The following is a 144,179-nucleotide window of genomic DNA, read 5'->3' on the forward strand; positions in this document are numbered from 1 at the left end:
GTGGATCCTGATATTTTGTATAAATCATGTATAATAATAATAATATTTGTCCATTCTTTGTTTATATATGTCTTAATTGATGTATATTTCCATTGTATATACTTCCTGCATGACTTTGTTCCTCTTTAGGGAGACATCTTGTGGCCTGATATGGGTACTGCAGAATTTTTGTGGGGTCAGGGTATGGGGACATTAGGTCTTGGTTACTTTATTTTACTCTATGTCCCGTTACTGGAATTTTGCATTGCCCCCTTTGAATGGCCATTCCATCAAGCTTCTAATTCAGAAGAAAAATGTTTGAATACCGTTTTTTTCCTCCTTGCCTTCGTGCTCTGTCCTTTACCTCTTCTTCATCTCTTCCTTTCTGGGTTTCCCCTTTCAAAGATGACGGCGAAGCGGTTGCATCGTGACATCACATATGGCATCACGCGCGTGCGTTGTGATGTCATGACACACTGCGCATGCACTGCAACCCTCTGGTGGCCATCTTAAAGCCTTTTATTGGGAAGTATGTTAGTTTGTTTGTTCACATGCCTCTGATGCAGCCAGGTGGGTTTGGCGAAACCGGTCAGATCAAATTGCCAGCCATGTCGGGACCAGTGCAAGATTACCGCATGAATTGATTAGTATACCAATCACACTATGGAAAAAGGGACAATTTGTGAACTATCTTGGATCTATGATATAACTTGGCTATTGGCATTGAATTGAAACCACATTTCCAACATCTGCCCTGAGGGTTTGGCTAAAAGGATACACATGGTATATGTATTGGCAAATGAAGCTCATATTCTTACGGTTCATTATACTGGACTTTTTGCTTTGAGTCCTGGATTTATATTTCAATACATACGTTTACCAGCCTAATTTTGGCATATGTGGAGGTTTTCTAAATGGCAGTCGGTTATGCGAGGGAGGCTGATGGATAAATGGGGCTGATTCGTGCCAATATACATCCCTAAAAATCTTCACAAGAATTATTTTGCCTCCTCTGGACCATATCCAGTTTCCCTATTGTATGGATGCCTGTGCTTATAATACATACAGTTGATTTCAATCATAGCTGGAGCTTTTTCAACACTGTGCAAGATATGTTGCAATCAGTTTGGCCTTTTAGCCTACAGCACGCTGCCAAGTGTCTTCATTATCATCTACTCCATTTGCACATCTACAGTTGACAACTTTGGGGATGAACTGTGTGAACAAATGTCCAGCGGGCTGCCTAATTCAATTGATCTTTGGCCACTTTTTCTTTTCTCTTCTCTATTTTCTTCAAACCGTCCCGTCTCTTTCTGAGAGATATATAAATATATATATATGATCCCACTATAGACTGCTGCAGTCCAAGGGCACACATCATATACCAAAAGACCGCAGGTTGGACACCAGGGCCGTAAAGGATAGAAGGAACTGTGAGCATCAAGCAAACCCAGAAATATCAGAGTAGAATGACCTGTTTCTTTAATCTAGGGTCACATGGGTGTACTGTCTCTAACCACCCGGGATGCACAGGTGTTCAATGCAGGGGCATGCAGGCAGCTTGTTGAAATCAGTGACAGGCGGTGGGTTGCACAAACCTGCACCCTCACCCTGGAGTGCACATCCGCGCAGGTCCAATGAACGGATCAGAACACTGGCTAAAGCCGACCATACTTGGGTCGCATTCTAAAAGAATTTTCTTCTGAAAATCTTTTCTAAGAATTGTTGTTCGAATTTCGCACCAGGGGCGGACTGACAACTCATGGGGCCCCCGGGCAATAGGGGATCATGGGGCCCCTGTGTCCTTACCCAAACTCAAAAAAGCCTATGTAAAAGGTACCAGGGGCATCTCATGGGGCCCCCTACCGGACCCGGGCCCTCAGGCAGTGCCTGAGTTTCCAAATGGTCAGTCCGCCCCTGTTTCGCACCATTAGTGGGTCATTAGTGGGTCACAGAAACGGACGATTTTTGTGTGACCATTGAATTTGAGTGATCAGGCATGTTGGAAATTTTTTGAAAAACAAACGAAATTTGAATCAATGATGGGAGAATCATGCAAGAAATATAAGGCTGTGACCTGGAAAGAAAAGAAACTTCTTGGCCACGAAAATTCTTTTCCATAGCAACATGAGGAGAAATTGAAGGCTTGGTTGGTTGAATTTTGAAATCAATGGTGGCACCATCAAATTACAAAACCCAGGAAATTTCCAATTTTCTAAAGAAAATTGGTTCGGAATTCGACCCATCTATGGCCTGCATAAGTGGCACACTTCGAGATGCGCATGGAGGCCGGTGCAGCCAGCTGACTGTCATTGATGTCAACAGATTGCCTGCAGGACCCTGCACAGAACACTGTACATCCGGGGTGGCTGAAGATGGCCATTCACATAGGCATACGGATCGGTACACCTGTGTAAATCCGGCCAAAATAGTCATATCTGAAATTATATGAAAACAAACCTTTATCTCAGCAAATGTGTGATGTCATCTCAGGTGTGCCTTGTAGCTACTCTAACTGGTTCGGGGGCCAGGTATGCGCCTCACTAAACTGTCTTACAGTTTTATCTACCAATAAAAAAATAAACAGAAAGTGACACCGTGTGTGAATGACTTGGCAAGTCAATAGTTGTGCTTTCTTCCTTCATGATCCATTTACACCTCAATGCTTAGAAATGTGCTCTCTGTTAAAGGGACTTAACCACTTCCCATCCAGCCCATGTACATAAACGGCCAGATGGGAGCAGTGCAGGAGTGGGTGGCCATTTAAAAATGGCCTCCGCATCCATTACCTGTGTGCGCTCCCTGGGAGGATACCAATCGCTGTACGGGACCTCTGTGTGAGGTCCCAATCATGTGATCACTGATCGGCCAATCAGTGATCACATGAACAGTAGTAAACAAGATGTCACTTCCTGACATCATTGCTTACTATGTGTGAAATCTGTGAATGATCACAGAGGTCACATGGTACAAGGCTATTCAGAACAGCCTTGTACCATGTGGCAAGCTGTGACCAATCATAGCTTTCACAGTATTTCTCAATGGCTGCAAGAATGCAGCCAGAGAGAAGGAGAAATGATTGCTTTAATAGCCTTTATGGGTGTAAAAGCAATCAAGTGTATAAAAAGAAAAAAAAAAATCTTCATCACCTCCTACAAGTACACTATGGCAACACTGTACTGCTAGGGTGACGGTATGTTAAAAAAAAACAGAAATAATAATATGAAAAAAAAAAAAAATATAATGTAAAAAAAAAAAATTTAAACTTTTTTTTTACTAAAGAGATAGATGAATACATTTTGGCCAAGATTTATGAAGAAAGATTATTTATTTGCAAATTTTTATAAGAAAAACACTGTTATTTTTCCAAATGTTTGGAATTTTTCATTTATATAGCAAAAAAATAAAAATCCCAGTGGTGAATAAATACCAGCAAAATAAAGTTTTATCTGTCTCAAAAAAATGGTAAAAAATTCATATGGGTACAGTGTTGCATGACCACGCAATTGTCAGTCAAAGTGTGATAGCACTGAAGACTGAAAATTGGCCTGGACAGGAAGGGAGTGAAAGTGTCCGGACTGGAAATGGTTAAAGGTAGAGTTGCCACTTCATCCTTAAACCCGAACACATATTAATTACACAAGTTCTGGGGCTGATTAAGGTGGTAATTAAACTCACTGAGTGCCTTATCTGCATTAAATTAGCCACAGAACCCGTGCCATTAATATATGTTCGGTTTTAAAGGGATGAGATGGCAACTCACTGCATTAAGGGACTGACTGCAGGTGAATCCTTCTAGTGTATGTGTTTTTAATTAGTGAATGATTCATGGCCAGTGAATGTCTGGTGAATGTCACATTCATTTGTTGATAAATATGCACCCCCAAGTATATGTTTGGGGAAAATGTAAAACAATACCTGTTGCTATGCCAGAAAACCCGTGATCACCTAACTTCTCATTTAACCTGAAAACTTTGTCCCAGGTAGTGTTTAAGCCCTGCTGTTATTTTCTGGGCTGACAATACTGCTTGGGATTTCACTGCAGCAAAGACAGAGTTGTCAGGTTACTACAAGTTAGGATCTAATCGGATTTCTGGCAGATCGCCAGATCTTTTCTCTGTACATCTGGCATTTTTAAATTAAAAAAATAATGAAATGTGCATGTAATGCACCTATGTACTGAATTGTTCTTCTTGTTCAGACATACAGTTTAGAGAAACTTTTGGCACTTTGTCCAATTAGGGTGAGAGGGTCTCTTACTAGTTTACAGCTCTCCCTACTTAGAACTTCTCAATTCTCACATACAGAAGCCCTTGCTGACCCTCTGAAAAGTGACCAGTGGTGGATTGCTTTTCAGAGGGCCTTTGATAGGCAGTGAGAAGATGAAATGTGCCTCCTCTCCGATTGCTTTAACCATAAAAAGGCTGAACCACTGTACCATAACTGTGCAAGGTCATGGCGTGGCCCCATACACTTAAATGGGTCACATTCAGTGGGGGTGCAACATGCAGGGCTGATGTTAGAAACCACAGGGCCCCATACAGCCAGCCTGACAAGCCCCCCCCCCCCCCAAAAGAAAAACACAGTTTACTATGCTTCAGTCAGTAATGATCACACATTGTGTTCATTTAAGAAAGGAAGGGGCTGGTAAATGTCAAATATTTACTGGACCCTTCCCCCACTCTCCATCCTAAAGGATCCTATTGTGTGCTTGCAGCTGCTGGGGGGAATAAAGGAGGGAAGCCAGCTTTTCACTGTGGGGAGTGGGGGCATAGAGGGGGGCCTGAGCACCAGGAAGAACAGTACGGTGCACAGGGAGGGCGATAGATGCAGCAGTGGGACAATTACTGGAACCGATCCCTTGTATGGCTCTCTCTGCAGCAGCTAAAAGCCTGCAGGAGGGGAAGAGAAAAAGCCAGCCTGTCGCCCTATCACTGACAGGGGAGAGACCTGTGTGTAAGCACGGCAGAGAAATACACAGCAGCATGTCTCCCTAGTAAAACACACACAGCACACATTCAATAAAACACACAGTTAACCCTTTGATCGCTCCAGATGTTAACCCCTTCCTGCCCAGTGTCATTAATACAGTGTCAGTGCTTTTTATTAGCACTGATCACTGTATTAGTGTCAGTGGCACTTAGCCAGTTCCCCCCAGTGTCAGAATGCCCACCACAGTCCGCTATAAGTCTCTGATCGCCGCCATTAGTAGTATGAAAAAATTCCAGTATATATATAGCACCATTTGTAGAAGCTATAACCTTCACGTAAACCAATTAATTTACACATATTGGGATTTTTTTTTTTTTGCAAAGAAATGTCGCAGAATACATTTTAGCCTAGATATGCTTTATAGCAAGAAGTCAAAAATATATATATATTTTTTTTTTAATTGTTGGTCTTTTTTTGTTTATAGCACAAAAAAATAAAAAATGCACAGGTGATCAAATACCACCAAAAGAAAGCTCTATTTGTAGAAAAAAAAAGGACATAAATTTCATTTGGGTACAGCATTGCAACTGTTAGTTAAAGTAATGCAGCGCCATATCGCAAAAAATGGCCTAGTCAGGAAGGGGGGTAAATCTGTGTTCAGTTTTAAAGGGACACGGTGGTGACCCTATATGGAACTCTTCAAACTGATCCACTGCGTATCCAGTGCGTATTTAAAAGATCCTGCTTTCTGCATTTTTGGTGCAGTAAAAAAACTAACTGCACCAAAATTGCATCCCCCCATTGAAATCAATAGAAAACTTGGCGAAAACTAATAAAAAACACACCCACGATGCGTTTTTTTCCACTGATCAGTGTGAAAGCAGCCTAGATCTGAAAAAACAACAATAAAGAAATTGTCAGCGCACAAATGTATATTGTAATCAGTCCATAAGTCCCAATAAAGTCTATAGTGGGTAACCGCTACTTAGGTGACAGCCGTCCCAGAGTAGGCCAGCTCTGTATGCATAACAAGGGAAAGACAGGAGAGGCACCTTCTAAGTGCAGCATAAACATATTTTATTATGGATAATTTTTCATTTAATTATTTATAAGTGGAATTATAAATAATTTTTATTGAGATAATTTTGTTCACATAATATAATTGGGATTATTAGTGGAGTGTGGCACAGTTTCATATAATATTTTAATAAGCCACAAATTGGCAAAACTCTCAGCCTGGGTTCACACTTCTGCGGTTCGGCATATCCCATGTGATTCGCACAGGAAACACGCCGCATTGCTGTGCAAATCACATGCGAATTGTGTGCGGTGCAATTTGAGCCGTACATTTTGTATGGCTCAAATTGCACCACATCCGCACCAAATGTGCAGGACCCTTATTTTTGGTCCACACTAGAATTGGATCATATGACTATTCACACCCATGCAAACCGATTCTGAACATTGCACCGCGTTTTCCAGAACCAATTTCGGGTGTTAACATACACACCCGCAGTGGTTTGCATGAATGGGGTGCGATTGTGATAAGGTATGGAATTCGCACGGAAACCACTGCAAATTCTGCACCACATCAGTGTGAACCGGGGCTCAATGTGGAAGTGTAAAAATAGCCCATCAGTGTGGCCATGATCCTAGCCCTGCAGGAATCCGTCCGGTGGAGTTCTAGCTGCTGTGGATGGCTTGGGGGATGCCAGGCTGCTATGGATGGTCAGAATTCCCAGGCACCGTAGTCCAACCGGAAGTACCTGTAACCAGAGTGAACCGCAAGCCGGGCGGATGTGAAAAAAAGTTCTGATTCGAAAAAGATCCTTGTCCTTGTTATGGCTGACATTGGGCTAAACAAAAATAGTCTAAATTGGCATTTGTCAGCCTTTTCTCAGTCACAGCACCCATTAAAAGTGTGCAAAATCTCGAGGCACCCCAGGTAAATTCCAAAACAAACTGGGCCTTCATTTGGTGGTAAATGTTAATGGTTATCTCTTTTTTTAATCCAAGAAACCCAGACCCAGAAAGTAGGGTTGCCACTTCATCTCTTTAAACCCGAACACATTAATGACAGGTTCTGTGGCTGATTAAGGTGCTTATTAAACTCACTCAGTGCCTTATCTGCATTAAATTGGCCTCAGAACCTGTGTCATTAACCCCTTGGCACCGGCGCCTCTTTAAGGGTTTCAGAAGCCGGGGGGGCGGGGTTTGAGGGTAATGTGACCGCCGTGATTCGCCGTCACATGATCAGGAAAGGTCCCGATCGAAAGAGATCGGGACCTTTCCGTGAGTACCTGACATGTGTGCTGGGAGCATGCAGGGCGCGCGCTCTCAGCACGTTTTTCTTAATTGTACGCAAATGTGCGGCCGCTCGGCATCAAGGCCCAGACGCTGGGAGGCCGCTCATTTGCGTGCGGCCGGCGCCAAGAGGTTAATATGCGTTCGGGTTTAAAGGGATGAGGTGGCAACCCTCCAGAAATAGGAACAAAAAAAATGAAACACTAGGGGTTTATTTACTAAAGTAAAGCTTGTGTACTCAAAATCTGGTGCAGCTGTGCATGGTAGCCAATCAGCTTCTATCTTCAGCTTGTTCAATTAAGCATTTGCAATAAAACCCAGAAGCTGATTGGTTTCTATGCAGACGTGCATGAGATTCTGAGCGACCAAGCTTTCACAAAGAAAGCCCTGGACGTATGTTTTTGTGCCATTAGCCTGACCATGAAAAAAAACACCAAACATTCCACTGCTCCTGGCATACATGTAGATACGACATATGTGTGCATTATTTATTGTATGTATTTGTAGTAGGGCCAGGAAACAATAGTATGTGTTTTTCTGAAGCTGAAAGTAAAGCTGGCCATACATGGAGGGTGGCCTTGTCTATTGCCTCTTGCTCAGCATCTCTCAATTGAAAAATCTAAAGAGCTGGGTGGAAAGTTGTTGGTTGACTAGCACCTACATCTGATTATATGCAGATACTGTCTATGTATTAGTTGCTCTGGCTGTCAAGCTACAATAGCTGCAGCAAGAGATCTGTCCATTCGTGCCACAAATCTGTGAGATTTTTTTCTGTTCAGCTTGTAGTATAAACGTAAAAAAATCTATAAGTGTATGGCCAGCTTAACCCTTGCACTGACACTAAGGGGTTGATTTACTAAAATTAAAGAGTGCAAAATCTGGTGCAGCTCTGAAACCAATCAGCTTCCAGGCTGTCAGTTTGATTGAGCAAACTGAAGTTAGAAGCTGATTAGCTACCATGCATAGCTGCACCAGATTTTTCACTCTCCAGCATTAAGCCAGCCATACACGGGTCAAAGTGTTTCTTTTGAAAATCTTTTCTACTAATTTTCGTTCGAATTTCGCACCATTAGTGGGCCACAGAAATGGGCGATTTTCGTGTAACCATCGAATTTGAGTGATCGGGCATGTTGGAAATTTTTTGAAAAACGACCGAATTTCAAATCAATGATGGGAGAATTGTGCGGGAAATGTAAATGAAAAAGAAATCAGCCTGAGCTGTGGCCTAGAAAGAAAATAAAATTCTTGTCCATGAAAATTCTTTTCTGTAGCAACATGAGGTGAAATTGAAGGCTTGGTTGAATTTCAAAATTAATGGTGGCACGATCGGGTTACAAAACGCACGAAAATTCCGATTTTCTAAAGAAAATTTGTTCGGAATTCGATCCACATATGGCCTGCATTAGTCAATCAACCCCAAAATTTAAAACTCTTTTTTTCTCTACTCAGAACACGCTGATCAAGACCTGTTCTGGAGGCGCACCATGGAGCACACTCCCAGCACAAAGATATGCCACCATGCATGTATGTAGGGTTGCCACCTCATCCCTGTAAACCCGAACACATATTAATTGCACAGGTCCTGTGGCTAATTGAATTCAGATAAGGCACTGAGTTTAATTAGCACCTTAATCAGCCCCAGAACCTGTGCAATTAATTTGTGTTCAGTTTTAAAGGGATGAGGTGGCAACCCTACATATGTGTATTATGCCATCATCAGGGGTGCCAGTGTTTTATGAACCTCCAGGAACCCAGAAGACGCCCAGGTTGAGAAAGACTGGTCTAAATACAGGAGCAATGTGTATTCTGACTTGGATCATGGTGTATTTCATTTAGATGTATGCAGTATACCAGCACAATACGACTACTTCACTTTACCTCTGTGCAAAGAGTTCCCTGTAATAAAGACCAGTCAGTGCTGCTCTCTCCCTATGTGTAGGGTGACTGGTCTTGGCTCCGCTCCTTCTGCAGGCATCCTATTGTAAGAAGAGCTATTGGGTCCCTCCTCCAGTTCTGTTCCATGGATGGGCTATATGCAGCAAAGTAATGATGTCACCTCTACTCTTAGAAGATAGTATTGGGGTTTGTAAAGGCATCTGTAGCCACTGGGAGTTATATTCGAATGAAGGCTTTTGTGCCGGAGTTCAGCTTTAAAGCTTTGTGAACTGTGGCCTTTACACATTGCACAAAACATTTTTCTCAGGTTTACTCCCATTCTCATCACAGCCCACTAGGTAATCTTTTTTGTGTTAAAGCCAGGGGCAGACTGACCATTTGGAAACTCGGGCACTGCCCGAGGTCAGTAGGGGGCCCCATGAGATGCCCCTGGTACCTATTTCATAGGCTTTTTTGAGTTTGAGCAAGGACACAGGGGCCCCATGATCCCTCTATTGCCCGGGGGCCCCATGAGTTGTCAGTCCGCCCCTGGGTAAAGCATTACTAAACCCCCAACAGTAAAATAAGTCTGGATATGCAGTAAAACATGCTTGTTATACTCACTGTGGAACCTAAGGGGATAAACCTCTGCATTGTGTAAAAAAAAGCTGTTAAATCCTGACTTCTCTGATCCTTCCCTTCTTCCAGTGGCCCCCTCATCTCCTGATAAGACATAATGTGTGGAGACACTCTGCACATGCTCAGTTTGGTGTCTATTGCTAGAGGGTTTTTTTTTTCTTGGGAGAGTGCATGTGATCAGCACAGGGCCAATCAACACTGTCCAGACAGAGGTCAGGGGTTCTGCATCCTCCTAGAGCAGAAAGAAAACTCCTACAAGCTTTAACCAGTGCTCTGCTGGACACTGATAGAAGTCACAAGACTGCTCTGACTGCTGATGAGAAAAGGAATTAATCAGTTTATATTTACTAAAATAATTGCATATCCATGTTCTGTGTACTACAGGAGACCAGATATAGTGAATGCAGGGTCCTGGGTTTAGTAACATTTTAAATGTACCATTTATATACAAGGGTACTGGGGTTAAACAATAAGCAGTCTAGCTGTCTACATAAAATCCATTACAAAGTAATTAAAATTTAAAAGCAGCTTTTTCTTAAAGTTGAACTCAATGGATTATTTGTATTGCATAATTACATAGGTCCAGCTAGATACAATGTACGAATGCACAAGATAAAATGTATGATTGCACATGTCATACCTGATGGACAGCTGGGAAAGCTGACAATCACTGTAGTAGTCAGTGTGATCTTCTGTGTCCTGTGCTGAGCAGCTTACCCACTTGCACACTAACTACAGGGGATTGCTCTCTTGGAACCATCCTTTTTGTAATTAGTGAGGAGTAAGGAGTTCAATGAATGGAGGTAATGCTGAGCAAGTGTCCCCTGTGGTCAGTATGCTGTGGGGCAGCATGTGCATAGAATCTGAGCTGAACCCAGAAGATTGCGGCTATTACTGTAGTAGCACCAGGGGCGGACTGACCTTTTGGAAACTCGGGCATTGCCCGAGGGCCCGGGGTCAGTAGGGGGCCCCATGAGATGCCCCTGATACCTTTTTCATAGGCTTTTTTGAGTTTGGGCAAGGACACAGGGGCCCCATGATCCCCTATTGCCCAGGGGCCCCATGAGTTGTTAGTCCGCCACTGAGTAGCACCAACTACCACAGTGATTTGCAGCTTTCCTAGCAGACCATCAGGTATAAGTAATTTTTACTTACATTGTGCCAAGCTGAACAGATGTAAGTGTGCAATACAAATAATTCTTGGAACTCAGCTTTAAAGTGCTCACCTTCAATCCAGAACTGTCCCCTGCAGTAAATCCTTTTCGCCACTAGATGTCCTCAACCCTGAATAAAAATAAGAAATCTGGGGTGATTCTTTAATGCACAATTACCTTTCTATATCAAAGTGTTGGCTAGGCTGGCCCTTAACTACACAAAGGAGGATAAACATCCTGAACACCGGCAAAAAAGGACACTACTCAAGTAGAATTACTGCTGTAATAAAACAATTATTTTATAAAACAGGAAAACATAGCCTACAAATACAGAGGGCAATTTGTAAAGTTCAAACTGATGAACAAGAAAAACATGTAACTAACTTGTAAAAACTTCAGATATGTTCAGAAACGGCTTCCATCAAGGAGACTTCTGTTTTCAGACTGCAAAAACCTGAGAATCACTGGTAACAACAGGACTACATTCACTGCTGGTGGTAACAATAAGCATGTTGGGACTTCCACAGATGCGTATTTTTTTCACTCTACATGTCTCACAAACCAGGAGACCTTCTGTGTGTGGTGACCATGAGGTTCCCATTGGCAGCCTTGATGAAAGAACTCTTTTATTGTAAACTTGAACTTGTGAAGTTTGCGGGTAGTTGGTACAGGGCTCCTCTTCATCTATTTGTTTTCACTGGAGCATTGCTCATCTTGGATGCAAAAGCACAGGTCTGACATTAATTCTGAGTTATCCTGGTAGGTGGAGCTGGGCTGGATGCTGACAGAAGTTGCCACCATCTCCCCATAGAAGGTGGGCTGTAAGTCATTCCATAGACAGCTGTCTCCCATTGGTTGAGAGTCAGATATGGCACCAGGTAAAATAGGCAAGCTCATGCTGGTGTGGTTCTGCTTGGTCAAAGGCTCAACAGGATACGCATTTTCCAGGGCTTCTCTGACAACAGTAGGCAGTTTGCTCTCAGACAACATGGAAGACCAGTCTGGAGTTAAAGGTTCCACCTCAACCACCACAGAGGAATAGTCTGGAGTTAGAGGTTTGGTCTCAGTCATCATGTTTGACCAGTCTGGAGCTAGAGGTTCACTCTCAGCTGAAATGAAGGACCAGTCTGGTGCTAGTGGGTTGCTCTCGACCATTATGGTGAACCAGTCTGGATTTAGAAGTTCGCTTTCAGCCATCAAGGAGAAACAGTCAGGTTCACTGTCCACCACCACAGAGGACTGATCTAGAGATTGAGGTCCACTGTTAACCACCATGGAAGACCAGTTTGGAGTTAAAGGTCTGCATTTAGCCGCTACTGGGGACCAGTCTGGAGGGTGAGTTGTGCTCTCAACCCCCATGAAGGACCAGTCTGAAGCTTCGGGTTTGCTTTCAGCAACCACAGAGGACCAGTTTGAAGCTTGAGGTTTGCGTAAAACCACCATGGAGGAGCAGTCTGGAACTTCAGGTGTGCTCTCAGCCACCACAGAGGAAAAGTATGAAGCTTGCGTTTTGCTCTCAGTCACCACAGAGGACCAGTCTGAAGTTTGAGGTTTGCTCAAAACCACCATGGAGAACTCTGGAGCTTCAGGTTTGCTCTCAGCCACCACAGAGGAAAAGTATGAAGCTTGCATTTTGCTCTCAGTCACCTCAGAGGACCAGTCTGAAGTTTGAGGTTTGCGCAAAACCACCATAGAGGACCAGTCTGGAGCTTCAGGTGTGCTCTCAGTCACCACAGAGGAAAAGTATGAAGTTTGGGTTTTTCTCTCAGTCACCATAGAGGACCAGTCTGAAGTTTGAGGTTTGATCAAAGCCACCTTGGTGCACCAGTCTGAAGTTTGAGGTTTGCTCTCAGCCATCATAGAGGAACAGTGTGAAGCTTGAGGTTTGCTCTCAGTCACCAAAGAAGATGAGTTTGAAGCTTGAAGTTTACTCAAAGCCATCATGTGGGACCAATCTAAAGCTTGAGGTTTGCCCAAAGCCACTATGGAGGACCAGTCTGAATCTTGAGGTTGCCTCTCAACCACTAAAGAGGACCAGTCAGAAGCTTGAGGTTTTCTCTCAGTAATCATAGAGAAGCGGTCTAAAGCTTGAGGTCTGCTCTCAGCTACCACTGTGGAACACTTTAAAACTTGAGGTTTGCTATCAGCCATCATAGAGGACCAGTCTGAAGTTTGAGATTTGATCTCAGTTACCATAGTGGACCAGTCTGAGGTTTGAGGTTTGCTCTTAACCTCTGATGTGGACCAGTCGGAAGCTAGAATTTCGCTCTCGCCCACCATAGACAACCAGTTTGAATTTTGAGGATTGCTCTCAGCCACCATAGAGGAAAAGTTTGAAGCTTGAGGATTGCTCTCAGCCACCATAGAGGGCCAGTCTGAAGCTTGAGGATTGCTCAAAGGCACCATGGAGGGCCAGGCTGGAACTACAGGTCTGAACATAACCATCATAGCTGGTTCATCAAGCTTTACTCCACTCCTCTTAAAGTTCATCTGAGCAGCCATCTCCCGCTGTCTGTGACCTACCAGGTCGCAATACCCGCACTGGCAATGCCTCCAGAAGCAGTGGCGCTTGTGGCCCTTCACGGGAGAGACGTAGCCATGGTTCCTGCAGCGGGCACACATGGGCCGGCGCTTGGCAGACTTGGTGGCTCCTCCTGGAGAACCCTGGCGGGGACTTGTCGGCGGAGGAGAGGACATGGCTCCGGGCAGAGCGGGATGAGCACAGGACACAGGTGGGATTCTGGGGCGTCATAAACTCCACCCTAAAAAGAGGGGCGGGGAGGAGAGCACCGCCTACAGGAGGATCAGGGGAGCGCAAGGGAGAGGAGGGTCAATCATGGAGACCGCACTGGAGATGTGAATGATCTTCACCCAGTCTGACTTATTTCATTTCTAACACCCATCTAATATCTTCATTAATGCCCGATTTATTTAATTTATATCCAGTACCCATCTCATATATCTTCTCTACTATTAATATATCTTCATTAATATCTGATTTATTTCATTTCTATCTGAAACCCATCTAATATATCTTCATTTAGTTTATTTCTATCTAATACCCTTTTTATATATCTTCATTAATATATCATTTAGTTTATCTCTATCTGAAACCCATCTAATATGCCTTCATTAATATCTCATTTATTTCATTTCTATCTGAAACCCATCTAATAGATCTTAATATCTGATTTATTTGATCTCTATCTGAAACCCATCTCATATATCTTCATTAATATCTGATTTACTTCATTTCTATCTGAAACCCATCTCATATATCTTCATTAATATCTGATTTATTTCATTTCTATCTGAAACCCATCTAATATATCTTAATTTAGTTTATTTCTATCTAATACCCATTTTATACAGTCAGGTCCATAAATATTGGGATATTGACACAATTCTAAAATTTTTGGCTCTATACACCACCACAATGGATTTGAAATGAAACGAACAAGATGTGCTTTAAATGCAGACTGTCAGCTTTAATTTGAGGGTATTTACATCCAAATCAGGTGAACGGTGTAGGAATTACAACAGTTTGCATATGTGCCTCCCACTTGTTAAGGGACCAAAAGAAATGGGACAATTGGCTTCTCAGCTGTTCCATGGCCAGGTGTGTGTTATTCCCTCATTATCCCAATTACAATGAGCAGATAAAAGGTCCAGAGTTCATTTCAAGTGTGCTATTCGCATTTGGAATCTGTTGCTGTCAACTCTCAAGATGAGATCCAAAGAGCTGTCACTATCAGTGCAGCAAGCCATCATTAGGCTGAAAAAACAAACCCATCAGAGAGATAGCAAAAACATTAGGCGTGGCCAAAACAACTGTTTGGAACATTCTTAAAAAGAAGGAACGCACAGGTGAGCTCAGCAACACCAAAAGACCCGGGAGACCACGGAAAACAACTGTGGTGGATGACCGAAGAATTCTTTCCCTGGTGAAGAAAACACCCTTCACAACGGTTGGCCAAATCAAGAACACTCTCCAGGAGGTAGGTGTATGTGTGTCAAAGTCAAGAATCAAGAGCAGACTTCACCAGAGTGAATACAGAGGGTTCACCACAAGATGTAAACCATTGGTGAGCCTCAAAAACAGGAAGGCCAGATTAGAGTTTGCCAAACAACATCTAAAAAAGCCTTCACAGTTCTGGAACAACATCCTATGGACAGATGAGACCAAGATCAACTTGTACCAGAGTGATGGGAAGAGAAGAGTATGAAGAAGGAAAGGAACTGCTCATGATCCTAAGCATACCACCTCATCAGTGAAGCATGGTGGTGGTAGTGTCATGGTGTGGGCATGTATGGCTGCCAATGTAACTGGTTCTCTTGTATTTATTGATGATGTGACTGCTGACAAAAGCAGCAGGATGAATTCTGAAGTGTTTCGGGCAATATTATCTGCTCATATTCAGCCAAATGCTTCAGAACTCATTGGACGCCGCTTCACAGTGCAGATGGACAATGACCCAAAGCATACTGCAAAAGCAACCAAAGAGTTTTTTAAGGGAAAAAAGTAGAATGTTATGCAATGGCCAAGTCAATCACCTGACCTGAATCCGATTGAGCATGCATTTCACTTGCTGAAGACAAACCTGAAGGGAAAATGCCCCAAGAACAAGCAGGAACTGAAGACAGTTGCAGTAGAGGCCTGGCAGAGCATCACCAGGGATGAAACCCGGCATCTGTTGATGTCTATGCTTTCCAGACTTCAGGCTGTAATTGACTGCAAAGGATTTGCAAACAAGTATTAAAAAGTGAAAGTTTGATTTATGATTATTATTCTGTCCCATTACTTTTGGTCCTTTAACAAGTGGGAGGCACATATGCAAACTGTTGTAATTCCTACACCGTTCACCTGATTTGGATGTAAATACCCTCAAATGAAAGCTGACAGTCTGCAGTTAAAGCACATCTTGATCGTTTCATTTCAAATCCATTGTAGTGGTGTATAGAGCCAAAAATTTTAGAATTGTGTCGATGTCCCAATATTTATGGTCCTGACTGTATATCTTCATTAATATATCATTTAGTTTATTTCTATCTAATACCCATCTAATATAGCTTCACTAATTTCTGATTTATTTAATTTCCATCTAATACCCATCTAATATATCTTCATTAATATCTGATTTGCGCTGACCCCGCTCTGTCATTTTACGTGACCTACCACTTCGTGGCTGAGTTGCTGTTGTTCCCAGTTGCTTCCACTTTGTTATAATACTATTAACAATTGACCGTGGAATATTTAGTAGCCAGGAAATGTCACGGATGGACTTACAGTGGGGCAAAAAAGTATTTAGTCAGCCACCAATTGTGCAAGTTCTCCCACTTAAAAAGATGAGAGAGACCTGTAAATGGCATCATAGGTAGACCTCAACTATGAGAGACAAAATTAGAAAAAAAATCCAGACAATTACATTGGCTGATTTGTAAAGAATTTATTTGCAAATTATGGTGGAAAATAAGTATTTGGTCACCTACAAACAAGCAAGATTTCTGGCTCTCACAGACCTGTACCTTCTTCTTTAAGAGGCTCCTCTGTCCTGCACTCATTACCTGTATCAATGGCACCTGTTTGAACTTGTTATCAGTATAAAAGACACCTGTCCACAACCTCAAACAGTCACACTCCAAACTCCACTATGGTGAAGACCAAAGAGCTGTCGAAGGACACCAGAAACAAAATTGTAGACCTGCACCAGGCTGGGAAGACTGAATCTGCAATAGGCAAGCAGCTTGGTGTGAACAAATCAACTGTGGGAGCAATCATTAGAAAATGGAAGACATACAAGACCACTGATAATCTCCCTCGATCTGGGGCTCCGCGCAAGATCTCACCCCGTGGGGTCAAAATGATCACAAGAACGGTGAGCAAAAATCCCAGGACCACACGGGGGGACCTAGTGAATGACCTGCAGAGAGCTGGGACCAACGTAACAAAGACTACCATCAATAACACACTGCGCCGCCAGGGACTCAGATCCTGCAGTGCCAGACGTGTCCCCCTGCTTAAACCAGTACATGTCCGGGCCCATCTGAAGTTTGCTAGAGGGCATTTGGATGATCCAGAAGAGGATTGGGAGAATGTCATATGGTCAGGTAAAACCAAAATAGAACTGTTTGGTAGAAACACAACTCGTCATGTTTGGAGGAGAGAGAATGCTGAGTTGCATCCAAAGAACACCATACCTACTGTGAAGCATGGGGGTGGCAACATCATGCTTTGGGGCTGTTTCTCCGCAAAGGGACCAGGACAACTAATCCATGTACAGGACAGAATGAATGGGGCCATGTATCCTGAGATTTTGAGTGCAAACCTCCTTCCATCAGCAAGGGCATTGAAGATGAAACGTGGCTGGGTCTTCCAACATGACAATGATCCCAAACATACCACCTGGGCAATGAAGGAGTGGCTTTGTAAGAAGCATTTCAAGGTCTTGGAGTGGCCTAGCCAGTCTCCAGATCTCAACCCAATAGAAAACCTTTGGAAGGAGTTGAAAGTCTGTGTTGCCCAGCGACAGCCCCAAAACATCACTGCTTTAGAGGAGATCTGCATGGAGGAATGGGCCAACATACCAGCAACAGTGTGTGCCAACCTTGTGAAGACTTACAGGAAACGTTTGACCTCTGTCATTGCCAACAAAGGATATATAACAAAGTATTGAGATGAACTTTTGATATTGACCAAATACTTATTTTCCACCATAATTTGCAAATAAATTCTTATGAATTAAATACTGACTAAATACTTTTTTGCCCCACTGTATTGCACTGGTTGCCACCTATCACGGTACCATGCTTGAAGTCATTGAGCTCCTGAGAGCGTTCCATTCTTTCACAAATGTTTGTAGAAGCAGTCTGCGTGCCTAGGTGCTTGATTTTATACACCTGTGGCCATGGAGGTGATTGGCACACTTGAATTAAGCGATTTGGAGGGCTGGCCCAATACTTTTGGCAATGTAGTGTGTCTTCACCAATGTCTAATTTATTTCATTTCTGTCTGATACCCATCCAATGTATCTTCACTAATATCTGATTTATTTAATTTCTATCTTCATTAATGTCTGATTAATTTCATTTCTATCAAATTCCCATCGAATATATCTTCACTAACATCTTATTTTATTAATTTCTATATAAAACCTATCTTATACCTCATTAATATCTGATTTATTTAATTTATATCTAACACCCATCTAATATACTGTATCTTTACTAATATCTGATTTATTTCACTTCTGTCTAATACCCATTTAATAAATCTTCACTAATATCCAGGAAAACGCTGTCTGATAAGCATAAGTGCGGTCGTCATGTCAACTGATCGAAAGAGACAAAAGGACATTGCGCAGGATTGTGAATGAGAAAACAACTGCTGCAAAAGAGCCTGCAGAGCTCAATCTCAGTCTTCACGGGACGTGTCGAGATGAGTGGAGATGGCTAAGCTATTGGAAACTTGGCGCTGTGGTTGTGGTGAAATATTCTAGACTGTTTATGGTCTTGCTCTACAGCAATACAATACAAGTTAGAAGAACAAAAATGTAAGTAAAAAGACTTTTTAATTTAGTGTACGTTGGGAGCAGTGTGTTAACAGTAACAACATAGTAAATTAACCTCTTTTTCATGTGATGTCAATATTTCCCTATGAGCTGAATGGCTGAAATACTGTTGTGATGACTATTTTTATGTGTGTGGGCACAGTGGCATTCAGCAGAGAGTAAGTGCAGTGGAAACTGCAGTGGTGGTCAATGGAGAAGTGTTGCCGTTTAGTAATCAGTGGAGACATGCATTTGGGTTCAGTGGTAATTAGTGGAGAAGGTCTTGGCTCCAGTGGGCACTGGTCATGGCAATGGAGCCACTGGAGCATGGTGAACTGAGAGGATGCAGGAGTGCTTAGTTGGACATGTGTTTCTTTAGTGGAAACTGTATTGCTTAGTGGTAGATACTGAAGAAGTGCGTTTCCACCACTGGTGGTAGTTGGCAGAGAAGTGTATCAGTGCAGTGGAAACTGTGTGGGTGCAATGGTAGTCAATGGAGATGTGCATCACTTCCATGGAACCTATGTGGGTGCTGGGGTAGTCAATGGAGAAGTGTGCCTTTTTAGTGAAAACTGTGTGGGTGCAGTGGTAGTCAGAGGAGAAAAGTGGAAACTGTGTGGATGCAGTGGTTGCCATTGGAGAAGTACATCATTGCAGGGAAAACCATGTGGGTCAGGTCCACATGGTTTTCCCTAGGGCACACCGGGCATTTGCCCGGTGGGCAGGGGATGCATGTCCTTACAAGAGAGCTCCAGAGGGCGAGGGCGAGTCCAGGTCTGCTGAAGGCCATCAAGTGCTCCACCAAGCCGCAGGCAGCCGCTGGTGGTGATGGAGGTTGGGACCATAGGCTGCTTCTTAACCTCATCAACCTGTGTATGTTCCGGGATAGTGCCGGGACCAGCCACAGGTGCTCACAAGGAGGAAGAGGCGGTGGACACGGGCATGCACATGGGAGGGAAAAAGAACCACAGCCCGTGGGCTAGAAATCGGCTGGAGAGGGGGCCTCCCTGGACCAGGAGGAGACCAACAACTTGAAGGAGATAGACCGTTTGTTGAGATGGTGCCAGGGAAACACAGTGAGGATCACCTGAAGTATCAGAGCAACTTGCCCGATACTGAGGCCACATAGTGGCTGTTCTGTTTAAATGTGCTGATGTAGGCACTTTCTGATGTGATCACTACATGTCCCTCCTAAATTCTGACACATCGGCTACTGGCACTTTGACACCCAGTGACCTTTTTTTATTTAATAAAAACCTTCAACTGTATAGAAGCTGGTTTGATTAATAGCAGAGATGGCTTAACTTTCTTTCTAAAGCTTATTTTTTTTACGTTTAGTGACCGTGTACGATGCTGGCCATACACACAGAAATTTCAAGCATGTTTTGATTGCACATAGTAACAACTTACCACTAACCTTTTAGTTCAACTGGCAAACTTTGATAGAATTTACAGAGTAAGGCCCCTTTCACATGGGAAGAGTCCACCAGTGGATCTGTCTGCTCAGCAGGAGATTTCACTGCTTATCCCCACTGAGCAGGCAGATGACAGGTCCGTGTCCACTCCATTGATGCGGAGACATGGACACAATCCGCTTTACCCTATGGACAGTTGGATGGAAAAAGGCCACCTGTATGTTTCCATCCGACTGTCATCCGATCCGATCCACTAGACAGAAGGATCGGATGTCAGCAATAGACATGTGCAGTTCATTTCGTTCCGAATCAAAATTGGGATGAATTTTCAGTTATTCAGAGATTCGGATATATCCGAATTCTGAATAACATTAGTAATGATTTTAAACGCATCTGAAATAATGAAACGAAATTCAGTTGAGATTCGAATTCGAAAACACATTAAAAAACAAATTCAAATTAGAAAACAAATTTGAAACCCAATTCGAATTTGAAAACAAGAATATAATAAAATAGAACAGAAAATAAAAAAATAGAAAAGAATAGAGTAAAATAGTAAATAAAAAAATAGAACAGAGGAAAAAAGAACAGAATAGAAAAGAAAAGAATAGAACAGAATACAGTCGAAAATAGAGTAAAATAGAATTGAAAATAAAGGAATAGAAAAGAATAGAATCCATTAGAATAGAATAGGAAAGATCAGAATGGAAAATCAAAGAATAGAATAGAAAATAATACAAAAGATTAGAATAGAAGATCAAAGACTAGAAAAGAATAAAGTAAAAGAGCAAAATAGAACAGAAAATAAAGGAATAGAATAGAGAATGAAAGAATAGATTAGAATAGAGAATGAAAGAATAGAATAGTATAGAAAAAGATAGAATAGAATATAACTGCCTTCTGAAATTCGAATTTTGAATAGAATGAATTTGATTTTAAACAGAATACTTTAGAATAGAATATAAAATAATAGAAAAGAATAGAATAGATTAGAAAAGAAAATTGTGAGCTGCGCTATGGTGACGTGAGTAGTGATCAACAAAGTATATACATAAAGTGCAGAGTTTCATAAAGTGACAAATAATTAGTGAAAAAAACAGTGAAAAATGTGTCATAAAAAATAGTCCATCCAAAAATAAAGAAAAAGTCCCCAGAGGATGTGATGAAACACAGAAAATCCAAGGGCCGTTGTTCTGCCACCAACCACTTATAGGCTTACCAGAAAGGCATGTTAAGAGTGGTCAATCACGCTTTGTTATAAACAACCCAGAAAGCCGGACAATCGGATCCTCCTCCAGATCACCAAGAGAGCAAGTAAAGACCTTCCAAACAGTGGACCTTAATTAGGGTAGCTACACCACTCCAGGATGAAGTTCAGACTCGTGATAGGAAACATGTAAAAAAAGGAGTGCTTCACATAGTGTAAAATCATTAAAGCAATATTTATTTAAAGTTTGGTTGTACTCACATGAAAGCAAACATCATTAGGCATTGATAGGCAAAAAATCCAAATTTTCCAGTTTCCAAAATGGCTGCCGGCCGGTCGCACATGTAGCGTGTGTACATGGCTCCGCTCTACGCGTTTCATTACAGGTAACATCATCAGGGATCCAATTGTCTGGGTTGTTTATAACAAAGCGCGATTGACCACTCTTAACAGGGGGTCATGCCTTTCTGGTAAGCCTTTCATATGAGTGGTTAGTGGCACAACAACTGTCCTTGGATTTCCTTTGTTTCATCACAGCCTCTGGGGTCTTTTTCTTTATTTTTGGGTGGACTATTTATTTTGACACATTTTTCACTGTTTTTTTATTTGTCACTTTATTAAGAGCTGCACTTGATGTATACATTGTTTATTGCCTGGTATCAGGGTGTCAAGGTCCTACCTTTTCCCTGAGGTTATGTTACTCCATGTGCTGGCGTCCATCTTGGATTCTGCTGTGCATGGTGGGAATCCTTTTATGCCTTCAGGTCTCTGAGGTCCATCCCCCAGAGGGGTGTTGCTGATGACATATAAGCCTGTGGTCCGCACATGCTCTTTGCACTTGTGTCTTGTGTCTTTGTGTTGCTATTACTCTGTTCTGACTCTCGTGACTCTCCTGGTATCTGATTCGGCTTGTACTCGACTATTCTTTGTGTTCTCCTTTGATCTGACTCTCCGTTGCTGAACCCGGCTCGTGACCTGTGATTCTCGTCTGCTGTCCTGTACTGTTTTGTCCTATTGTTGTTGACCTGGCCTGTCTGACTACTCTTTTGTCTCTTCCACCTGCTACACGCCATTGGCGGCGGCCATTACCGCAGCTGGGGTGTCTCGGGGGCCGCGACCTGGTTCCTGGCTGCGTCAAGTCCATCCCCACCATCAGGGGCCCTGGTGAAGGGCAGCCTGGGACTTAGACTCCGCGCCCTGAGGGACTTCGGTCTGTGGGTGGTGGTTGTCGTCTGTCAGTGCGTTACATTGTTAGGCCTGACTGTCCGTTCCCCGGCCCCTGCCCTGACACAGGGTTTTTGTGGTCAGCTGCTATATGTTTACACTCTACTTTGATTATTTACTACAATTTAGCACAGGTTTATATATATTTAATTTAATGATCAACAAAGGCACTGTGGAATTTTGCTGAATTAGAAATATCCAGTATGGTCACGCAACTCTTCATAAAGCCCATATGCCATCAAAAACACATATGGATTGTGGATTATGAATTGTAACATTAGAATTATTATCGTATCCGTTAGAATTATTTTCAAATCCATTAGAATTATTTTTGAATCTGTTCAAATTCCAATAAACGAAACGAATTCCGAGAAATGCATTAAGTGAATTTAACTAATCAAACGAAACGAAATTAGTCAAATAACGAATTGAAATGAATACATTTTTTTCATTTTGCACATGTCTAGTCAGCAGCAAGGATCAGATCGGATGTCGGCGGGTGTCAACAGATACACGTCTGTTGACATCCGCCGCTCCATAGAGGGCAATGGGTGGTCCAATCAGGTCCGCCTGAAAGACTGACTGATCAGTCCGTCTGTGAGAAAGGGGCCTACACTTGAAAACATTGATATGAATTAGAATCTGCTAGGAACTGTCTGGATTTTCTAATGCATTTAAATGATAAGTTCACCTTTGGGAGCATGTTATAGCTTATACCCATATTTAGAGTGTAACATGCTCCTTCAGTCTCCCAACCCCCCCTCCCCCCCGCTTCCCGTTCCTACCCTGTGAGAGTGGGTGTGGGTTCTTCTCCTTGCACCCACTGTCACAATTTAAAAATAGTGTAGCTGTGCAGGCTTTAGCCCACACAGCAGTGACATTGCTTCACAGCAATCTGTGAGTGGATGGACTACAAGTCCTGTCTGCCACTGCAGCAGGTGGCTTGAATTCCTCAATGAACTGCGAGGGTGCTGATGAGCACTCTCGTAGTTCATTGATCTTTCTGCTCTTCAGAAACTTGTACAAAGAGAGGTTGCAGCGCTAGTAGATTCAGCAGTATGAAATATCAATGCAAATACACATATAAAGTGACAAAGTGCAAATACATAGGCCACTGTATCGTGGTCAAAAAGTGCTAAAGAGTGTAGACTCAATATATACAGTCCAAAAAGAAGAGGTGCTCTTGAGATTTTCAATGATCTCAGGATGTCCAGTGACATAGACCATGGATCTGGTGGTAAATAATAAGAATGCGCACTCACCAGATACGCATTATAAATGCGCATAAATAGTAGTAAGCCTCTGGTCATCCAGATGTCATCACAGAATAGGTCTGGTCAGATCAGATCAAATTAAACCTCATTCCCTGGCGGTATTAGTGCTCCTAAGGATTCACCACTCAATGGATACAGCCTACTCACAGGGGTCTCCTCACATGGATGTAGATGCTTCTGTGAATATGATTAGCTCCCTGTCTGCCTGTACCTCCCATATACTGAACTATTTACATAATTCCAAATGATTGATGAATTACCGTAGGTTCACACCTAAGCGTTTTCCGCAGCGTTTTGCAGAAACGCACTACAGTCCATTTAACATGATTTCCTTTCCTTTATTTAGTAAAATATGAAAAAGGATGTTATGGCGAGTAAATAGATACCCAACATGTCACGCTTTAAAATTGCGTACGCTCGTGGAATGGCGTGAAACTGCGGTACTTAAAAATCTCCATGGGTGATGCTTTAAAAATGTCTAAAGGTTAGCAGTGTAAAGTTAAAGAGGAGGTCTAGTGGGAGAATGATTGCTCTTGCTCTGACATTCGTGGCGATACCTCATATGTGTGGTTTGAACACCATTTACATATGTGGGCATGGTCTACATATGTGTTCACCACTATGTGCAAGCATGGGGGAATGGGGGCACTTTAAACTTTTTTTTTAATTTATTTAAATTTTTTTTGTTTTTGTTTTTTTTTTTTGCACTGTCCCTTTGAAAAAAATGTAATCACTTTTATTGTTATCAAAAATGCATGCATCCCTTGTGATAGAAATAATTAGTGACAGGTCCTCTTTATGGAGAGATATTGGGTCTATAAGACCCCACATCTCTCCTCATCTCTCCTCTGCAATGTAAAGCATTGGATAAAAAAAAAGCATTGATCTAGTGCTTTAAAAAAAAAAAAAGGCCTTGCTTACAAGGAGCCGGAACCGGAAGTGATGTCGCTCCAGTCCTGCAATGGCATAGAGATGAGTGGAGGCCATCTTTCCTTTATTTATCTCTATGCCCAGTGCCAGGATCGTTCAATGGTTTCTCAGGTAAGGCTGAGAACCACCAAGCGGTGGCAAGCAGGGGTGGGGGGAGGCAGAGGACGGGGTTATTTTCGGCACCTGCATCGGTGCTTATTTCCATATCGGCCAAAGGTCGATGGGGGTGTTTTTGGCCGCCGAGATTTCGGTGCATCCCTACTAGTCTCTGCTTGCTCAACAAATAAAATTCACAATACTACTACATACAAAGACGCCCACATCTCTGCCAAAAGCTGCATCACCAACCTCATCTCAAAATACCAACAAGACCGTCCTCTTGGACTCTCCTAAAATCTCCGGCTTTCTAGCTATCTCTTCACCTTCTCTAATGCAGGACTTCTCCAGAATCTCTCCCATCCTCTGGAACTCTCTAGCCCAGTCTGTCCAGCTATCTCTTGCTCTGTCCACCCTATGTGATCCCTAAAAACTGATCTTTTCAAGGAAGTCTATCCTGGCTCTACCTCATTGTTATTACCTTTTGTATCACTTGTTCCTCTCTTTAAGATTGTAAGCTCTCATGAGCACGGCGCTCCTAACCTTTGTGTCTTGAATTGTGTTTTAACTGTGTCGTCGCCCTTTGTTTTGTAAAGTGTTGCACAAACTATTGCTGCTATATAAATTCCATATAATAGTAATAATTTTATACATTTTTTCACATATGTATGGCTGTAAGGGTCGCAGACAACACGTTCAAGCCAAAGTCCACCTACCCATGCAGGGCATCTACTGATCCAGATGCTAATATGAACAACATAAGCAATCTTTCCAGGCCCTGGCAATGAATCAGAGTGTAGGGATCAGCTGCCCTCTACTGTTAGCTGCTAATATCACAGTGTTGTGTAGGCCTGGTTCACACTGGTGTGATTTCAGAATCACATGACAAGGGAAATCACATTGTTTTCAGTTGTATCAATTCATATCAATGCGACTCAGCATGGAGCAATTTTTTTAAAAAGTTCATCTACTACCTTTAGTAAGTGAATCAAAAAAACAATATCTTATAACAAAAACCTTGCTATGATGAAGCTACAAATTCTGCCAAAAGGCAGTTGTGGCAGCTGCCCCAATGAAGTGAATACACACTCTAAATACCAAAACCATAAATAGACAGGCGCTTGCTCAATGTGATTTCAACATATACATATGTGTCATACAACATAAAAGCTAATGTATAAGTATATATAAAGTGCTGTCCCACCACCACATATAATAATGAATTTTATATAGGGTGTCCAAAAAATGTGAATGGATGAGAGTCCTATAGGAAGGTGTCACATTGATCCAGTAGAATATTCTCTACCACTTGTGAGTAATAAATGGATGAATATCCGCGTGGGGTTGTACCCTACTCCTGGTAAACATATATAGCAGTTGTGGCAATTGAAGGCTCTCTAAAAGCCTGTTCGAAAAGGTTTCAAAACGCACCACAGAAGATGGAAATCTAGGAAGCGTGATCCCGTCCTACATGACATGACGCCTGGCTCGCTAACATGCGACTTGGAACGTACGCTGGCAAACCACAGAGAGGCATTGCCTGTACAGACTGGTACTGGGGTACAGGCACTATACAATGTGAGTGTGTTAGAAACGGGCGGACTGACAACTCAAGGGGCCCCCAGGCAATAGGGGATCATGGGGCCCCTGTGTCTTTGCCCAAACTCAAAAAAGCCTATGAAAAAGGTACCAGGGGCATCTCATGGGGCCCCCTACTAACCCCGGGCCCTCGGGCAGTGCCTGAGTTTCCAAATGGTCAGTCCGCCCCTGGTTAGAACCATGGTTCCTAATAAATACTACATTTAGAGCACATTTTATGGATATTTGGTTTTTATTCTGAGTTCCTCTGAGAGCCACTACTAAGTGAAGGGGAGCGTGGAGACCCAGCACATGAGAGCTTATAGTTGGGAATCCACATGTCATTTGACCATCCAATATGGGGGTCAACACCTTCTGGTGAGTGGGAAATTCATTTATTACTCACAAGTGGTGGAGAAGATTCTATTGATCAATACGACACCCTCCTATAGGACTCTCATCCATTCACATTTTTTGGACTTTTATGACACCCTATATAAGATTCACTATTATATATGGTGGTGGGACAGCACTTTATATATACTTATATATTGGCTTTTATCTTGTATGACACATATGTATATGATGAAATCATATTGAGAAATCGCCTGTCTATTTATGGTTTTGGTACTTTTAGTAAGTGTCAACAGCGTAGCACCTTTGCCTAAAATATATAATATCTTTCACAAAAAACAACAACAAAAACCCTTTAATCCAAATAAAAAAAATCAATGCATATCATCACTTTGCAAAAAAACGAATATATAGATGTGATCACATATCCATATACCACGTACAATAACCACAATATGTGATGTTCATACTGTATATATATATATAACCACAATGTGATGTTCATATATACCACTTATATATATAATAACCACAATGTGATGTTCCTATATACCACTTATATAAATAATAACCACAATGTGATGTTCGTATATACCACTTTTATATATAATAACCACAATGTGATGGTCCTATATACCACTTATATATATAATAACCACAATGTGATGTTCCTATATACCACTTATATAAATAATAACCACAATGTGATGTTCGTATATACCACTTTTATATATAATAACCACAATGTGATGTTCCTATATACCACTTTTATATATAATAACCACAATGTGATGTTCGTATATACCGTATGCCACTTATATATAAATACCATATAGCATACATGAGTAAATATAAATTCCAATATTGCGAGAACAATTTGTCTATATGAAAAATATACAGTGCGTGAATAAATATAAATTGAACTTTTTTGTGAACAAATTGTCTTCATGCAAAACATAGTCTATTAAACCAAAAGTCCTCCAGATTATCACCACTGTGAGTTTGCTAAGTACCTGTTCACACTGTTGCGGTGCGAATTTGATGCAGTTTCACAGTGTGGTATCAGTGTGATTTCTGCTGTCACAGGTGCGAACTGAATGCGAGAGGACTGGGCAAAGCAGATGAAATTCCCAGCACACCCGCAATAAACTCACACAGGACCCTTTTTTTGGACCGGATCAAATTCGCAGCGCATATATGTGAACAGCCTGCATTGGAAATAATGCTTTTGTAGAATACATGCGAATCTATGCTTTTCGGATCACATCTGATCTGCGTAGAATTTGCATCATTGTGAATCGGCACTGAATCCTCATCAAGTGATCAATTTCCAGCTTTCCCAGTCTCCACTTTATTTCAAGCTACCACATATTTTAACCACTTGAGCTTCCGGAAGATTTAACCCCCTTCATGATCAGGCCATTTTTTACAGTCCGGCACTGCACTATTTTAACAGGTAATTGTGCGGTCATGTAATGCTGAATGCAAAAGAAGTTTATACCATTTTTTTTTCATACAAATAGAGCTTTCTTTTGGTGGTATTTGTTCACCACTGGATTTTTGTTTTTTGTGATGTAAACAAAAAAGGACCCCATATTTTGAAAAAAAAAACAAAAAACAATATTTTTTATTTTCTGCTATAAAACATATCCAATACATTAAAAAAAAAAAAAAACTTTCTTCATAAATTTTGGCAAAAATTCATTCTGCTACATGTCTTTGGTAAAAAAAAATCACAATAAGTGTATAATGATTGGTTGATGAGAAAGTTACAGTGTCAACAAACAATGGTATAGGTCAGTGGTCTCCAAACTGCGGCCCAGGGGCCAGATGTGGCCCTTTGCTTGCTTTTATCTGGCCCTTGGGGCACTATTTAATCCATTGACACCAACTAATTCCTCCCAGTGATAACAACGATGGGGCACAAGTCCAACCAATGACACCAATGATGGGCCACAATTTCTCTCAATGACACCATTAGTGGGGCACAATTCCTCTCACTAACATCAAAGATGGGGCATTGTTTATTTCCACTGATGCCGGAGCATTTTCCGGTCCGGCCCCCCCCCAAAAGTCTGAAGGACAGTAAACTTTGCTTAGAAAGTTTGGAGACCCTTGGTATAGATAGTAGAATTGTTATTTATTTATTTTATACTAATAATGGTGGCAATTAGCGCCATATAGTGGGACTGCCATAGTGTGGCAGGCAATCTGACACTAACTGATGCTGGGGGGAAACTGACTAACTGCCACTGACATCTCCAGTGACACTAATACAGTGATCAGTGCTAGTACTTTACAAGGTCACTGTACTAATGACACTGGCTCGAAAGGGGTTAACATCTAGAGCAATCAAGGGGTTAAATGCTGACCAATCTTTAGTGTGTGCACTGCAATGAGAAAAGAAAACAGCACATCGCTGGTATCTGAAGAGAGCTCTGTGTTGTTTACCAACACAGAGCTCTCTCCTGCCATTCCCTGAGCTGATCAGTGGGTTCCATCCATAAATCATGAATGGCAGCAAAACATCATGAACTCTGCCTAGACTGATTATGTATTAACACTTCCTGTCTCAGGAGCGGCTATGAAAACCTCAGAAGTTGCAAATGAGACACAGAGAACTGAGCCAAATGGCCTTGTACACACAGGGGCTGCTACTGCTGATGCACATTCACCCAGACTAGAAGCTGGAATTCTTATGTTCCAATAGTTTACCTGCAGCTGCTCATAGCTTCTTGAGTGTATTTCTGAATCCTACTAAAGGATGAGTCTCTGTCCTATTGTTATTACCGCACATGTACAGTGTCAGATCACTAGGTCTGTGCTATGTGTAGGGTACTTGCTGTATATTAGTAGGTGAACCTGTGTATTGCAATAGAGTTTATATGAAGCATCTGTTATTTTTGTATTTCTGGTCTAGGATTCTATAGCTAGTTTTAGCTCAGGATTTAAAGGGGAACTAAACCCTCCTATCCTTTTCAGCCAAGGAAGCTGCCATCTTAGCTTCTGTTTGATCTGCAGCCACCAAGATGCTGCACATTGATCAGTTATGACACCAGCCATTTGATGGTTTGACAGTTTGGTTGAGAACACAAGTTACAGTTACATTCCCGGCATGCCAGTTTTTTTTAACCACTTGACCTCTAGAGGATTTACCCCCCTTCTTGACCAGGCAATTTGTTGCGATAAGGTGCTGCGTTACGTTAACTGACAATTGTGCGGTCATGCAATGCTGCACCCAAATCAAATTTATGTCCTTTTTTTTCCCTCGAATAGAGCTTTCTTTTGGTGGTATATCAAATACCACCATATTTGATTTTTTCCGCTATAAAAAAAAAAAGAGACTGACAATTTTGAGACGAAAACTTTTTGCTATTAAACATGTCCAGTAAAAAAAAATAAAAATCTAATTTCTTCATAAATTTAGGCCAAAATGTGTTCTACGACATGTCTTTACTAAAACAAATCCCAATATGTATAAATTAATTGGTATACGTGAAAGTTATAGCATTTACAAATGGTGGCATATACAGTCAGGTCCATAAATATTGGGACATCAACACAATTCTATCATTTTTGGCTCTATACACCACCACAATGGATTTGAAATGAAACAAACAAGATGTCAATTACAGCCCGAAGTCTGGAACGCATAGACATCACCAGACGCTGGGTTTCATCCCTGGTGATGCTCTGCCAGGCCTCTACTGCAACTGTCTTCAGTTCCTGCTTGTTCTTGGGGCATTTTCCCTTCAGTTTTGTCTTCAGCAAGTGAAATGCATGCTCAATCGGATTCAGGTCAGGTGATTGACTTGGCCATTGCATAACATTCCACTTCTTTCCCTTAAAAAACTCTTTGGTTGCTTTTGCAGTATGCTTTGGGTCATTGTCCATCTGCACTGTGAAGCGGCGTCCAATGAGTTCTGAAGCATTTGGCTGAATATGAGCAGATAATATTGCCCGAAACACTTCAGAATCCATCCTGCTGCTTTTGTCAGCAGTCACATCATCAATAAATACAAGAGAACCAGTTCCATTGGCAGCCATACATGCCCACGCCATGACACTACCACCACCATGCTTCACTGATGAGGTGGTATGCTTAGGATTATGAGCAGTTCCTTTCCTTCTCCATACTCTTCTCTTCCCATCACTCTGGTACAAGTTGATCTTGGTCTCATCTGTCCATAGGATGTTGTTCCAGAACTGTGAAGGCTTTTTTAGATGTCGTTTGGCAAACTCTAATCTGGCCTTCCTGTTTTTGAGGCTCACCAATGGTTTACATCTTGTGGTGAACCCTCTGTATTCACTCTGGTGAAGTCTTCTCTTGATTGTTGACTTTGACACACATACACCTACCTCCTGGAGAGTGTTCCTGATCTGGCCAACTGTTGTGAAGGGTGTTTTCTTCACCAGGGAAAGAATTCTTCGGTCATCCACCACAGTTGTTTTCCGTGGTCTTCCGGGTCTTTTGGTGTTGCTGAGCTCACCGGTGCATTCCTTCTTTTTAAGAATGTTCCAAACAGTTGTTTTGGCCACGCCTAATGTTTTTGCTATCTCTCTGATGGGTTTGTTTGGTTTTTTCAGCCTAATGATGGCTTGCTTCACTGATATTGACAGCTCTTTGGATCTCATCTTGAGAGTTGACAGCAACAGATTCCAAATGCAAATAGCACACTTGAAATTAACTCTGGACCTTTTATCTGCTCATTGTAATTGGGGTAATGAGGGAATAACACACACCTGGCCATGGAACAGCTGAGAAGCCAATTGTTCCATTACTTTTGGTCCCTTAACAAGTGGGAGGCATATATGCAAACTGTTGTAATTCCTACACCGTTCACCTGATTTGGATGTACATACCCTCAAATTAAAGCTGACAGTCTGTAGGTAAAGCACATCTTGTTTGTTTCATTTCAAATCCATTGTGGTGGTGTATAGAGCCAAAAATTTTAGAATTGTGTCAATGTCCCAATATTAATGGACCTGACTGTATACTGGGATATTTTTTTTATTTGTTATTTTTACTAGTGATCAGCCACTGATGCGGGCATTCTGACACTGGGGGGAACTGACTTGGTGTCATTGACATCCCCAGTGACACCAATACAGTGATCAGTGCTAAACAAAAGCACTGACACTGTACTAATGGCACAGGGCAGGAAGGGGTTAACATGAGGGGCGATCAAAGGGTTAACAGAGTGCTGTGTGTGTTTTACTAGGGGGCCGTGCCAGTGTGCTTCACTGTAAGCACACTACTTTGGATGGCTGTGCTGTGCGCAGCCATCCAAAGTAGTGTGCAGGAGCTGACAGGGAGGAGAACTGTATTGTTTACAAACAGTTCTCCCCTTCGGAGATGCTCGGCAATCACCGGCCAATGGCAAGTAATCACCGTCTGGGACCTGGTGATGACAGCTGCGGCCGCAAATAGCCTCACGTGCTCCCCCTACCCAGAAATACAAAATCACGTGTATATATATATATATATATATATATATATATATAAATATACATGATTTTGCGCAGCCCGTGTCACCCTGTAGCTGTATTTCTGCTATAGAGCGGTTGGGAAGCTGTTAAACTGGTAGTAAAACCTGTTTATATTGTACCTATAGGTAAGCCTATAATAAGGCTTACCTGTAGGTACTGTAAATATCTCCAAATGTGCACCGTTTAGAAGATATTTACCTGTGTAGTCACATGTGCACTCAACGCATAGTTGCCAACATGTAAAATAAAAATTTAGGGACACTTTTTTTTACTGTATGTCTAGAAACCTAGTGTAGGCGGAGCGCTATGTAAATTAGGAGTGGGGCATTGATTTCTGGGTGTGGCCTATGTATACAAATATGGCGGTAAGTAAAGTGTGCCATGCCAAAAAGTGGGTGGGGTTTAAATTATGCTAACTATTGGGTGTGGCTTTAAAGGGATGTGGTTAAATAAAGTCTAAGATTTTTTTGGGCTCCCCCATGCAATTTTGCTCTCCAGCTAAAAATTCCAAAAATCAAATAAACACACATAGACTTATCTAAAAAAAACCTTTAATATTGTAAACATAACAAACTGGTCCACACTCAGTGACCGGTTGCTAGAGGTTACAGCACATTATTACCTCTCACTGATTGGTTGCTAGAGGTTACTGCAGTTAGCACAGGGGAGGGTCAGAGACTGCAGGTGTAGTACAGGAGTTGATCAGAGACTACAGGCATAGTACAGGAGTTGGTCAGAGACTGCAGGTGTAGTACAGGAGATGGTCGAAGACTGCAGGTGTAGTACAGGAGTTGGTCAGAGACTGCAGACATAGTACACGAGTTGGTCAGAGACTGCAGGTGTAGTACAGGAGATGGTCAGAGACTGCAGACATAGTACAGGAGTTGGTCAGAGACTGCAGGCATAGTACAGGAGTTGGTAGGAGACTGCAGGTGTAGTACAGGAGTTGGTCAGAGACTGCAGACATAGTACACGAGTTGGTCAGAGACTGCAGGTGTAGTACAAGAGATGGTCAGAGACTGCAGACATAGTATAGGAGTTGGTCAGAGACTGCAAGCATAGTACAGGAGGTGGTAGGAGAGTGCAGGTGTAGTACAGGAGATGGTCAGAGACTGCGTACCTGGCACAAGAGATGGTCAGAGACTGCGGACATGGCACACGGGATGGTCAGAGACTGCAGACATGCCACAAGGAATGGTTAAAGACTGCGGAAATGGCACAGGGGGTGTTCAGCTTGTAGCATTTTTATCGCCCACCACCACCAACTTCTCCCCCTTGAGCACTAAAGGCAGCTGATGGGGGCAACAGCTATAAATGCTGTTTCACTCAGTGGGCAGGCAGTAGTACCCATCAAATGCAACTCATTCACCATGCGTTGTGGTGCAGGTTTTTAGGGGTTAAACAGGCAGTGAAGAGGCAACATTAACCACTTCCTGATCGGCCTATAGTCAAATTATGGCCGGGTGGGACATTCACCATTCCGGGTGAACGTCATATGACGTCCTCCTGGAAAGAGCCACGTTACGGCGAGATCTGTCACCCATTGAGTCCACCAAACACAGTGTACAGGCCGCTGCCGATACCATATGATCGCTGTGACCAATCACAGCAGATCACATGACAAGTATACACAATGGATGGCATTCCTTCATGCCATCCATTGTATACGATTGTGTTGATCTCTGTGATTGGTCACAGCAATCACATGGTACAGACAGTGTCAGTCACAACTAGCCACAATAGTAAACATTGAATTAATCATTGTCATTATTATTCTTCTAGTCACAGTGTGTTAAAAAAAAATTGCAAAAAAAAGAAAATTTTAAAGAAATTAAATTTTTTTTTTTTTTTACATGCTTTCAGCAGTCAGAATCCCTGATCACCGCCAGACCAGTTATGTGATGATGCTATACTGCACTGGTGACAGTATGTAAAAAACTAATTGTGAAAAAAACTATTTTTCAAAAAAAGTCTTAATTTTCCAAAAATGTGTGACAAAAAAATTACCTCAGACTGTCTACTTTCCAAAAAGAGGCTATTGGGGGGTATTTGTACTGTCCTGGCATTTGGGGGATATTTGCACTGTTCTGACATTTGGAGGGATTTATACCATCCTGACATCTGGGGGTTATTTGTACCACGCTGACATTTGGAGGGTTGGAGGGTATTTGTACTGTCCTGACATTTGGGCGATATTTGTACTGATTTGACATTTGGGGGTATTTGTACTGTCCTGACATTTTGGGGGATTTTTGCACTGTCCTGACATTTGATGGACAGAGACTACGGACATGGTGCAAGGGATGGTCAGAGACTGCGGGCATGGTGCAGGAGATGGTCAGAGACTGCGGACATGGTGCAAGGGATGGACAGAGACTGCAGACATGGTGCAAGAGATGGTCAGCGACTGAGGACATGGCGCAAGGGATAGACAGAGACTGCGAACATGACGCAAGGGATGGTCAGAGACTGTGGACATGGCGCAAGGGATGGACAGAGACTGCGAACATGGCGCAAGGGATGGTCAGAGACTGGGGACATGGCACAAGGAATGGTCAGAGACTGCAGAAATGGTGCAAGGGATGGACAGAGACTACGGAGATGGCGCAAGAGATGGACAGAGACTGCGGACATGGTGCAAGGGATGGACAGAGACTGCGGACATGGTGCAAGGGATGGACAGAGACTGTGGACATGGTGCAAGGGATAGACAGAGACTGTGGACATGGTGCAAAGGATGGTCAGAGACTGCGGACATGGCACAAGGGATGGTCAGAGACTGCAGAAATGTGCAAGGGATGGACAGAGACTACGGAGATGGCGCAAGAGATGGACAGAGACTGCGGACATGGTGCAAGGGATGGACAGAGACTACGGACATGGTGCAAGGGATGGACAGAGACTGTGGACATGGTGCAAAGGATGGACAGAGACTGTGGACATGGTGCAAGGGATGGACAGAGACTGTGGACATGGTGCAAGGGATGGACAGAGACTGTGGACATGGTGCAAGGGATGGACAGAGACTGCGGACATGGTGCAAGGGATGGACAGAGACTGCGGACATGGTGCAAGGGATGGACAGAGACTGCGGACATGGTGCAAGGGATGGACAGAGACTGTGGACATGGTGCTTGAAATTTACAAACTGTCCCTAAATGTACAAACAGTTGGCAACCCTGCATACACACATACTACATACACACATAATACATTCACATACACACATACTAATACTCACCTAAGCCCCCTCCCAATCCAGAGATGTGCACTGCAGTCTCGGCTATCCCGGGACTTAGTTACATAGTTAGTCTGGCTGAAAAAAGACAAAAGTCCATCCAATTCAACCATTTAAAAAAAAAAAAGTTATAGTCCTATACCCACAGTTGATCCATAGGAAGGCAAAAAAACCCAGCAAAGCCTGATCTAATTTGCTCCTGCAGGGAAAAAAAATTCCTTCCTGATCCAATAGGCATTCGGATATTCCCTGGATCAACTTTACCTATAATTGTTAGTATCCAGTTATATTCTGTGTATCTAAGAAAGAATCCAGACCTTTTTTAAAGCAATCCACTGAGCTGGCCAGAACCAACTCTTGAGGGAGTCTATTCCACATTTTCACAGCTCTCACTGTGAAGAAACCTTTCCGCGTTTGGAGATTAAATTTCTTTCCCTCCAGATGTAAAGAGTGCCCCCTTGTCCTCTGTGATGACCACTGGGGGAATAGCTCTACACTGAGTTCACTATATGAACCACTGATGTATTTATACATGTTGATCATATCCCCCATTAATCTACTCTTCTCAAGAGAGAATAAATTCAGTTCCTCTAATCTTTCCTCATAGCTGATCTCCTCCATGCCTCTTATCAGTTTGGTTGCCCTTCTCTGTACTTTCTTCAGTTCCCCAATGTTCTTTTTGTGAATTGGTACCCAAAACTGAACTGCGTATTCCAGATGATGGGACTTCCTCTTCTCATTGGCTGAGACAGAAGCGGGAGCCATTGGCTCCCACTGCTGTCAATTACAGCCAGTGAGTCAATGAGAAGAAAGAGGGGGCATGGCCAAGCCACAGCTCTGTGTGTGAATGGGCACGTGACAGGAGGGAGGGCCAGGAGAGCCGGCGGGGGACCCGAGGAGGATCCAGGCTGTTGTGTGCAAAATCACTGCACACAGCAGGTAAGTATAGACATGTTTGTTATTTTTTCCTTAAAAATAATAAGCCTTTAGAATCACTTTAAGTCAGCTGGTGAAGTACTCTACTAACGATTTTCCCGTCATGTAGTATGGATCCCAGGTAGTCATGTAGGAGTTTTCTATAGTAGAAACTAAATTCTGAGGTTATGCCTGCCCTACAATATAGGGACATCTTTTTATTTTCTGCAACGTAGGTACATTAAAGGTATATTGGTAAATAGGGAAGCTGGAATTTAGAAAAAAAAAAAAAAGGGCGAATTTAGCCTTTAATAACCAGCATAGGCTAAAGCCAGGTTAGGCATCTGATGGCCACTTCTGGTAGTTTGAGATTCGGTTGCATGTCACATTAAAAACTACTAGGGAGGGATTAAAACGCAGTGTAAAAAGGCATATCTGAGTTCCAGTGCCACACCACAGTTCCTGCAGGTAATTTCAATTGTCATTTCCCCATGACCACTGATCTTATCTTGAGCAACTGAACTTTGCTGCAACATTCATCTGGAGGTATCTCTATTAACTATGCAGTGGATATAAAAAGTCTACACACCCCTGTTAAAATGTCAGTTTTTTTGTGATGTAAAAAATGAGACAAATCATTTCAAAACTTTTTCCACCTTTAATGCAACCTTTAAACTGTACAACTCAGTTGAACAACAAACTGAAATCTTTTAGGTGGAGGGAGTTAAAAATAAAAAAACTCAAATAATATGGTTGCATAAGTGTGCACACCCTTAAACTAATAATTTGTTGAAGCACCTTTTGATGTGATTCCAGCGCTCAGTCTTTTTTGGTATGAGTCTATCAGCATGGCACATCTTGACTTGGCAATATTTGTCCACTCTTCCTTGCAAAAACACTCCAAAGCTGTCAGATTTCGAGGGCATCTCCTGTGCACAGCCCTCTTCAGATCACCCCACAGATTTTCAATTGGATTCTGGTCTGGACTCTGGCTGGGCCATTCCAAAACTCCAATCTTCTTCTTGTGAAGCCATTCCTTTGTTGATCTGGATGTATGCTTTGGGTCGTTGTCATGCTGAAAGATGCAGTTCCTCTTCATGATCAGCTTTCTAGCAGAAGCCTTAAGGTTTTGTGCCAATATTGACTGGTATTTGGAACTGTTCATAATTCCCTCTACCTTTACTAAGGCCCCAGTTCCAGCTGAAGAAAAACAGCCGCAAAGCATGATGCTGCCACCTCCATACTTCACTGTGGGTATGGTGTTCTTTTGGTGATATTGTCAGGGCTCCAGGTAAGACCAGAGGTTTGTGGACTGACACAGGGAAACACAGACTTCAGGTATAGCGTGTAAAATAATATAATTTATTAAGGGCAACACAAACATAAACACAGTGCAACAAACCAAACCCAAAACTAACACAAATACGTACAACAAGGTGCAACAAACCCAAACCTTAACTTATATATATATATATATATATATATTTATATATATATAAAAATATGGAGCACAACGTAGTCAGGCGGGCCGGGTCGGTAGCTAACGGGCAGACAAGGTACAAGGAGGTAGGCAGAAGATTGGTCAGGAGTAGCCGAGGTCGGTGCAGGCAGAATTCAAGCAGAGTCAGGATCAGGCAGGAAGCAGACAGGATGCAGGTACAGGGGCTCATGGGAACAATACACCAAGGCCCTGACTGCAGGCCTGGCCATTCTTTAAATACACCTCCTGCAATCAGCCTCAGGTGATGGCTTGATTGCAGGAGTGAGCTTCTGGCTGCTGAGAGCACCCGCTGGCCAGCCCTGGTACTGCAGCCCACAAGGCAGGTGAGTCCCACCACCATTAGCGAGTCCATTCCTGACAGTACCCCCCCTCAAGGAGCGGCCTCTGGACGCTCCAAACAGACCGTAATGGCACATCGGGCTGGGCAGCGGGCAGAGGCACATCAGGCTGGGCAGCGGACAGAAGCACATTAGGCTGGGCAGCAGGCAGAGGCACATCGGGCTGGGTAGCGGGCACCGGGCCATCAGGCGAGGCAGCGGGCACCGGGCCATCAGGCGAGGCAGCAGGCACCGGGCCATCAGGCGGAGCAGCGGGCACTGGGTCATCTGGCACAACAGCGGGCACCGAGTCATCTGGCACGACAGTGGGCACCGAGTCATCTGGCACGACAGCGGGCACCGGGTCACCAAGCTCCACAGCGGGCACCGAGTCATCTGGCAGGACAGCGGGCACCGAGTCATCAGATAGGACAGACAAGACAGCGGGCACCGTGGCGTCAGGCTGGACCGCAGGCACCGGGGAGTAAGGCTGGACCGCGAGCATCGGATCATCTGGCTGGATCGGTTTATCAGGCTGGATCGGTTCATCAGGCCGGGGAGGATCATCAGACCGGGGAGGATCATCAGGCTGGATCAGGTCATCAGGCTGGGTAGGATCATCAGGCCGGGTAGGATTATCAGGCTGGGTAGGATCATCAGGCTGGGTAGCGTACACTGGGTCATCAGGCATCCGGGCATCAGGCTGAACAGCGGGCACCGGGGCACCAGGCTGGATAACAGAAGGCGGGTTCTCAGACCGCAGGCTGACCGGTTTGGATACTGGCAGGATGGTACTGGTTGGAAAGAATTTTCGCTTCTTCTTGGTTTTAGTTACTGGAGCACTGTAAGTAAACGCAGGTCTGTAAACGGATGGAGCAGCTTCTACAGAAGACTTCTTTACAGGGTTAAAGGCAGGATAGGTGCAGCGAGTGGGAACAGGGGACTGGCATGTGGTAGATAGCAGGGTATACTGGGCTGTCACTGGGGGTGCTGTGGGAAATGGAGGAAGAGAGCTTTGAGCAGAGGAATGATTAGAAACAGGACTGGGTTGTTGCAAGCTGCCTGAGGCTGGGTGTAACAAATCTGACCATGACTGTATTACTGGTTGAAGAAAGCTCAGCTTACACAAAGCCTGTCTGACCAAAGACTGCACTGCGTTTATACAATCCACTAGCACCTGTTGTGAACATGCTGAATAATGCTCCAAGAAGTAATCCGCATCATCCTCCAATAACCATACCAGTGACTCTACTTGATCTGCACTAAATGGCGGTAAAAAGTCATTCCTGCTTTCAGGGGTACTAGATGAAGCCAACTCCACACAAGCCTGAATCAATGGTTGCACCTCAGGGAACTCCGTGCCCTGATCTACTAGGGAATGAGCGACCTGTATGCATTCTAGCAGCTGATCCCTGGCATACTCCTTCAGAGTCTGATAGGCATAATCTCTGTCATCTAAGACTAGCAGAGATAAATACACAACCTCCTCAGGATGCATCCTTCCCAACAACAAGCCAAGATGGCTTCCCTGTGCAGCCACTTCTGGTCAGGACTGGCCTTGGTGTAATGTCAGGGCTCCAGGTAAGACCAGAGGTGTGTGGACCGACACAGAGAAACACAGACTTCAGGTATAGCGTGTAAACAATATAATTTATTAAGGGCAACACAAACAAAAACACAGTGCAACAAACTAAACCCAAAACTAACACAAATATGTACAACAAGGTACAAGAAACCCAAACCTTAACTGATATATATATATATATATATAAATATGGATCACAACGTAGTCTGGCGGGCCGGGTCGGTAGCTAACGGGCAGAAAAGGTACAAGGGGGTAGGCAGCAGATTGGTCAGGAGTAGCCGAGGTCGGTGCAGGCAGAATTCAAGCAGAGTCAGGATCAAGCAGAGTCAGGATTAAGCAGGAAGCAGACAGGATGCAGGTACAGGGGCTCATGGGAACAATACACCAAGGCCCTGACTGCAGACCTGGCCATTCCTTAAATACACCTCCTGCAATCAGCCTCAGGTGATGGCTTGATTGCAGGAGTGAGCTTCTGGCTGCTGAGAGCACCCACTGGCCAGCCCTGGTACTGCAGCCCACAAGGCAGGTGAGTCCTACCACCATTGGCGAGTCCATTCCTGACAGATATGTAGTGTTGTTTTTGTGCCAAACATATCTTTTGGAACTATGGCCAAAAAGTTCAACCTTGGTTTCATCAGACCATAACACATTTTCCTACATGGTTTTGGGAGGCTTCAGATGTGTTTTTGCAAAATTTAGCCGGATGTTCTTCATAAGAAAAGGCTTCCGTCTTGCCCCATAGCCCAGATATAGTATGAAGAATACGGGAGATTGTTGTCACATGTACCACACAGCCAGTACTTGCCAGATATTCCTGCAGCTCCTTTAATGTTGTTGTAGGCCTCTTGGTAGCCTTCCAGACCAGTTTTCCTCTCGCCTTTTCATCAATTTTGGAGGGACGTCCAGTTCTTGGTAATGTCACTGTTGCGCTATATTTCCTCCACTTGATTATGACTGTCTTCACTGTGTTCCATGGTATATCTAATGCCTTGGAAATTCTTTTGTACCCTTCTACTGACAGATACCTATTAACAATGAGCTTTGGAAGCTCTCTGTGGACCATGGCTTTTGCTGTAGGATGCGACTAAGAAAATGTCAGAAAAGACCTACTAGAACAGCTGAACTTCATTTGGGGTTAATCAGAGGCACTTTAAATGATGGCAGGTGTGTACTGACTCCTATTTAACATCATTTTGAATGTGATTGTTTAATTCTGAACACAGCTACATCCCCGGTTATAAGAGGGTGTGCACACTTATGCAACCTCATTATTTTATTTTTTTATGTTTACTTCAGTTTGTTTTTCAATTGAGTTGTACAGTTTGTAGGTCACATTAAAGGTGGAAAAAGTTCTGAAATTATTTATCTTTCTCTCGTTTTTTTATATCACAGAAACCTGACATTTTAACAGGGTTCTGTAGACTTTTTATATCCACTATATATACACTGTTCAAAAGAATTAAAGGAACACTTTTAGCATCAAGCCAGTGAAACTCCTGGGATATTGATCTGGTCAGTTAAGTAGCAGAGGGGGCTGTTAATCAGTTTCAGCTACTTCGGTGTTAATGAAATTAACAACAGGTGCACTAGATGAGCAACAATGAGACAACGCCCAACAAGGAATGGTTTTACAGGTGGAGGCCACTGAAATGTTTTCCCTACTCATCTGACTGTTTTTCACTAGTTTTGCATTTATCTAGGTTCAGTGTCACTACAGGTAGCATGAGGCGATACCTGGACCATACAGAGGTTGCACAGGCAGTCCAAATCCTCCAGGATGGCACATCAATATGTGCCATTGCCAGAAGGTTTGCTGTGTCTCCCAGCACAGTCTCAAGAGCATGGAGGAGATTCCAAGAGACAGGCAGTTACTCTAGGAGAGCTGGACAGGGCCATAGAAGGTCCTTAACCCATCAGCAGGACTGGTATCTGCTCCTTTGTGCAAAGAGGAACAGTATGAGCACTGCCAGAGCCCTACAAAATGACCTCCAGCAGGCCACTGGTGTGAATGTCTCTGACCAAACATACAGAAACAGACTTCATGAGGGTGACGTGAGGACCCCACGTCCTCTAGTGTGCTCACTGCCCGGCACCATAGAGCTCGATTGGCATTTGCCACTGAACACCAGAATTGGCAGGTCTGCCACTGGTGCCCTGTGCTTTTCACAGATGAGAGCAGGTTCACCCTGAACACGTGACAGATGTGAAAGGGTCTGGAGAATCCATGGAGAACATTATGTTGCCTGTAACATGGTTCAACATGACCGTTTTAGTGGTGGGTCAGCGATGGTCTGGGGAGGCATATCCATGGAGGGACGCACAGATCTCTACAGGCTAGACAATGGCACCCTGACTGCCGTTACGTATTGGGATGAAATCCTTGGACCCATTGTCAGACCCTACGCTGGTGCAATGGGTCCTGGGTTCCTCCTGGTGCACGGCAATGCCCGACCTTATGTGGTGAGAGTATGTAGGCAGTTCCTGGAGGATGAAGGAATTGATACCATTAAATGGCCCCCACGCTCACCTGAGCTAACTCCAATAGAAAACCTCTGGGATATAATGTTTCAGTCCATCCGACACCGCCAGGTTGCACCTCAGACTGTCCAGGAGCTCAGTGATGCCCTGGTCAAGATCTGGAAGGAAATACCCCAGGACACCATCCATCGTCTCATTAGGAGCATGCCATGGCATTGTCAGGCATGCATACAAGCACGTGGGGGCCATACAAATTACTGAGTACCATTTTGAGTTGCTGCAATTAAATTTCAGCAAAATGGACTAGCCTGCTGCATCATTTTTTTCACTTTGAATTCAGTCCTCTGTATACTTTGTACTCCTTTATACTTGGCACAATGCAGTCAGGCACTGTTCTCCTGGCAACTGCCAAACCCAGACACATCAATCAGATTGTCAGAGAGAAGCATGATTGGTTACTCCAGAGAACATGTCTCCACTGCTCTAGAGTCCAGTGGCGGCATGCTTTACACCACTGCATCTGATGCTTTGCATTGCACTTGGTGATGTAAGGATTGGATACAGCTGCTCGGCCATGAAAACCGATTCCATGAAGCTCTCTATGCACTGCTGTTGTGCTAATCTGAAGGCCACATGAAGTTTGGAGGTCTTTAGCTATTGACTCTGCAGACAGTTGGCAACTTCTGCGCATTGTGTGCTTCAGCATGTGCTGACCCCGCTCTGTCATTCTATGTGGCCTACCACTTTGTAGCTGAGTTGCTGTTGTTCCCAGTTGCTTCCACTTTGTTATAATATCACTAATAGCAGTTGAGAGTGGAATATTTAGTAGCCAGGACATTTCACGGATGGACTTATTGCACAGGTGGCAAACTATCACAGTAATACGCTTGATTTCAGTGAGCTCCTGAGAGCAACCCATTCTTTCACAAATGTTTGTAGAAGCAGTCTGCATGCCTAGGTGCTTGATTTTATATACCTGTGGCCATGGAGGTGATTGGAACACCTGAATCCAGGGAGGGAATTTGGAGAGGTGTCCCAATACTTTGGGAAATACAGTATTTGTGTGTATATATATACAGTTGCAAGAAAAAGTATGTGAACCCCTTGGGATTACGTGGAGTTTTGCATGAATTGGGCATAAAATGTGCTCTGAGCGTCATCTAAGTCACAACAATAGAAGAACACAGTCTGCTATATATATATACCCGGGCTTGTGTTATTTCCATACCCGTGTGCATATATACAGTATATGTATTGTTAATGTTATATGCTTGTTGCAGTAGTTCATCTGCGTCCAACTACTTTGATTAGATTACTGGTTCATATTCCAGGAAGGGAATCCCCTGTGTTCAGCGGGGCCCTGTCCTGGATAGAGGCTCTGCCAACTTTATTAAGAAACCCACTCTTCCACTTAACTACAAGGTTTGCGCAATATTTTGCTTAGGGAGGTCCATTTTTCATAACCCTCCATAAAAGGGCTACAAGAGTTACCTCTTTAACAAAATAAAGACACTTTTGGCCAGGAAAGTATTTAGTTGTGGACATGTGGAAAAACTGGGAATTTTAGTACTCAATGTAAAAGCTTTGCTTTGAATGCTTCATTGGGAAATACAGATCCAACCCATTTGGTTTGTTTTCATGGATATTGTTGATAAGGTTCATGATTCAAATTTAGGACAGTTGCATTCTCTTAGCACTGCAAACTACTCCTGGCTTCTCTCCTTTAGTTCAGAGCTGTATATCTTACAGGGGTATGAAAATTACTGCTTTTTTCACTATCCAGCCTACCTTTATCAGTTATATCGAGAGGTCTGTTGGATCTCTTTAAAGTTCCCCACCAACCTATGCTCATCTTAGCAGTGCTCCTGTATCCCATTTTTGTGTAGTGCTAACCCTGTGTAAGTTCTGTCTTGGCACTTTTATATCTTTGATATCACCCCGGCCTTCATGTGAGGGGTCTGGCAATTGGTGGCTCAGATGTGAGCTTTAAATCAAGGAAGGAGAACTTATGCATCCTCATATCTGGAAGTGCTGGCTATGTTATAGTGGTTGCAATTTAGGAAGGAAAGAAGGCCTACCAGAGAAGAAGGAAGAAAAAAATAAAAAAATGAAGGAGAAAGGATTTCTGGGCACTGGATAAAAGAGGGTAATGAGGCAAGAAAGGTGGACAGAAATAATTATCTGTTGGGACTGGAAGAGGGAAAGAAGGAAGATAATATATATTATCTATTTGGATTAGAGGAAGGAAGGAAAGGGGAGGGATAGAAGGAAGTAGAGGAAGATTTTGAGGGAGTGTAAAGAGGGGAAGAGTAGGGAGGAAAAAGGTTTTAGTAATTGTGAAGTTTGTATTAAGAAGGAAGGAAAATGGAAGAAGGAAGTAAGAGGAAGGAAGGAAAAAGGAAGGAAGAGATGGAGAAAGGAAACAGATTATCTCCTGATTAAAATTAGTGGTATTTTAGCTGGGCAACTAAAGTTTGTATGGCAATTTCCCAATCTCTCAGAACAATTGACAAAGCCAGCATTGAAACTGATGGCTATCACAGATGTCACTGGTATTTTTCTAGCTGAAATGGACCAACCCCAAGATGTAGCCTACACAGGGAGGAACAAGAGAAGCTCCTGTTGTATTATAGGAGGTTATTGTGGGAATTGTGAGCATTTTCCCCCTGGATGAGACCAGTTTCAGCTATCATATACAGAGAAGGGGAAACACGCCCTAATTTTATAAATAGTTTTATGACGGTGGGGCATGTAATCAAAATGTTCCAAAGACCCAAGTATTAACAGGGACAGCAAACTTGATGTTCTCCTGCCAATGTCAGTAATGAGAAGCTACTTATCTGTTGTGACAACATAGAGAAATTAATTGCCAGGAAGGCATTTTCCTGAATTGGAGGCTTGGAGAACAAAGTGAAAAATTTAAATACTTGCACACTTTTCCTGCAAAGTAAACCTGTGTAGAAAGATTAGGTTTCTTTCCTTGACTGGCTGTTCAGTCACATGCTGGTTAAATCAGTTTTCTTCCAGCCTCCAGCGCAATACTGCCAGAATCATGAGACAAGCAGGTGATGACGTCTGGTTATTTGGCTTCAGATACAATGGTCCCACGCTGATCCAATCTCCTCTCCCTGAAAATTTGGCTTAGCACACTACTGCTGACAGAGCTTTGATGATGAACAGAGCACTTGCCAGAATCTTCAAAAATCTCGGTTGACTGAAGAGGTGACATGATAGGTAAACCCCATAAATAGGATCATTGAAGAATTCATGAGAAAAGACTGTCTGTGGTCACCTGGCACTCTGAGATTCTTGCACTTGGCTTGAATAAAACAACCACACTGAGCAAAAAGAACCCTAAAACTATTTCTAGGGAGGGATGCAACTTCCTACATGCCTCCTATGGGCATCTAGGTACCACACCAACCCCTCTCCCTAATTTAGGTTTTGTGGTGCCATAGAACCTGATGTCCATCAACACTGGGCACCAGTGTTTTAGAAAGGTGTTTTTTTTTTTTTTCTTGAGAAACCCTCCCAAAAAACACTCCAATGCTTAAGGTCATGTGGGTGGCATCAACATGGCTGGGGCTACACATTCACAACACCCTTGCCATGGGAATACCAGCGGGCATTCCTGGTGGGTCAGACTTGTTATTTCTGGAAGGGGAGGGATGGTAAAACACAGTGTTTATTATTATTATTATACAGGATTTATATAGCACCAACAGTTTGCCCGGCGCTTTACAATATAAGGGAGACAGTACAAATACAATACATTTCAGTACAGAAGGAATAGGAGGGCCCTGCTCATGGAGCTTAAAATCTAAAGGAAGTGGGAGGCGATACCAAAGGTGATAGCTGTGGGGGGTGATCTGGCGGAGGTGATTCAATTACAGTTCTTAGGTGGAGGTGGGGTAGGCTTCCCTGAATAAGTGAGTTTTCAAAGATCACCTAAAGGCAGACAGGGTGGGGTCTGACTGGACATACTGTGGTAGGGAGTTCCAGAGGATGGGAGAGACTCTGGAGAAGTCCCAGAAGTGACCCTCATTTAAGGGTGCCAGTGGCTTTCCATAACACTTTTAGCCCTGAGGTCTTGGACTCCCTTATAGATTCTTCTGGCCGTTATATTTTTCTTAAAATGAAATATCAGAACTTCATCTTTACGGTGGTAAACATATATGCACCTAATCAGGACCAGGGGCATTTTCTCTCTGAGACTTTTACCAAGTTATCTTCATTGTTGGGGGTGACTTTAATATAGCGCTCTCTCCTGCCACAGATACCTCCTCGGGTAAGTCCTCTATTTCCTGCCCCATGCTAGCTCAAATTAAATCGCATTTACATGATTTGCAATTAGTAGATGTCTGGCGAGTTTTACACCCTACAGAGAGGGACTACAGTTAAATATTCGGCAGCCCACACTTCCTATAGTCGTATCAATTATTTTTTCCTCAATCTTTACTCGATTCCCCTATTTCAGCTGCACTTGGTCACTTCTTATGGTCGGACCCCCCCATCTCACCATACACAACCTCCCCACGCCTTCACGTAGCTCTGTTTAAATGACAATCTGCTCAAGGATTCCCTATATGTTAAAGATGTCACAAGAGCCATCCAACATTTTGTTCTTGATAATGCTATGGATGCAACGGGTCCCCTCGTCCAATGTGAGGCCCTGAAGTGTGTTCTTAGAGGGGGTTTTATCCAGCACGGCTCTTGTTTGAAGAAGGCCCGGGCCTCTGAGATTCGCTGGTTGTTCTCGGTTATCACTACTCTAGAAACCTCCCACAAGCAAACACTCATTTCCCTGGTCTCTGTAAACTTGTCTAATGGCCGCCGTGATCTTCTCCAATTGTTAGACTCCCACTCCCTCATCGTGTGAGGTAAGGCACGTAACAATTAACCTTTAGCCAATAAATGTGGGCAATATTTGGCATGGGTGCTCCATCAGCGCCCGCCCAATTGCCAGATCCAATTTATCCATGCGCCCGATAACTCTAAAATTTACCATAACGGGAATTTCTTCTACGTTTGATTGCTGCTATTCTCAGCTTTAAAATTTACCTTCCTCAGCCTCCGGTGACTCAGCTGATCCTTGTCCTTCTGCTATATTGCAATATATTAATGGGACAGCGTTGCTGGTCATCGATACACAGGACTCCTTGGACCTTGATGAACCTTTTTTGATGCCTGAAGATCTAGGTGCAATCAAAGGTCTAAAACCCGGTAAGTGCCCCAGCCCTGATGGGTTTTTTCCTAGGGTTTATAAAACTTTTGCCCCCTTACTGGCCCCCCTCTTAGCTAAGGCCTGTAACATCGATGATTCTCATTTAACCATCCCAGGCTTTTCTTTCCACCAATATATCTGTTCTTTCTAAACTGGATAAAGATCCTTTCCTGTGCAGTAGCTACCGTCCAATATCTCTACATAATTTAGATATTAATTTGTTTGCGAAACTCATGACAAATCGCTTGTCCCCACTTCTACCTGCTTTAATGCACAAAGATCAGGTGGGCTTTGTCCTGGGCAGAGAGGATAACACCACCAAAACAATTCATCTCATCTCCTATATCATGCAACACAACTTGAAGGCATGTCTTCTCGTTTGATGCTGAGAAGGCTTTTGATTGAGTTGAGATTTTTACGCCTTACCCTGGAACAGGTGGGTTTGGGACCCGGTCTTATCACCAAGGCTATGTCCCTCTATTCCCATCCCACAGTGTCGGAGCTCGTGAATGGCACATATTCTCCACCCTTTCCCATATCGAATGGCACCAGACAGGGGTGCCCTCTATCCCCTTTACTTTTCATTTTGGTTATGGAACACCTTACGCACGCTATACGGAACGATTCTATTGTTGGTATCCAAACCCTTTCTTCCCATCACAAATTCTCTTTATGCGTGGATGACCTTTTGGTTTATGTACAGCAACCACATATTTCACTCCCTAGTTTACTTCTGGAATTCCATAGGTTTGGAATATACAGTCACTTTAAAATGAATATTTCAAAAACTGAGGCTCTGAACATCTTCATTCCAATGGCAACCTAAAGCTATATCCTACCTCGGCGGATTTATCCCTTCCTATCTCTCAGATCTTTACTCGCATAATTCTCTCCCCCTATTGTCTTGCACGAGTAGACCTCTTTCCTTGACTAGGTTTGGACACCTTAATACCCTTAAGATAGATACTTTTCCCAAACTGCTTTATGTTTACCAGACGATCCCTATTTCTTCCTTTTGTTACGTTCTCTATCAATCTGTTTTATTTGGGACCGCGATTTTTCCAGACTGAAACACAAATTCCTTACTTACTGGAAACTCCACAGATAAGTGGGGTAGATTTGCCAGATTTCGAACTTTACTACAAAGCCGCCCTGTTGACTGGTTCCCTCGACCCTTCAGTAATGCTTCTTCTATGGTGGAACAAGACCTGTCGCCTGTTGACCTTCGGGCTGTCGCATGAGGCTATGGACATGACCTGCACCGTTTCCCTGGCTTTTCACCCTTAACCATGACTGTATTGCGACTTTGTCCTTATTATTTTGGCAACACACTTAATACCAAATTTGCCTCTAAACTTACACCATTTAGGAGATATTCACCCATCATGCAGCCGGTTAGGTCACTGATGCATGTGCTCTAAAGGGACCGCACAGCGTGCTGGACCTACAGAGCTCCAGCCATTCGTATTGCCAGAGTCCATGAACCTGGAAAGAAGACCAGGTGAAAATGGCGGTGCTGGGGAGCTATGAAAGCACAACACTGGAGGGCTCCGTGTACAGGTAAGTCTGTTATAGTGTACTAGTATGAGTTGCATACCGTTACATTAGTACCCAAAGCTGCAGGGGGCCCATTATTGGGGGGGGGGGGGTGTTCCTACTGCTTTAATGCATTTCAGTACACAAACACCACAATACCCAATTTTTTTGGTAAAATTTAAAATGATGCAAGTAAACAGATACCCAATATGTCACACTTCAAAACTACATATGCTTGTGGAACAGCAGCAAACTATGGTACATAAAAATTTCCATAGGTGACACGTTAAAAGCCCTTACAGGTCACCAGTTTATACAGAAAACATTTGGCTATACATACACACTTAAATGAAGTGGATGAAATGGTGATTTTCAGCTGTAAGTTAAAAAAACATTTCAGGAAAACAGACATCCCTACAATGAGTCCATTCATTTTATTCTTGTTAGAAAACATTAAAAAAACCATACAAATTAAAAGGAGTAAAGAATATTTAAATTAACAGTGATCACAGACTGTAGTATAAGATACATTGGTGTAACGAGAATTTAAGGAGACTTCCACAGCTTGTATTTCTTTCACCTGGAATTATTTGGCAGCCCCGAAATATCTTGAGATTATCTGAACGTATTAAAAAGTATTTTTTTTTTGTTTTTTTTGGTAGTCTGCTTATGAAGTAGATTTAAATTCCTTAATTTCTTGGGGAGTCAAGTTCATTAAAAAGCTGCACCTGTCAGCTGAAATGTCTGGACTGAGAAAGGTTATCCTGCTATATAGAGGATGGATATGTATAACTGGTTAAATAAGGCCTGTTAGAATGTTTGTCATTAAATGTACAGCCTCTTCCATGTACCCCTTGGACTTTTCTGCAACCTATTCTGTTATCCCAACTTTCAATATATTATAGTAAAATGTAGGAACAAGAAAGGGCAATAAAGAGGTGTGTAAGGCATCAACATCCTCTTACTAAAAACATCACTTCCCCACAGCTACTAGTAAGAGTTTGAATTTTGAGGCAGCCCTGAACCTAACTGGTTGCCAAGAAGAAATAAATTACAGTCATTAGTAGGAATATTTTGATAAAAACAAATGTTTATTGATTAATCAGGTAACTTATTGGCTCCAATTTAACTTGTGATGAACAATTCCCTTCCCTTGCTCATACTAGAATGCATGTAGCAATTCTTGCTCCGTTATTGTAATTTTCAATCACCATCCAAGCTGGAGAAGAATGGTACGCGTGGAATTGTTGGACTGTACATAGCTTTGCCTTTTTATGTAATGAGGTGTCATCAGTTGCAAAAACCCAACCCCCCCCACTAGTGTCAGATATAAGAACTTGCATTCATACAGGTGCCACAGTGCACCATTCAGATGGATAAAAATCGTTCCTTCTATTTTCTGGACGAGGATGACACTGAGAACATCATCAGGGCTTGTTTAATAAGGCAATACAAAAAGCAGCAATGATGTCCAAAGCGCACTAATCCACAGTAACCAAAATTATTTATGATGGAAGGCAACTGATAAAGCACACGGCATTCTGTAGATGAATTTCCAAATGATGTAACAGAAAATAGAAGAAATGTTTAACTGTTATACTATTGTAATTATGAAAGGCAAACCTGGTATGAGAGAAAGGTAGGCTGACACTGCTAACTGTCTTAAAATGCTGGATGCCCGGCTGTCTCAGTCTCCTACTTCACAAGTCATCAACCCAAAATGATCCATATAATCATGGGTTCCAGCTCACTGTGACTTAACTTGCTGCACACTTGTTCGGGGGTCAGTGACTCACAAATGATTGAAGTGAAATAAATAGAATGACTGCTAGACAGCTATTGTTTTCATGAGGTGTTGCGGCCCATTAGCCCTGTCCTATGACAGGTTTCCACCAATGTACTGCATTTTGTAAGCTTCCTTCTGCAGGTTTCTGCTTTTATAACAAAAGGTATTTTATTCTAGCATGAATTTAAAACAAAAATCTGTGAAACTAAAAAAGGTATGCAACACCCTTTAGGCCTGGTTCATACCTATTTGTGTTCCAATCAGAAAAAAAGTCCCTGCCCCCTTTCCAAAAACACCTATATTTGAACATGTCCCATAGGGAACCATGTTAAATGGACTGTAGTGCAATTCTGCAAAATGCCAAAAGCACTAAAAAAAGCATAGGTGTGAACCAGGCCTTAGATGTCATTAATACACCATGAGGGGATTTCCTAAAAGTTGTGCACGCAGAATCTGGTGCAGCTGTGCATAGTATCCAGTATACTTCAGCTTGTTCATTTAAGCTGTGACAATACAACCTGGAAGCTGACTGGCTACTATGTAGAGCCGCACCAGAGTGTGTGCTCCAGCTTTAGAAAATCCCCCCCTTAGGCCTTTAAAAGTGACTCATGCCAATTAGCACTACATGTGCATGGAGGCTGTTGAAAGATCTTAATTGCTCCCATTTTTATATAACCGCTATCAAATCGCGAGGTAGTAGCTGTTAAAACTTGAGACTGGATGTCAAAGAGACTGAAAAGTTTGACTTCATACCTCTTTTCCCAATTGATTAGAACTACTTTTCCCCCCCACTGGCTGAAGTCAACTAGTAAAATGAATAAATAAATAAATACACTCAATCAGGAAAGGAAGGAAGGCTGAATGAATGGAAAGCGAAAGCATGTAAAGTGGACTTTTACAGTTTTCACAGCCATTGTCTGGGGATTACTAGAGACCTGTCACTTGAAAGCAGGAGTAATAGCGAGCCCCACCAGCCTCTATACACATGAACTGTTAGACAGAATAGTAAGAGGAACAGCATGATCTACAACCAATGAACAGAGCTGAACATAAAACATTCTACCCTCCATTTTGGGTTGTATTCCCTCAAAGGCAGCTAAATTAAAAGTTTTATTGTTTGCACCAAAAAAAGTAAAAAACTCTCCTTCCAAGAAAAACCATCTGTCTTTGGGACAGGAGAAGACACCAGCAGAATTGGTGGTGGTCGTCACTTCAGCTTTAACCATTCTATCAGTCATATAAAGGATCTTCATTTCCACTTTAAGAAGGCCACACATACCATCATGCACTGTTTTCATTAGGCAGATGTGGTTTAGACTGTAGTTTAAGAAATTCTGCATCATAAACACTGTAAAATGGAACACATTATCTATTTCTTCAGGATTTCAACCTCTCAAAGTGACCATGTGAAAAATTGGGCTAAAACCAGAATGTGAACTTGAAGTCTCCATCATTTATATAAAATGGTGGCACCGTACGTTCTCTGAAAGATTCCAGCAGCAGCAGCAAAAAGGTAAGTTGGACTTGATAGCACTCCCCCGTAAGTTTAGGAACTGTCTCTTCCCCACCATTTAGGAGACCATGATGTCAATATCACCTGGATGAGCTGCGTTCTTTGCTAACACAGTCATCCTGTGTGGTGCTGTCTCCATTGCCCATCCCACTGCATGTTCTTCTCTTCTTTTTCCTGTGGGCCATCGTTTCTGCTCCAGAGCTTGAATCATCCTGTGTGAAGAAGAGTGAAAACCATTTGTGGATTATAACAATCTACCATTTATTTCCCATATTTATATATCAGAAATGTTACAATGGTAGAACCATTCACGTCTGTCCCTGTCCCCCAGAAGGAGCTTACTTTCGAATGTTCCTATCACACAGGCCACTTTGAGGGGGGCAGCATGGGCACAAGACCTACCTGTCAGTTTTCCTTTTAGTTTCAGACCTCACTAGGCTACATATATTTTCTGACTGTTGCTGTGTATAAAGAGATTTCTTGTAAGGATTGTTCTATTAGGTCGGGTCTGGATAACTGCCATGTAAGGTAATAATCTTAGTTTCATACATGTAGGATACTACGGTCATTGTCGAGCTTCCAGCGTTTCAGCTCTCAGTGAAGGGATCCTGTTGTTTACCCCTCCCTTTAATCACGAACTGCCTGTCTATAGCAGTGTTTTTCAACCTTTTTGCTTTCAAGACACCCTTTAAAACTCAATCTCAAGGCACCCCATTCTAAAACGTAATCAACTAAACTAATAGTTTTACATAACAGCACCATCCAAACACATAGGACATCCAATGTTCGAGGAATTATTCTTCCAAAGAACACCTGTACTGAGTTTCTCATACCCCTCAGTTCCTCTTCCTCACTCGGCTAATGTGAGCCCAGTCCTGATGAAGAGGAGCAAACAAGGATGCTGTCCAGGCACTTGACATCTTCCTCATCAATCAGGGACATGAATGGCTGTTAGGATGCAGATGGTTGAAGGTTGTAATGGTGTACACTGAAAACCTTATAACTAAAAGGCAGGCTTCATCCATCATCTAGCTTGTATAAAATTTTTGGGCATATTGTCAAGGCACCCCTGAAAAAAAACCTGAAGGCACCCTGCTTTTAAAAAGGCTGGTCTACAGAATACAAGACATTCTGTGATTGGAGAATGGAAATGTAGAGGCGGGTAAATTACAGGATCTCTCTTTGTCCATTCCAAGTATGTATTGTTTGCAAGGAGAGGAAAGGAAGGTAAATCGACAGGATCTTTTCACTGTAGGATAGCTGTGCTGATAGTAGTAACTGGCATGAATGAAACTAGATAACTGTACACAGCAGCTATCTAGACATAGGAGCACCATCATTAAAAGGTAATTTACTTGTACACACAAACTCATTTGTTTCACTTTAAAGCCCACCCCCTGACTCAGTGATACTCACCTTCCCTATGCTCCCCCATAACTCCTTTCTTCTCTGCAGTCCTAATCCTAATTTGGATATTTAACTGTAATTTAACAATGTTCGGGCCTGGTGACTAGCCACTAGGCCTAACCACTGCATCATGGGGGAAGGGCTTTAATGCAACAGTGGGGGGGGGGGGGGGCAGGAGGGTGGCTTTAAAGCGACTCTGAATGGGCAAAACAATACATTTTTGCCAATTAATAGCCACATTTTACCTAAACACATGTTGGAGAATTGCCGCATTTAAAAGCACACATATTTATAACATAAAATGTAGAAGTATAAAATGTTGATTCATCAGTGATACCCCATATAATCCTACAGAAACTCCCCCAATGACTGTAGCAGAACTATAGGTGAGGTTTTCAAGTTAAAATCCAAATATGTAAACATGGGCTTTTATATACTGTGCTGCAAAACACAGCAACTCGCTCAGGATGGAGGATGGCTTTTAAATGAAATCAGGTGAATCAGCCTGGATACAATCTACTTATATAAAATATATCCCGTGGCACACAAGATGCTGCGATATAAGAAATACATATTATGGCTACCTCATGTGTGCAGAAATTGTTAATCACATTATTCGCACTTAGTGCCTTTTATAGCCGCAGGATTTGGCTTTACTAGAGATCTGTCACAATATATTAAACCATCGCCCGAAACCGACTCCCGAAGGACGTCAGTAGTAGTAATGCCTATTATCATGTCCTAACAAGTGAAACTGCTTAAGAAAAGCATGACAGAGCAATATGTCATGTGTTCTTGGTCTAACGAGCACACACAATTACTTCCGATGTCAAGGCTAAGCTGTTTTTGTAGCCCCTGTCCTCATGAGTGTAATAATATCTGGTTGTAGTCTGATCACCATGGGTAGCGAGTACCGTGCATCAAAATGCTGGAAGTGCCTGTCATTGTGATACATCCTTCCTATATCCAAACACTCTCTCTGCTCACTGACAAAAAAAAAATCCTAAAAATACAAGTGGCTAGAAGTTAAAAAAAATAAAAATAAAATATACAAACAAAAAAAACACCACCTACCCCTTTTCATTTATATAGCTATAGGAACAGCCACAGGTTCTTAAAAAATGCTAACCTAAGGACCCCCATTTATAAACAGACTCTGGATCTTGCTATCCGCTCTAAGCTATATACCAGAGTGTATAAAATGCAGGTTTAAAGTGTGCAGCCTGCTTCTACTTGCATCTGTTACTTATGGAATGCAGAAAGACATGGTTGTAAATATACCCAAGGCAGTCAAACAATGCAATAAATGTCATATTTAAAATTGGCACTCCACTGAGATGTGTACAACATATTCTTTTAGCTACAGCCAGACACCCATGTATATATAACAACTGTTTAACCGCCTCCCGCCCGCCATAAAGTACAATGATGGGCAAAAGGCGGTTCTCTTGTTCTGGGAGGACGTCATATATCCTCCCATTCTAACCGCGCATGTGCGGCTCCGGGAGCATGGCGGTGCACTGTGTCCCTCGGACACAGCGGATCACCGATCAACAGAAAGAGCCTATGTCGGCTCGGTCATGTGATCAGCTATGTCCAATCACAGCTGATCGCATTTAAATAGGGAAATGCCGGTTATCAGCATTTCTCTCCTCACGAGAGGAGAGCCGGTAATCAGCATCCCTCAGAGGGGACATGTACACTGATCATCAGGGCACTGATGATCAGTGTGCCCTGATGATCTGTGTAGCCCCAGCAGTGCCACCTGTCAGTGACCATCAGTGCCAGCTGTCAGTGCTCATCCATGCCACCTGCCAGTGCCCATCAGTGCCACATATCAGTGCCTACCAGTGCACATCAATGCCACATATAAGTGCCCATCTGAGCTGCCTTTCAGTGCAACCCATCAGTGCCACCTATCAGTGCCCATCAGTGCCATGAGTGCTGCCCACAGTGCCCATCAGTGATGCCTGTCAATGCCCATCAGTGCCACCTACCAGTGCCTCCTCATCAGTGCCACCTATCAGTGTCCATCACTGCAACCTCATTAGCGCACATCAGTGAAGGAGAAAAATCACTTATTTACACAATTTTATAACAAAAACAAAGAACAAGTTTTTTTTTTTTAATTTTCAGTGGTTTTTGGTTTAAGAAAAAATAAAAAACCCAGAGGTGATTAAATACCACCAAAATAAAGCTCTGTCACAAAAAAATGATAAAAATTTCATATGGGTACAGTGTTGCGTGACCACGCAATTGTCAAAGTGCAACCGCGCTGAAAGCTGGAAATTGGCCTGGGCAGCAAGGGGGTATAAGTGCCCTGTAGGCTAGTGGTTAAAATACATGTTTTGTGGGTTTTTTTTTTTTTTGGGATCACTACCTCTGATGGAAGTTTGCTCGAAGCATCAACTACCCTTTCAGTAAGTCTACACCGTGCAATGGGAGCTTCGTACACAAGGAATCAAGCATTGTGCAGCTGAACACAGTATGATCCTGAATCTGTCTATACTGAGGTATACAAACTCCCTGGGAGCAGATTTCTTATTGATTTTTCCACAAGTCTCACCTCAGAGCCAGATTCTGAAGAACTTGAGGAAGAAGAACTGGAGGAATCACTTGAAGAGTCAGATGCAATCCCTGTTGATTCCTGCAAATCCACAGTATCGGCCAAAGCTGCCAGCTCAGGACGTTCCTGCTTCAAGATCCTGTGAGAGTTCAGAGGAAGAAGTGAGTTAGTAAAAACAAAAAGGACAGATAAATGAACAGGGAAAAAATAGCACCGTTTATTCACATTTGGAAAAAATACTGAAAACGTGCCCAGGAATCGTCATAGTCAAGCAGTGCAGGGAAAGAAACGCGCATCACGTATAAAGGAGGCACTGTATATATAGGTCTACTCCAGCCATAAGGCTAAAAGATCTGGCCCGCTCATAACTGTCCCAACAGGGTAAAATACAACAACGATCAGCTGCAGAAAACTGTCCTTACTCACAGCTGCTCTGGTGAAGGTTCCCTCTAGTGGTAAAAAGTAAGACTGTACCAGGAACAAATGCAGCCTGGAAGCTTTTATTAGGATTCAGATATAAAAGGCATTAGTTGGCATCTGTGCTGCCCAACAGAAGACTGCTGAAGAAACTCAAAGTAGCCCAATAAAAACGAGAATCAGTTTGAAGAAACTACAAAAGCAAACTAAGCCTCAAACTTGACTCAAAAGCACCGCTAAAGCACCTAAGGTCAAGTGACTAGCTTCTAAGTCTGCTAGAATATTGTACATTCAATAATACATTTAATGTAACATCATGTATAAATAACCATCCCAGTCAGGAGTCCAGGGATACAGTATATAATTGTGTATGTACCCAGATTTATTAGGGGGCAGCCTTTAACCACTTGCTTACCGGGCACTTATACCCCCTTCCTGCCCAGGTCAATCTTCATCTTTCAGCGCTGTCGCACTTTGAATGACAATTGTGTGGTCATGCAACACTGTACCCATATGAAATTTTTATAAATTTTTTCACACAAATAGAGCTTTCTTTTGGTGGTATTTACTCGCAGCTGGGCGTTTAATTTTTTGTGCTATAAAAAAAAAAATAGCAAAATATTGGGAAAAAAAAGTTTTTCTTTGTTTCTATTATAAAATTTTGCAAACAGGTAATTTTTCTCCTTCACTGATGTGCATTGATGAGATTGTACTGATAGGTGGCACGGATAGGCGGCACTGACGGGCAGCACTGTTGAGCTGGCACTGACTGGTAGCACTGCTGGGCTGCACTGATGGGCACAGGTGGGTGGCACTGCTGGGCACCGATCGTCAGGGCACTGATCATCAGTGCCCTGATGATCGGTGTCGATCCCTCCTCTGACAACTGCCAGTTCTCAGTAGTGCTTTCCTTACACTGTGACAGCGTGAGGAAAGTGCAGCCGATAACTGGCAATTGCATTTCCCAGTGATCAGTGCGTCATTGGATACGGTTGATCACGTGGTAAAAGGCCGCTGTGATTGGCTGTTTACTATATCACGTGATCAGCTGTGTCCGTAGGACACAGAAAACATGTAGATTGCTGGGTGCGCGCCCCCGGGGGCGTGCAGGAGAGCTCTTTCTGGGAAGACGTAATAGGACGCCTCCCAGAACTGGCCGGCCACAGCGCAGCCATCATTCGGCTATCTGTGGTCAGCAAGAGGTTAATTTCCTACATAATGACTATAAATGGAGACCTGGTTTTATATTGAAAAACAGTATTATGGGATGAGGATTTGAGCAATTATTGCACAAAGTATTTGTACAATATAACATTTCAAAACTACATTTAACGGTTTGTGGAAATAATCATCCACACGCCTCTGTTGCATTTGAATGTTTGCTCCTGCACATTGCTTCTTGTTTTCAGCAAGTCCAAATAAAAACACAAACTCAGCTCTCATGATGCAATGGCTGATTCCAGTGGTTTTCTAAATTAAATCTTCTGCTCTATCATTATTATGCAGTGAGAATTATCTGTACAGAGCCGGTGGGGGGACAGATGCAGCATCGAATCAATGCTGCATCCACCTAGGTGAGTAGAACTTTTTTTTCAAAACCTCATACTCTTAACCCCCCTGGCGGTATTTCCGAGTGTAGCTCGGGGTAAAGTTTCAGCACCAAAAGCGGTAACCCTGAGCTACACTCGGGCTTACCATGCGGCGTTGCTCAGGGAGTCCCTGCAGCACTTACCTTGTCCATCGCTTCCGCGATGCGTCCCCTGCCATCTCCTCCGGCAGATGCTGGCATCCAAGTTCCGTGTTCCGGTCCCTGCGAGCGTCAGGACGTACAGGGGCCGGAACGGCGGCAAATTTAAAATTTTTGTCATTTTCTAATAAATTAATTTGACACATAGTAAAATATTACTGTATCAAACCATTTCACCTACATTTTGTCCCGAGTGCTTTGTCCTGTGCCCTGCCTGCATTTTGACTATTCTTTCTGCCTGGAAACTGAGAAACGTCCAAAAATCGTCCCTTTAGGTCAAAAGCGGTTTTAGACCAGCTAGAGAACAGCGATAGTAAATCAGACCAACTTGCAGAATTGAGTGATGATTTGTGGGGAAATTCGTCATCAGACACTGAAAACGATTTTGCGACTTTGCTCAGCGATCTGCGAACTTGACGCTATATTTCAAATCTCAGTGTTTTTGGTTTGATTATATTATTGAATTAAATTTACTATTATTATATTATTATTTTTATGATCATTTATTAAATTATAATTTATGATTTTGTGTTTCAAGTTTTATCCTACCCGGAATGTTTACTAGACTCTTGTTCGGACAGATTTCAGTGAGTTATTCCTAACGATTACAGCCTACAATAAAAAAAAATACATATTTCCATGCAAAAAAATGTGCCGCTTTCAGCACAGAAATACTTATATAACCATACCGCTAGGGAGGTTAATACACAATATACATAGTGACCCTAGAGAGAAGTTGTCCACCCCCCCTCCCTCCCTGTACTCTTTAGGGACACGCGACAGGTCCCAGAAGACTACAGGATCATTCACAAAGTGCAGCGCTTCTCACACATGCGCAGTGGGCACCCGGCTGTGAAGCCACAAGCTATCACAGCCAGGGGCCCACACTGAAGATGCCGATGCCAGGGAGAGAGGACGGCCGGTGAAACCAGCCATGGTGAAGACACCGCTGGATCGAGGGACAGGTAAGTGTCTGTATTTTAAAAGTCAGCAGCTACAGTTTTTGTAACTGCTGACTTTTAAGGTTTTTTTTAGGTGGAACTCAGCTTTAAGGAGAAGGCATATTCAATGAAAATGACATATAAATCATCTGAAGGAATGCATCATGAATGAATGTGCTCAAATTGACGGAAATGTGGAGTTAAAGCATTGGGTGCATGTGAATCTTGCAAAGCGCATGGATCTTTGCATCACAAATGGTGGAAATCACATTGAAGAGGTTAGTGATTAATATTCCAATTAAATGAATTGTTGAAAAATGTATGGAAAATATGCATTTTCCTTTAGGGACGCCCTGTATAGTAAAAGGATAGCAGTACTGAATGTTTTAGCTCCTCTCCCATTGCAAAGTTTATCAGTATTCATGTTACCTGGAAATATTTAGGGATTTGAAGAACCTCACATTTTGGAGTAACATACTATTTTAGATTTCAGCAAGTAGAATCAACCACAGACTTGTTATTCATTTAGGCTCCCATGCAGACTAGGACGTTTCAAATTGCAGGCGGAATCGTTGAGATTTGAAAACACACTGTGAAAGTGTGAAAATGCGCAAACTTGTGTTCGGGTGCCATTAATTTTAAATAGCACCTGACATCACAGGGCATTTTTGCAGCGATTGCGGCATGTTTTTCCGCATCGCGGTTGCGCAAACAAAACCACGTGATGCGTGTGACGAACGCGGCGTCAGACCCCTGGCCTTCTCACCAAACTCGTGACTGAAGGACTGGCCAATCTAAAACCGTGATGTCACGTGCGTAACAATGCCACGCCCAGCTGCACCCTGCACAACGATTTTCCAGCTAATTGGACCACAATCGATGTACCGGCAGCCTGGGAGCGATTGTTACTGGGTCAGGTTAATTACGCAATTAACCCTTCACACTGCCACCACCTCCTTTTTGTACAGAGAAGGAGGAAACTCGGCGACATCAGCAATAACACTAGAATGGTTGAGATAATCGTCTGTATAACACGGTCACCGCAGGCCGGTTGTACAGAGGGTTAAACAAACACAGTAGCGCTCTTTTAGAGGCAGGAATTTGTAAATTACAATAAAGGAGCTATAGAAACAGTTCAACACTTTCAGAAGGAAAGATTTATTACTAAGGTCAAAAAGGTGCAATAAATATATTTACAGAAAAAAGATGTAACATATATACACACACAAACATATATACACAGCACAGCTAAGAGATAACAGAGAGAAGTTAGAGGGTTAAAGTACTTGCCAAAGTCCTGGGTTAGCAGATCAAGTTTCAGAACAAAAGGGTATAGGTCTCCCCAGGTGGTTCTGATGTTAAAAGGGAGAATTCTTCAACTTCCCTTTCTTAGGCCTGACAACCCATTTTGTAGTTCCCTAACAGGGGGTGTCTCTGAAGTCAAGGACCAATGCCCCGTTTAGGGAGGGATCGTCTGAGCGTAGGCCTAACTAGAGCCAAAATCTCTAATAGTTCATATTTTGGCTCATAACTTTCCCTATGCACAAGTGACATTCAACCCGCGGGTATATTATTATGCAGACACATCTGAGGAATGATTAGATATGAAATATGAAATTATACACTGAATGGTTCAAGAGATCTACTTTTCTGCTTTCCTATGTATTCCAGCCAAGGAGAGTGACCTATCAAACTGTTTGTCTCCTCGTGGCCAATCTGAAGATATGCCTGGTTTTTATGTACAGTTGCAAGAAAAAGTATGTGAACCTCTTGGGATTACATGGAGTTTTGCATGAATTGGGCATAAAATGTGCTCTGAATGTCATCTAAGTCACAACAATAGAAGAACACAGTCTGCTGAACATAATACTACACAAACATTAGATGTTGCCATGGTTTAATTGCACATAACATGTAAACATTCACAGTGCAGGGAGGAAAAAGTATGTGAACCTTTGGACTTAATAACTGGTTGACCCTCCTTTGGCAGCAATAACCTCAACCAAACGTTTCCTGTAGTTGCAGATCAGACCTGCACAACGATCTGGAGTAATTTTGGATCACTCCTCTTCACAAAACTGTTTCAGTGTAGCAATATTCTTGGGATGTCTGGTGTGAATCGCTCTCTTAAGGTCATGCCACAGCATTTCAATCGGGTTGAGGTCAGGACTCTGACTGGGCCACTCCAGAAGGTGTATTCTGTGCTGTTGCAGCCATTGTTTTGTTGAATTACTTGTATGCTTTGGGTCATTGTCCTGCTGCATCACCCATCCTCTGCGGAGCTTCAGTTGGCGGACAGCTGGTCGTACGTTTTCCTGCAAAATGTCTTGATAAACTCTGGAATTCATTTTCCCATCAATGACAACAATCCGTCCAGGCCCTGAGGCAGCAAAGCAGCCCCAAACCATGATGCTCCCTCCGCCATGTTTTACAGTGGGGATGAGGTTTTGATGTTGGTGTGCTGTGCCTTTTTTTCTCCACACATAGTGTTGTGTGTTCTTCCCAAACAACTCAATCTTGGTTTCATCTGTCCACAGTATATTTTGCCAGTAGTGCTGTGGAACATCCAGGTGCTCTTTTGCAAACTTCAAACATGCTGCAATATTCTTTTTGGACAGCAATGGCTTCCTCCGTGGTGTCCTCCCATGTACTCCATTCTTGTTTAATGTTTTCCTTATTGTAGATGTGTCAACAAAAATGTTAGCATGTGCCAGAGATTTCTGTAGGTCTTTAGCTGACACTCTGGGATTCTTCTTTACCTCATGCAGCATTCTGCGCTGTGCTCTTGCAGTCATTTTTACAGGACGACCATGCCTAGGGAGAGTAGCAACAGTGCTAAACTTTCTCCATTTGTAGACAGTCTGTCTTACCGTGGACACCTGAACATCAAGGCTTTTGGAGATACTTTTGTAACCCTTTCCAGCTTCATGCAAGTCAACAATTCTTGATCGTAAATCTTCTGAGAGCTCTTTTCTGCGAGGCATGGTTCACATCAGACAGTGCTTCTTGAAACCAGTAAACCCAAAACAGGTGTGTGTTTTTTAAAGGCAGGACAGCTGTCAGCAACACATCCAATATCATCACACTGATTGGAGTCAAGGTTGGCTCACTCCTGGCTCCAATTAGCTCTGGGAGAAGTCATTAAGCTAGGGCCTCACATACTTTTTCCTCCCTGCACTGTGAATGTTTACATGTTATGTGCAATTAAACCATGGCAACATCTAATGTTTGTGTAGTATTATGTTCAGCAGACTGTGTTCTTCTATTGTTGTGACTTAGATGACATTCAGAGAACATTTTATGCCCAATTCATGCAAAACTCCACATAATCCCAAGGGGTTCACATACTTTTTCTTGCAACTGTAAGTCTCTCATATTCCAAGATATGAGACACAGGGGAAAAATGGATTTTAAAAGTGTTATCTGGTTCGTGCTTCTCTGGAATGTCTTTGAACTCCTGGGACGGCTTGCGTTATCTTTTACGATGTGCTATATTGCACAGCTTTCTTAAGACAGCCAGGCGCTCAGCTCAGAGAGGTGTATAGCTCTGGGCTTCCTGCTGGGCTCTGGCCAGCCTCTGACACTTCTTACCACACAGGCCATATGTCAATGTGTATGAACAGAGAGGAAGGGGGAGAATGAGAGGTCAATATGTTTGTCAGGATGATTGACCCCTTGCCAAGATGGAGGTTGAAGCCAAAATGGTTGAATCGCATCCATCTCTGGGTGCACGCCTGCCACAATGTGCAACGCCCAAAAAAAGGCTTCCAGATCCTTTCTGGGCACCCCACGATTTTATTTGCTGCTTGCCTGGGACAATTATTCTAGAATTCCGGGCTCCATACAGATACCTTCACTCTGGGATGACATCAAAGACAGGCGGCAGACTGCCTAGCCTCAATCGGAGAGCTCCAAACTGCATGCCCTGAAGGCCATGCAGCAGAAAACGACGTAGCACAGCCGGTTTATATACTTGCTTTGGTTGGATTTTAACTCTTTCCTTTCAGCCAAGGCGGGCATGTGTTTTTTGCACTCTGGAGCACCTACACTCTTGCTGGGTGTTTCAGCTAGGTAGGTGTGCTGTCTGTGGGAGCCAATATAGGAGAGATTTCTGCTTGTATCGGGCGATGTCACATCTGATCCCCTCATCCGCTATTCATTTTAGGACGAGGGCTGTCCACGCTAGTCTCTGGTGTCCTGTGCCGGCATATGAAGTACAATAGTGCCCAGCCATACCGAGCAACAAAATGTGCTAACACAGGTGCCCCATTCTGAGGACCAGAGCAGTCCTCCCCCAGTGGTTGTGTAGTGAACACGAATGGTGTGCTGGTATTAACTTCTCTCCAATACTGTATACTATGGTAGTCTGATCTGTGATCACCAACATAGGTACCTTCTGTACAGCCTTTAGGATTAGAATGCACATGTCCATTTATGACCCTTCTCCCTTAATTCTGTGTTTGGCACAGCTGGCTTTCACTTTTGTAATGCAGAATCAATGCTCTCATTTAGTGTCTTTACTTTACATTTAGCCCTGCTGCAGGCAAGCAGCAGGGTTTACTTTTTTTTTTGCCCCTAAAAAGGATAACTTCACCTTTTCTAACATGTTATACCCTTATTCAGGGTGTAACATGCAACATGCTACAGGGGAATCAGGCCCCCCGCTCTTCCATGATCTCCCATTTTCACAGCTAGCGGGGGATTGTCTCCCCTTGCTGGCTGTCAGAATCTGAAAAAAGCACAGCTGTGCAGACTCTGCCCGCCCAGCCGCATCATTCACTCACAGAGTTCTGTGAATGCGAAAACTACAAGCTGAGCAGTCTAGGTAGCTCATTGAGCTTCCTATCGGTGTTCAATTGCCTGCCCGTAGGAGGTACAGGCAGACAGCTGCATAGTCTGCAAGACTGACATTACACCCACAATCTGCTGATCGCGGATGCAATACTTTCCATGCTCCTAACCAAAAAAAAAAAAAATTTTTTTTTATTTTTGTAAAGGTAAACTTTAATGGAGCAGACACCTGAATTGGATTTGGCGGCTCAGCATGTGCCTGTACGAAGCACCCAAGGGCTTCCATGTGCGAGGGTAACCTGAAGAAATAAAGTTTCCCCTTTCCTTATGAGCACCCAAAGACATTCCCCTTTCCTTATGAGCACCCAAATTGGTGCTTGTCACACTGCTAGGTCTCTCCCCAACTTGCTAGTTCCTGGGTGCAGTGTTGGAGACAGGTAGGGAGGTGAAGTGGAGATAAACAGCACTATTTTAAAAACATTAAAAATGTAAGTCACCATAAAGCCACTTTCATTTTTAAAAGCCACAGACATTCCTAAAAGCACCTCTGCCTAGTAAACGTCAACCCTTCATACTTTCCACCCTGGCAAAAAAAATTTTTTTTCTTCTATCAGGGCAAGTAGATTGCCATGAGGGACAAGTAGATTGGGACCCCAATTTTGTCCCTTCGGCAAGTTTTAAAAAAAAAAAAGAAGAAATTCCACACTCCTGAACCTTCCCCTTTCTGAAATAATAATGTCATTGTCTGTGGTTATATCATCAGTGCATGCACAGCAGGTTGGCTCATAGAGATGTGAAATGCTCCTATGCCAAGGTGCCGTTATCAACCATCTTCGGCATAGGCAAGAGATATACTGCTTTTCTTTGGTTTACTTTGGTCCGCGCATGTGTGGGATTTGCTACCTATGTTAGTGGAGATAGACACAGAAACCTGTTGTATACAGCTAAAGGAGCATAACTAGTATGGGCGGGCCCTTCGTTGTGGTCCGTTCCTTTTTCCTGCCATTCGGGTGCTTCTGCCTCCTTGTGGAACGCATCCCAATTAATGGGAGGGAGGGTTCCCCCATGTACTATATATAGACATCGGCACATCCATTTAGCTACGCCCCTGACGATGTCAACTGGATGACGAAACGCGTTGGATGGAGCTTCGGCATGTGACATCACCACATTTTGGAGGAACCACGACCATTTTTCTGGTTGGAAACTTTTTGTTCAATGCTGGAAACCATTTATATTTATGTATGTGGAACTCGTAATAAATTGGTTTGTTTTAATATCAAAATACTACACTGAGTGGCTTCTTTTCATATTCTTCATTTGATTACTGGATGGGAGTCTTTTTTTAAGGCCTTTTAAAGATCTTATGAAAGTCAGATTGAATCTTATCCTGAGGAAGATTGTCAGCTTCATCATCTGCACTACTGATCCCTCTGTTGGGCTGCGTTTATTGACCGGTGTGTTTCGGCCAGAACGTCCGGTAAGGGGCTTATTCATTCGGGTGCCTTGGTGACGGTGGATTGTGCCGAATTCCTCTTTGTGCAATATAGTCAAACTTTTTTTGATTATTTGGACTTTTATTATCTATTGTGATATAGATTAGCGCTGCATTTTTGACTGTTTAAAATTTGTATATTGCCTTTTATGCGAGCAGCTTTTTTATTTTTATTTAGGATTTTCTAAAATTTTGTATATGGTGTATTAATCTAAGCGCAGGTTTGATTTTTTTCTATGTTATTGGAGGGTGGAAGAAGGGATAAGGGAACTAAGTGTCAAGACAAGCTGTCACCAGCTTCAGTAACAATGGGGAGAGCGGCTTACAGCACAAAACATAATTGGGCACTAAAATACAGATCTTTGGATTATTAATGAGTAATCAGACAAACTATGAAAATAAAGTTCTGGTGTTTTTTGGCGGCGGACATAAAAATGTACTCCTGCTTTAAATCTAATAAACTATAAATAAAGATAAGGTAAATACTGAGAACTAGAGGGGACTGTTTAGTTATCTTGCACAGCCCCAAAACTCAACAAGAGCAGCTAATGGTGGCCGTGGACAAAGTGATTTGTGATTGATCTAGGTACGATAGAGAGTTAAAAGAAATGTTTTATCATCAATTAGGAGATGGAATGATATAACATGCATGGTATTGTTCTGCATTTTGGGATCGAAAATAGGATCTTTTGGTATTAAATGTAAACAATTTTAACTTGGTATTCGGATCTGTTTCCTGATCATACAGATACTTTATCAATTGATAAAGACAAATGCAACCATAGCCAACAAAATCAGTCAAGATTTCACCAAATAGATTGGAGGGTCACTGGCTTGGAAGCAGTTTAGTTGCAACAAATGATTGAGTAAATTATCATATTGATGAATGTGTGGCCATCATTAATTACCTAAATGTAAGCACTTTTTTTTTTTTTTTTAAATGGGTCTTGGACACAAAGAAGCATCCATAATAGACTTGGGAGTATTCCAGCCTACAGCTTCCCTTTCATTGGAGCAGTCAATCTATAGCTTTCAATAAAAGCATGCATATTATAATGTCAGTGTCAATGCAGATATTTACAGTGTCTATAGGGCGCCATTATCACCAGGACAGAAGGCGATGTCCTCAAAGAACATGCAGATAACCTGCAGAGCTGCCCTGCTAGACTAAATATGTGGATATACTTTCTTGTGGAAACAGGAAAAAAGTGCATTCATGAATAACCTGTGACATGCCCCATCTCCTTGGCCGTATCCAAAATGATCATGAACCCCGAATCATGAAATGCCACTGGTAGCCTCACTGGCCAATATGGATAGAAGGGGTACAAGTAAGGAGTGGACCATAGAGTGACTATCTTAAATCTGCTCACTATAAACAAAGCAAACCAGCTATGTTTGGTCTCATGCACTCTGTAGGTTAAGAACAAGTGCCTCCTTTCCATCTTGCAAACAATTTGTATACTTGCAATGACAAAGGTTTGCTGTAAATATAGTGTAATAGGAAATCTCTCAACTTTTAGTGAATAATGAACAACTTCCTCTTACCTGTACCATTTTCTTGAAAGTTTAGGGCGCCCTCTTACTGTCTTGTGCCAAACAACAGGGAAGTTGGTGCAGCTGGCAAAGTTTTGGGTAATAGCAATAGTGGTGTCCAAGTTCAGAACAACATGCCACCAACCACCTGAAGAAAACAGTAACAAACAATATATAATAAAATAGGTCGTCTGTGTGTTTTTGTGTGTGGTCACATTTACACTCCTACCTGTTTGCAGGAGAGAGCCCTTTAGACCTCAGTGTAGGTGCTGTGGTGCACTCCCAAATTCCCTACGTACAATTTAATGCACCAATGAGAATGTACATTTATAGTTACCCTATTCTGACCCACAGTGTTCACATTTCTACCACACAATTGTGCATTATTTGAGGATAGAAGCATTTACCTGGCACAAACACAGTCTCTCCAGGATTCTGTAAGATCTCTAAAGGTTTGAATTCAGCAGGCCACGTTGGAAGCAATGTGCGTGGGTATATGACATTAAACCAAGTGATGGCTTCATCTTGCTGGTTTCCACCTTCTTCCCGTGTTACTTTGATTAGTTCACGTGGGGTATTGGTGGGAAAGAGGCACCAGCGTTTGTGGCCATGGACCAGGGCATTCCAGGCACTAGTTCCTAGAGGATCAATATGTATTCCTGTTCCAGAGCGCGGGGGACCCATCACAAACCACCTGACACAAAACATAAGAAGATTAGACATTAAAGTCATTTCACAGTGCAGTGATTTTTTTTTGCCACAGGTATGCTATACAATGGGATAGTGAAGAAAAAAACCAAAGCAAAAATCATTTACTTGTAAATTATTACACCGTAAGTACAACTTAACTTCTATCCCCTAAATACTAAAACAAGGAAAACTCGTTTTTTTTTATGCAAAAGAAAATTATAGTTAGAAAAAAACCCAAAAAAAACAAAACAAAATAAGACTTCAAAAACACAGGTACATTAGGACTTAAATAGAGCCATTAGACAAATGAAATGTTCCACAACAATTCCAAGTCTCAGTACAGTGCATCATGTGCAAGCCAATTGGTTTCTATGCAGAGCTGCACCAGATTTTGCACTCTCCAGTTTCAGTAAATCTACCCCTTACCCCGGATGCACATATCCGCGTTCCTGCGGGACGCGTTTTACGCGGACAGGAGAGCCCATTAATTTGAATGGACTCCCGTGCCCCGAGATACGCAGGGAAGAAGTCCCTGCACTTCTGAAAATGCAGCCCGCAAGGGAACCTCGGTTCCCAGTATGGTTGCGGTTTTGAGTGTGGGCGGCGTGCCATTAGAACTAATGGCACCCGCTCGCGGGTCCGCATTCTTCTGTGTGGCTGGTGCGGCTGCACGGATCCGCAGCGGCACCACTCGCACAGATGTGAACCTAGCCTTAATCTGGTACATTGCACTGCAGTGTAGAGACGTGTGGAACTATCCAGTGTGCAGCAAACCCCTTATAACCTGAAGTTTGCAAAATATTTCTTGCTGATAATGGTTAGCCTACACCAGAGGTAGATACTGAAATTAGGAGCTATTAAATAATAACAGCCTTATTTAATCGGTTTTGGCCTGAAATAGATGTCTATTTATTTGACATCTCAAAACACATGGTTCTATAACCCAGGAGGCAGATCAGAATATCACATTTGTTATGTACAATAATGTACCAAGAGTCATCCTCTCTCCTAAGTGGCACTGGGTCTTTTTTAAAAAGTATTTTAAAAAAAACCAATAGCTTATAGAAACTAATCTGCTCCACTTATTCACTGTTTAAATTCCTTCACAAACTGTTGAATCCAGTTGCTTTTCATTGACAGCATACAATTTTCATTATTTCTTTAATTCATATCACTAAGACATAGCAGTATGAAACATGAGCTGAGCCCAAAAGTTTTGGGTACATAGAAATGGTCATATTGGATTTTGCTGCTAGGATGTTTTGGACCTTTATAAGTGACAGTACAACTTTCATTCTGATCATTTTTAGCCTAAGGGCCAGTTCACACCGCAAAAGCAAACACACTCCAGATGTGTTATGGAAGCATTTTTGTTTACAGTTCACACCACACTCCCTTCTGTTCTAGGTTTGATGCAGTTTGCCATGTTCCAGTATAGTTCTGTGCAGAAAAAAATGCAGCACGTTCTACTTTTTTCCTGCACAGGAAACTGACTGGAACTAAGTGCACTGGTGTGAACTAGGGCCACTGGAATACATGCAATTAAACCTGAATACTGCGGTTTTAGTTTAGAAAAACAACTCATACATTACAATCTTTTGTCTTAAAAGAAAAAAAACACAATAAAACTGAGCTTTTTAACATTTCCACTGACCACCAGGGCAGAGGGGGCAAAGGTTCCACTGACCACCAGGACAGAGGGGGCAAAGGTTCCACTGACCACCAGCGCAGAGGGGGCAAAGGTTCCACTGACCACCAGGGCAGAGGGGGCAAAGGTTCCACTGACCACCAGGACAGAGGGGGCAAAGGTTCCACTGACCACCAGCGCAGAGGGGGCAAAGGTTCCACTGACCACCAGGGCAGAGGGGGCAAAGGTTCCACTGACCACCAGGGCAGAGGGGGCAAAGGTTCCACTGACCACCAGGGCAGAGGGGGCAAAGGTTCCACTGACCACCAGGGCAGAGGGGGCAAAGGTTCCACTGACCACCAGGGCAGAGGGGGCAAAGGTTCCACTGACCACCAGGGCAGAGGGGGCAAAGGTTCCACTGACCACCAGGGCAGAGGGGGCAAAGGTTCCACTGACCACCAGGGCAGAGGGGGCAAAGGTTCCACTGACCACCAGGGCAGAGGGGGCAAAGGTTCCACTGACCACCAGGGCAGAGGGGGCAAAGGTTCCACTGACCACCAGGGCAGAGGGGGCAAAGGTTCCACTGACCACCAGGGCAGAGGGGGCAAAGGTTCCACTGACCACCAGGGCAGGGGGGCAAAGGTTCCACTGACCACCAGGGCAGAGGGGGCAAAGGTTCCACTGACCACCAGCGCAGAGGAGGCAAAGGTTCCACTGACCACCAGGGCAGAGGGGGCAAAGGTTCCACTGACCACCAGGGCAGAGGGGGCAAAGGTTCCACTGACCACCAGCGCAGAGGAGGCAAAGGTTCCACTGACCACCAGTGCAGAGGAGGCAATGTTTCACTGCCCACCAGCTTTTGGGCATCTGAGTGCATTTCCTACCTTGTGGAGGCTTCTGCTAAAATCACAGCCAGTCCAAGCAAATATATATTTTCTCTGGCAGCACACTGACCAGCCATGTGAAAGCTCGGACGAGTCATGGCTCGTGACGTCATCGCCTGGCGCCATCTGATGTTCAGCTGCTGGGACAACTTGGCTAGCGTGCTAACAGAGAGGGCTCTGTGTACCCACTGCAGCACGTGTGCCATAGGTTCACCACCACTGGCCTAGATTTAAAGGAAGTGGGATGAATGACACTAGTCATAATTCAAGCTGGAAGAGTGAGGACATCTAGTGAAAGATAATTGCAGCAAAAGCTATTTTTTTTAATTTAACCACTTGCCTACACCAAGCAAATGCCGACATTTCTCTCCTACAAAAGTACTGTGACACCCCTGGATTCAGGTGTTCTTACAATCACCTCCATGGCCGCAAGTGTATAAAATCAAGCACCTAGACATGCAGACTGCTTCTACAAACATTTGTGAATAAATGGGTCGCTCTCAGGAGCTCAGTGACTTCAAAACATGGTACCGTGATAGGTTGCCACCTATGCAATAAGTCCATCCATGACATTTCCTGGCCTCTAAATATTCCACGGTCAATTGTTAGTGGTATTGTAACAAAGTGGAAGCAACTGGAAACAACAACTCAGCTACAAAGTGGTAGGCCATGTAAAATGACAGAGCGGGGTCAGCGCATGCTGAAACGCACAGAAGTTGCCAACAGTCTGCAGAGTCAATAGCAAAAGCCCTCCAAACTTTGGCCTTCAGATTAGCACAACAGTGCGTAGAGAGCTTCATAGAATGGGTTTCCATGGCAGAGCAGCTGCATTTAACCCTTACATCACCAAGTGCAATGCAAAGCGGCGGATGCAGTGGTGTAAAGCATGCCGCCACTGGACTCTAAAGCAGTGGAGACGTGTTCTCTGGAGTGACCAATCATGTTTCTCTGTCTGGCAATTCAATGGACGTGTTGATTTGGCAGTTGCTAGAAGAACAGTATGTTGTGGGATTGTTTTTCAGGTGTTGGGCTTGGGGAAATCTTAAAGCGTCAGCATACCAAGACATTTTGGACAATTTCAATTTCATACTCCCAACTTTGTGGAACCTCACAAATGCGCTTCTGGAAGAATGGTCAAACATCCCAATAGACACACTCCTAAACCTTGTGGACAGCCTTCCCAGAAGCGTTGAAGCGGTTATAGCTGTAAAGGGCGGGCCAACTCAATATTGAACCCTACGGATTAAGACTGGGATGCCAGTAAAGTTCATGTGCGTGTAAAACGCAGGCATCACTGCAATACTTTTAGCAATATACCTAAATACACACACAGTGAAGGAAATAAGTATTTGATCCCCTGCTGATATTGAATGTTTGCCCACTGACAAAGAAATGATCAGTCTAAAAATCGAATGGTAGGTGTATTGTAACACTGAGAGACAGAATAGCAACAAAAAAAATCAAAAGAAATGCATGTCTAACAAATTATGCACTGATTTTCATGTTCATGTGGCAAACATTCAAAATCAGCAGGGGATCAAATACTTATTTCCTTCACTGTATATACACACACACTATATATATATATATATATATATATATATATATATATATATATATATATATTATACACACACATACACTTTTTTTTTTTTTTTAAGCAGAGGCCCTAGAGAATAAAATGGTGAGTGTTGCATTTTTTGTTATACATACACAATATATAATCCAGATGATGTTCCACCAAGTAAGGAGATACCCAACAAGTCACGCTTTAAAATTTTAATTTCCACACTAGCCATTACCACACTCGTGGAATGGCACCAAACTACGGTACTTAATATCCATAGGTGGTGCTTTAATAATTTTTTTTTACAGGTTAGCAGTTTAGAGTTACAGAGGAGTTCTAGCACTAGACTTCTTACTCTCGCTATAATGTTTGAGGCAATACCTCACGTGTGGTGCCAAAACAGTTTACATATGTGGGTGCAAACCAGGGGCGGACTGACAACTCATGGGGTCCCTGGGCAATAGGGGATCATGGGGCCCCTGTATCCTTGACCAAACTCAAAAAAAGCCTATGAAAAAAAGGTACCAGGGGCATCTCATGGGGCCCCCTACTGACCCTGGGCAGTGCCCGAGTTTCCAAATGGTCAGTCCGCCCCTGGTGCAAACTCCCTACCTCCCACTGCCTGTAAAATCAATTCAGCAGCTAATCAGACACTAGGACGACTTTTACAAAAGAGGGAATCGCTGGCTGAAAAGAAAGATATCAGAATGATGCCTGTACCTGTAGCATCATCCCACGCATTGGAAAGTGGTTAAATTGGTAGTTTAATTTTTTACTTTTGGTTGGAGTTTCGCTTTCCCATCTCTGCTTTGGCTTGTAAGTATTCTGCATGTTGGGCCATCGAGGACCATTAAATATACATTTTCTGATAGCTGGAGAGAAACCTCTACAGCCTACAGAAAACAGTGGCATTGAACAGAAGTACAGACCCTTATACCTTGCTGCATCTGGTTTAGATTCTTTCCAAAACACAAGCGAATTGGTAAAGTGAAAATTGGGCCTTAGGATTTATTAGCAGGCTTACAAAGTTGGTTTGAATTTTCAGAAAAGAAAGTGCAGCTCTAGCTGCAATTTTCACCTCTCTGGCGCTGTCCCGTTCTTTTTTCCGCAAGATGTCTTCCAGGTGGAATGCACATTGGATATAATTTTAACCCAAAGGAAACACTAAGTATACAGGACATCACCACAGCATCCTGCACTTGTGTAAGTATTCAGATATGTGCCAACATCAGCACCACTCTGCATTGAGGATCTTCCACAAGAGTGTCACATGACCAGTCTTTAACCACAAGCCTACAGGGCACTTATACCCCCTTCCTGCCCAGGCCAATTTCCAGCTTTCAGCGCTGTCGCACTTTGAATGAAAATTGCATGGTCATACAACATTGTACCCATATGAAATTTTTATAATTTTTTTGTGACAGATAGAGCTTTCTTTTGGTGGTATTTAATCACCTCTGGGTTTTTTATTTTTTCTTAAACAAACCAAAAACCACAGAACATTTAGAAAAAAAAATGTTTTTTCTTAGTTTTTGTTATAAAATTTTGTAAATAAGTGATTTTTCTCCTTCGCTGATGTGCGCTAATGAGGCTGCACTGATGGGCACTGATGAGGAGGCACTGGTAGGTGGCACTGAATGGGCATTGACAGGCATCACTGACGGGCACTGATAGGCAGCACTGATGCACACTGATAGGCAGCACTGACTGGCACTGATTGGCAGCACTGATAGGTTGCACTGAAAGGTAGCTCAGATGGGCAGTGATATGTGGCATTGATGTGCACTGGCAGGCACTGATATGTGGCACTGATGAGCACTGACACAAGGCACTGCTGGGGCTACACTGATCATCAGGGCACACTGATCATCAGTGCCCCGATGATCAGTGTACATGTCCCCTCCACGGAAAGCCGATTACCGGCTCTCCTCTCGAGCTGTGCCGATATATATATTAACAACTCCTATATATTGGGTGGCCCTCGGAGGAGGGTGGAACCCAGAGCTGGCCCTACATATGTTACAAATTACTTTTCTGGTGAATTTCATTTTTATAACTTGCAGCAACATCAATGGGTTTTGTAACTTATAACTCCTTGCACCATTTAGAAGATAAACAAAACCTAATCTCAATGTACCTGTATGGCGGTCTGCGTTTCTCGCCTGCGTACTGGAAGAGGTCATCCGTAAAATATTTTGGCACTTCATAGTCATCCAGTAATTTTTTTCTCTTGGGATGTTCTCCATAACTGCTGTCAAAGATGTACAGTGGGCTGTCATCCCGGGTCCCCTCCATGTACTCAATGTAATATTTCATTTTCATCTTCACAGAATATCCATCATTATCCTCTCCACACTTGAACTTCTGATTGCGATACTTTCGCTTCAGCCTTTCCAGCGTCCATTTCTCCTGTGCTGGCCAACCAAGCTGAGCATTGGTGAGGACTACTGGCTTGTAAGGTTTCTCAAAGCGTTCAATAAATTCTTCAAGGCTGAGCTGGGAAGCATCCGCACGCTCTACATTATCCTGTAGTGGGGGGGGGAAAAGGGAGTCTGTAAGCAATTGTAAAGCCATATTTTTTAAAATAACAAACATGCCATGCTTACTTGCTCTGTGCAATGGCTCTTCACAGAGTAGCCCCTATCCTCCACTTCTTGGTTCCTCCGCTGATGCTGCTGGCTGCTCCAACTTGCCCTCCATCTCCCAACCATCCCCCCCCCCCCCCCCCCCCAAGTCGAGCTGCTTGCTATGGAGGCACACATACGGGCTTGCTCCCGTTATAAATGAGTATAACAAGCATGCTTTACTGCATAGATTGTTACTGTTCTGGTTTTAGTAACACTTTAATGCAGAGAATGCATTAAGGAAAAAATCCTTCAGCCTTTAGAACCAGTTTAAAGCAGACCAAGTTAAATAAAATGAACAGCCCAGCAATAGTAAAAATAATAAAGCAGCTTTTGCTACAATACTCAACTCCAGAGCTGCCCCACACAGTTATTTCATTTATTTTTTATTATTCTTGTATATGTAACCATTCATTTTTGCTTATATTTTAATTTCTGCCCAGAATTCAATTACCGTATTTTTCGCTCCATAAGACGCACTTTTTTCCCCCCCAAAAAGGGGGGAAAATGTTAGTGCATCTTATGGAGCGAATATGGAGCGGCCGGTCCGGTATTTCCACCGCCGCGTCAGAATACCGGGCCGGCCGCTCAGCTCTGCAGCGGGACCTTATGGAGATGACTGCTGACCTTTGGGGAGGTGGGGGAGCGGGCACCTAAATTTGACAGGTACCCGCTCTCACTTCCACGGAGTTGTTCTTTGACCTTACCTGTTCCTCTATCCAGCGGCGCGCTGTCTTCCCGGCTTCTGTAGTGTCGGCACTATATAAATCCTGTATAATAATAATAATAATAATAATAATAATAATGTAGCATTTGTATAGCACTGACAATTTACACAGTGTTTTACATATACATTTTCCCTGTCAAGAAGCTTACAGTCTAAGGTCCCTAACTCACATTCAAAACATACACATACTAGGGCCAATATAGAGAGGAGCCAATTAACCTACCACAATCTTCAGAGTGGGAGGAAAACTGGAGTACCTGGATGAAACCCATGCAAGCATAAGGAGAACATGCATGGTAATGTCATGGTTGGGATTCAAACCAATGACCCCAGTGCTGCCAGGCAGACGTACTAACCACTACACCACTCCACTGACTGTGCATGTTAAAAACACAGAATCTGAGCTAGACCGTACAAAAACCCTTACCATATTCAGATATTGCCTTTGCTAGACCTGTGGAAGCACTGAGGCAATGAGCAAGTATGTTCTTACAACACGCACAGTAAAATAGGGTCTTGTGAATGCAAACAATAAAAGCAGACATAAGATGTTGTGCAGTGCTAAAGAGCAGCATCCACACACATGTAATATGAATAGATACGGAGGACTACACCCAGCATACAAGACAGGAGAAAGAGCACTAGGCTGTATTCATACATCCATAATAAGAACAGATATTGAGAACTGCACCCAGAACAAGTGTCACTGCGGAGCACCCATACATATAGCAGAAGAACAGATAGCCAAAGCGTGACTTTAGCATTCTGTGAAAAGCGATCCGCATCTTTCAGAGGGGCCTAAGCAGCCATGTCCAGGCCAGCTTTCACCTCCTGCATGCCTCTTTTTGCCGAATGGTAATCGTTGATGCAACCAACATGCCACAAGCCAAGCATTTCACACACGGTTAAAGAACAGCCCTACTGACTTGAATGGGCGATTCTGACAGGCTGTGCCACCTGTCAGCTCAACAGGATGCATTAAAATCCTTGCAGTGGAAAGCACTGCAGGGGGGTTAGTTGCTCAACTGCCTATTAGCGATGCACCAATATAGCAGCAGCTAAACATTTTGTTTAAAAATTAAGGTTATTGGTGTTTTTCTGATTAAAAAAAAAAAAAAAAAAAGTGTGCAGATAATGGCCGAAAAGATTAGCTTACCTCATGCGTATTACAGCCAGTGCAGTAATATATAGCCTCCGTGGACACCGCTCTCTCTCCGCAGCCATAACTCTGCTCTATTGTTCGCCCTCAAAAGCCCAGCTATTCTTGCATGATGCCGCTCTGACCGTCGCCCACCTTTCCCAATCAGTTAATAGGACTAACAAAGTGAGTGCTGAAGGTGGGCAATTTATGAGTGAATAGAAAAGTTTGTTTTAATTTAGTCATTTTCCCCCCTTTTTCTTTAAAATGGATTAGTTTTTTTTTTCTTCAGGATTTCACTCTCACTCCAGTTGTTAATCTTATCATATCACTGCACTACCAGCAAAGGTAGTCCATGTCTGTGGTGTGCAAAGATTTAAAAAAACAAAAACAAAAGAAAACAAATAAAAAACACAAAAAAAAAAACCCAAAAACTTTATTTTGGTTTTCGGCCAAGTGCATTCTGGATTTTTGGCTTTCGGTCCAGAATCTTCATTTCGGTGCACCACTAGTGCCTATTTTTACCATCTGCCCACTCATGCGAAAGAGGCCATACTGAGAACTACACCCAGCATACAGAAATGAGCAGCATCTATACATTCAGAAGAACAGATACAGAGAATCACATTCAGAATACAGAGCAAGAGAAGTGCTACTGTGCAGTGTCCATACATTACAAAAGAAGGACACTAAAAACTAAATCCAGGGTAATTTGTATGACATGCAGGTCGACGGGTTATCCAGGGAGATTCCCTGGATTTTAGGGTGAACTGATATGGCTGAACTGGTAATATACAGACTTCTGTATTGGATGAAGAGTGGAGAAGACACTGGGCCCAATCCTCTGCAGGGGTGGCCAACTTGCGCTTCTCCAGCTGCTGCAGGACTACAAGTTCCATCATGCCTCTGCAAGTCAGTAACTTCCCATCTTTGCAATCCCTCATGGGAAATGTAGTTCCACAACAGCTGGAGAGCCACAGGTTATCCACCCCTGCGAGTCTAGTGGAGCTCTGTCTTTCAGTGGACTGGTGGATTAGCAATGTCAAACCCACCTCAACCATGTGAAAATGGACTGGCACAGAAAGCATTTTGCACCAATTACATTTTTTTGGATAGGACAAGTTTTTATTGCTCTCTATGACCCTGCTGGTGACATTTCCCCACACTTCCTGTCCCTATGACAGCTAAGAAAGAAATTAGAGGAGCGGTTGTCACCAGGAAACTGACTGTACCGAGAAAAATAAGTGTTCCTCTATAATCTTTTCCCTACTCATTGGACAGAAAACCAATAACTTCCTATTCTTTACAAGGAAGAAAGAGAAAATCCTCTAATAGGGTCACACGTCATGGTAAAAACTCCATAAGGATTCTATCCAATTCCCAATGTGTTCAAACCAGAGTAACTTTAGGCTAGAAAATTAAAATGGGCAAACAGCCAGGAATGTAAAACACAGAACAGACATGCCTTGTCTCCTCGGCATTACAGCTACTTACCTGCCTGTCTGCCCCTGTACAGTGAGCTACGCAAGCACAGCTCACTGCACAAATTCGGCAATGCCGAAGCTAGTGGGATTCCTGTGCATGCGCAGGGAATGACATCATTGTGGCCTAACCAATGACAGCATCAGGCAACCGTGACCTGGAATCCAGTCACACGAAGATGTCAGCAGCCAGGGGGGAGTTCCGGGGATGGCACATCACTGGATTCAAGGCGAATATAGTTCCCCTTTAAAGTATAACTAAAATCAAAATAGTATTCTTCTACACAACAGTCATATGGACCTCGAACAACTTCTGCACCACCCTATAGCAGAAATACTGCTACAGGGCGGCACGGGTGCACAAAATCATGTATATATACACACGTGAGTTTGCATTTCCGGGTAGGGGGCGTGCGAGAGCCACGCTCACCGTACCCGTGCTGCCGTCCGCAGCCTTGACTGTCAATCACCGAATCTCGCCCGGTGATTACTCGCCAGCACCCAGTGATCGGCGACCATCTCAGATGGGGTAGAGACCAGTGTATAAACAAAAACACAGATCTCTCTCCTGTCAGCTACTGCACACAGCTTTGTATGGCTCTGCATAGCAGAGCCATACAAAGCAATGTGCTTACAGTGGAAAGTACATACAGCATACTGTGAAAGAGCACACAGTTAACCCTTTGATCGTCCCACGTTATCCTCTTCCTGCCCAGTGTCATTAGTACAGTGTCAGTGCTTTTTATTAGCACGGAACACTATTTGTGTCACTAGGGGATGTCAGTGACACTAAGTCAGTTCCCCCCAGTGTCAGAATGCCCGCCACAGTCTTGCCGCGAATCGCAGCCATTACAAGAAAAAAAAAAAATCCAGTATATATACTGCCACTTGTAAACTCTATAGCTTTCATGTAAACTGATTAATATACACATTGTGATTTTTTTTTTTTTTTTAGCAGACATGTAGCAGAATACATTTTGACCTAAATTTCTGACGAAATTTGATTTAAAATTTTTTTTTTTAATTGGACTTGTTTAATAGCAAAAAGTCAAAAAATATAGTTTTTTCTCGAAATCGTTGGTCTTTGTTTATAGCACAAAAAAAAAAACAAAAAAAAAAAAAAAAAAAACGCACAGGCGAACAAATACCACCAAAAGAAAAGACTATTTGTGGGAAAAAAGGACGTAAATTTAATTTGGGTGCAGCGTTGCATGACAGCCCAACGGTCAGTTAAAGTAACGCAGAGGCGTAATGCAAAAAATGGCCTGGTCAGGAAGGGGGGGGGGGTAAATCCTCAGGGGGGCAAGTGGTTAGGAGGAACAGCAAAGGCAACAGCAGATTGCAACCCAGTTTCACAGTTCAATCAGTTTAGAGCTGTCAGATCTATAAAATGATTGCTGGCTAGCCACTAGATGATATTACCCCTCATAAGTGTAATGGTTTTCCCATCTGGAAGCCCCCAGCAATATCCAATTCATTATTTAGTCCAAAGACACAATATAACTGCTGGGATTGTACTATGTACAGTGTAAAGAAATTACATGGCCTACAATATCTCGGATATAAAAATAGGTGGTTTAACTGTCCCAGGACCCCCCCGGACACTTTTCAGAAGAGCAACAAGGGCTGCCTCCAGTGTAAACAAGCCCTAAAAAGGCTGCCTTTGTGTCCCTATGGAATTTCTCCCACTTTAGCTATGCACAGCAAAATGTTTCTCTTGATGGCCTAAACACTGAGCGAGAAATCTTGCTGCCTCAGCTACACGGGTGATTCTATAGGAACAAACTATGCAGCTTCTTAGGGATCCTAAGCAGGCAATTTTCAACAAATTGCTAGCAGCAGAGTTGCCCATGAGAACAGTCTCATTGTGTTGGATATTTACCAAGAGATCACAGGAAAGTCATACACTCATTTTTTCCCCCAATTATCAGCATTTATCATTTGTGCACCAAAGCGGATGATCGGCCCCAAAAGCTGAATTGCCTGAGGGGGTCAATTATACTCATGACCAGCAGATTAAACAAAGAATTCCCTGATGATATGAAATGTTGTACCACGTATTTCTAATAATAACAGCTCTGATCAGTAAGCAATACGTCTTGAGAACACCACAAAGTCCTATTCCCTTCTGCACTAACTCTTCGAATCCCAGGTTATTTAAAGCCAGCCAAAATATTTCCATGGATGTGGTGGGAAAAGGTTAGAACCTCTGCCAATTTTGTATTGTTACCTGTGTATCAGAGGTTTCTCCCCACAACCTTCATTTCAGACATCAGACAAAACTGGAAGTGAGGGGATTTTTCCCCCAAACAAAGGCAGCAACAAAAATAACAGAAGGTTTTACCCTCCTCATGACCAGGCCTTTTTTGTGCCATTTAGCACTGTACTACTTTAACTCGTAATTGCGCAGGCATGCAATACCGTACCCAAATGAAATCATATTTTTTCACACAAAATAGAGCTCTCTTTTGGTAGTATTTGAGCATTACTGGGTTTTCAATTATTTTTACGATAGAAATTAAAAAAAGACTGAAAATTTGGGGGGGGGGGGGGAATTCTATTTTCTGCCATAAAACATATCCAATAAAAATTAAAAAAAATTAAGTTTCTTCATAAAATTGGACCAAAATGTACATGTCTTTGATAATAGAAAAAAAAAAAAATTCCCCAAACAAAATTTACATTGATTGGTTTGCATGAATTGTTATAGCAACCACAAACTATGGGATATATACTCAAATTTTGTTTATTTTATATACTACTAATGGCGTTGATCAGTGACTTATAATGGGACTTCGATAGCACAGTGGGCACCATCACACTGAGGAGTTTTTGAAGCTTTTTTTGAGTTTAAAAAAAAATTAAACAATCCTTCGACTAACGGTGACTGTATTTCTAGGAGCCCTTCAGGACAGCACCTGGAGAGAGCGCAGCTCCACCCACAAAACACCACAGCTTAAAAGACCGCCTCCCTCAGTTATAGCTGAGTAACCTCTGACATGCTGGAAAACAGAAATGAAAAAAAAAAAAACATACCATGCCAACTACAGAATTACAGACATAATAAAAAAGGGAGGGTTAGAGGCTTCTGTCCTGAAGGGCTCCTAGAAATACCATCATCGGTAAGTCTATCTAAAAGATTTGTCTCCTCGCCCTTCAGGACAGCACCAGGAGAAGATAACCGAGTAACTTACCCCTAGGGTGGGACCACCGCTTGCAGGACCTTCCTGCCAAAAGACTGGTCTGTCGCGTCCAACAAATCCACTCTATAATGGCGTATAAATGTGGAGAAACTGAACCACGTAGTCACTTTGCAAATCTGTTCCGGAGATGCACCAGCCTTTTCAGCCCAAGAGGCCGCCACTGATCTTGTAGAGTGTGCAGAGACCCCCTCCGGAGGCAATTTGTCTAGTGCCCCGTACGATTCTTTGATGGCCTGTCTGAGCCATCTGCCCAGAGTACTTTTGGAGGCTTCTCTCTCCCTTTCGGTTTCCATAAAGAGTGTAAATAAGGAATTAGACTTTCTAAACCCTTTTGACACTTCCAAAAATCTCAGACATCTTCTCACGTCTAGCGTATAGAACGCCTCTTCACCCGGATTAGCTGGAGTTGTACAGAAGGTAGGCAGTACTATTTCCTGTGTATGATGAAAGGCTGAGGAGATCTTCGGGCGAAAGCTCGGATCTGTTCTAAGGACCACCTGGCACAGAAAAACAACTAAAAAATGTTCAGAAATTGACAGTGCTTGGATCTCACTAATCCTTCAAGCTGATATAATGGCAAATTAGAAAAATGTTTTTTAGAACTACATTTTGCACGGACGCCTCCTCTAGGAGCTCAGTTTCTTTGCGAGGCCCTGTAAAACTAAAGACAGATCCCATTTCGGAAAAACTGAAACTGGCCTGGTCCGGCCAAAGCTTTAAAAAAATAAATCTAATAATTAGCGCCTCCTGGGATAACCTCTTCTCCAGGAAAGCAGATAAAGCTACTTGAGATTTAAGGGTGCTTGCAGCTAGTTCCATCTCCATTCCTTCATGGAGAAATTCCAGGACCGACGATTCTGTTCACCTGGAAACCCTTCTCTGAACACCAGGAATTATACCTTCTCCATACTTTCAGATAATCGTTCTAGTCACTTCTTTCCTGCTTGACAGCAAGGTGGTGATAAGCTTCTCCGATAACCCCTTTCTTCTTAGGAGTTCTTCAAAAACCACGCTGTTAGGTTGAATCACTCAACTTCTGGATGCAGCACTGGCCCCTGGACTAGCAGATCCTGACTGGAAGTTTCCAGGGGGGTCTGGAGGATAGGTTCCAAAGCGTCAAGAGCCAAAGCCTTTTTGGCCAGTAGGGTGCTATCAGAATTAAGCTTGTTGTTTCCTGCTTGAAATTTCTAAGTACTAGAGGAACGAGTTGAAAAGGGGGGGGACCACGTAGGACAAAGGGTAATTCCAGGGATGAGCTAACGCATCCAGGCCTAGAGCCTGGTCTTCCCTGTGAAGGGAGAAAAACACCAGTGCCTTTGTGTTTAGGTGGCTTGCAGATAGGTTGACCTGAGAAACACTCCAAGCTTCCGTGATCAGCTGGAACACTCCCTTCAATCCCTACTCGGATTCTACTACTTTGCTCAGGAAATCTGCAAGCCTTTTAAGTAAATGGCTGAGAGGGAGGCCAAATTCTTTTCTGCCCAAGACAGGATCTCTAGAGCCAAATCCAAGAGACCCCTGCTCCTTGTGCCCCCCCCAGCCTTGATATGTAAGCTACCGCTGTTGTATTGTCTAATAGGACCTGAATGTGCTGCCCTTTCGCCAACTGATGAAAGGAAAGAAGACCCAGCTGGGTGGCCTTCAATTCCCACCAGTTAAAGGACTTCCTGGCCTCCGCTTTGGACCACGGGCCCTGTGCCGACTGATCTCTGAAGTGGGCTCCCAACCCCCATGCACTTGCGTCTGTTAAGCGTTTGGCCTTCGGAAATTACCATGGTAGGCCCCTCTCTAAATTGGATGGATCTCACCACAAAAAGCACCCTCTGTACCTTTGGAGCGATCCATATAAGCATGTCCAGCGGATCCGGATATGTCCACATTCGCAGGATGTCCCCCTGAAGGGGGCAGGAATGGAATCTGGCCCACTGGGATGCCGGCGGTAAGCAGTCCCGGGACTCACATGGCCATTCTGACCGACACCAACAGGTTGCACTGCACCTGCTTCAAGGCCGACTGAATCCTTTTTATTTTCTCTTCCGGAAGGAATATCCGCTGTTGAACGGAATCTATGATAACCCAGGTACCTTATTCTCTGGGCTGGAATCAGGTCAGACCTTTCAAGATTTAACAGCCATTCCAAGTTTCTCAGATGTGTCTGAGTCATCTGAAATCAAACAGCAGCTGCATCCTGGTTTCTGCAAACATGGAATAGATCATCTAAATATGGCACCACCAAAACCCCTCAACCTCAGAGGTTCTAGTGCTTCCGCCACGACCTTGGTGAACACCCTTGGAGAAGATGACAGGCCGAAGGGTAGTGCTCTGAACAGCAGGTGCCAGAATGCGATCCCAGATTGATCTGCCAGTTGGAGGAACTTCTGAGAAGTGCAATCGGAATATGAAGATAAGTGTCCTGCAGATCAATAGTTGCCACAAAGCAACCCGGGGATAGCAGCTTCCTTACTGAAAAAATTGTATCCATGCGGAAGTGCTTGCACCAAATGGATCTGTTCAGTAGCTTTAGATTCAAGATTTGACAGAACTTCCCTGAAGACTTTTGGACTAGGAAAATGTGTGAGTAGAATCCCCGGCCTTCTTGTTCCCCTGATACCTGAATGATGACCTCCTGCTGCATCAGTTCTTCAAAAAGGGACGTCATTGCTGAGGCCATCTCCTGACACATTGGGAGACTGGTCACACAAAATCTGGTTGGTAGCGTCCAGGAGAACTCTAGGCCGTACCCCTGGGACACCATATTCCTGACGAAGGCACTTGATGTTGCTTCTTCCCACAGTGAGGAGAAGGCCTGAAGCCTCCCTCCCACCGAAGAGAGATGTCATTGGCTCTTGGACGGCCGCTCTGGGGGTCTGAAGAGTACCCCCTCCTTTACCCGTTTCTTTGGAAACTCCAACTTCTTTTCTGGGTCTGTTCCTTATTTCTTTGGGTTTGTGAAAAAAGGACAAAAATTCTGACAGGTTGCTTCTTACTTTTGGATGGGAAAGCCTTTTTCTTATCCGCTGTTCTATCCAGCACTGACTTCAGATCCGGGCCGAAGAGCAGGTTCCCAGAAAGGGGGGATTCCCCATAACTTCACTTTGGAAGCGGAGTCTCCCAACCAGGTCTTGAGCCAAATAGCCCCCCTAGCCGAGTTGACCAACGCTGAAGACGTGGCCGTCATTCTGATAGATTCAGCCGATGTGTCTGCCATATACTTCATGGTTTTTAGAAGGATCGGGAACAACTCTAAAAGCTCCCTTCCTGGAGGTCCCTGCCTCGACATGATCCCTCACCTGTTCTTACCAGCACTCCAAAATTTCTGGCCACCACCGTGGAGGCCATAGCTGGCTTGAGGTTGGTCAGGGAAGAGTCCCACGCTTTAAGGAGCAATTCTGCCCTCTTATCCATTGCATCCTTCAGAATGCCCATATCCTCAAACGCCAAGTCCGTGTGTCTTGAAACCTGCGAGGAGGCCACACCCAACCTCGGTTTCTTATTCCACACCAGGGACTCTTCTTCCTTGAAGGGAAACCTTCTCCTTAAGGATTTGGAGAAAAAAAAAAAAAAGAGGCCCCTTTCTGGATCCTTCCATTCTGTCTTTACAGAGTCTGATAAAACCTGATGGACCGGGAAGACTCTGTTTGGCTTGTCCCAGGCCTTGGTACACATTTTATCGTGGACTGACAGCTGGACATTTTCCACCTGGATCTCCTGTGTCGTATATATTGCTTTGAGCAGGTCGTCGTCCTCCTCCAATGAAAGTTTGAATCTGGACGAGCTTGAAACCTGCTCCTCATTGTCCTCTTCCTTCGAATCTGTGAGGGATGGAAAGAGGCTCTCTCTCTTCATCTGAGTCGCTGATATCCTTCTGGCCTAAAAAGGATGGATGAGGTCTGGACGAGGTGCTATGTTGCAAAGGAAGGTGAAGCATCGGCAGTTTATCCAGCAAAGATTGGACCGATCTCTGGGTCTCCCACAATTCCTTTTTGACAGCTGCAAACATGTCACTGCATAGCTGCGAAAATGATTCTTTTACTAAATCCGCCACACATGCTTTACAGAGCAGTTTCAGCCATGAATCTCTCAGGGGATTCCTACAAGATGGACACTTCCTTTTAATTGGCGTGACCCCTTTTGTGTTGACCTTGGCCTGAAACATAGAAAAGGAGCAGGGCAACAGAAAAACTACATCTTCCTCCCGTCCAGCCGGATCCTCCTTAGCCCACCTTCCAAACCCGCTGCCAAGGTGCAAGAGAGGGTGAGTGAGAGAGGAGAGGGGGAGACTTAGCCCACAAAAACCCCTAAGTCATCCCCCCAAGCCGTGAAGCAGAGCGGAGTTACCTCTGTGCCACAGGAGCAAGCTTCCGTACCAGGGAATGCAACACACCAAAGTGAAAACACCAAAAGAACCCCACTGTAAGGATAGAGGGCACCACTGTACCGCCCTTACCTGGGTTAGGTTGGTGGATGATGCGCCTGCTTCCACCACTGATGCTGGACAGTCCGTTTCCTACATCCTGCAGAGAGCGCAACTTGCTTAGACCTGTGGTCCTTTAAAGTTCCCGCTGATCTCCAGTGTTGGTGACCCGGAAGCACCTGCCGACCTTCCCCCTCTCCTTGCGTTCCAGTGGCCATAACCAGTGCCACCAATCCCTCGCCAGAAGTCTCGCCCACCAGCATGGCGTCTCCCGCGGCCGGATCCACCAGGATCTCCGGAAGCCACCTGAAGGCTTCTCATGGGCCAGAACCCCAGGAGTCCCACTCCCTGAGGGAGAAGGATGCGGCACGAGCCTTGCCGCATTGACGTCACGCCGCTGAGGCTGCATGGAAGGCCGGCGGTCACCTTTGTCCCTGTAAGTTGTACTGACAGCTGTTTTTTTAATTCTTCCTTTTATTATACCAATAAAATACTACACTATCAGCACTTTTTCATTTTGTGGCTTGTGTTTACGAGCCATTTAAGGTGGAAACATCCTCTTTTTGGCTATTTTATCCTGTGGTGGAGAAGTATTGAGGAGCTGTTCCTGAGTACAGAGAGGGTCCTGTGAGTGAGGTCTGGAGGTATGCCTTGTATGCTGTTAGCGTGCCAGATGATTCCCATTCCTTACCTGAACCCAAATGACCACTGAGGATAAATTATACACATGCGCAATAATGTTGTTCTTCTGGGGAGTGCAATCACACTACAGATCCTTATCACGGAAGTCACGTGCACAGATTTCACGGAAAAATTGGACTGCTTTATGCTTATCCATGTTCATTGATTTTATTGTCATATTTTCAGTAATTATACACTAATGTCACAATGGTTATAAAAGTCACAATTCATCACGTCAGTATTTGACGGTACACCTTATTTGTATTGTGATCACTTTAGCGCCACTTTGCGCTCACGTTTTATGAGTCACTTCTTGAATTTCCAGCGCTACATTATTTATCAAGCTGTTTTGAGGATACAGAGGGTCATCCTGAATGCTAGCTGCTTTTGTTTAACCAGGCGCTCGCTAACTACTATTTTCTTGATGTGACAGGACTGTCTGGCCGGTCATCGCTCCCCTGAGCAAGAAAGGGGAGAAAAGGCGCTGGAACCCCCCCCCAACAGAGGAAGGAGCTGGGCTGGTCCACGTAATCCATCTGGGAGGTAATGACCGACGCACTCCCCCACTGGAGAGAGCACAACCCCCCCCCCCCCCAATAATCCAGTCCCTGGTGCCCAACCCGCAGCCTTTGGAATTTAAAGTATTACTAAACCCAGGACCCTGCATTCACTATATCTGGTCTCCCAAAGTACACAGCACATGGAAATGCAATTATTTTAGTAAACAAACTGCTAAATACCTTTTCTCATCAGCAGTTACAGCAGTCTTGTGACTTAGTGTCCAGCATATGTTAAAGCTTGTAGGAGTTTTCATTTTGCTCTAGGATGATGCAAAACCCCTGACCTCTGCCTGGACAGTGCTGATTACATGCACCCTGCCCAAAAAAAAAAATCTCTAGCAATACACACTAAACTGAGCATGTGCAGTTACTCCACACGATATGTCTTATCAGGAGATAAGAGGGGGTCACTGGAAGAAGGGGAGGTTCAGAGAAGTCAGGATCAAACAGCCTGTTTACACAATGCAGAGGATTAACCCATTAGGTTCCACAGCAAGTATAACAAGCATGCTTTACAGCATATACTGATTGATTTTACGGTTGAGGGTTTAATAGCACTTTAATATGAGTTCACAGACAAGTACATGAATCTGCCCGTGTCTGCTCTGGGGAAGGGGTTTCCACACCGCACACTACTTCCCTAGTACTCTCCCTCCCCTGCCATTGCACCCAATACACTGATAGGTGTGTGCCCGAGGATTTTTATAGTAAGAGGGGGTAGAGCCTGATGGGAACAGAGAGACTAGTTCCCCATCAGATCTGTTCCACTGTTGATTGTTAGCACAGGCAATGGGCAGATCCAAAGCACCATTCAGTCCAATAGCAGCTTTCTCATCCACCCACTGCTACGCACTGTCACCTAAAAGTGGAGCAGACCTGATAGGGAACTAGTCTCTCTGAGACCCCATCATGTCCACCCACCCAGTGACCCCCGATTCACATATATGTGGTGCTGAAAACGCAGCAAATCCTGTTCGTTTCCCGCAATGCCAGGAAATTGCACCATGTTCATGCGATCTGCTTAGGGTGTCAAGATTAAATCATCGACACCCTATAATAAGTTGCAAAACACAGTGCAATTGCCTAAATTAGTTCTCACAAGTGATCCTATTCCATGCGGGTGCAGTGCAATCTGAGTCAGGGGTCTAATAGACCCCAGATCTCTTCATAAAGAGGACCTGTCACTGCTCATGCTATCACAAGGGGTGTTGTGATGTTGCAAAAAAGTTGATAAAAATAAGAAACAGTGTGAAAATTTTTAATAAAATAAACAGAATTAAAAAAAAAAATTAAAACACCCCTGTCCTTCCATGCTCATTTTCCAGCACTGCCTTAACGAGTCACATGACACGGGGAAGGAAAATGGCTAATTGGGCCCAATTTGGACATTTTCACTTCTGTGAGGCATCCTCAAGCAGAAGGTGGAGAAGCACAAGGTCTCTAACATCCACCAGCTCCGTGATGACGTCATAGAGGAGTGGAAGAGGACTCCAGTGGCAACCTGTGAAGTTCTGGTGAACTCCATGTCCAAGAGGGTTAAGGCAGTGCTGGAAAATAATGGTGGCCACACAAAATATTGACACTTTGGGGTTTATTTACTAAAGCTGGAGAGTCCAAAATCAGACTCCCTTCTGCATAGAAACCAATCAGCTTCTAACCTCAGCTTGTTCAATGAAGCTTTGGCAATGAAACCTGGAAGCTGCTTGGTTTCTATGCAGAAGTGAGTCTGATTTTGCACTCTCCAGCTTTAGTAAATAAACCCCTTTGAGCCCAATGTGGACATTGTCACTTAGGGGTGTATTCACTTGTTTTGCCAGCAGTTTAGACATTAATAGCTGTGTGTTGAGTTATTTTGAGGGGACAGCAAATTTACACTGTTATACAAGTTGTACACTGACTACGTCACATTGTAGCAAAGTGTCATTTCTTCAGTGTTGTCACATGAAAAGAGAGAATCAAATATTAACAAAAATGTGAGGGGTGGACTCACTTCTGGGAGATACTGTACATATATCCCCACGGTTGGGAAGTGGATACCGGGGTTATGGCTGCAGTAAAGTGCCATAACCCCGGCATTTTTTTTTCAGCCAGCGATTACCTTTCTATTAAGGGAAGGGACGTCCCTCCCCTTCCCACCACTTTCTGATGGTTCTTGGGCTTACCTGGGTGATCGGTGAGCCCGACAACACACCCAACAATTGCAGCGACTGGGCAGATGAGTGAAGGAAAGATGACCTCCACTCATCTCTATGCCCATGAGGGACCAGAGCGACGTCATCGTGTCACTTCTGGACAACAGTAAACAATGCCATTTTTTTTTTCTCAAAGCACTAGAGCTTTTTTTTTTTTTCCTCCAACATTTTACATTGTAGAGGAGAGATGTAGAGTCTTATTAACCCCAGATCTCTCCATAAAGAGGATTCATCACTGCTTATCTATATCACAAGGGATGTTTACATTGATTGTGATAGGAATAAACATGATTTTTTTATAAATAAAAAAAAATAAAAATAAATTTAAAGCGTCACCCATACAGATTTTTAAGTATCGTAGTTTGGTGCCATTCCATGAGCGTGTGCAATTTTCAAGCATGACATGCTGGATATCTATTTACTCAGCGTAACATCATCTATCATGAAAACATTGGAGTTATATATTGTGTTTTGCTTTTTTTTTAAATTCATTAAAGTGTATTTTTTTTAAAAAAAAACTGCGTTTGAAAAATTGGTGCGCAAATATAATGGGACATAAAAAATTTCAGCGACCGCTATTTTATTCTCTAGGGCCTCTACTTCAAAAAATATATATAAAATCTTTGGGGTTCTAATTATCTAGCACCAAAAAAAAAAAAAAAGGCTTATTTTGTCATGTGTGAGAGAAATGTCAGGAGTGGCCTGGGATGGGAGGATGCTGTCCCCCCCCCCCGTGAGTGCCATGTGTACCCCCAGTACTATGTGACTGGTACCCTGTGTGTACTGGAACCATCCAATGTGGACCTAATATAGGGGGAGTCCAGCAGTACTAGCTGCTCATACAGTGCCGCCTCCCATTATAATGAGTAGAGGTGGGTGCTCTGACTCACCCGCACACCGTTGGTGCTCAGGTTGTACACCTCAACGTAATTATGGCGGCTCCAGTCCTGCGAATCCTTCAGCTCGGGCCGGGCACTCCGCTTGGCCTCCTTTATCCTTTTCTTACTCTTGTGGTTCATCCCGAGTATTCCCTGACAGGCGCGCTCCGGGCACCCAGCTATCTCCCAGCCGCTCACCAGACACCCAACGCTCCGCCCATCTTCGCATACCCCGTCTCCGGTTGGCTCGCAAGTATTAGGAAGTGTGGCGCCCTCCCGCACGCCTTGTCCTGAGCACGCCGCCATGTTGGAAAGGTCGACTCACACACCAAACTAGGAAACCCTAATACTATTCACCTTCACTGTTCTATCGGCGCTCCGCATATTTCTTCATAACCAAATGAGTGCACAGAACTGTCTACGGCGATTAAGACTTCAAATAAAGGTGTGCGGCTTCCTCTACCAATATGGCTGCCGGGTACCGACGATGGCGCCATTAGTGCGCGACAGTATGGCGGCGCACGTGCGGAGGAGCTCCCTCTGGTGATGCCTACGGATGGGGGAAGAAAGGGAGCCTCGGGTCGTGTTCCGGGAGTATGTGTACGGCCGGGAGGAGGGGGAAGAGGACGCGGAGCTCAGGCTGACCATCCCTGAGGTGCTGCTTCTACTATCGTCCGCAGTGGGGCGCCATGGGCTACGTGCAGAACTGCAGGCACCGCTTTAACCCGCTCAATGCTTGGGCGGCCAATCACTGCTCGAGCCTGGACACAGACACGCCCACTGTTCTCCTCATGACTTGTACCCTCTTGAAGAGCAGGCCTTTTCTGGCTTTTTGTTTACATGGAAAGAATCAATATTGTTTGCTAAACAATTCCTTAGAACCCTCAAACATTATATTTTTGGCAGAGACCCTAGAGAATAAATTGGCCGGTGTTAGAATTTTTTATGTCGCGCTGTATTTGCACAGCGGTTTTACAAACACATTTTTGGTGGAAAAAAGTTCACTTTTTTGAATTTGAACCACTTGCCCACCAGCCGATTTCCCCCCCCCCCCCCCCTTCCTGACTAGGCCATTTTTTGCATTACGGCGCTGTGTTACTTTAACTGACAAATGCGCGGTCATGCAACGCTGCACCCAAATGAAATTTACATCTTTTTTTCCCCACAAATTGAGCTTTATTTCGGTGGTATTTGATCGCCTGTGTTTTTTTATTTTTTGCGCTATATAAAAAAAAAAAGACCGCCAATTTTGAGAAAAAAACAGTATTTTTGTCTTTTTGCTATTAAACATGTCATGTAAAAAATCAAATTTTGTCATAAATTTAGGCCAAAATGTATTCTGCTACGTCTTTGCTAAAAAAAAATCCCCAAAATGAATTGGTTTACGTTATAGCGTTTACAAATGGCGGTATGTATACTGGGATTTTATTTTTACTAGTAATGGCGGTGATCAGCGACTTATTGTGCGACTGCGGTGGCCATTCTGACACTGGGGGGGAACTGATTGGTGTCACTGACATCCCCAGTGACACCAATACAGTGATCAGTGCTAATAAAAAGTATTGACAATGTACTAATGACACTGGTCAGGAAGGAGTTAACATGTGGGGCGATCAAAGGGTTAAGTGTGCGCTGTGTTAGTGCTTTCAACTGTAAGCACACTGCTTTGTAAGGCTCTGCTATGCAGAGCCGTACAAAGCAGTGTGCAGAAGCTGACGGGTGAGAACTGTATTGTTTACATACAGTTCTCTCCCTCTGTCGGTAATGCTCTGCGATCACCGGGTGCTGGCGAGTAATCACCAGCTGGGACCCGGTGATTGACAGCCGAGGCCGCGAATAGAGGCACGCGTCTTGTGCAAGCCTCCTACCTGGAAGTGTAAAATCACGTATATACTATATAAACACGTGTGTGTGTTATACACATGATTTTGCGCACCCCTGCCGCCTTTTCGCAGTATATCTGCCATAGGGCGGTGGGAAAGCGGTTTAAGTTGCACCGGTACCTTTGCAGTGCGATTTGAGCCTGTTCAGAATGAATGGGCTGAAATCGCACTACAAAGATTCACATGCGATTTGAACAGGAATGCGGTGCGATTCATGTCCGAATCACATGCAGTTTTCCCCACTGCTTCTGGGTTAACTTAGTATAGAAAGACAGGGAAGCGCCATCTGAATGTAGTAATGGGCAAACGGTTTATTAAAAAATTTAATAACAGCTCGCCTGTGAAATTTAAATCTGCATGGTCCTAGTGCCCTTGTCCTGCAGGACTCGCTGATGATGGAAAACCACAGCTGCTTGTGGTGCTCACAGGGCTGGAGGAGATGTCTAGGCAGTCTGCCCCCAAGCTGACATCAGTTCCCTACGTAGTGCTCCACTTTACCCACGTATGTGCTCCAAGCTGGCTTACAGGGGTCCTGGAACTTCCTACATCTCCAGCCCTGTGAGCACCACAGGCGGCCGTGGTTTTCCATCATCAAAGGGTCCCACGGGACGTAGACACTATGACCATGCAGATTTGGATTTGAGATGCAAGATATGTGGTTTTAACAGCTCATTAAAATGTTAAAAGTACATATCTTGCATGTCAAATCCAAATCTGCATTTTTTTCAATAAACTCTTTGCCCATGACGGCACTCAGATGGCGCTTCCCTGGCTTTCTATACTGGGTTCACACAGGAGCTGTGGGGGAAATCACAGGTGTTTCAGACAAGAATCGCACTGCATTCCTGTTCAAATCGCAAGCGATTCTTTGCAGTGTGGCTTGAGCCCATTCATTTTGTATGGGCTTAAATCGCACTGTAAATGTATCAGTTTCAGGTATCGGAGCATTTGCACAAGTAAGGGTACTCGTGCCAATACTCGGTATCGGTGCAACTCTAAATTGAATGCAAAAAAACCCCACAAAACATATCCTAATTTTTGGTCAAATATAAAAGATCATGTTACACCGAGTAAATAGACACCAATAATGCTTTAAAATTGTGCATGCTTGTGCAATAGCGCCATTGCCAACACTTTAAAAGATTTTATAGGTTACCACTTTACATTTACAGAGGAGGTCTGGCACTAGAATCACTACCCATGATCTGATGTTCACGGTGAGACCTCACATGTGTGGGCTGTTTGCTTGCGTTCTCCTTTGCGCGTGTGCACAGGGGGGACAGGGGTACTTTACTTTTTTAAAATGTATTTTTACACTGTCAATTTAACTTTTTTTAACTTTTATCACATTTATTGCTGTCACAGAGAATGTAGACAACCCTTGTGACAGCAATAGCCATGTGACAGGTCCTCTTTATGGAGACATCTGGGGTCAATAAGACCCCAGATCCATCCTCTTCCCTTAAAAGCATTCAGTCACACCAGGATCAGTTTGATCAAATGCTTTTCATTTTTAAAAATGGTACCGTTTACATCCATGTAAACTGGAAGTCATGTAAGGTCATCTTTTCGAGGTTACTATATCATAGAGCTGAACAAAGCCGATTCAGTCTTTGACTCTTATGATCAGCCGGCGGAAGCGTCGGCTGGTGGGATGGGAGATCCATGTAAAGCCGCGGAAGGTGGCAGACGTTCCCTCCTGCTGCTTGTACAAGCAATCCAGCAGCTAGTTTGCTGCTCGGATTGCTGTTAGAAGAGAGTCAACCATCGGCTTTAAAAAACAGTACCAGGATGATGCCTGCAGCTGCAGACATCATCCTGGTATAACTACTCAAACTCCAGTGATGTATGGGAACGTTGCTGGAGCTGAAGTGGAATATATATACACTATATTGCCAAAGTATTGGGACGCCTGCCCTTACACACAAATTAACTTTATCGGCATCCCAGTCTTAGTCCGTAGGGTTCAATACTGAGTTGGCCCACCCTTTGCTGCTATAACAGCTTCAACTCTTCTGGGAAAGCTGTCCACAAGGTTTAGGAGTGTCTATGGGAATGTTTGACCATTCTTCCAGAAGCGCTTTTGTGAGGTCAGGCACTGATGTCGGATAAGAAGGCCTGGCTCACAGTCTCCGCTCTAATTCATCACAAAGGTGTTCTATCGGGTTGAGGTCAGGACTCTGTGCAGGCCAGTCAAGTTCCTCCACCCCAAACTCGCTCATCCATGTCTTATAGACCTTGCTTTGTGCACTGGTGCGCAATCATGTTGGAACAGAAAGGGGCCATCTCCAAACTGTTCCCACAAAGTTGGAAGCATGAAATTGTCCAAAATGTCTTGGTATGCTGACGCCTTAAGAGTTCCCTTCACTGGAACTAAGCGGCCAAGTCCAACCCCTGAAAAACAACCCCACACCATAATCCCCCCCCCCCTCCACCAAACTTTACACTTGGCACAATGCAGTCAGGCAAGTATCGCTCTCCTGCCAACCGCCACACCCAGACACGTCCATTGGATTGCCAGACAGAGACAGGTGATTGGTCACTTCAGAGAACACGTCTTCATTACTCTAGAGTCCAGTGGTGGCGTGCTTTACACCACTGCATCCGACGCTTTGCATTGCACTTGGTGATGTAAGGCTTGGATGCAGCTGCTTGGCAATGGAAACCCATTCCATGAAGCTCTCTACGCACTGTTGTTTTGCTAGTCTAAATCCCACACCAAGTTTGGAGGTCTTTAGGTATTGACTCTGCAGACAGTTGTCGACTTCTGCGCACTGTGTGCTTCAGCATGCGCTGACCCCGCTCTATCATTTTACGTGGCCTACCACTTCATGCCTGATTTGTTGTTTCCAGTTGCTTCCACTTTGTCATAATCCCACTAGCAGTTGACCGTGGAATATTTAGTAGCCAGGAAATTTCACGGATGAACTTACTGCACAGGTGGCAACCTATCACGGTACCACGCTTGTATTCACTGAGCTCCTGAGAGCGACCCATTCTTTCACAAATGTTTGTAGAAGCAGTCTGCATGCCTAGGTGCTTGATTTTATACACCTGAGGTCATGGAGGTGATTGGAACACCTGAATCCAATGATCTGGAGGGGTGTTCCAATACTTTTGGCAATATAGTGTATATAATATATATACAGTGGGGCAAAAAGGTATTTAGTCAGCCACCAATTGTGCAAGTTCTCCCACTTAAAAAGATGAGAGAGGCCTGTAATTGGCATCATAGGTAGACCTCAACTATGAGAGACAAAATGAGAAAAAAATCCAGACAATCACATTGGCTGATTTGGAAAGAATTTATTTGCAAATTATGGTGAAAAATAAGTATTTGGTCACCTACAAACAAGCAAGATTTCTGTCTCTCACAGACCTGTACCTTCTTCTTTAAGAGGCTACTCTGTCCTGCACTCATTGCCTGTATCCATGGCACCTGTTTGAACTTGTTATCAGTATAAAAGACACCTGTCCACAAGTTCAAACAGTCGCACTCCAAACTCCACTATGGTGAAGACTAAAGAGCTGTTGAACGACACCAGAAACAAAATTGTAGACCTGCACCAGGCTGGGAAGACTGAATTTGCAATAGGCAAGCAGCTTGGTGTGAACAAATCAACTGTGGGAGCAATAATTAGAAAATGGAAGACATACAAGACCACTCATAATCTCCCTCGATCTGGGGCTCCACGCAAGATCTCAACCCGTGGGGTCAAAACGATCACAAGAACGGTGAGCAAAAATCCAAGGACCACACGGGGGGACCTAGTGAATGACCTGCAGAGAGCTGGGACCAACGTAACAAAGGCTACCATCAGTAACACACTACGCCGCCAGGGACTCAGATCCTGCAGTGCCAGACGTGTCCCCCTGCTTAAGCCAGTACATGTCCGGGCCCGTCTGAAGTTTGCTAGAGAGCATTTGGATGATCCAGAAGAGGATTGGGAGAATGTCATATGGTCAGATGAAACCAAAATAGAACTGTTTGGTAGAAACACAACTCGTCGTGTTTGGAGGATAGAGAATGCTGAGTTGCATCCAAAGAACACCATACCTACTGTGAAGCATGGGGGTGGCAACATCATGCTTTGGGGCTGTTTCTCCACAAAGGGACCATAACGACTGATCCATGTACAGGACAGAATGAATGGGGCCATGTATCGTGAGATTTTGAGTGCAAACCTCCTTCCATCAGCAAGGGCATTGAAGATGAAACGTGGCTGGGTCTTCCAACATGACAATTATCCCAAACATACCGCCCGGGCAACGGAGGAGTGGCTTCGCAAGAAGCATTTCAAGGTCCTGGAGTGGCCTAGCCAGTCTTCAGATCTCAACCCCATAGAAAACCTTTGGAGGGAGTTGAAAGTCTGTGTTGCCCAGTGACAGCCCCAAAACATCACTGCTCTAGAGGAGATCTGCATGGAGGAATGGGCCAACATACCAGCAACAGTGTGTGCCAACCTTGTGAAGACTTACAGGAAACGTTTGACCTCTGTCATTGCCAACAAAGGATATATAACAAAGTATTGAGATGAATTTTTGATATTGACCAAATACTTATTTTCCACCATAATTTGCAAATAAATTCTTTCCAAATCAGCCAATGTGATTGTCTGGATTTTTTTTCTCATTTTGTCTCTCATAGTTGAGGTCTACCTATGATGCCAATTACAGGCCTCTCTCATCTTTTTAAGTGGGAGAACTTGCACAATTGGTGGCTGACTAAATACTTTTTTTGCCCCACTGTGTATATGTGTATATATATATATATATATATATATATATATATATATATATATATATATATATATATGAGGTCATTTTTTTACATTAATATACATACTATTATTATATAAGTCTCTCTCTATATATAATGTTATCACATTAATATATATAATATAGAAGTTTAGATCAGGGGTCCAAACATTCTCAACTAAGGGCCAGTTTATTGTCCTTCAGACTTTATGGGGCCGATTGTGGCCAGGGTGAGTAGAAAATTCCCCACAGTAAACCATACCTCAGGCTTGGTTGTAAGTGGGAGCAGGGCCAGCCATACATGGATCGAAATTCGTCCCGTTAAGCAGGCACCAGCTGATATTTGATACGTTTGGGCAGGTTAATTGTACCCAAGATGAACATTTGATCGGCTTGGGTACAACTAGTTTGTTGGATCTCCCCACCCATGCAGGAGGCATTCCCCATCAACACTGACTGTATTGATGTGGGACTCTATTGATTGTCTTTCCTTCCACCTGTGGTTCAAGGAAAGAAGATCGAGTAGTCTATGGGCTGCTTAAGAATGTTATATAACGCCTGTAAACAGTTGGAGGCGAAATAGTGCCCCATCATTGGTATTGATGGGGGGAAGATTGCCTATTGTTGGCATCAGTGGAAGGAATAGTGCCCATCATTGGTATTGGTGGGAGGAAGATTGTCTATTGTTGGCATCAGTGGAAGGAATAGTGCCCCATCGTTGTCATTGGTGGGGGGAAGATTGCCTATTGTTGGTATCAGTGGAAGGAATAGTGCCCCATCGTTGTTAATGGTGGGGGGAAGATTGCCTATTGTTTGCATCAGTGGAAGGCAGAGTGCCCTATCATTGGTATTGGTGGGAGGAAGATTGCCTATTCTTGGTATCAGTGGAAGGAATAGCGCCCCATCATTGGTATTGTGGGGGGAAGATTGCCTATTGTTGGCATCAGTGGAAGGAATAGCGCCCCATCATTGGTATTGTGGGGGGAAGATTGCCTATTGTTGGCATCAGTGGAAGGAATAGTGCCCCATCATTGGTATTGGTGGGAGGAAGATTGCCTATTCTTGGTATCAGTGGAAGGAATAGTGCCTCATCATTGGTATTGTGGGGGGAAGATTGCCTATTGTTGGCATCAGTGGAAGGAATAGTGCCCCATCATTGGTATTGTGGGGGGAAGATTGCCTATTGTTGGCATCAGTGGAAGGAATAGTGCCCCATCATTGGTATTGGTGGGAGGAAGATTGCCTATTCTTGGTATCAGTGAAAGGAATAATGCCTCATCATTGGTATTGTGGGGGGAAGATTGCCTATTGTTGGCATCAGTGGAAGGAATAGTGCCCCATCATTGGTGTCAGTGGAGGGTAAAAGTGCTTTGTATCAGCGTAAGGAATCTTGCCCAAAGGACTGTATAAAGGCAAGCAAAGAGCCACATCTTGCCTGTGGGCCGCAGTTTGGAGACCACTGATCTAGGGGATTTCAGAGCAGACGTTATCACCTACCTTATACCCTGATCTGGTGCTCTCCTACTCCATGAAAACTGCATGTAAATTCCTTCTGTGTCAATGGGGAAAAATTGAATGTTATCAGACTATAGGCACTTGATCTCCGGACGCTTTTACCCCCTTCATGACCAGGCCATTTGTTTTGATATTCAGCACTGCGCTACTTTATCTGGCAGTTGCACAGTCATGCAACACTGTACACAAATTAAATTTTTTATAATTTTTTCACACAAATAGAGCTTTTATTAGGTGGTACTTGATCACTCACCACTGGGTTTTTAATTGTTTATTATATAAATGAAAAAAGACCAAAACTTTTTTTTTATAAAAATTCTACTTTCTGTTATAAAACATATCCAATACAAAAAAAATTCTAATTTCTTCATAAATTTAGGCCAAAATGTATTCTGCTACATGTCTTTGGTAAATAAAATCCCAGTAAGTGTATATTAATTGGTTTGTGTGAAAGTTATAGCGTCTACAAATTTATGGTATACTGGAATTTGCGTAGGTATGACGCTATACTTGTAGTTGCGGTGATCAGCAACTTTAGTGGGACTGTGATAGTGTGGCGGAGATCTGGCGCTAGCTGATGCTGGCTAGGAGCTACACTAAGTGACTGGCACTGACATCAATAGTGATGCTAATACAGCGATCAATGCTATGTGCTGGTCACTGATGGGAAGGGGTTAACATCTAGGGACAATCCAAGGGTTAACTGTGTGCCTAACAAGTGTAATGTGTGTGATATGTGCAGATTTTACAAAGAGATCTGCTCTGTGTTCAGAGCCCTGGGTTGTTTGTCAACACAGGGCTCTGTGCTGTGATTGGACAAAGCCGATCAGCAGGTCCCAGCCATAGATCATTGTCCAGAACCTGCTGAAAAAATCCCACTGTCTCCTTCAGCAGAGCAGGACAGCAGGAGGTGCGCCCTCACCTCCCAAACCTGTAAGCAGGCTTGCAACATATATGTTTACGCTGCTGAGCCTGCAGCTGCTGCCCAGTCACAGTAAATCTACTGTGACAAAGCGGCAAGTTGTTATTATTTGTAGATCAAATGATGAACAATTGAAAAAAATGTGTGAATAGGGAAAATACTTCATTATGGACACTAGATGGAACTGAAGAGCATACTTCTTTCCTATGATACTCAGCGCCATCTAGTGGCTATAATGCAGAATTTTTACTTTTCCTAGTGTTTTTGTTTTCAATGAATAACATTCAGTGTGCAGAAAATATAGCCAGAAAACAATCTATTTTGCCTCATACTCAAAGAACAAATGTGCATGAAGTTTCAATGGATGAACAGCTATGCTTTTTTTTTATTTTTTGTAAATAGTGTTTAAAACAGGGTGAGGGAGAGGTCACCATTTCATAGGTGGGGGGGGGGGGGTTCTCCTTGTCTAAACCCTGTTTAATCCTGAAATGACAGGTTCTCTTTAAAATCTCAAAGTGTTGTGACTGGCAGGGTTGTTTTACCAATTTCTTTATCCAAAAGAAAACAACTTTTGGGTTTAGATATGTTACAATTTTAGGTTTTTGTCTTTCTTATTGTCTTTCCATATGCCAGATAATTTTACTTTAGGTCCCGTTCACATCTGGCAATTTGGGATCACAAGCAGAATCGCAGAGGTTACAAATTGCACTGCAATAGTGGAAAAATGCATCATGCGTGTTTGGGTGCCATTGATTTTCATGGTGCTGTTTTGCCACAACTGTCACTCAACAGTCCCCATCATCCGAAGCTCGTCACCCAAAAGAAGCTCCTGCTCCTTTTTGGGCGATGTACTTTGCTCGATGCGGTTTGCTGACACGTGGTGTATTTTGCCACGATTGCTGAGCGTTTTGGCATCGAGGGCAGAATCGCCACGATTCTGCCTGCAATCTCTAATCGCCAGATGTGAAATCTCTATAAATCTCTACTGAATCTCTATGTGAGCCTGCCCTCACAGTGCTGACACTGCAACAATATAGGATCAAAACATAAACCATAGTGCAGCGCTAACTAAATAAGTAAATAAATAAATGCCAATAAGTTGTCTAAATTAAGTGACCAACCACTCATATAAATCAATAAATAAAAGTGAAATATAATATAGTGTCCCAAATTAATCGTTCAGATGGTGATGGTTATCCCCACTGGTGAACAATGGACAGGTTCTATATGTCTCCCCGTGCACATAAAATCTGGAGATCTGGTGACAAGCGGTCAAAATATAAAGATTGCCCATTCACCGGAAGCGCAATCTTAATGCGCAAAATTCAGATAAACCAGGAGTGTAGGTTTCCTTGATGGTACAGCCTGGAACAAGATCCTCTCCTCTGCAGATACAGGTATTAGAGATATCCCTCATAAATGCCCTGGGACAGGTAAACTGCAATGGGGTCTGGTCACTGGCTCCCTCCTCTAATCCTGGTGGTGCGTATGGGGTCCTGGATGGATTTAATTGCTCGGCACGGAGCAAAAAAGATGTATTCCCATAGTGTAGTATTTAGTGATGATTATTATAAATAATAAAATTAAAATATAGCAAGTACTCCACATACAAGGTAAACCTTGGCAGATGAATCTTAAATAATGTGCAGATAAAATAAGGCAGTAACACCACTGCTAAAACACTGACCAACTGGGGTGAAAAAATGGCCGCCGGACTTCCTCGATACGGCGGCGTGACGTCATGGCGTGTGCAGGCTCCTCCTTTAAAGGATTTTATGTGCACGGGGAGACATATAGAAGCTGTCCATTGTTCACCAGTGGGGATAACCATCACCATCTGAACGATTAATTTGGGACACTATATTATATTTTACTTTTATTTATTTATGAGTGGTTGGTCACTTAATTTAGACAACAACTTATTGGCATTTATTTATTTACTTGTTTAGTTAGCGCTGCACTATGGTTTATGTTTTGTTCATTTGAGAAAGTTTGTGGTTACTTTTTTGGTGCATTAGCTGCTATAGTAAGCGCTCACTATATATATCTTTTGGCTGTTAACAATATAGGATCAGCACTATGGACAGCGCATGAGATGCCACACTTCACCAGGATGGGGAATCTCAGCTGTAGGTAATATTGGCAGCATGCTTGTGTATCATGGCTTACAAAGTAGCTGACATATTACAGCTTTTAACTGTCATACTGGTTCAAACACTTTAACCACTTGATGACCGGGCTATAGCCGAATGTTGGCTGCAGCACCGTAGTCCAGTTCTGGGAAGGAGTCATATGACGTCCTCCCAGAACTGCGCCTCCTGCGTGCCCCCTGGGACACGCACCCGGCATGCTGTGTGATCACTGTGTCCGTCGGACACAGCTGATCACAGATCATGGTAAAGGGCCAATCACAGCTGCATTTACCACGTGATCAGCTGTGTACAATGACACAGCTGATCACAATGTAAACACAGTTGCCAGTTATCGGCTGTACTTTCCTCACGATGTCACCGGCAAGTGTAAAAGAGGACATCAGTACAGCCCCAAGGGGACATCAGTGCAGTTCCAACAGTGTCCATCAGTGCCACCAGTCAGTGCTGCCTTTAATTGACCTTCAGTGCCGCCTATCAGTGTCCATTGATGCCGCATATCAGTGCCTCCTTATCAATGCCCACCAGTGCTGCCTCATCAGTGCCTATCAATGCAGCCTATCAGTGCTGCATATCCGTGCTTATCGGTGCAGCCTCATCAGCACACATCAATGAAGGAGAAAAATTATGTTTGCTAAATTTTATAACAGAAAATAAGGGGAAAATTAAAAAAAAAAAAAATGTTTGGTCTTTTTTTCGTTTACAAAAAAATAAAAATCCCAGTGGTGATTAAGCACCACCAAAAGAAAGCTCTGTCTCAAAAAAATGATAAAATGGGTACAAGGTTGCATGACCATGCAATGTCATTCAAAGTGTGACAGCACTGAAAGCTGAAAATTGGCCTGGGGAGGAAGGGGGTGAAAATTCCCAGTAGGCAAGTGGTTAAAGTGACAGGAAACTTGGACTTCTGCTTTAGAGCTGAACCCTAGGCATGCGTCCCCCCGCATCGGCAGTGAGGTTAATACCATAAATAATAACATATTAGATTTGTACTCCAGGAGTATATGAGTTTGGAAATTCTAGAGAAATGCTTAAACAATACATTACAATTTAACTAAAATGTATTGGAGATTTTAGTAAACTAAAATACGACTAAAAGTAAAACAATTCAGATGACTAAATTACAACCAAAACTAAAATGGCATTTTAGTCAAAAAATTAAGACTAAAACTAAAGCTGGCCATACACCTATAGATTTTTCGTTCTTGAATTTTTGTTTCAGGAATGTTTGTTTTGATTTTCTAATCGTTAATAGTGTCAAATCGATGTACGTTTTCAACAGCAGTGATGGGAAAATTTGAAGGGGCAGGAAGGAAAAGTTTTCTTGATCAAGTGAATTTTCAGCCAATGTATGTGGTTATTGTTCAGAAATTACATTCATCTTAACCGCTTCCATACCGGGCACTTTTACCCATTCCTGCCCAGGCCAATTTTCAGGTTTCAGCGCTCTCACACTTTGAATGACAATTGCGCGGTCATACAACATTGTACCCAAACTAAAATGTTATCATTTTCTTAACACAACTAGAGCTTTCTTTTGGTGGCATTTAATCACCACTGGGGTTTTTATTTTTTGCTAAATTAACAAAAAAAGACCAAAAATTAAAAAAAAACCACGGTTTTCTTTGTTTCTGGTATAAAAGTTTTCAAATAAATAATTGTTCTTCATACATTTAGGCCAAAATGTTTTCTGCTACATGTCTTTGGTGAAAATAACCCAAATTAGTATTTATTATTTAGTCTGTAGGAAAGTTATAGAGTTCACAAACTATATGGGATATATCTGAAAATTGATCAATCCTGAAGTACTGATGGCCAATCTAATTTCTTGAGCTCCAAGAATGTCAGAACAGTACAGATATTCCCCCAATGACCCCTTTTTGCAAAGTAGACAGTCCGACGTATTACATAAGACGCATGGTGAGTTTTTTGAAGTTGTAATTTTTTTGTCATAATTTTTCGGAAATGTAGAAATAAAAAAAAATGATTTTCACTATTTTTTTTTTTTTTATACTGTCACCAGTGCAGTACAGCGTCATCATATAATTGGCATGGCGGTGATCAGGGACACTGACTGGTGACAGTACGAAAAAAAAATTGATAATTTTTTTGTATATGTTTATTATTTTTTATTACATTTTTTTCTCTTTTTTTTAAGATTTTTTTTTTCATATTTCACTATGACCAAAGTAGTACAATGTTACCATAGTAATATTGTACTACTTGGGGAAGTGATTAGTATTTTTTTTTTTTTTACACAATTTGCTTATAGCAAAGAATTACTTTGCTATAAGCAAGCATTTACCTGAATGAAATCGATTCATTCAGGATTTTTTTTTTTCTTTGGCCACAGCTAATCACATGACACAGCTGGGCTGTGATTGGCCCAGCTTGTGCATGTGATCACTGTGACCATTCACAGCTAGACACACTTGTATACAATGGATGGCATGAAAGGAAGCCATCCATTGTATACAACTGTCATGTGACTTGCTGTGATTGGTCACAGCAGGTCACATGGTACCGGCAACGGGGCCGGTACATAGATCTGTCATCGGCCGTGTCTGAGGTACACGGCCGGTGACAGTTCGCGCCGCTGTGCAGCTCTGTGGACAGGCAAACTGCGCATGCCTGAAAGGATGCCATATGGCGTCCACCCGGAGGGACGAGGTGTTTTGCCGGCTGCCATCTGGCTATAGGCCGGGCGGGAACCTGTTAAAATCGAATGTTAAATGCAAAAGACACTTTTCAAACGACATTCATCCATTCATCGAATTTCATACGACTTTTCCTACAAATATTCACGTCCGCAAATCTACACATGTATGGCCAGCTTAAATTGAAATTTGAGGTCAGAATTAACACTGCTGATAAGAGGAGAAAGCAAAGTGACAGAGATAAGCTCATAAAACTGCTTCTCTTTTCACTGTCCATTCGCAGGCTACTAAAGGGACAAGACCTGTAAGTTTTACTTGGCTATAGCGGAGGAAAATCAGGTTTTCTGACTTTCTAGAAAGAGCTGTGCTGTGTGGCAGAGTTGTGTAAATTTCAGAATTAGATGAAGAGAATCCTTTGGCACGCAAAACAGGTCTGTTAAATGCATTCTAAGTGTGAATTAAGCTGTTTGCCTGAAGTGCAGTCTTAACTGTCAAAACCGTACAAGCAAGACAATGTTGTTCTATTTTACCTTTGTTCACTATGTTAAAAAAAATATATTTTCCAGGTATTGGATTCAGAATATGGAATGTATGTCTGGCCCTGTGCGCTGGTCCTCGCACAGTATATATGGTTTCACCGATCAGTCATAACTGGCAAGAGGATATTAGAAGTATGTTTATTTCCCTTTGAAAGTAATTATTTTGTAGTACACTATCATAGACAGTATTATATTTTTGATATGTTAAATAGCCAAGCTTAAAATGTATTTTCCCATTAAAAATACTTTAGAGGGTCATTATCCCCAAAAGTGATATTTCAGTTTTAGCAGATGAATCACCATATGGTTTCCTACAGTATGTACTGTATCTCTGGGACATTAGTGGTGGGATCTCTGTGTTTGTGTTCATAGGTATGCAAACCTTCTAGGGGTATGTTCCTCTCATAATTGCCTTTCTTTTTTTGCATTCTCTTTTATTAAGAAGTATATGCATTCCTGTTGTTGCAATGTACTGTAAGCAAGGCCCAACAGAACCGGAAGTTACACCTGGAAGGTCTTGCTGTCAGAATCTAAGGCCTCATGCACACTGCTTCTCCTAAACCTGAGTTTAGGCGCTTTTGGCTTTTTTTTTGCCAGAGCCCCTGAACTCCACTCAATAAAAACCTTTGTGTCCATTCACAGATAGACTTTTACCTGAGTTTAGGAGTAGCAAAGTTTAGAGGCAGTTAAACATTCAGAGCTGCTGTGAAGGGAGAGAGAGGGGGTTTAACCACTTGCCCTCCTGAGGATTTACCCCCCTTCATGACCAGGCCATTTTTTGCATTATGGAGCAGCGTTACTTTAACTGACAATTGCGCGGTCATGCAACGCTGCACCCAAATGAAATTTACATCCTTTTTTTTTTCCACGAATTGAGCTTTCTTTTGGTGGTATTTGATCACCTGTGAGTTTTTTTTAATTTTGCGCTATAACCAAAAAAGACTGACAATTTTGAGAAAAAAACAATATTTTGGACTTTTTGCTATTAACACCTTCCCGCCCGGCCTATTGCAGATTGACGGCCAGACGGGACACTCGCCGTTGTGACTAGGTGTCATATGACGTCCTGTCAAAACGAGGCGCTAACGCGGCCGCGGGGCCGCACAGCAGCTCAATCTGTCACCGGCTGTGTCAACGGGACACAGCGGATGACATATCACTACACCGGCTCCTTGCCAGTGTCATGTGACCGCTGTGACCAATCACAGCAGATCACGTCAATTGTATACAATGGATGGCTTCCTGTCATGCCATCCATTGTATACAATTATGTTGTTAGCTGTGACTGGTCAAGGCAGTCACATGATACAGACAGGGCCAATCACAGCCCATCTGTATCATGTGATCAGATTTACCCAATCACAGCTAATCGCAACAAAAGACTGAATCTGTTTCATTCAGTAACAATGATTGCAAATATCAATGAACTACATTGTTATTAGCAAACATAATGTGTTAACAAAAAAAAAATCCTGATCACTTGCCCAGATTAGTTCGCTGCTACTATGGTAACATTGTATTGCTTTGGTCACAGTGTGCTGAAAAATAAAATCATAAAAAAAAGAAAAAATGTAATAAAAAAAAATAATTCAATTATTATTATTATTTTCACCAAAGAAATATAACAGAATACATTTTGACCTAAATTCATGAAGAAATTTTATTTATTTGCAAAATTTTATAACAGAAACTAAGAAAATCGCATTTTTTTTCAAAAGTTTCAGGTGTTTTTTGTTTTATTTAGCAAAAAATAAAAAACCTCAGTGGTAATTAAATACCACCAAAAGAAAGCTATATTTGTGTGAAAAAAATTATAAAAATTTCATATGGATACAGTGTTGCATTACCGCGCAATTATCATTCAAAGTGCGACAGCGCTGAAAGTTGGGCAGGAAGGGGGTATAAGTGCCCTGTATTGAAGTGGTTAAAGATGTCCAGTAAAAAATCAAATTTCATCATAAATTTAGGCCAAAATGTATTCTGCTCCATGTCTTTGCTAAAAAAAAAATCCCAATACGTGCAAATTAATTGGTTTACGTGAAAGTTATAGCGTTTACAAATGGCGGTATAGATAATGGGATTTTTTTTTCTACTAGTAATGGTGGCGAACAGCGACTTTTAGCGGGACTGCGGCGGTCATTCTGACACTGGGGTGGAACTAACTTGGTATCACTGACACCCTAGTGACACCAATACAGTGATCAGTGCTAAAAAAAAAAAAGCACTGACACCGTACTAATGGCACTGGACAGGAAGGGGTTAATGTGAGGAGCGATCAAAGGGTTAAATGTGTGCTGGGAGTGTTTTACTAGGGGGCGGGGGGGGTGTTCTTCACTGTAAGCACACTGATCGGGATGGCTGTATTGTGCACAGCCATCCCGAGCAGCTTGCTCGAGCTGACAGGGAGGAAGATTGTTTTGTCTGAGATGTTCAGTAATCACCGGGCGCCGGCGGGTAATTAGCGGCTGGGACTCAGTGATTGACATCCGCAGCCACGAATGGTAGCACGCGCGCCCCTACCCAGAAATGCAAAATTACATATATATAAGTGATCCTGTGCACAGGTGCCGCCCTGCAGCAGTATATCTGCTATATCGTGGTCCTTAAGTTGTTAAATTAGCTTGGAGTGTCTTATGCAGGCCATAGACGGGTCGAAAATTGGCCAATTTTTCGGCCAAAAAAAAAATCGGCCGATTTTCGCACCGTTAGTTGGTTAATTGGTCGGCCGTTTTTCGGGGTTTTGGCACATTTTTTTTATCGGTAAAGTTGGAAAAAAATCGGCCTAAAAGAAGAAGAATTCCAGTCCGCTATTATATTTGACATGAAAAAGTATTGCGGTTGCAACAATGTATCTATTTGTATCCGAATAAAAACATCTGTATCCGAAATGGATACAAATGGATACATTGTTGCAACCACAATACTTTTTCATGTCAAATATAATAGCGGAGCTCTCTGCAAGGGACAGAAGTAATTAAATGCCGGCCGTAGATGGGGCGAAATTGGCCTATTTTTATTTATTTATTTATTTTTTCACCATTGGTGGTAACGTCGGCCTATTGAACGACCGATTTTTCATTTTATTTTTTTTTTTAAAACGGCCGGTTTTTGACCCGTCTATGGCCTGCATTAGTAATGCCCTGTCAGCAAGGCAGGATGGGATGATGCCATCTCTGGGAGACTTTTGGCCGGGTTTAAGGAGGTACATAAATGGCCTACCCCTATAATAAGGGCATTATAAGCACCCCTTACCTGCATAAACTTTTTTTTTTTTTTTGCACAGGTGAACTAACCCTTTGGGACAATCCATTCATTTTGCATGGCTGCCAATACACAACAACAGACAGAAACATACATGCAGCATTTTTTCTAACTTCTAGAAATCCACCATGCATTGTGGTGCACTACAATATATGTGAGTTGGAACTGCATTGCAGAAAGAATGGCACTGCAACACACTAACGCATGTACCACAATGCAGTAGTGTGAGTTTGCCCTTAGTCCAACACACAGATCTCTGTTTGTAAGGAGTCAGTGAAGTCAGCTTAATCCTACTGTAGTGAATTCATTTCACAGGGAAGGTTCCTTTTTCCAGCAAATATACCCCCTAAACCTGTCAAAAGTAGTCCTTTGGGGTACATGTAGTCTGACACCCATGATATACAGTTGTGGCCAAAATTATTCAACCCCCACTGAAATTGAGTGTTTTGGCCAGTTTGACATTGCTTTTGATCATTCAGTCATCTTGCTTACATTTACATTAAAGAGGCACTTGTAGGTCAGACAAATATAACATAACAGTTATAATGAAATAACCACAAATGTCTTTTCTGTGCTCACAGCATTATCAGTTTTATTCAACCCCCAAGTGACATTCAATCTTAGTACTTAGTACAGCATCCTTTTACAGTTATAACAGCTTTTAAACATGAAGCATAGCTTGACACAAGTGTCTTGCAGCGATCTACGGGTATCTTCGCCCATTCTTCATGGGCAAAGGCCTCCAGTTCAGTCACATTCTTAGGCTTGCGCACTGCAACTGCTTTCTTTAAGTCCCACCAGAGGTTCTCAATCGGATTTAAGTCTGGTGACTGCGATGGCCACTCCAAAATGTTCCAGCCTTTCCTCTGCAACCATGCTCTAGTGGACTTGGAGGTATGCTTGGGATCATTGTCCTGTTGAAAGGTCCAACGTCTCCCAAGCCTCAGGTGTGTGACGGACTGCATCACGTTTCCATCCAATATCTCCTGGTACTGAAGAGAATTCATGGTACCTTGCACACGCTGAAGCTTCCCTGTACCTGCAGAAGCAAAACAGCCCCAAAGCATGATTGACCCTCCACCATGCTTCACAGTAGGCAAGGTGTTCTTTTCATCATAGGCCTTGTTCTTCCTCCTCCAAACATAGCGTTGATCCATGGGCCCAAACAGTTCTAATTTTGTTTCATCAGTCCACAGAACACTATCCCACAACTTTTGTGGTTTGTCCACATGGCTTTTGGCATACTGCAGTCGACTCTTCTTATTCTTTGGAGACAGCAAGGGGGTACGCCTGGGAGTTCTGGCACGGAGGCCTTCATTACGCAGTGTGCGTCTTATTGTCTGGGCTGAAACTTCTGTACCCACATCTGACAAATCTTTTCTCAGTTCCTCAGCAGTCACACGGGGACTTCTCTCCACTCTACGCTTCAGGTAGCGCACAGCAGTCGAAGTCAGCATCTTCTTTCTGCCACGACCAGGTAGCGTTTCAACAGTGCCCTTTGCCTTGAATTTGCGAATGATGCTTCCTAAGGTGTCTCTTGGTATGTTTAACATCTTTGCAATCTTCTTATAGCCATTGCCCTTCCTGTGAAGAGAAATCACCTCTTCTCTTGTCTTCCTGGACCATTCTCTTGCCTTCACCATGTTTGTAACCACACCAGTAAATGTCTAGAAGGAGCTGAGTATCACAGTCATTTTAAAGCTGCCTAATTGGTGCTTATTATGCTTGATTGCTGCTCGGTGACATCCACAGGTGTTTTCAATACCTGATGGAAAGCACCTGTATGAACCTCTGTTCTTCAGAGTGGTAGTCTTTAAGGGGTTGAATAATTGTGGCAATGAAGAAACCACATAAGAACCATTTACTACTGTATTACATAAACAATTGATGTCATTTTAGTTGCATTTGGGTAGTTACAACGTCCTTGTAGGATTTGATTCTGAATACAATTCCAAATGTACACTATAGTCCCTAAACCCCTTTACAGCATTGGGGGTTGAATAATTTTGGCCACAACTGTAAAGTAGATTAAATAGCATATAGAAAGAATTGTAAAGTGTTGTTTCTACCTCATATATTTTTAACTTGCTTTTGAAGGTTGGAGCAGGTGTGAGCCTCCCTGGTGTGCTGGCTGCAAAGTGTGCTGCTAATGTAATATTATCGGATTCAGCAGCTATGCCACAGTGCATACAGAATTGTTCTAGGAGCTGCAGACAGAATCATCTATTGGGAGTACCGGTCATAGGACTGACGTGGGGTGAGATATCACCTGATCTCTTGGACCTTCCTCCTATCGACATAGTGCTGGGATCTGATGTCTTCTATGAACCAAAGGGTAAAGCTGCAAAGCCAAACTCAAAAGAAAAATGTATTCAGCTATGTATAAGAAAAATGTCCTGCTAACGAGCAACTGTACCTAGACAAATATGTAGCATATTTACTGAACTCAGGAAAATTCTTGCCTTGGTGTCATGCTGATACTTTGGCATCAGTTTTTTAAAGTCTATTTCCAGGTTTCAACCATTTTGGGTTAATTCTACTTTATATTTGTTACATGTTACCATTTACTTAGCATAACTTAAAAAAATAGTTAAATTATTTCAGGGGTTTCCCTTTTCTAAAGTTTTTTCCTGCTATGTAATATTAAGGACAGGGCTAGATAGTTGATGTTTACCATATTTAAAGCTCAGCTTTTTTAATTTTGGGCGATACAGCAACATACACATTAGTTATGTGAAACTGTGTGTCTATTACCTAACAAGTGTCTACTTCTGCTAAATATTTCTCACTGTATCAATGAACTTCCAGAACTCACCAGCGCCTTGAGCTTCAGTGGCTGACAGTACTTGTAGTTTATTCATTCACAGGATACTGTGAATGAATGACTTGGGCGTGTGGGCCTCTGTCACAGGCACGAGAGGGAAAGCATGCTGAACATGTTACACCCTAAATACGAGTGTGACTTGTAACATGTTCAGAAATGGGAACCCAGACTTTAACTGCTGCCTTGGTTTCATAGGAAAGCTGTGACATCCGCCCGTCCCTTTCTGCTGTGTCTGCCACTCATAGGACTAATCTTAGTCCTGTGAGTGGACTACAATCCCACAGTGCATTGTGTCCTGTGAATAAGTAGCACAGCAGTTGAATGACAGGACCTACTCCACTAATTTTCAGAACACAGCACAGTGTGGGGTTATAGTAAGATGAGGTCTGTGAATGGCTAAGAGCAGAAGGGGACAGTCGTTCCAAATTCAAATGTGATAGTTGCTATGGGGGGGGGGGGTCAGCTTGCAGCCATGTTACATGTTACTCCCTAAAAATGGGTGTAACATGTATCATGGCGTGTTGGAGGTTTGCCTTTAAATGATCAGTTAGGATTGTACCTGGGTTAATATCCATAAGCAGAATCCATTCCAGTCTAACAGTCCTACATAACCACTATAGCAGGTTGCATGCCAAGGGAAAGATATGATTTAGAAAAGTTTTTCAAACTCTTGCCAGAGTACCATTAAAGTGGAAGTAAAGACTAATATAAGGTAGCTTAAAAATGTTGCCTCCTTCTTCCACCCACCTATGTTGCAAACAATTTATAAAAGAGACCAGAGTAAAGAGTTTTTTCTATTCAGCTTGGGTGCAGTTTTGCAATCCAGAAATCAGTGGCTTCCCTGTGTCCCAGAGTGACAACAAGGCTAAATTCACAGACACTGACTTCCATTGCCCCTTGTTGTCAGTGCTCCCTCCCACCCACTACAGCAGCTGCTTACTGATGCAGGAAAGCTGCTGCGTCTGGATCAAATGACCACAAAGAATAGGTGAAAGGTGGGAAGAAGGTTGGAAAAAGAGCGAGGATTATGCACGAGCTACTATCTAGCTGATGTTGCATCAATAATTTCTCAGCACGGTAGCTGATGAAATAGGGACATAAAGATAATAAAGATACATAAATGTAGTAGTTCCAAATGTTCAGTTCCAAAAGCTAATAAAAGCCAAGAGACTGGGCACACCAAAGCAAGTACTATGGCTCTGTACCTGGGAACCTCTCTGCTGCAAATAAACACAGTATTTAAAATATTGGATAGTGCCACTGGCAGAGCCCAGTGCCAAAATGCATATTTCATGGTAGTCCTGCAGTCTTCAGTCCAGCAGGGTCATGGTACGGCCTTCAAGGCGGCACCAAAGATTAACCAATCCAGATAGCTTGCATAGTGAGCTGAGCTCAGCAGCACTTAGATTGAAGAAAAAATATCTTGAAAAAAAGGCTACCAAAAAACATAAAAAGGGCAAACTTTTCATCCTCCTATGACACCTGCAAAAAACTAATACATGCTGGAAGTGGAAGAGGTTATACATGGCTGGGCAATGGTTTTTATTTGCCAGTGTCCAAATCCTTAAGAATACAGTATGACCCATTTGTATCAGAATAACTACCGATTCTGTGTCCCTTAATGAACAGTAAAATTATTCAAGTGCAATATTTTACACCTGCCTGACTAAAAAGGAAAATAATTTTTTGAAAATGTTAGTCCTGAGCATAATAAAGTAATGTGTACAAAATCACTATAAGCCTTTATTCTACATCCCTGCCTGCTGGAAGCTGCCATTGTCTAATTTACCTGTCTGCTGGAAGCTGCCATTGTCTAATTTACCTGTCTGCTGGAAGCTGCCATTGTCTAATTTACCTGTCTGCTGGAAGCTGCCATTGTCTGACTTACACACTGCATATTAGTCTGTCACCTCACTTGCACTGATAATGAACAAGTGCCCTACTGCTCTGAAATTATCATGCTGGTTGTGAGTCAGACAATGGCAACATCATCAGAAAAGCAAATAGCATGACAAAAGATACATTTTAAAAAGGCGTTTTCCATTATAAGAGTTTATGTAAAATAATTGTACTGGTATATTTATTTTACTTTTTATTGTAATATTTAGAATGATGTAAAATAACCAGTGTTGTATGGAGTTTGTGTGTGCTGTATAAGTAACCGTTTGTTAAACTACACTGTATCCTAATAGTTTGAATTCATTTGTAGATTTTGAAGACATTATAGTAACTGTTCGGTTTATAATGGAAAGAAATCCCAAGGCTGAATTCTGGACAACCTATCAAGTTAGAAGGTGCTTTGCTGGTTAAAGATGTTGGTCTGTTAAAGGCTAAATCCACCTTTTGCAAATAAATAAATAATGCACCCATATAAAAAAAAGCATTAATTACTTATTTTTACACAAAGGCCTTGAAAGCAATGAAGCTGAGACTGGAGGAAATGTCAATAGACTACATTTGTGCTCCATTGAGAACTATGAGCCCCTTTGCCACGGGAAGGTGGGACTTGTAGTTTTTGATTTCACATATTCCAATAAATGAATGGCAGGTCTCTGCAGGCTGGTCCATGCACAGTCGCACAGATTTAAAATGTGACAGAACCCCCCCCCCCATCTGTACCTAAATATGGGTGTAACCTAAAACATACTCAAAAAGGTGGAGTTGGTCTTTAAGATTCTATTCTATTCTAATGCTGTATTTTAAAATCAGGTACACAGACCCATGGGATGGCATTTGTCAAAAGTCTGTCTATAGAAATATATCAGATGCCGGATGCACCAAATTCTGTATAAACAGAGAAAAAAGGGAATTCTGAAATTGGTCATATTAGAACTATATATCTAGTACTATGGTAGGACAGCGTCCAATATCATGATGTACAGACAGTTTTAGAAAACCGACAGCCATAGTCCTAAAGTGACACTAAACTCTGTTGTAAAGTAGAACTTTAATCAGAAACTTAAGTCCTGCTAGATCACTTCAGGCTGGCCCCTTTTGCAGGTATAGCTATGTAAAACATTAAAAATGAGCGCCTATACTGTTTAAAATCCAGTAATGTACTGTCTCACCCTTCTCTGCACATGCTCAGTTGCTCTCTATTTTTTTGGCACTGTGCCAAAAATGTAGAGGTCGATCTGCTGTCAGCCAAAGATTTATTACTGCTCAGGGACTTTGGGATTCAGCAAAACAGCAGCCTCAAGCAAGAAGAAACAGGAGCAATGCTAGAGGCAATTTACAGCATAATTATCAATGTGGAATGTACTGTATGTTCCTTGCTAAAGAACATCATTTTTTATCAAGTTGCTATAGGTAAAATTCTGCTTTAAGAAATAAAAAAAACCCTATTTAAGTATGTATTCTTAACTCAAAGTACCTTTTTGTTGCTCTCAGGCTTCTCCAAATCACCAAATTACTTTTTTCTTTTTTTTTTTTTGCTGCTGTGATCCAAGTTTCTCTTAGTGGCTACATTCGTTCTCCATGGCACCAATGTATATAGGAAAGTAGCCACTCTCACTTGTTCACTCTTGAGAAGGCCTATGGACTAGGGGGTTTGTAGTGTGCATAGAACAGTGTACATGACTACATGTGCACTGCTTGCCACAGCCTGAACAAACTTTCACTTTTGACTTGTCTATGGAAGGGAAAATTTGGTATAACATTTGGGAGTTTGTATTTAAACCCAAAACATTCTTTTTTTTTTTCTTTTTTTTTTCTTTTTTAGTTTAAGGTAGAGAGCGAGGGGTTTGTAGTTCCCTGATACGAAAGGCCATAAATTGGGCTTTGCCTAGTGTGGCCAGCCAGCAGAAACACAGAAAGGGATGTCTTTATAGTACAATTCCACAAGGATTTAAAAACTATAGTGATGCTCCTGTAAAAGTTCTCAAACTTTCAATATTCACAGTGCCATCTGTTTGATAATATAGTGTATGCAGCCCTCAAAATTTCCACTTGCCCGCTCGCATTGGGTGAGCGTAAATAACGTGGCGGCGAGCAGTGTTAGGACTAGGGGTGGGTGGGAGAGGACCGATCTCCCTGTTTGGCTTTCAATGAAACAGCTGAAAGCCGTGGGAGGGAGAGGAGGAGACGTGGCTTCCAGCTGCTTCATTGAAAGCCATACAGGGAGATCAGTCCTTGTAACTGCCCCCACCGCTGCACTGATCATCCCTGATCCTTCAGTTTCTTTGCGGGCTTCCCCTGTGTGCTCCTGAGTGCCCAGCCCCTCCCCACATCCTCCGCACCAATAGGAAAGGAGAGGAGTCAGGCTGGATCAGCTCTGCCTCCCCCTGTGCCCTCCCACACTCCAGTATGTGTCGCGCAGAAGAGGATGTGTGGACAGGAAATTGAATATAGAGCAGCCAGCAGCTTTGTGATGCTTCTGACTGAACATGTGATCCAGGAACCATCCATGTGAGTCCAACCTTCCTTTCTTCTACCCCTTCCGTCCCTTCTTTTCCTTTACTTCCTTCCTCCATTACTTCCTTTCCTTCTTTTCCTCCCTCCCCTCCTTCTTTCCTTTCCCTTCCTTCCTTTCTTCCCCTTCCTTCCCCTTCCTTCCTTCTCCTTTCTTCCCCTTCCTTCCTTCTCCTTTCTTCCCCTTCCTTCCTCCCTTCCTTCCTTCCTTCCTTTCTTCCTTCCTTCCTTCCCCTTCTTTCCTTCCTTTCTTCCCCTTCCTTCCTTTCTTCCCCTTCCTTCCTTCTTCCTTCCTCCCCTCCCTTTTTTCCTTCCTTCATTCTGCATAACACATTTAACAGAGTGCAAAATCTGGTGCAGCTCTGCAGAGAAACCAATCAGCTTCCAGGTTTTATTGTCAAAGCTTAATTGAACAAGCTAAAGTTAGAAGCTGATTGGCTACCATGCACAGCTGCACCAGATTCAGAGTGCACAAGTTTTAGTAAATCTCCCCCAATATATTATCCATTATTTGGTAAAACATAAAAGAGGTAGTGCTGAGTAAATAGATGTCTAGCATTTTCACCCTTAAAACTATGCCCCCCCATGAAACAGCATAAACTTTGTCTATGAGCAACACTTTGAAAGCCTTTACAGGGCATCAGTTTAGAGTTGATTGTGAAGTATAGCCCTACAATTATTGCTCTCATCTATCTGGCATGTGTGGCAATATCCAATATGTGTACCGCAATTGTCATTTTTTTACATGAGCTTTTAGGTGCATGGAGACTTTAACACATTTTTTGGCAGTTTTTTAAAATGTACTTGTATTTTTCGCTCCATAAGACACACCTGACCATAAGATGCACCTAGATGTTAGAGGAGGAAAAACAAGAAAAAATAAATTCTGAACCAATGGACTGCAGATATAGTACAGGAATTGACCAGAGACTGCAGACATAGTACAGGAGATGACCAGAGACAGGTACCTGCTCCCACTTCCATAGAGTTGTCCCCCCCCCCCCTCGTTGTCCCACCAGAGTATGGGGCCATACACAAAGCACAGTGCTTCTCGCGCATGCGCAGTGGGCACCCGGTTGTGAAGCCAGGGAGAGAAGACGGCCAATGTAAGCAGGACACCACTGGACCAAGGAACAGGTAGGGTGGAGGAGCGGGTTCTTCTGCACAGTAGAGCTGAGCGGCTGGCCTGGTATTCTAACACGGCGGCGGCGACGGGGAGTACCAGGCCGGCCACTCCACAAGACGCACAGACATTTTCCCCAATTTTGTGGGGTAAAAAAGTGCGTCTTATGGAGCGAAAAATTTGGTAACTTTATTGCTATCCTATGTGACAACATAATGGGCATGACAGGTCTTTCTTAACCACTTGAGCACCTGAGGATTTACCCCCCTTAATGACCAGGCCTTTTTTTGCTGTTTGGCGCTGCGCTAATTCAAATGATAATTGCGCGGTCATGCAATGCTGTACCCAAACAAAATTTACGTCCTTTTTTTCACACAAATAGAGCTTTCTTTTGGTGGTATTTGATCACCTGTGCGCTTTTTATTTTTTGCGCTATAATTAAAAAAAACACGAAAATTTTGAAAAAAAACAATATTTTCTACTTTCAGCTATAAAAAATATATCGTAAACTCAAAGTTAGTCACAAATTTAAGCCAAAATGTATTCTGCTACATGTTTTGGTAAAAAAAAATCCTGTGCATTAGCGGGCAAACTGGCGCTATCTGGGAGGGGCGCTAACACTATCGGAAGTCATCAGTGACACTAATACAGTGATCAGTAAAAATCTGTTCACTGTAATCAATGACACTGGTGACAGGGCAGTAAAAGGGGTTAACTGGGGGGGGGGGGGAGGGGTCGATCAAGGGGTTAAATGGGATTTCTGGTGCACTAGCGGGCAAAATGGCGCTATCTGGGAGGAGCGCTAACACTATCGGAAGTCACCAGCGACACTGATACAGTGATCAGTAAAAATCGGTTCACTGATCAGTGACACTGGTGACAGGGCAGTGAAGAGGTTAACTGGGGGGGGGCGACTAAGGGGTTAAACGGGATTACTGGTGTACTGGCGGGCAATCTGGCGCTATCTGGGAGGGGCGCTAACACTATCGGAAGTCGCCAGCGACACTGATACAGTGATCAGTAAAAATCGGTTCACTGATCAGTGACACTGGTGACAGGGCAGTGAAGGGGTTAACTGGGGGGGAGATTAAGGGGTTAAATGGGATTACTGGTGTACTAGCGGGCAATCTGGCGCTATCTGGGAGGGGAGCTAACACTATCAGAAGTCGCCAGCGACACTGATACAGCGATCAGTAAAAATTGGTTCACTGATCAGTGACACTGGTGACAGGGCAGTGAAGGGGTTAACTGGGGGGGGGGGGGCGATCAAGGGGTTAAACGGGACTATTGGTGTACTGGCGGGCAATCTGGCGCTATCTGGGAGGGGCGCTAACACTATCGGAAGTCGCCAGCGACACTGATACAGTGATCAGTAAAAATCGGTTCACTGATCAGTGACACTGGTGACAGGGCAGTGAAGGGGTTAACGGGGGGGGGGGGAGATTAAGGGGTTAAATGGGATTACTGGTGTACTAGCGGGCAAAATGGCGCTATCTGGTTGGGGCGCTAACGCTATCGGAAGTCGCCAGCGACACTGATACAGTGATCAGTAAAAATCGCTTCACTGATCAGTTACACTGGTGACAGGGCAGTGAAGGGGTTAACTGGGGGGGGGGGGGCGATCAGGGGGTTAAATGTGACCTAGGTGTGTTCTAACTGTTAGTGTAGTGCTTTGTACTCACTTTTACTGTGTCTTCTTCTCTGTCTGGAACGGAATGTGTCCAGGCAGAGAAGAATGACATCATATCCTGTCCTGTGTAAATGTCAACACAGGACAGGATAGGACAGGGACCGATCATCTGATTTCAGCTAGACATCACTGGCTGAAATCTAATGATTGATCCCTCCAGGATCGAATCGTGTCACCCGCGGGTCGGCGGGAGTGCGCGCGCGCGCGCCCCCTGCCGGCGAGAACGGCGGGAGTGCGGAACCCGTTTTAAAACGTGGTTTTGCGCCTGAGTGCCGCCCTGCACACGTATATATACAGTGGCAGGGCGGCAAGCGGTTAAGAAGACATCAGGGATCTTTCAGACCCCTAATGTCACCTCTGGACCACACTGAAGCTGATCAAGTACCTTCCAGGATGTGTGGAAGTGATCAGGTGGCTTTACAGATGCCTGAACCACTTTTAACAGAGAGCAAACAGTCAACTTGACAGGTGAAAGCCTTACATCAATGACAGTGAGGATCTTCAATCTAGTGGCAGCTAACTTGACAGGTTTCCTTTGAAGAAAATTCTCTACAGCTACAGTATTTCCATTGTGTACAGTAAGACCATGCTTTACAACTCTGAAAACTGTTCTTTCACAGGCCCAGCTGGCCAGGCCACTTATCAAAACAAATACCTATTTAGCATATGACTGAGACACAGGCATTCCTGTCACCACATCCACCTTCTTCTCTAAATATATTTTGCAGACATACTTCCAATCATATAAATAACTAATAACCAACAACACAATCATTCCATTTTTGTGACTCCAAAACTGCCAATGTTCTGAGACACCAAAAGTGTTGTTTTTAATGAAACTAAAATATTAGGGCTTAATGACATTCAACACTGGGTTGGCAAACCACAGCCTGCATAAATCTTTCTGTAGCAAGGAACCGAATTTATGTTGTGACATAATTCGTTTTTTTGGGGGTTTTTTTTAGAATTGTGTAGATAAGGCATATATTAGAACCATGCAACTAAAATCATTAATATTTGTCTACAGTGAGGACTGGTCGATTGAAGCTCTGCTCTCCAAATGGAATCTCAAATGTACCAACGTTCCACTGAAAATGTTCGATGCTGATAAGGAATGCTTGGCTGAATCCAACCTTCCAGGGCGGCATAGTATTCAAATGATGATTGTCACATTAGATATGGATAAGTTAGACTGATCTTCTAAAAAGCTGACTATATATGGACTAATGTAGTAGATGGAGAAGTTCAACTTTGTTTCTGAAGATCTGCGAGAACACTGCCTGAAAAATGAAAAGGGTCATTAAGAAGCTCAAAATTTGTTAACATTTAAGATACTTATTTTTTACTTATGTTTCTATTTCTATTAATTGGATTGTTCTTCCTCCAATTTCAGTAAAATGTCATGTTTTATAGTCCATTTTTCCATAGTTTTTATTTAAAGCTGCATTCAGAAGTAGTATGTAAGCTCAAAACTTCATATTCCTAATATGTGCCTGCATGTACAGTGAGGCAAAAAAGTATTTAGTCAGCCACCAATTGTGCAAGTTCTCCCACTTAAAAAGATGAGAGAGGCCTATAATTGGCATCATAGGTAGACCTCAACTATGAGAGACAAAATGAGAAAAAAAATCCAGACAATCACATTGGCTGATTTGGAAAGAATTTATTTGCAAATTATGGTGGAAAATAAGTATTTGGTCACCTACAAACAAGCAAGATTTCTGGCTCTCACAGACCTGTACCTTCTTCTTTAAGAGGCTCCTCTGTCCTGCACTCATTACCTGTATCAATGGCACCTGTTTGAACTTGTTATCAGTATAAAAGACACCTGTCCACAACCTCAAACAGTCACACTCCAAACTCCACTATGGTGAAGACCAGAGAGCTGTCGAAGGACACCAGAAACAAAATTGTAGACCTGCACCAGGCTGGGAAGACTGAATCTGCAATAGGCAAGCAGCTTGGTGTGAACAAATCAACTGTTGGAGCAATAATTAGAAAATGGAAGACATACAAGACCACTGAATCTCCCTCGATCTGGGGCTCCACACAAGATCTCACCCCGTGGGGTCAAAATGATCACAAGAACGGTGAGCAAAGATCCCAGGATCACAGGGGGGGACCTAGTGAATGACCTGCAGAGAGCTGGGACCAACGTAACAAAGGCTACCATCAGTAACACACTACGTCGCCAGGGACTCGGATCCTGCAGTGCCAGACATGTCCCCCTGCTTAAGCCAGTACATGTCCGGGCCCGTCTGAAGTTTGCTAGAGAGCATTTGGATGATCCAGAAGAGGATTGGGAGAATGTCATATGGTCAGATGAAACCAAAATAGAACTGTTTGGTAGAAACACAACTCGTCATCTGTGGAGGAGAGAGAATGCTGAGTTGCATCCAAAGAACACCATACCTACTGTGAAGCATGGGGGTGGCAACATCATGCTTTGGGGCTGTTTATCTGCAAAGGGACCAGGATGACTGATCCATGTACAGGACAGAATGAATGGGGCCATGTATCGTGAGATGTTGAGTGCAAACCTCCTTCCATCAGCAAGGGCATTGAAGATGAAACGTGGCTGGGTCTTCCAACATGACAATGATCCCAAACATACCGCCCGGGCAACGAAGGAGTGGCTTCGTAAGAAGCATTTCGAGGTCCTGGAGTGGCTTAGCCAGTCTCCACATCTCAACCCCATAGAAAACCTTTGGAGGGAGTTGAAAGTCCGTGTTGCCCAGCGACAGCCCCAAAACATCACTGCTCTAGAGGAGATCTGCATGGAGGAATGGGCCAACATACCAGCAACAGTGTGTGCCAACCTTGTGAAGACTTACAGGAAACATTTGACCTCTGTCATTGCCAACAAAAGGATATATAACAAAGTATTGAGATGAACTTTTCATATTGACCAAATACTTATTTTCCACCATAATTTGCAAATAAATTCTTTCCAAATCAGCCAATGTGATTGTCTGGATTTGTTTTCTCATTTTGTCTCTCATAGTTGAGGTCTACCTATGATGCCAATTACAGGCCTCTCTCATCTTTGTAAGTGGGAGAACTTGCAGAATTGGTGGCTGACTAAATACTTTTTTGCCCCACTGTACTTGTATGAATAAGTATACTGTTTTCTTTGTATTGCTTCCTTTGTTTCAAATCCCTGGTGCTGCTGCCAGCCCCCTCTGCTTTCCTATTAAAAACTAACTATGCTAGGCATAAGAGCACTGGCTGTGCTGGGAACTCAGCCTGCTCTCCTCCTATGATAAGGCTTGTGCTGACACCCCCCTTCCCCCACCATAGTTGCCAACAGTCCCAAAATGCCCAAGACAGTCATGGTGATATGACAGATGTCCTGTTCAGAGCTTGTCCTGGGCAGAATCCTGAAAATTAAGCTCTGTCACGGACAGCAGAGAGTTGCTGGTACACTGTATGGCAAAACAGAGTTGCGGCCCCCGGGTAATCACAGACACACTCAGAGATCCCTCTTTCAGGAAGTCAAGTGGTGCCTGCCTGTGTTTGCGGATTGGTCAGTACCTCCTTCACTAGCAGCTAATCGGGCAGCACTCTCTGGGAATCACAGAGTCTCCAACTGAGAACATCAGTGAGAGGCGGAGCCTGCTAGACGCAGTTTGATTGGGCAGGTCTCGGGGAAGGGGTGCAGCTGGCCCTCTTTTACTGGTGCATGTGAAGCTCAGGCTGCAGAGACTATGGGAGAGCAACAGGGGAAGGAGGTAAGTTAGTGCTGTGGAGGCCACTGATACATGCAATTGATTCACTGGAGCCATGCAAATATCAGTCAGTGGTGAAATCCAGAATTAAAGCTTATTACTGCAAATATCTGGATTTGTTAGGTACTCTATTACAGATGAAAGTTCGGGGTAAGTGTTGGGTGATCCTTTTAAACTCCCTTAAGCTTGTTTGACAATATTACTATGAAAGTGTCTTCCTCTATCATTAACAAATGCTCAATCCACAAAATCCCTTAAAACTGCACAATTTGCACAACTATGTGTCCTACTGGGCTTCATCAGACAGAATACCCCAACTACAGATACCAATTATGCGATTAGTATGTTTCAGACTATGGTTTAGGCCCCTTTCATATGGCAGACTCCATCAGTGAATCTGCTTGCTTAGTGGGGATCTGTCCACTCATCCCCGATAAGCAGGTAGATGATAGGTCTGTGTCTGCCCTGCTTATGCAGAGCGGACACAGACACAGCCTGCTTTTCCTCTATGGGCTGTTGGATGTAAATGGACCGTCCGTCCATTTACACCAGACTATCATCCAGTACCATGTGACCTGCGGTGACTAATCACAGCAGGCCACATGACCGTTGTATACAATGGATGGCTTTCTTTCATGAGGTCCATTGTATACAAGTGTTTCTAGCTGTGACTGGTCACAGTGATCACATGCACAGGCTGGGCCAATCACAGCCCATCTGTGTCATGTGATCAGCTGTGGCCAATCACAGCTAATCACAACAAAAAAGCCTGAATGAATTAATTTCATTCAGTTAAATGCATGCAATCAAATTGTGTAAAAAAAAAAAACTGATCCCTTCCACAAAGTAGTATAATGCTACTATGGTAACATTATACTACTTTGGGCATAGTGTAATATGAAAAATTTTTTTAAAAAAAAGAGAAATAAATGTAATAAAAAATTGAAAAAATTTTTTTTTTTCGTTTTGTCACCAGTCAGTGTCCCTGATCACTGCCACGCCAGTTATATGATGAAACTGTACTGCACTGGTGACAGTATATTAAAAAACAAATTGTGAACTTTTTTTTAATTTCTTCATTTTCCAAAAAATTATGACAAAAAAATTACAACTTCAGAAAACTCAGCATGCCTCTTATGAAATACGTCAGACTGTCTGCTTTGCAAAATGGGTTCATTTGGGGGATATCTGTACTGTTCTGACATTTTTGGGCCTGAAGAAATTAGATTGGCTGTCAGTACTTCAGGATTGGTGAATATTCAGATATATCCCATAGTTTGTGAACTCTATAACTTTTCTACAGACTAAATAATAAATACTAATTTGGGTTATTTTCACCAAAGAAATGTAGCAGAATACATCTTGGCCTAAATGTATGAAGAACAATTATTTATTTGCAAACTTTTATAACAGAAACAAAAAAAAACGTTTTTTTTTTCTTCAAAATTTTCGGTCTTTTTTTGTTAATTTAGCAAAAAATAAAAACCCCAGCGGTGATTATATACCACCAAAAGAAAGCTCTAGTTGTATGATCAAAATGCTAAAAACTTAGTTTGGTTACAGTGCTGCATGACCGCGCAATTGTCATTCAAAGCGTGCGAGTGAAAAGTGTCCTGGGCAGGAAGCGGGTAAAAGTGCCCGGTATTGAAGTGTTTAACATTACCGCATTCTGCACTATGTAATCCATCTCAGACTCTAACCACAACCACTTTAAGCCACTCCAAATATTTAGCGTAATTTAAACCATGATCACTTTACGCTGCACTGTGCAACACATTTTTCTTTCTCCTCCTTGTAGAACCACGCCCATGATAAATGAATGCTCAGCCACTAATTAAAGTAATGCTCCGCCTACAGTAGATTTCTGGACACACAGAAAAAAAGGTGTCCCTAAAAAGACACTTTTGTTTGAAATGATGGCTCTGCACAGCCATTTACTGAGATCAGTGTGCTGCTATTTCTCCTCCTCCAGCTTTTATGCGGCTGAGAACAGAGGGGATGTGATCCCTTGGAAAAAAAGTGTGTATTATGTTTTTTTATATCTATTCACAAATGACAAATGGGGCAATGACACATTGTTTCAAAGGACCTGAGAGGGCTGAATGGAATATCTGAAGTCTATGCAGTTACAGAGGAAGGTTGGAGTTGAGAAAATGATGAGGGGGCTGATAGCTGAACTCTACCCTGTAGCCCTTACAGATTACCTTCTCTTCTAACAACCCCTCCCCACCACCCAATGTTGGGGTTTGCCTTGATGTGACAGAAGGCTTGTGCAAGGATTTGGCAGACATTGTGCCCTAGACCCTGTATGTGGACTGCAAAGCTTAGATACCCTGGATGTAGACGGTGCAGGAGTAGAAAAACAAAAGGGATGTTTCTTAACAAGCAATGATAGAAGATTGTTCCTTAGGCTTCTTCCACTAAGGAAGGTAAGGCAGGTGGTCTTTCCAGCGTTAGCATCCTTGATGGTGTTTAGAGTAAATTCAAAAAAACATGCAGATAAGACATTTCTTAGATAAATGTTCAGCAGTCCAGCACTTTAAACTGTCCACTGCATTTGTACATATACAGTAGAAGCCCCAAGAAACCTACAGCAGCCTGTCACAACAATGGATTAAAGCTGACACCATTTGCTGCAAATATTCTGTGATCAAGGGATCAACCGTAGCAGTGGAAAGAGCTTTTAGCCCTCATTCAGACCTTAGCAATTTTAAACATGTTTCTAGAAGTGCTTCACTAGAATTCCAGATATCCATGTTATTCTATTGTGCCAATTCCCATCTATGCAATATGATTAGAGATGAGCGAATCGAACATGACGAAGTGGAATTCGTTCCGAAGATTTGGAAAAATTCTATTCGCGACGAATCCGAAGATTAGCAAACTTCGGATGCACGAATCGAATTTTCCCAAAAATGGCGGCGACATGTGTGGTGACGGAGAAAATGGACAGAGAAGATGGGGCGGGGATCTCTGGGAAGGCGCGCAGACAAGGCGCGCTGACCCATAATGCATTCATGACATGTGATCGCATTAGCCAATCAGCAGCCAGCCAGCACTGTGTAATGGTGGAGCTATAAATCGCGGCCATCTTAGAATTCTCCATTAGCCTCCGGTCATTCAAGAGAGACAGACCTGTGTGTATTAAGGGACAGAGTTAGGGCCACAGAGACTTTAGGGCCACAGAATCGTTACTCAGGGACACAGAATCGTTACTCAGGGACACAGAATCGTTACTTAGGGCCACAGCTATCAAAGAATCGAAAATTTAAAGTGACATACACCCTTTTTTTTTTTGGTGGCTGTCGTGCACAGTTGGTGCTGCAGTTTGCCGATTGTGCAAAATAAACTGACTTTCTGCTTCACAACCACTATTGTACGTTCAAAGAGTTAAATCCATTTACACGCCGGCTGGCGGTAATATTTTTTGGGTGATTAGTGCATTCCAGTAACACAAACGTACAGTTTCCAGCCAACGGCAAGCTGCAATTGACCGATTGTGTACAATAAACTGACTTTCTGCTTCACAACCACTATTGTACGTTCAAAGAGTTAGATCCATTTACACGCCGGGTGGCGGTAATATTTTTTGGGTGATTAGTGCATTCCAGTGACATAAACGTACAGTTTCCAGCCAACGGCAAGCTGCAATTGACCGATTGTGCTAAATAAACTGACTTTCTGCTTCACAACCACTATTGTACGTTCAAAGAGTTAAATCCATATACACGCCGGGTGGCGGTAATATTTTTTGGGTGATTAGTGCATTCCAGTGACATAAACGTACAGTTTCCAGCCAACGGCAAGCTGCAATTGACCGATTGTGCTAAATAAACTGACTTTCTGCTTCACAACCACTATTGTACGTTCAAGGAGTTAGATCCATTTACACGCCAGGTGGCGGTAATATTTTTTGGGTGATTAGTGCATTCCAGTGACATAAACGTACAGTTTCCAGCCAACGGCAAGCTGCAATTGACCGATTGTGCTTAATAAACTGACTTTCTGCTTCACAACCACTATTGTACGTTCAAAGAGTTAAATCCATTTACACGCCGGCTGGCAGTAATATTTTTTGGGTGATTAGTGCATTCCAGTGACATAAACGTACAGTTTCCAGCCAACGGCAAGCTGCAATTGACCGATTGTGTACAATAAACTGACTTTCTGCTTCACAACCACTATTGTACGTTCAAAGAGTTAAATCCATTTACACGCCGGCTGGCGGTAATATTTTTTGGGTGATTAGTGCATTCCAGTGACCTAAACGTACAGTTTCCAGCCAATGGCAAGCTGCAATTGACCGATTGTGTACAATAAACTGACTTTCTGCTTCACAACCACTATTGTACGTTCAAAGAGTTAAATCCATATACACGCCGGGAGGCGGTAATATTTTTTGGGTGATTAGTGCATTCCAGTGACATAAACGTACAGTTTACAGCCAACGGCAAGCTGCAATTGACCGATTGTGCTAAATAAACTGACTTTCTGCTTCACAACCACTATTGTACGTTCAAAGAGTTAAATCCGGTTTTATTTTTGGGGTGTTTATTGAATTAAAGAGTATGTCAGACAACACGCAGAGGAGGCAATGTTTCAGGAGCGAGCAGACGTGGCAGCAGAGGAAGGGGTCGAGGCAGCACTAGTCGCAGCCAGAGGCCAGTGCTCCCGGTGTCATCCAGCGGTCGTGTCTCCACCGACAACCCTGCCGTCATCGATTGGTTGACTCGGTCGTCTTCCTCTTCCCAGGTCACCTCTGACACCTACAGCCAACGGTCGGTGGGTACGTCAGACACAACCATTAGTTGGCATGGCCCGGGAGCAAGCCCACTGAAATCACGTGTCCTTGACCTGCCCCTGTCCTTTGGTGTTCCCTCACCAAGCGAAGTATCGCATGCTGTGGGCTCAGCCCCACTGTACAGTGAGGAAGAGCTAACAGAGGGCGGTCAGGAACGGGGGGAGACATCCGCCTCTTCAGCAGCCAGGCGAAGAAGTACTGGCGAGGAGAGTGGCTCGGTAGCCGGTCTAGAGACAGGTCTGTCTCCTGACCCACACGCAGCCGAGGGGGCTAGTAGTGACGCGGAGACCCTAATTGATGATGATGAGGCTGATCGCACTTGGCAGCCTCGTCGTCATCAGGCTATTGCTTCCGCATCATCAGGAGAAGAGGGTGCCAGCTTGCCAGCGAGCAAAACAGTCGGTGGGTTGCCCAGGAGGCAGCAGGGTCGCAGCAGTGTCAGTGGAGCCAAACGGCCACGGAGTAGAGCACCAGCTCCACTGCAGCCTACCACCACGGCCAGTAGTGGTGCCGGTGTGCACGGAGGAAGTAGCAGTCAGCCAGTGAGGAGTAGCGGGGGCAAAGTTTCCTACTCGGCGGTGTGGCAATTTTTCGTCAAGCCGCCCGAGGAAGTAATCGTAGCCGTATGTCGACTATGTGGCCAGAAAGTCAAGCGTGGCCAGGGGGCCAATGTTGGGACTACAGCGTTGCGTCAGCATATGCAGCGTCGCCATTCGGTGGCCTGGGAAAACCGTGATAAAGATACGGCGGTTCTGCCTGCCCCAGCCCCCGCTCCATCACCCGCTCCGTTACTTGCTCCGTCACCCGACATCAATCGCCCTCTATCAGCCAGTCAAGGCTCCAACACCTCTGCTGAGGGGAGTTGTCGCTCGTTGGCATCTTCCGCTCGTTCAGATGCTCCTTCTCCTGCTACTCCTCTTCACGGATTCCGTCAGCAGTCTTTCTTGGAATCCGTTTCCAAGAGACAACAGTTTGCGAGCACGCACCCGACAGTGCAGAAGCTGAACGTCCTCCTGTCCAAGTTGCTGGTGCTGCAGTCCCTCCCTTTCCAAGTGGTGGACTCAGCACCTTTCCGAGAAATGATGGCTTGTGCCGAGCCGCAGTGGAGAGTGCCAAGCCGGCATTTCTTCACCAAAAAGGCAGTGCCAGCCCTGCATTCACATGTAGAAGAGATGGTGGGCCTGTCTTTGAGCATGTCGGTCTCTGCCAAAGTGCACGGCAGCGCCGACGTGTGGAGCTGTAACTACGGTCAGGGACAGTACATGTCATTTACGGCCCACTGGGTGAACGTGGTGCCGGCACAGCCGCACCAGCAACTTGGACAGGTCACGCCGCTTTTGCCTCCACGTTTGCACGTCCTTGGTCCAGCAAAGATGTCCGCCTCTACCACCTCTTCTTCCGCCGTGTCCTCAGCCGCCACCCCCGTGCCAAGTCCCATTACCCGACCGGCATATCACATGTGCAGGGCGCAACGGTGTCACGCTGTGCTGCACCTGGTATGCCTTGGCGAACGTAGTCACACAGGGGAGGAACTTCTCAGTGTAATGAACAGAGAAATCGACAGATGGCTGTCTCCGCGCAAACTGAAAATCGGAACCATGTTGACCGACAACGGAAAGAACATGGTGTCTGCTCTGCGTCAAGGAAGGTTGTGCCATGCGCCATGCATGGCTCACGTGTTCAATCTGGTTGTCAAGCGGTTCCTAAAATCCACCATCCCACTGCAAGACATCCTTAAAATGTCACGTAAACTTTGCATGCATTTCAGCCATTCCTACACCGCAAAGCACACCCTCCTTGAGCTGCAGTGGCAGAACGGAATTCCACAGCATCGCCTGATCTGCGACGTTGCAACAAGGTGGAATTCAACCCTACATATGTTAGACCGCCTTTACAAACAGCGAAAGGCCATCACCGATTTCCTGATGTTACAAGCGGATAAAGGTACTCCCCTGTGTAACTTAGATGTCAGCCATTAAATATACAAAAGATGAATAGTGAGCGCTCTCATAAATGTCAGCAGCTAGAACACTTTAGACAACCATAATGCCTCAAATACAAACAATCAGTTTCAAAACAATAGAGTGCAGCGCTTAAAAAAGATGAAAAGTCAATAAGGTGATAGTACAATATCCACAGTGGTAAACTGTAGATACACGAATTCCCACGGCCTCCACTCTGTCAGAATAACAGAAATGCGCACTCACCGGAAAACGCATGGGTTATGCGCATGTGTGATCATGCATCACAAGCAATAGGTACATCAGAAGCCAGGCATCTCCCTCACGGTAGGTCATCACAGACTCCTAAGATAGGTCCGGGGGTCCCCTTAAGGTCAGCCAGGTACTTCAGGAAAAAACCTCGTCTCAGGATGGCAAAGTGCTTATTCTATGGGAGTGAAAGCTCCAGGCAGGAGCCCCAAAAAACAGATGCCCAAAATAGTGTAGTATGTCCAAAAAACGAGTTTTTATTATTAGAACAATAGGGCAGTATGCAAGTAGTATATCATGTATAAATTATAATACAGCAGTACTGACCCCAGTGATGGTGACCGCCGAGCCTCCTCGTGGCTCCGGCGGTGGAATGACGTCACGCTCTGCACAGTTCCTCCTTAGGCCTTTCGTGCTAAAGGCACATCATCAGAGGGGAGACTGTACAGGAGCGTGACCGACGCCAGTGTCAGAAATAGGGAAATCGGCACATGCGCAGTGAGCCGCGGCCATTTTCCCGGAGAAAGTAAGCACTGCGCATGCGCGAGCACGGCAGCGCCATTTTGCCGTGGATCCGCGATCTATCGCATAGTAAAGGAGGAGACAGAGAAGTCTCGATACACAGAACCCCAGTACCAATTACTGACTATGCCACAGACCCCAGGGGATTTACTATATCACTATATCCCTGACTAGAGTGGAAGTGCAAAAACCATAGCAGTACAAGTGCAAAAAAAATTAAAATATTCCATGGGGTACAAAGGTCCCCTCAGTGAGTGGCATATGATTTTATTAACGGACCACGGCAAGATGAAGAATATAAATGCATACATATTACAAACTTTAGTCATAAAGGACGCAAATGCAAAGACAAAAGGATTAAAACATCAGAGACTGTTATTAAAAATATTAATAAATTGGAATTAAATTTAATATTAAAAATTAAAAATTAAAATTAAATCTGGCGAACAGCATATATAGTATCATGCTGCCAGATCCAATCAGGGTGTCAAATTACTGTCCCTTAATGAATAAGTATAGTGAATCGGGGTAAAAAGAGGTAAAAAAACCCGAAAAACTTCTAAAATCAAACTAATAGGAATTAAAACCACATAGTCCTTCCTATACCCGTCTCCTAAATGAGGGGGTAAAAACGGGACTGGAGGACATTTAATCATAAAAAAGGCTAAAAAATGAGTCAGGGTAGATGAGTGACAATACCAGATCATAAGCTGTTATACACATGGGAAAAATGTCCCACGTGCTGAAAATGAAAGAACATACTAAAAGTATGACCAATAAAGAACATAGGATAGAAATGAGCTCAAATATCATGAGATGATAATATGGAAAATAAAGAACACGTCAATGGTTAGCAATAAAGCAGTTGACGTCTACCTCAATATTATGACCTAAGGGGTGTAAGGTATGTAGCTCAAACACCCATTTGGTTTCAGCTTGGGAAACTGCCCTTGTCTTATTAATACCCCTCCAATGGTTACCGATGACATCGATGCCTATAAATTTCAACGAAGAAGGGTCATTATTATGGTGAAGGCGGTAATGATTCGATAATGAGTGCTCCCTGAAACCCTTCTTGATATTAGAAACATGTTCGCGTAGCCGATCACGCAGACGTCTTGTTGTTCTGCCTATGTACTGTTTGCGACAGGGACACTGTAGCAAATATACCACAAATTTGCTCTGACAGGAAATGAAATGCTTGATATTATAAGTTCTGCCAGTAACTGACGATTGAAATGTGTCGACTCTCCTTTTTCTTGTATTGTCACATTTACAAATGATGCACCTATTACAGGGGTGAAACCCTTTTAGATCATTAAACAAAGATATATTATTGGGAGGATCAACAACATTTGGAGCAATCATATGCCTAACAGCGGTTGCCTTCCGAAATACAATTTCCGGTTTCTCCGGTAGAATTGCTGTTAAAACTGGGTCCATTTTTAAAATACCCCAATTATCATTCATAATTTTATTGATGGTCTTATATTGGGTCGAAAAAGATGTAATGAAGGGGCAGATTTTCTTTTGATTATTCCTTGGTATATCCATCAACATATTGTTTCTGTTCATTTGCGCCACTATCCTAATAGTGTGATCAAGAGTAGCCTCACTATATCCTTTCTCTAGAAACCTTTGTTTTAAAATATTGGCCTGTACATGAAAAGTCCCATCATCTGTGCAATTACGCCTGATCCTCATCATCTGTCCTTTTGGAATATTGGACAGCCATTTAGGATGATGACAACTCCCTAGAGGGATGAAACTATTGCGATCTGTCGATTTGAAGAATGATTTAGTAGTAATCCTACCCATGTGATTGACAAGTGTTAAATCTAAGAAATTAATCTCTTCACGACTATAAACATATGAGAGTTTAATGTTGAGAGTATTATTGTTTAATGAGTTAAAAAAGTTTTTAAGAGACTCCTCCTCCCCATTCCAAAAAAGCAGGATATCATCAATATATCTTTTATAAAATAACAACTCTGGCCACTCTCTGGCAAAAATGAGATCCTCCTCCCACCGGGCCATAAATAAGTTTGCCAGACTAGGGGCAAACTTTGCCCCCATTGCCACGCCTCTGATCTGCAGGTAGTAATCTTTGTTGAACCAAAAATAGTTCCTAAACATTGCAAATTCTAATAAATCTAAAATAAAACCCTTCTGGGTGACAGGTAGGGAGCTGTAATGTGTTAAAAAGAAATCAGCTGCTTCCATACCATCATGATGACTAATATTTGAATACAGAGAAGCGACATCAGCTGTTACTAAAAAGGTATCGGGAGAAGTGACTAAGGAACTGACCTCGTTTAAAACCTGTTTAGTGTCTTTCAAATACGCTGCAGTTTGTAAAACAAGTGGCTGGAGAAAAAAGTCCACATATTCACCGATCCTAGAGCACAAAGAACCAATACCGCTTATTATTGGCCTCCCCGGTGGTTTAATGGGGTCTTTATGAACCTTCGGTAATATATATAAGACTGGTAACTTAGGTGCTGATGGACATAAGTAGGACTTCTCTTTTTTATTTAGAATCCCTACTTCATACCCCTTATTGATGATAATTTTAAGAGAACGTTTATACTCTACTTTGGGATCCTTAAGTAAACGGACATATGTGGTATTATCACTCAGAATTTGGTTGACCTCATTGATGTAGTCTTCTTTGTTAAGAACAACCACACCTCCACCCTTATCGGCTGGTCTTATTACCAGATTCTTCCTTTCTATTAGTGATTTAATGGCTTTTGTATCACCTGATCTATCAAAAGATCTTTTATAAGGTATTTCTCTCAAATCCTTCAGGACCTTGTCTCTGAATAAATTCACGTACGTGTGAGTCTGTGGGGGAGGGTTATAGGTAGATGCATTATGTAAATTGGAGTGAGTGTATTTATCAATCGGAACATCCTTAGTGATAGGATTATTCGCGAAATACCTCTTCAGGGACAATTGTCGTGCAAACTTGTGTATATCCATATAGGTTTCAAATTTATTCAAATTCTTTGATGGAGCATATTTCAATCCTTTGTCTAGCAAGTGAAGCTCTTTCTCTGTGAGACTAGTTCCACTAAGGTTAAAGATACCCTGTGCCTTTACACCCTCCTTTTCTTGGGAGTGTCCATTTGTTCTCTTCCCTCCTCTCTTTCCCCTCCTGTGTCCCTTCTTTTGCGTGTGGTACTTACCCCTAAAAAAGGCTGCCGGGGATAATTGGTAGTTTGTTGGTAATGATCAGGATATTGTTGCTGATTATAATAATAATCCGAATTGGGTGGTGGCCCAAAATTATTATTATAAGGTATATTATTCTTATTGTTATTGTGATTGGCTGGTCTTGATCGGGAATTATCCTGTTTGGGTTGATGGTAGGTGCCTTTGTTGTAGTTTTTTACCCCTTTGTTGTTCCTGGGGGATGAGTATTGTTTCTTATGTTGCCCTTTAAACTGTTGGGGTTGGTACTGATCATGATTATGAGAACCAGAAGGGTAATTACTCCCATACGGCCTTTCCCATTTATTGTAAGGGTAAGGGTGATGATTTCTAGATGGAGTGTTAGTGGTATTTGGAGTGGTTAGTGGTATAGATGTCAGCCATTGGCAGCTCATGCGTGACACCTGCTGCTTGCTCAGGCCCTTTGAGGAGGCCACGCTATTCGTGAGTCGGCAGGACTATGGGATGAATCAATTGAAGCTGCTTCCGCTCCGCCACTCTGCCATTGGACTCTTGATAGTCGTCTCCCCACGCTGCTGCTGGGGGGACTTTTTAACATAGGCCTCTGTATGGCCTTTAATTGAAGCTGCTTACGCTCCGCCACTCTGCCATGGGCCTCTTGGGTATCCCAGAAGCTGCTCAGCGGGTCAGGGCAATAAAGCTCCCGGTTCGCAGGTTGTTCCGTCTTATGGATGGAAGTACGACGGTATATGATCTTCTTCGCACCCACGGCATCACCTCATAGAATCTCTGCATTGCATCTGCAATCACAACGCTGACTTCCCGGATCGCCACTCAGCCATTGGACTCTTGATAGTCGTCTCCCCACACTGCTGCTGGGGGGACTTTTTAACCTAGGCCTGTGTATGGCCTTCAATTGAAGCTGCTTCCGCTCCGCCACTCTGCCATTGGACTCTTGATAGTCGTCTCCCCACGCTGCTGCTGGGGGGACTTTTTAACATAGGCCTCTGTATGGCCTTTAATTGAAGCTGCTTACGCTCCGCCACTCTGCCATGGGCCTCTTGGGTATCCCAGAAGCTGCTCAGCGGGTCAGGGCAATAAAGCTCCCGGTTCGCAGGTTGTTCCGTCTTATGGATGGAAGTACAACGGTATATGATCTTCTTCGCACCCACGGCATTACTTCGTAGAATTTCTGCATTGCATCTGCAATCACAACGCTGACTTCCCGGATCGCCACTCAGCCATTGGACTCTTGATAGTCGTCTCCCCACACTGCTGCTGGGGGGACTTTTTAACCTAGGCCTGTGTATGGCCTTCAATTGAAGCTGCTTCCGCTCCGCCACTCTGCCATTGGACTCTTGATAGTCGTCTCCCCACGCTGCTGCTGGGGGGACTTTTTAACCTAGGCCTGTGTATGGCCTTCAATTGAAGCTGCTTCTGCTCCGCCACTCTGCCATTGGACTCTTGATAGTCGTCTCCCCACACTGCTGCTGGGGGGACTTTTTAACATAGGCCTCTGTATGGCCTTCAATTTAAGCTGCTTACGCTTCGCCACTCTGCCATGGGCCCCTGTACCGCCTCCTCTTGCTGCTGCCAGGTCCAGAGTGTGTCATGGGTCCCTGTACGGCCTCCCATTGCTGCTGTCTCCATCGCCACACTCTGCCATGTGCCACTTTCAGGTCTCCTCACACTGCTGGTGGGTTCCATTTTGTCATAGGGTGCTGTATGGCCTCCCATTGCTGCTGCCTCCACCGCCACACTGTGGCTCCACACTCTGGTTTTGGCCCCGTGACTGCCCAAATGAGTGAAGTGTGCGGTGATTCTAAGATCGACGGCACTCATCTGCATGTCATACTGACTGACAGTATTATTTCTCTTCCCCAGCAGACTCCAAGGGCATTTAAATTAAAGGTACAGTGTTCTGCACTAATATAAAGGCTCTCTGAAGCCTAGAAACACCCTTTTTATAAGTTAAATTCGCAGCGAATATATTCGGCTCGAAGCGAATTTATTCGGCGAATTCGGCGAATCAGCCGAACCGAATTTTTGAATAATTCGCTCATCTCTAAATATGATGTTCCTAGAGCACGACCTTGTGTTTTTTTTCCACTTTATATTGCATACCATACAGCAAGGATGTATGAACATGGTTAATAAGGTATGAGGGATATACAACAATTGTAGGTGTATATACCATGCCTTGAAAAAGTATTTATACCCCTTGAAATGTTCCACATTTTGTCATGTTACAACCAATAACGTAAATGTATTTTATTGGGATTTTATGTTATAGACCAACACAATGTGGCACATAATTGTAAAGTGGAAGGAAAATGAGAAATAGTTTTCAAAATGTTTTACAAATAAATATCTGAAAAGTGTGTGAATTTGTATTCAGCCCCCCTATACTTTGATACCCCTAACTAAAATCTAGTTGAAACAATTGCCTTCAGAAGTCACCTAGTCAGTAAATAGAGTCCACCTGTGTGTAATTTAATCTCAGTATAAATACAGCTGTTCTGTGAAGCCCTCAGAGGTTTGTTAGAGAACATTAGGGAACAAACAGCATCATGAAGGCCAAGGAACACACCAGACAGGTCAGGGATAAAATTGTGGAGAAGTTTAAAGCAGGGTTAGGTTATGAAAAAATATCCCAAGCTTTGAACATTTCACGGAGCACTGTTCAATCCATCATCCGAAAATGGAGTATGGCACAACTGCAAAAATATCAAGCCATGGCTATTCACCTAAACTGACAGGCCGGGCAAGGAGAGCATTGATCACAGAAGCAGCCAAGAGGCCCATGGTAACTCTGGAGGAGCTGCAGAGATTCACAGCTCAAGTGGGAGAATCTGTCCACAGGACAACTATTAGTCATGCACTCCTCAAATCTGGCCTTTATGGAAGCGTGGCAAGAAGAAAGCCATTGTTGAAAGAAAGCCATAAGCAGTCCCGTTTGCAGTTTGCGAGAAGCCATGTGGGGAGGTCAGCAAACGTGGTAGAAGGTACTCTGGTCAGTTGAGACCAAAACTGAACCTTTTGGCCTAAAAGCAAAACAGTGTGTGGTGGAAAACTAACACTGCACATCACCCTGAACACATCATCCCCACCGTGAAACATGGTGGGGGCAACATCATGTTGTGGGGATGCTTTTCTTCAGCAGCAACAGGGACGCTGGTCAGAGTTGATGGGAAGATGGATGGAGCCAAATGCAGGGCAATCTTAAAAGAAAACCTGTTAGTCTGCAAAAGACGAGACTGGGACGGAAGTTCACCTTTCAGCCGGACAACGACCCGAAACATACAGCCAGAGCTACAATGGAATGGTTTAAATCAAATCATATTCATGTGTCAGAATAGCCCAGTTAAAGTCCAGACCTAAATCCAATTGAGAATCTGTGGCAAGACTTGCAAATTGCTGTCCATTGTGAGCACTGCATTAAAAACAGGCATGATTCTGTCTCAGAAATACTTCCAAAAATCACAGTTCGCCACACCACCCAAAAATGCAAGTTAAACCTTTATCATTGGCATCTGACAGAGCACAAGCTATTTTGCAAAGAAGAATGGCCAAAAACTTCACTCTCTAGATGTGCAAATGGTAGAGACATTCCCAAAAAGACTTGCAGCTGTAATTTCAGTGAAAGGGGGTCCTACAAAGTATTAACTTAGGGGGGCTGAATACAAATGCACGCCACACTTTTCACATATTTATTTGTAAACAGTTTTGAAAACCATTTATCATTTTCCTTCCACTTCACAATTATGTGCCACTTTGTGTTGGTCTATCACATAAAATCCCAATAAAATACATTATGTTTTTGATTCTAACATGACAAAATGTGGAAACTTTCAAGGGGTATGAATACTTTCAAAGCACTGTAGATCTCCAATATATTAAACAAAGATTGTTTAGGTGCTCAATCTTATACAGTTCAGATTAGTTTGTTGTGTAGTACAACCCCAATTTCAAAAGCATTGGGATGCTGTGTAAAATCTACATAAAAACAGAATGCAATAATTTGCAAACCTCATAAACCAATATTTTATTCACAAAAGAAAAAAAGGAAACATATTCAAATGTTTACAAATAAGGACAATAGTGTTACGTTAACTCATAAAAAAAATGGCATGTAATAAAATTAAAGTAAATATATACAAAGTCCTTGTATTGTGACAGTTCAAATCCAATATTGTGCTGGAATTAATGTGCTTGAAAAAAGAAATGTGCTCCTAACACCTTCCAAAACCGACAGTGCTCCACCGTAACAAAGTGCATCTCCACCTACGGATAAGAATGGCCGCTCACCTCATAAAATGGACCTATAAATTAATGTAAACCATCCATAGTAATTCCATCAAAGAGGCTGCATATGGCAGCAAACAGCTGATAAAGGCAATACCATGGATGACACTATAACACGGATCTCTTCACAACTCAAACTCCACATGTAGGAAGACAGGAACAGCTACCATAGCGTAATAATGTTTATTTGATTAATAACATATATTCAGAGTAACACTCACATTCAGATCAGTATCACGCATAAAGACTTCCGATCCCCTAGTGTGACCAGGAATGACGTCACTAAGCTCCACCCCACGCGTTACGCCACTAACCACATGGCTTCGTCAGTTAAAATCAAATAAACGTTATTACGCTATGGTAGCTGTTCCTTTCTTCCTACATGTGGAGTTTGAGTTGTGAAGAGATCCATGTTATAGTGTCATCCATGGTATTGCCTTTATCAGATCTTTGCTGCCATATGCAGCCTCTTTGATGGAATTACTATGCTTGGTTGACATACTAACTTATAGGTCCATTTTATGAGGTGAGCGGCCATCCTTATCCGTAGGTGGAGATGCACTTTGTCACGGTGGAGCACTGTCGGATTTGGAAGGTTTTTGGAGCACATTTCTTATTTCAAGCACATTGATTCAAGCACAATATTGGATGTGAACTGTCACAATACAAGAATTGTATATATTTATTTTCATTTTATTATATGCCATTATTTTTATGAGTTAGCGCAACACTATTGTCCTTATTTGTTGTCTTGAGTGTGGGATCACTTTGAAGTATTATTGCAGCAGCTCAGTTGGTATTTTTACTATATGATACAGCACACTGTTTTTTCTTTATATAGATCCAAATGTTTAAACTCTTAAGATGTACTATTTTAACAAAAAATAAGGTAATTTTGAAACTGATTGCAGCAACAAGTCTCAAACATGTTGGTGCGGGGCTGGAAGAACATTTTGCAACTAATTAGGTTAATTGGCAACAGGTCAGTAACATGATTGGGTATAAAAAGAGCATCTTAGAGAGTTAATGTGTCTCAAAAGTACAGATGGGTAGAGGTTTGCTAATCTGTGAAAAGCTGCCTCTAAACTTGGACGAACAATTTCAGAATAATGTTCCTCAATGTAATATGGCAAAGATTTTAAATATATCATCATATACAGTTCAAATCATCAAAAGATTTCAAGAATCTGGGGAAATCTCTGTTTGCTAGGGACAAGGCTGAAATTACAATCTTGGATGGCCATTATCTTCGTGCCCTCAGACAGCACTGCATTAAAAACAGACATGATTCTGTGATGGACATCACTTCATAGACTCAGAAATACTTCCAAAAATCACAGTTCGCCACGCCACCCAAAAATGCAAGTTAAACCTTTTATCATGCAAAGAAGAAGCCATATCTGTAGCAACTGTACGTACAAATATGGACGCGAACATCTATTTTGCTAAAGATCCTCCATCTTGTGTCATTCTCACTCCAAATCAGCCCCCCTCCCTTTCTGTTGAGTGGCAGGTGGTCTGGTGTGGCTGAGTTCAGGAGTGCATCGGACACAGCTGGATACCCTTCATGGTTGTAAACCCAAATAGCTGGTTCCATGAAGTCTGCCAGATTCTTGCTTTGAGCTGATCGTAACGCTATAAACCAGTCAGTCACTGGACTTGAAAAGCATTCCGAAATAGCAGTAAAACATATATCTCATTTGGGAAACCACTTTTTCATACACTTTCATAACGTCTCGTAGGAAATACATACAATAACACAAAACATATATTCAGATTGGTAAGTTTACTGCGAGTCACCTGATACCTTACACCCCTAGATTACGTCTACCCGAGAGCAGAAAGCAATATCTCCTTAACCGTTCCAAGCAGATATGTCATATTTGTTATCTGGACGCTCAGAATATCATTCTGCATATTATCCTACCAGTGGATAGGATGCTGCATGCACCTGTCGAAGGTTATTGACCATGATATAAACTAAGAGGGATTTGGTCATAGCCTGAGTTCTCCGCCTAGATCCCCCTCCCCAAATGAGGCGATTGGCCCTTGGCTTCAGAGACACCCCCTGCTGGGGAACTACAAAATAGGCTGTCAGGCCTGGAGAAGTAGGATGAAGAGTTCTCCCTTTTAACATCAGGAACCAACTTTGGGAGAAACGGTACCCTTTTGTTCAGGACACTTGAACGCTGCTTAAACGAGGACTTCTGCAAGTATTCTACCTTCTTAAACTTCTTTCTTTATCTCTCTGCTGTGTTATTGCTCTCTGTATTTATATACATTTGTGTTCAAAATAATAGCAGTGTGTTAAAAAAAGTGAATAAAGCTCAAAATCCTTCTAATAGCTTTTATTTCCATACACACAAATGCATTGGGAACACTACACATTCTATTCCAAATCAAAACATGAAGAAAAATATATAAAATGTGTGTTGTTCCTCTAAACAAATTGAAGAAAAGTGACTATTAGACTGTTCAAAAAAATAGCAGTGTTTGTATTCTTCTTTACAAACTCAAACATTCACTATATAAACTGAAAAATGTTTGAAGATTTTGCTTTCCTTTGAATCACTTAATATTTAGTTGTAAAAGCACTGTTTCTGAGAACTGCTGTACATCTGTGTTGCATGGAGTCAACCAACTTCTGGCACCTGTGAACAGGTATTCCAGCCCAGGATGATTGGACTACATTCCACAGTTCTCTATTTCTTGGTTTTGCCTCAGAAACTGCATTTTTTATGTCACCCCACAAGTTTTCTATTGGATTAAGATCTGGGGATTGGGCTGGCCACTCCATAACGTCAATCTTTTTGGTCTGGAACCAAGATGTTGCACGTTTACTGGTGTGTTTGAGGTCGATGTCTTGTTGGAACACCCATTTCAAGGGTATTTCCTCTTCAGCATAAGGCAGCATGACCTCTTCAAGTATTCTGATGTATTCAAACTGATCCATGATCCCTGGTATGCGATAAATAGGCCCAACACCGTAGTATGAGAAACATCCCCATATCATGATGCTTGCGCAATGGCTTGAATTCAGTGTTTGGGGGTCGTCTGACAAACTGTCTCCGACCACTAGACCCAAAAAGAACAATCTTACTTTCATCAGTCCACAAAATGTTGCGCCATTTCTCTTTAGGCCAGTCAATGTGCTCTTTGGCAAATTGTAACCTCTTCAGCACGTCTTTTTTTCAACAGTGGGACTTTGCGGGGGCTTCTTGCAGATAGCTTGGCTTCACAAAGGCGTCTTCTAATTGTAACAGTACTCACAGGTAACTTTAGACCTTCTTTGATCTTCCTGGAGCTGATTGTTGGCTGAGTCCTTGCCATTTTGGCTATTCTTCTATCCATTCGAATGGTAGTTTTTTGCTTTCTTCCAAGTCTTTCAAGTTTTGGCTGCCATTTTAAAGCATTTGCGATCATTTTAGCTGAGCAGTCTATCATTTTCTGCACTTCTTTATATGTTTTCCCCTCTCCAATCAACTTTTTAATCAAGGTACGCTGTTCTTCTGAACAATGTCTGGAACGACCCATTTTCCTCAGAATTTCAGAGAGAAATGCACTGTAACCAGCATGTACAAAATTTGCTGCCTTCCTTCCTTAAATAAGGGCAATAATTGCCACCTGTTTTTCAAAGAATGAATGACCTCACTAATAGAACTCCACACTGCTATTATTTTGAACATGCCCCTTTCAATTAGTGATTCAATTACACAGAATCAGTAGCATGCATGTCATGACTGTTGGGTCTGTTGGATTTCTATTACTCTACTGCACCTGCTAGTAAATTATTTGCCATGTAGAAATATCATTTCTACCAAAAACAGTGATTGATCAGGTTAGTGATGTCTGACTGCTATTATTTTGAACACAACTGTATATATATTGGCTACATCTTTTTCTGTAAATATTTTTATTGCATCATTTTGACCTTTTTAGTAATAAATCCTATTTTCTAAAAAGTGTTGAACTGTTTCTAAAGCTCTTTAATGCAAACTAAGAATCCCTGTCTCTGAAGAGCGCTACTGTGTGTTTTAAACTTCTGCATACATCTGCCTGCGGTGACACTGTGTATACAGACGCTTATGCAAACATCCTAGTGTTACTGCTAAGATTGGCGAGTTTCCTCCTTCTCCATACAAAAAGGCGGTGGTGGCAGTGTGAAGGGTTAATTACGTAATTAACCTGACCCAGTAACAATCGCTCTCAGGCTGCAGCACATAGATTGTGGTCCAGTGAGCTGGATAATCTTTGTGCAGGGTGCAGCTGAGCGTGGCATTGTTACGCACGTGACAGCGCGGTTTTAGATTGGCTAGTCCTTCGGTCACAAGTTGGTGAGAAGGGCTGGGGGTCTGACGCCACGCCCTTCACAATATCTAAACATTATCCAGAAATGCCACCCTCTTCTCCGGGCTAAATCTCATTTAAAATGGTCTGTTCGAAAGTGTAAAACTGTTATGTGGTCGGACAAATTGAAATTTGACATTCTTTTTAGCAACCATGTGATATCGCAGTTTTTTTAGACTTGACATGTTTGGTAGCTATTTCCTATTTAATTTTGAACTAAATTTTATTAGATTATTTCCTGAAAATTTGCATATGATAAACAGTTGTGCAAATACTGAGCAACATATAAAACTGCACATATTGTTTTTTTCTACAGGGTCTCTGCTTTCAGAAAATATGTAATGTTCTGGTGGTTTAAGTAATTTTCTGGCAAAAAATGAAGATTTTTAAATGTGTGCAAAAAATGGAAAAAAATCCTCTAATCTTGAAGTAGTTCAACATATGATACATTTTCTATTGTGAATAAAATAAGGGTTTATGAGATTTGCAAATCATTGCATTCTGATTTTATGTAGATTTTACACAGTATTCCTATGTTGTAGAATTGGGTTTCTACAACATTGGACTATATATTCAGATTAATTCCCTTCTCAACCTGATGTGGAGGTGATATTTATGTTTAAGAGAAAGATAATAATCAAAAGGGAACAAGGGTTAGAAGCAAGAAAGTGAGGAAAAATAGGTGCAAGGGTAGGAAGGAATAGAGTGACAGAGGAGGGACTAAGTCATGATCCAGCAGTGGAGAAGCTTCAACCGGTCTGAGGGGGTTCCTACTCAGAGATCCCCGGCATTAATGGAAATTTAAAGAAGCACTCCAGGATAGGTTAAAAAAGATCACCCATTAGTATGCTCTCCTACACAAAACACTAACCAGTTAATACAACTTTGAAAATCCTGACCATTTAGGAGAAAAAAGCAAAGTTACAGTTACGGTAACGCCTTTTCCAGGAGTCTTCAAGACAGCACCTTGACAGACCTTGGCTCCTCCCCACCTGAGGAAACACCTCCACCCAGAATAAAAGTATGGCCTCCCCACTCTGACCTCAGTTTATGACTTAGCACCTCCGATCACCTGGGAAGGCACAATACAAGACACAAAAAAAAAAAAAGAACCGTACCATATAACAAAATTCTACAAAAGGGTAGGTAACTGGTGCTGTCCTGAAAGTCTCCTGGAAAAGGCGTTAATGTAAGTGTAACTTTGCTTTTTCCCTTCCCCATCTTTCAGGACAGCACCTTGAGAGGATACGCGAGCACTCGCCCCTAGGGCGGTACCACCGGTTGTAGAACCTTACGTCTGAAGGCCTACTCCTCTACCGAGACCAGGTCAAGTCTGTAATGCTTAACAAAGGTGTTGTAATTGGACCAGGTAGCAGCCCTACAGATCTGTCCTGGGGTTGCACCAGCCAGCTCAGCATAGGTGGCTGCCATGGTCCGGGTGGAGTGCGCCACAATGCCCTCTTGAACTTCCAGACCCTCGGTCAGATACGTCTAGAGGCTTTACAGCCCTTGCTTGCCCCTGGAAATGATACGAAAAGGGAATCTGACTTCCTGATCCCTTTAGTCCTATCTAAATAAAGAAGAACACATCTTCTAACATCCAACATGTGAAATTTCCTTTCTTGGTCACACGAGGGGTTAGAACAAAAAGAAGGTAAAGTAATGTCTTGGCCTCGATGAAATCTCGAGGCTATCTTAGGTAGAAAGGCAGGATCTGTCCTAAATGTTACCTTATCAGCAAAAATCTGGAGGAAGGGGGCCCTGAGTGACAGGGCTTCCAACTCACTCTCCTCACTGTAGTAACCGCTACCAGGAATACTGTCTTGAGGGTCAGGATCTTGAGAGAACTTGAATACAGAGGTTCAAATGGGGGGTCTGTCAGCACATTAAGTACCGTTTTCAGGTTTCACTTTGGAAAGGGCCTTTCTCTTACAGGTCTGTCTGGTCAAGGACTTAAAGAATCTAGTCACCAGATCCTCCTTGGCTAAGGGGGACTCCAGGAAAACGCTAAGAGCCGACACTCGGCCTTTCAGTGTACTCACTGATAACTCCTTGTCGGCTCCTGCCTGTAAAGATTCCAGGACTAAAACTAAGCTATATGTTTCCAGGAAAGTCTGCGCACACCATTTGTTAAAGAGCTTCCAGACCTTAAGGTAGATAGAACAGGTCTCCTTTTTCCTACTAATGAGGAAGGGTTGTAACAGCGCAAACACTGCAAAGTCCTGGGAAATGGTAGTATGGGTGATGGTGGTATTAGTGGCTACTGTATGAAGAGCGTAGGATTCCGTGTGGCACTGAGGGCAAGGCTTCCAAATAAGCTGTAGCAACTTCTGTAGATGAGAAAAAGGAGAGAAGCGCCTCTAAGTGCAATAAGTCTTTTAATTCAAGTCTAAATGTAGAAACACTCACATGTGTGAAGTAATCATAAGCATAAAAACCGTGGTTAACAATAGTTAACGGAGGGGTGGTAACCCGGGTGAAGAGCCGTCATCTCTCTGCGATGTGGGGAGGTCAGCTCTCGGCTGGAACAGCGTGGTGGCTGGAGGGGGAACAGCGGTGAGGCCAGCCTTCATGCACGTCCTCCCTCAAAGCCGGATGGAACGCACGCTGGAACATAGCGGCGGCGTGGCCGTGATGACGTCAGATCCCAGGGTGCACTGTGACGCGTTTTGGAGCATGCACTGGCCGTGGAAGGCGGAAGTGCACTCCTTTTTCAAGCAGGGGGAAGTGGATGAACAGGGGTGAATATATAGGGAACGTGAGTCTAATTGATCAATTAACCAATTAACCAGTGATTGACCATTGCTGTCAGGTGAATAGTGTAAAGTCATGGATGTTAACTGGGGGGTAAAAGGAAACCAAATGGAAAAAAGAGAGGATGTAATAAATAAGAAAACGGAAGACGAAAGAAAAAAAAAAAAATAATGTTCTGGGAGATTAGTGGGGTAAAATGTTCACCTTGCAGCACTGGCACATCAATTATGTAACAGTAGTGGGCAGATATTTAGTGGTAATACAGCATGATTGCAAGATGATACAGCATGATTGCAAGATGATAAACATATTGGTAATAATACATGCAGATGACATTATAAAAAGTAAATTACATTGTAAAAAATTGTAAAAAATAGAATAAAATATAAATAATGAACAAAAGGTTATAAATAATAAACTAAAAATTGGATTTACCAGGAAGACCAATCGTAGCGGCCACAGGGAGCATTACCAGCGGTTTCTCCCAATATATCGACCACTTCCTACAACCCCTTGCACAGGCTCAACACTCATACATCCGGGACAGCGGACACTTGCTAGAATTACTCCAAACATACTCCTGGGAACCCGACTATTGTTGGGTCTCGTTAGATGTCTGTTCCCTATACACCTCGATACCCCATGATGTAGGCATCACCGCCATCCAGCATTATCTATCCTTGGATCCATCACTCAACCCCAAACAATCTTCCTTTATAGTAGACGCCACCTCATTTTGCCTCAAACACAATTACTTCACATTCAACCACGATTTCTACTTACAAACTCAAGGTACAGCCATGGGAGCCAACTTTGCACCCTCATATGCCAACTTGACTATGAGTTTCTGGGAGGACAAACACATATGGCACAACAATCCCTTTGCCGCCCACATCATCTTTTACGGCCGTTACATAGATGACATTATCGTCATCTGGGATGGACC

General features: G+C 43.1%; 2 protein-coding genes across 6 annotated transcripts; one reads left to right on the forward strand and one right to left on the reverse strand.

The window, feature by feature from the left end:
- Positions 1-49,207: 49,207 nt before the first annotated feature.
- JMJD6 (jumonji domain containing 6, arginine demethylase and lysine hydroxylase) lies at positions 49,208-90,328 on the reverse strand. Of its 2 annotated transcripts, XM_089682664.1 has the most exons (6): positions 89,670-90,324; positions 73,897-74,285; positions 67,399-67,685; positions 67,004-67,139; positions 56,065-56,203; positions 49,208-52,303 (listed from the first exon to the last, which is right to left on the reverse strand). In XM_089682664.1, the coding sequence occupies exons 1-6, from the start codon at positions 89,961-89,963 to the stop codon at positions 52,172-52,174; spliced, it is 1,377 nt and encodes a 458-aa protein (XP_089538790.1). In that variant the 5' UTR covers positions 89,964-90,324; the 3' UTR covers positions 49,208-52,171. The 2 variants fall into 2 exon arrangements, with proteins under 2 accessions (XP_089538790.1, XP_089538791.1); XM_089682665.1 differs by lacking the exon at positions 56,065-56,203 and having other exon boundaries at positions 89,670-90,328.
- On the forward strand, positions 89,999-118,801 carry METTL23 (methyltransferase 23, arginine). Of its 4 annotated transcripts, XM_089682666.1 has the most exons (6): positions 89,999-90,312; positions 100,805-100,864; positions 104,109-104,213; positions 109,440-109,677; positions 112,376-112,460; positions 118,417-118,801. In XM_089682666.1, the coding sequence occupies exons 1-6, from the start codon at positions 90,214-90,216 to the stop codon at positions 118,583-118,585; spliced, it is 756 nt and encodes a 251-aa protein (XP_089538792.1). In that variant the 5' UTR covers positions 89,999-90,213; the 3' UTR covers positions 118,586-118,801. The 4 variants fall into 4 exon arrangements, with proteins under 4 accessions (XP_089538792.1, XP_089538794.1, XP_089538793.1 ...); XM_089682667.1 differs by lacking the exon at positions 100,805-100,864 and having other exon boundaries at positions 90,081-90,312; XM_089682669.1 differs by lacking the exon at positions 89,999-90,312 and having other exon boundaries at positions 100,830-100,868.
- The last annotated feature ends 25,378 nt before the right edge of the window (positions 118,802-144,179 follow it).

The sequence above is a fragment of the Staurois parvus genome, unplaced genomic scaffold (genome assembly GCF_062004578.1).
Source record: "Staurois parvus isolate SC_StPar_1 unplaced genomic scaffold, SC_StPar_1.0 ptg000293l, whole genome shotgun sequence".
Classification (NCBI taxonomy): Eukaryota; Metazoa; Chordata; class Amphibia; order Anura; family Ranidae; genus Staurois; species Staurois parvus.

Coding starts and splice junctions, on each gene's coding strand:
- METTL23 (XM_089682666.1), top strand. CDS start 90,214: ATGGGGGAAGAAAGGGAGCCTCGGGTCGTGTTCCGGGAGTATGTGTAC. Junction 90,313..100,804: donor TCAGGCTGACCATCCCTGAG/GTGCTGCTTCTA, acceptor TTAACAATATAG/GATCAGCACTATGGACAGCG. Junction 112,461..118,416: donor ACAACCTATCAAGTTAGAAG/GTGCTTTGCTGG, acceptor ATTTGTCTACAG/TGAGGACTGGTCGATTGAAG.
- JMJD6 (XM_089682664.1), bottom strand. CDS start 89,963: ATGGCGGCGTGCTCAGGACAAGGCGTGCGGGAGGGCGCCACACTTCCT. Junction 56,204..67,003: donor CTTTCAAGAAAATGGTACAG/GTAAGAGGAAGT, acceptor GAACTCTCACAG/GATCTTGAAGCAGGAACGTC. Junction 52,304..56,064: donor CTTCAGAATCTGGCTCTGAG/GTGAGACTTGTG, acceptor TTCTTCACACAG/GATGATTCAAGCTCTGGAGC.